The sequence below is a fragment of the Podarcis cretensis genome (genome assembly GCF_951804945.1).
Source record: "Podarcis cretensis genome assembly, chromosome: 5".
NCBI classification, from domain to species: domain Eukaryota; kingdom Metazoa; phylum Chordata; class Lepidosauria; order Squamata; family Lacertidae; genus Podarcis; species Podarcis cretensis.
The window spans coordinates 47,829,977-47,974,155 of record NC_137174.1 but is presented as its reverse complement, the minus strand read 5'-3'; the positions used below and the strand labels follow the sequence as shown (position 1 = coordinate 47,974,155).

General features: G+C 41.8%; 1 protein-coding gene across 2 annotated transcripts; it reads left to right on the top strand.

Moving 5' to 3' along the window:
- The first annotated feature begins 51,308 nt into the window (after nt 1–51,308).
- Nucleotides 51,309–143,808, top strand: PLPP4 (phospholipid phosphatase 4). Of its 2 annotated transcripts, XM_079976777.1 has the most exons (8): nt 51,309–52,045; nt 82,878–82,986; nt 91,056–91,146; nt 96,770–96,833; nt 99,904–100,028; nt 134,138–134,308; nt 140,082–140,270; nt 140,633–143,808. In XM_079976777.1, the coding sequence occupies exons 1-8, from the start codon at nt 51,990–51,992 to the stop codon at nt 140,680–140,682; spliced, it is 855 nt and encodes a 284-aa protein (XP_079832903.1). In that variant the 5' UTR covers nt 51,309–51,989; the 3' UTR covers nt 140,683–143,808. The 2 variants fall into 2 exon arrangements, with proteins under 2 accessions (XP_079832903.1, XP_079832904.1); XM_079976778.1 differs by having other exon boundaries at nt 140,082–143,808.
- Nucleotides 143,809–144,179: the final 371 nt, after the last annotated feature.

Sequence of the window (144,179 nt, the reverse complement as noted above, 5' to 3'; positions counted from 1 at the left end):
TTTTCAACATGTAGGAATGCTTTAATGGGATATGCAGAGTATTAAATAATAAAAAAGGATAATAAGGAAAAAGAGCTATGGCGTGCTTTCTGATTCTATACAGCAAGACTACTTATTATATTAACTGGACTTATGCCTTAAGCAGAGGTGCTGTGGAGGGTGAGGAACAGTCCCTAGGAAGACATCTTATTATTGGGGGGCAGTACTCTTTTGAGAAGTGCTATTCTTAAATCCACCCTCCAATTCCTCAAAAGTTTCCTCCTGCTTTGAAAGTGGGGTCCATTTTTCTACCTTGTTCTCTTTGCACTTTAGAACTCCTTCATAATTTTGGTGGGTGAAGGGTTTTGAGCTTACCTTGTCACTGCAAGGTGGCCAACCGTGGTGTGTGCTTTTTCCTTTCCAGTTAACATTTATCCAGCACTCCCTGTAGCTTCCCTGTCTGCTCAAGCTTCCAGATCTGAAAAAGCCCCATGGGAGGAGCTACCTCATGATGCTCTTTAATTGAAGCATGGGCATCTATGAAGGCTGTACAGTGCAGGCCGCTGGTGAGACGACTGGAAAGGGAGAACACTCACAAACACAAATACTGCATCCCACCCATGAGAATGTCACCATATCTTCTCTCTCCCCTTCATAATTTTCAAAAACAATTTCTTTTCTCATTGATTTAAGGAGAATGGCTTAAAAAAGAGATGTGGAAGAAATTTTTGAGAAGAGCATGCCTGGTAGTTGTGGGTACTTTGCTCAGTAGTGAAGTTAACAATAACAATAATGAGATTAATAGTAATAATACTGGTGCTGGCAATCATCATCATCATAATCATCATCATGAATTCTGCTCTATCGCCCAAAAAAGCTCAGGGCAAGGTTCAGGGCATTGTTTTATGTAAGCAATGAAAATAGTGATCTTTTGGAGAGCTCTAGAAAATTGCATCAGTGAACCTTTTTAATCTCAAGATGGAATATCGTTTTTCATTGAGTTGTAAAAACACAGCATCAGGAAGGTGTGATCCCAAGAGTATGGAAGAGCTACAGGTTTTGTTAAAAAATGTAAAGCAGTTGTAATATCCTTAAACAGTTAAGACTCAAATATAGTTTGTCTGATGATTATCTTTATAAATATTTATGAAACTGACATTTGGTTGCGTGGTCCCTAGTGAATAAAGGAAGGCTTCTGTTGCCTTTTCTTCCCGTTAGAATTTCTGCTATACACAAACAATTGTTATGAACTGCTCTCCAGGGCTCTATACCTCTATACAACAGTGAATGGTGGTGTGGTCATGCTGAGCTGACCATACTGAGAGCAGGAGGGGCCAGGTGGTGGCAAGGCTGGCGTGGTGCAAACAAGCTGGCGGAGCTGTCCTGGCACATTTGTGCTCCTGCAGGTGCATTTCTACTGCACTGAGCTCTCTGCCTTGTCCATTCCTCTCTCCATCCCAGCATGCAGCTGTGACTCAGTCAGAGAGAGATCAGGTGAACGTGCAGCTCCATCACCCCATCTGCAACTGACTCCATTAGAACCCAAGGGTGGTGAAGCTAAAACTAGCACAGCACCCTGCCGAGGGGAGGAAGGGGGCTGGGCTTTGTTGGTGCCAGCAGCAGCAGTGCTCGAGCGGCTGCCATTTTAAGCAGCCCCTCTTCAGAGCCCTTTTGCATGCTGCTCTATGTCCCGTTGCCACCCCCAGCCCCTGCCGCTTGCAAGACACAGGTAAGTTGCCACTGGGGCTTGTGGTACTCTTGCATCAGTTTCCCCTCCAAAAAAAATATAGTCTGGCCCCCCACAAGGTCTGCGGGACAGGAATTAAGGGCCCCCCACAAGGTCTGCTCTAGGAATTAAGGGCCAGATTCAAATATGTTGTCCTGCTAGCAGAAGCTAGTGCAAGGACTCCTGCTAGTGCAGTGGGGCTTGCCCCTCCTCTCTCCCCTACCCTGTATGATGTTGAATTCCACCCTATATATTTTCCCTATTTAGAGTACAACACCTTTGCTAAAGCATCTATGTAAGTAGCAAATGCTCAATGTCTTTTTTTACCTCAATAGTAGAAACTTTAGGTGCGGATAATCCTGTTTGAACCGTCCCTGCATTTATAATGGAAAACCTGTCCTTTTAATTAACAGTTGCTAACAACCTGAACACATTACTGCACAAGATCATAAAGGGTACTCATTCAGATAATGATGTTATGCTGTTTACAAATCACAAATCACCTCTTTGATTTATTGCACCGTTATAATGGAACTGTTTGGGAAATGATGCACTGATGGAAGGATTTGTTTCACTGGAGAGTTGTTGAGTGGTTGCGTAATAAACAAAAAAACCTTAAACAAATAAGAAACTAAATGCATACAGATGTATTGGACAATGTGCCCCCCCCAAGTACACAGATACTCACTTGAGAGCATTTTCTGGAGCCAGTAATGAAGATCCTTAAACCCATTTATGGCAATTTAAGGGGAGAAAACAGGGATTAAGAAGTCTTGAACAACTTACTTATGCATTAGGCTGTTAAAAAGAATAGCTGCAATTACCATAGCTATTCATTTTAGCATTTACTAATTCACAAATTTTCTGGGGAATATGTCAATAGTAAGTCTTAATGAAACGTATAGTGATTGTTGGAAAATCACATAAGGCATTTGTAAAAGGCAGGAAAATGGGTCAAGGTCAGTTGCCAAAGGTATGAAGACCATTATAAAGAAAGAATATGAAAACTAATCAGCTCTGAATTTTATTTCTTGTAATTCAGTTTGGTTCAATAAAATATATTACCTGTAACAATTCTGAGTCTCGGCAATAAATGTACAAGATTCTAAACTGGCAAAATCAACTTTAAGTGAGCTAAATCACAAGTTTTAATTATCTTCTTGCACTTTAGAATCTGTGTGTCTTTCCAGTTAGAAATGGGAAAATGTTCTTTTCATTTTAGAATATAGGGCCTTGGTTTTTATTACAAGATTCAGGTTTCATTCTAAGCCTGAATTTAAAGAGAGGCCACCACTCACTCATTCGTTTTATTTTTTAAATAGGGCATATATGTTTTACACGGGGTTGAAAGTACTTCTTGTAGAGGTCACCTGAAATTTCAGGGCTTTCCATAGCCAACTGACACAGGCCCAATTTGCATATCCCAACCATGGCTTAGAATGAACAAGTGTGCAGTTTCTTAGAGTGAAGATTGGAGCTATTGCATTCCTCACACAGTCCTGCTGCTGTCATGATATCCAGGGAAAAGCAATGGTTTAGCAATTCATTCAGACCTGAGATGGTTTGTTTGTTTCACTCTGTGAGTGTCTGCTAGCTCAGGCCAAGGCTCCATCTGGTCCAGCATTCTGTTCTCACAGTGCAGCCTGCAAACAGGACCTGAGTGGTACAACCACTCTCCCCACTTTTGATTCCCAGCACCTTGTTTGCGACAAGCGCCTCATCCGTGTGTTGCTGCAACAAGTGACACTACTGCTTCCTGCAAAAAGTACAACCTGTAAATAACACATGTTGCATTTCAAGATATCCTGCCAATATTTGGCTGGAAAAAACCTACATCTCTGAAGCTGCTATTGTAGCCTCCCCAAAAGGATCTATTATTCTGAGTTACCAGACAGCAATATGATAATCTTCTGACACTTTGGGGACTGGGAGTTTGCAAATTGTCTTGTTGACTTGAAAATGCACTGATATATCATTTCACTACTCGCAGCAAGACAGCTAAGTGTGTTGCATGAGGGGAAGTTGGGGGTTATGGTGTTGTTCTGCTTATTATTATAATATGCCTCTTCCCCCCTCCCCCAGTGAAGTCTCTGTAGCTACAGGTTTCATATCTCTAGCTCAAACAATGTTTTGTAATAGTAATAGTAATAAATAAATAAACATAATTCCCAGTCTTGTCCTCTATGGATGGTGTCACAGGCTCAAGTATTACAGTGTACAGCTGCTGTCAGACACTTTTCCTATGAGAAATGAAGAAAAAGAATGAAAAGCAATTTATTTCCCCAATTCCATTTAGGATTTGAATGATTAAAAAACCCTAGGAAATACACTGCAATGAAGTATTCCCCCCTCCCCTTTTTGTCTCACCGGACCTCATCATGCTACGAAATCAATTCTCCAGAACAAATATTAAATGTCAACATTGTTTCCATACTGCAAGGGTGGAAAGTAATAAAGGGATAATAGATGATGCATATAGGTGTTTTCCTTTCAAAAGAATGGATTTCTAGCATTCTTTCAATACTAAGATATTTCCTGTATACTTCAATTCTTGTGAAAAAGTGAGCCCTTACATTAATGTGGAAATAGTTATTTGTGTAGAACATATTTGTACTGTCAGTTTCCTTGGAGACTATTATAATGGTTCCCCAAAAAATTCAAAACCTGATTCAGTAGCAGTTTGGTCTGCATTAAGGAATGAAACTTTTTGGAATCCTGGAAATAGATTTTTGTGCCAAATGGCCTTTGAGAATTAAAATGTGGTTGGTGTGGTAAATGAATATAAAAGAATCAGAGCAAACATAGTAGCAGACAAGACTCTGTTCTCTCAGGCCCTGTCTTAAATGACTTTTAAACACATTTGCATTTTTCAGATGCAAAACTAAATCAATGAGCACTCTGTGACGAAATCTGATAAGATCTTAATTGCACTGGCCAGCTAATTGCTTTATGGCCCCAATTAGCCCCAGTATAATGTGGTCCGGCACGCTTCCCAGCCACGCTGCTCTCAGACCTTCTCCTCTCCGGTTTCGCCTTGCAGAGTAAAAACACAGCGGATCAAAACTGTTGTGAGCCTGCTTCAGATCCAAACACACCAAGCATTGTGTGTCCAAATTCAACAGTTCTTTATTGCAGCAAATATTTACAGCTCAACATTTCTCAGCTCCTCCTGGACTGCTAGCATTCATGGCGTCCTGCTCTCTCAGAGACACAGAGAGAACAACAAGTAGAGCTCCTCCCTCCTTTCAAACGTCAGAGAATGGGAGGCACAACTCAGAACACAATTAACCCAGTAAGTTCTGAATCCCAACACCCCCTCTTGCCTCCATTCCTGAGGTGATTTGTGGATGTACCTTTGCAGACCTCTGTGAGATCAATCCCTTCCCCAATGCCTTGCGCCCTCTCCTGGCGTTCCTGTCAGGCATCTGTGGAACATCCTCACAACTCTCAGATTCGCACTGTGCGAAACTTACCCACGCACCTGTGGCCTGATACCTCTCAGGTGGAATTCCCTTCGTTGTGCGACTGGACCGCCTGGGCACAAACTCAGGCACTTCCTCTGACTCACTGTGGTCAGCAGGTGTGTCCTCTGCATCCTGGGATTCCCCCTCTGACTTATAACGCGTCTTCGAACCCTTGGAATTACCCTCACAGGAGAACTAGGCTCACTCTTGGGCTCTCTTTTTACAACTTGGGGAGATGCCCCATCCTGCTCCTGACTTTGGTCAGTGAGCTGATCGTCATCAGCAGACTCAGCCCCTGGCTCTCCTTCCTCCTCATCAGAACCTTCCTCCTCTGAATCAGAAAGACATTCTGAAAGAATATCGCGTCTGGCAGGGGTCTTTGACCTTTCCTCCTGCTTACAGAACTCAGCGTGTTTACTGATCAGCAACTTACTCTGATCACCTGACGGGTACGCAAACCTCCATGCACGAGCCGTTGGCTCATACCCACAGAAGATCATTTTCTGGAACTCGGGTTCACCTGGCCCTCGCAAAGCTTCAGGCACCGGCAGCAAGGCCGTTGATCCGAACGCACGGAGGAAGTGAACCTGCGGTTTCCTCCCGTGAAGCATGAAAAACGGTGTGTCTCCTACCACTGAATTGTAGGACCGATTCCAGGTGAAGCTCACATATTTAACTGCCTCCATCCAAAACTTTGGAGATAACCCAGAATCTGACAGCATCACCTGTGCAGCCTTAACCAGAGCCTCACTTCTGAGCTCTGCCACCCCCCTCTGTTGAGGAGAAGTCACTGTGTGACTTATCCCTTTCTTGTGAAAGAACTTCTGCAAAGCAGACCCAGTAAACTGTGAACCTCTGTCACTAGTAATTTCCCTGACCTTCGTGGAGAACATTAGTTCCACCTCCTCAATCCAACGTCTAATCAGCTGTGCTGCATCTTCCTTGGATTTGAGACCATGTGTCCAGGTGGTCTGCGAAAAATCATCCTGCAGTGTCAGCAGAAACCTGGCCCCTCCCAAACTTGGTTCCTTCATGGGACCCAACAGATCTATGTGCACAAGATCAAAAGGTTTTGTGGTTACCCTCTCCACCCTGGGGTAACTGCACCCTCTTACCTTTGCCTGTCTGCAAGCCTGACAATCTAGGACTCTTGCACATTCTTCAATTCTACAGCCTTTGGAAACCTCAGGTAGCACCTGTAGTTCTTCAAGACAAGCATGCGCTGTCTTCTTATGCCACACACAAGAACATGAAACATGAGTGGGAACTGTAGCACGCAGGGCTTGTGCTTTCTCAACCTTCCCCTCACCCTCCAGAGACGTTTTAAGAATGAAGAGATCATTCTGCCCCTTTGCAACTCTGACCAGTTGCTTCCCTCCTTTGGAGATTGTACAAACATCGTGTTCAAAGCAAACCTTAAACCCCTTTTTCAACAAATAAGGCACAGATAAAATACAGTGTTGCACTCCCGGCACAATGCACACTTCCATCTGCTCCTGCAAAACAGAAAACAATACATTTGCAATGTTAGTCACATTTTTCTTTTCCCCACTTGCAAACTGAACAGTTTTCCCAGCCGGAATTGCCTTGCAATTCCACATCTCGACTGCAGGGGTCTCTGGGATCAGGTTGCAGTTAGCTGCTGAGTCGATTAAAAAGCGAAAATCAGTGTGTCTCTCAGAGCTGTCCTCAAACAAAGCCATACTGGCAACAAACGTATCGCTGCCCCCTCTCTCTGGGCTTCTGCAGCAGTTCTGTCTGGTTGTCTTGGCAACCAACTCCCCCTTGCTCAGGACCTTGGCAGCTTCCGTAGAAGTAGCCTCCTCCGTTGCCTTGGAGACCGGCCTGGCCTCTGCGTTCCCACGCGACTCTTTAGGCCTTATCTTCACTTTGTCCAGGTGGCCGACCTTGAAACGTCTAGCTCGCCTCAGCCTTCCAGACTTTGGCTGACGACGACAATCCCCAGTGGAAAAATACTGCCCAGGGCTCCTTTCAGCTGGCCTGGCCCCCCTTCTTCCGGAAGAGCACTCTGTGCCAGCCCTGCCCTCGCTGAAACTGCGTTTCACTTCAGCACTCACAGTGGAAAACTTTTGAAACTTGCCTTTGGAATTCTCAGCCCCCCCCGACTTGCACCTCAGGGACTGGGGCTACAGCCATCTCCAGGCTCTGCATGACTTGTCCAGGGCTCCGGTCTCCTGCTGAAGTTTCACACAAACTTCTCAGCACCTCCCAGGCAGCCCTTGCTGACTTTACGCCCTCCAAACTGGGCAAAAGTGATGCATGTACGCATGCTTTCAGCATAGCAAGCTCTCTTTGCATTCTCTGCTGGCTATCTTCAGGCAACGCAGCCTCAAAGCCTGCAATGTCTGTCAGGGGAAGTGGCTCTTTCTGGCTTACATCCCAAAGCCCAGTAACCAGAAACCAACCCCTTACTCTTCTGGACCAGGTTGCCCAACTTCTTAAAGTGAGCTTTTCAAGCGGAACGTCCTCCAGGACCTGGCTGTCTGCCATTTTCTCCTCTTTCCCGGGGCCCCAGCTGCTGTACTCACGTTTCACCAGTCAGCTCTCCGGCACCCGATTCTTCACAGCTGCTTTCCCAGCTCTCTGCCTCAGCAACTCTTGCCTCTCTGCAGCAGGCAAAACACAGAACGCAGACCTCCGCTTCGTCTAGCGTCCTCCCAGCTCTTCAAAGCTGACTTCAAAGCTCACCGGCAGACTCACAGCAACAGTTTTATTAGCGGTAATTAGGTCCTCCATAACCTGTGACGAAATCTGATAAGATCTTAATTGCACTGGCCAGCTAATTGCTTTATGGCCCCAATTAGCCCCAGTATAATGTGGTCCGGCACGCTTCCCAGCCACGCTGCTCTCAGACCTTCTCCTCTCCGGTTTCGCCTTGCAGAGTAAAAACACAGCGGATCAAAACTGTTGTGAGCCTGCTTCAGATCCAAACACACCAAGCATTGTGTGTCCAAATTCAACAGTTCTTTATTGCAGCAAATATTTACAGCTCAGCATTTCTCAGCTCCTCCTGGACTGCTAGCATTCATGGCGTCCTGCTCTCTCAGAGACACAGAGAGAACAACAAGTAGAGCTCCTCCCTCCTTTCAAATGTCAGAGAATGGGAGGCACAACTCAGAACACAATTAACCCAGTAAGTTCTGAAGGAGGAAATTGGAAGCATCAGATTCTTGTTTTGCACTAACCACAGTTTGTCATGCAATTTGAACTGTGTTTTGTTGAAACTATGGCTTATTGAAACAAGTCAAGATCAAACCATAACTTCCAAAATTGATAAGTTTATTGAGCTGTAATTCCTGATTCTGATGTAATAAGAAACTGCAGTTTACAAGGAAGTGAATGCTTCCAACTTCCTTCTTTGGTATCTGTTGGAGGAAGAGGAGGCGGGGGGAGTAAAAAATGGCTTGTTTCTGGAATGCTAAATTAATGTTTAGAATAACACCTGGCCTGGACCTATATGAATGCTAAGTGTTCTTATTATATTCCAGTGGTCCACATTGCTATGCAGACACACTCAAGTTTTGCACTGGATATTGGTTTGTTGCAAGTAGCCCATTAAACCTATAGACCTATCAATTTGCACTGAAGCAGTCTGTTCTCATGCAAAATGGGCCTGCTCAAGGCCTTCTTTCATTCCATTGCACTGTGTCAGGGAATGGTCTGAATCAGAGGAGTGGGGAATGCATTCTCAGGCAGATCCGCTCCTTTCTGAAGAGAAGGAGGAGGGGGAAGATTCACCCCCTTGTTTCCAGTGGTTTCAGGAGCAGAGAGAGACACAGACACTGAGCAGCTTCGACAGGAGTTGCCTAGTTACAAGATAGTGGAAAGAGAAACAGAAGGGAGGGAACAGCCAGCAGAGACTCATTAGAGTGTGGGGGACCCTCCCTCTCCAAGAACTAGGAGGTCTGTCCGTATTAGAGAACAAAGAACAGAGAGGAGGAGGAACTTCCTGTTGGTGCCCAGGATGTTGCTGGGGACGGAACGGGGAGGACTGAGAGTAGCCAACTGCTCTCCTTATGAAGAGATGTGGATTTTTGCTTGTAACCAGATGACTGAATAAAAAGAACCATAAAATATAAGCTGCTCATTAATTCTTGTTTGTAAAGTTACCAAAGAGAGGAGAGGACTTTTCATGCAAGACACACTGTCATCAAATCTATGGGGAAGGTGGCTTACTGTTTCACTATATGTTGCCTCTTGTGGATTCCCAACATTTTCATAACAATTGAGTTCAATAATTCAAATAAGCTCAAGTCATTACAACATTGTTGTAAGAACAGTGAATTTTGTATGCTGAGTGCTTTAGCTACAGACCTTTGGGTGGCAGTGGCATGGCATGGCATGGGGGGGTTCCTCTGGCCCTGGGTGCATTTTTTTGAGGGGGTGTGACCAGGCACCTCCACAACAGGCTCCCTCATAATACCCTGGTGCAAAGGAATGCAAAGGAGCTGCAGAGACAGCTTCCTCATGCGACAGCCCAACGCTGCAGTTCCACTCCTGGTTCAAGCCTGCCCAGGGGGCAGAAAGAGGCTGTGGCGTGTGAGGAAGCTGCCAGATGGTGGTGTTGGCTTATGCTATGCCACCGAGTCTGGGGCTTGAAAATAATGGAAAGTTCTAGAAAATATGAAAACACTTCACACACTTCCCATTCTGAAAACTGAGACAGAATATCTAAAATATGGGGAGAGGGAAAGATAAAGAATAGTATTGTCTATATAGGCCTCTTTCTAGCCAGAAGGGTTTTCAAGGCTATACACAATCCAGTCCCAACTCGCTTTCTAGCAGCTCTAATAGACTTGACATTATTCTTTGTAACGGCACGGATGCTGATTAATACAGCTGAGATTCAAAGCGGTCTCTCGCACTGCTTGCTTCAGGAGTTTGATTCTAATTCATTAATTTTCAAATAAAATTATTGGTACAGGTTTTTGTTTTGCCTCAAATAGGATAGCAAGAACGGTGCCTCTGGGGAGTGGAGGACAGCTTGTGATTGGCGTTGTGCGATTTCCCCCTCAGATGCAGCAATAACCAAATTGGGTTTATTATGAGCAACAGCTTTATTAAAGACAACTTTTCAAAAGCATCTGTGCTGAATGGAATGCTAGGTACAAAAGTATTTCTCTGCAGTATGGCTCCCTATTGATGTAATGTAGAGCTGGGAAACCTCAGGACCAGGAGCCAAAGCTGCCCTGAGCCATTCAGTCTGACCCTCAGGATTCTCCCTTTGCCACTGCTGCTTTGCACCTTCCTTGAATATTTTGGCCTGACCAGAACGAGTCCTTGAACTCTGATAATGCCTTTTGCTTGCTGGGATGGAGAATAGAGACATATGTGTGAGTATCTGTAGAAACTAGCCTACTATACGAAGGTAAAAATTGCATCTGTTCCTCTGCCCACTGTTCCCACTGTCTTGCTCTGGCATGTGGGCTTCAATAGGGAACTGGGCTGAGAAAGGGTTCCCCATCAACAGTTAAGGCATTGGCCAATTCCTGCTTATGCCCTACCCCTTTGGTGGGTTGAGACTTTATGCTCAGGGGTCCCGAGTAGTTAATTCTCTCACCTTGATGAAGTTCTTCTTCTCCTCAAAGGGAGAAGGCCCATTCCTACTGATGGAAAGGGATAGCCCTGACTGTGCTTTTTGTCCTTGCAGCTCTCCCTTGACTAAAGTGAATGGTGCAGAAATGAATACACTGGTACCTCAGGTTACATATGCTTCAGGTTAGATACGCTTCAGGTTACAGACTCCGCTAACCCAGAAATATTACCTCGGGTTAAGAACTTTGCTTCAGGATGAGAACAGAAATTGTGCTCCAGCGGTTCGGCAGCAGGAGGAGGCCCCATTAGCTAAAGTGGTGCTTCAGGTTAAGAACAGTTTCAGGTTAAGAATGGACCTCCGGAACGAATTAAGTACTTAACCCGAGGTACTACTGCACCTTATATCAGGGGTGGCCAACTTCCAAGAGACTGCGATCTACTTACCATGTTCCTTCAGTTGTTCTGACAGTTACTGACACCTCTCTCTCTCTCTCTCTCCCTCCCTCCCTCTCTCTCTCTTTCTCACACACACACACACGTGGCTACTTGCTCGACATGCAGCCTCCCATTTATTCTAATTTTTGTACCTCTTGGCACCCCAAAGTATTAAGATGGGAATAATTCAATCATGCTCAATTTTCTCACACAGCTTGGACTTCATAGGGTGTCTGAAAAGGCACCAAATCCAATTTGTTTCTGACAAGATGCAGCTAATATTTATCTTAGTTAGCGCTAATGAATGAGAAGAATTGTTACAGGTGACATCTATTGGTGAATACACAAAGGCAACAGGTTACATGGTACAGTGCATTATCTACTTTCACACGCAATAGACAAATGCCTATTTCTTTTCTCTGCTGGTTCACCTCCTGTATCGGTGAAATAGTTCCTTTGAGTTACCTTCTTGGCACCAAAGTTTGGAAAGGGCATCAGTTTTTTCCTTTGTTTAATATGATTTGAAACCAGTCTCATAGTGCTTTTTTTGCTATATGTTTCATTCCTTTCCTTTATTGAAAGTAAAAAATGCATTTCCATTTATGTTGTTCCTAACTGGATGATAGAAATAGCAAAAGCATAAATTAGACATTATACAAGCTGATCCTGTTATGGAGGAGCTCACAGCAATAACACCCAAGGAAGGTCTTGCTTCCCCCATAGCCACAGCCTTGGATTCCAACAGAAATCAGGCAAGACTCTGTCTCCCAGCTGCCCAATCTTCATCCTGCCAGTTTCTAGCTTCTAGATCACATAACTCAACTTTCCACTCTGCCTTTGTCCAACTACCAGTGAGTTGAGGGAGGGCCCCCCAGACATTTGGCATCTGGCACAGAACTTTCTTTGTTACCTTAAAGGCCCATACTAAGAGGGCCATTACCTCTTCAGGAAGCTAGCCTGGCTATTCCAGGAATTTGAACCTTACTTAGATGTTAACACTTGCTGGATCCAGGAATTAGAAGGGTCTCAGCACACAGCTTATGCCCACCAACCCATAAAACTAAAAAATACTTTTCATTTCTCTTAACAATATAGAAAAGTGGTGCCATAGCTTCTAATTCCCTGCTAAGGAGGGCAGCATTGGGTGGTCCATTGCTGGTGCCAGACCAGGAAAGCTCCATTCAATTCTTCCATACAACACAGCTGTGCCATGCAGGGAGAAGGATTGTGGGAAAGGCTGATGTGGCAGTTGTCTCGGTGAGGATTGCAATGAAGTTAAACCTTTGTATAGGATTGCTTGAATCTGCCTGAGCTATCATGTCTCAAGCACAGCAGGATAATACATAGACAGTGAACCCCATGTGATTTGTGCTACCTTGCTAGATATCTTCACCATTACTCCACTCCTTCTGACAATGCATTTCAGGCAGATGACAAGAGATGCACTGTGTTTAAGTACAGCTGTTTTGCTTTGCTCTAAACTTTTGAGCATGTGCCAGGATCATGAGAATCTGATCAGTCCTCAAATTGCAGTGTTAAAAGCTGTTGTTGTCTGATTTTCTTCTCTCTCTCTCTATTTTTAAATCCCGCAGAGATAGAAAAACAATTAAAAGTGAGGCTAATGAAGGGCACTTCTTGCATTTCACTGTGGCCCCCTGAAACAGGAATTAAATTACACTGAATTTTCACTAGAGAATTGTATCCGACAGATCGTTGAGAACAAGAGAAGATTAATACTCTTATCCTCAAAGCAGTAACTGCCTGGACGGTTTGATAATAAAGACATGCAAGCACATTGTTATAAAGCGAATGAAAGCAGAGAAAATAATTGGCTCTAAAAGAACAGCAAAACCAAACAAAGCTATCTGTATTTCACCTATTGTGTAATCCTGTTGTTTATTTTGGAGTAAGGAATGGAGAAGCAGTTTTGGAACAGACATGCTGAGTCCAGACTAGCACTCTTTGGATGCAATCCTAAATGCATTTACTAGGAAGGAAGCTCCATTGACCACAGTGGGATTTACTTCTGAGTAAACATACAGAGGATTGTGCTGCACAGCAACCATTACTCATAGTGGCTTCTAGTGTGCTGTTAGCTTAACCAATTGTATAAATGTCTAATCAGAAGTAAATTCAACTGAGTTCAATGGGATTTACTTCTGGGTAAGTTTGCATAGGATTGTAGCCTAATCCATATTGTTTTTTAAAAAACATTTTAGATGGTTCTAGCTGTCCTTTCCAAACTCTTGTGTCATTCTTGCAGATAAAATTCAGCACAAACTCCTGTACATGTCTGTGGACATCATTTTAAATAAAGTTCAAGAGGTGTATTAATCTGAGGTTTAAACATTGTGCTATATGGTGTTCTATAATTCCTCTTCGCAGCTGTCCAGGGAGAGCTGCAGGTTTGAGAGGAAGAAGGGCGGTGGGTAAATCTTTTCACCCTTTGGTCATTATTTCAGTCCAGAAATGCTCCCCTGGTTGCTTTTTCACCAGCAGTGGAAAAAAATATAGTTCCCTACGGGGACATTCTAGACTAAAAAAACAAACAAACAGCTGGGGGAGGAAACTCTCAAGCTCAAAAGGACTTGGGAGGTGATGGAATGATTATTTAGCCCCTCTCAACATTTTTCTTCTCAGTCTCCTAGCCTGTCCAGGCTGCTTTTGATTTTTCGAAAACTGCTACCAATAAAATATGTTGCCCATATGTGCATGAAGCATATACAAAAACGGGATAAGAGACAAGAGTTCCTGAAGATGAGAGCATTTAGGGAAGTCAAGCTCTCACTTCCCCCAAGACTGGCAGGGACTGCCCTCATCCTGTCACTGAATTCAGATGAGTCAGAGAGCAGATCACAAGCTCTCACCCACTGGAGTTGGGAGACAAAAGGGAAGCAAATGACCTGTCAATTTAAAATTTCATTAATGAGGATTTATAATCTGCTTAATAATGAATGCCTTGGTTTTACATAAAACCTCTTTTTAGCCTGGAGCCTAAAAAGTCCCCCCCCCCAAACATGCACTGTCAGACCCCATGCACCTGTACCCTGAGCCCAGCTCTGCCATAGGGTCATTTAAACTACAAGGCAGAAACGGTTGTGTATCCAAATGCACATTCTATTACAGACACACCATCTGGGACCCTAGCCATCATCTGACCCTACTAGGGTTTTTGAAGGGTCAGCTTAGCATTGGACTTTCTTGAATCAGCTCTGGGTGTCCCTGGGAGCTCTCCAAGGTCCTGCAGTAACTGAATCTGAAAGCAGCAATTTCAGCCCACTTCTCCGCTCTCCAAAATCTTCTCTTTTCCACCGCATCCCACTGCCTGCTTCTGGTTGCTCTTAGCTCCAAGTCAATTGGCCCAGACATTGTTTAGCACTTTTCAGATGGTCAGCCTATCAAACACAGCAGTGACATCAGCAGTGGATATGTTAGCTGGTTTTCCTCAGGATAAAAAAAGGTAAAGGTACCCCTGCCCGTACGGGCCAGTCTTGACAGACTCTGGGGTTGTGCGCCCATCTCACTTAAGAGGCCAGGGGCCAGCGCTGTCCGGAGACACTTCCGGGTCACGTGGCCAGCGTGACATCGCTGCTCTGGCGAGCCAGAGCCGCACACGGAAACGCCGTTTACCTTCCCGCTGGTAAGCGGTCCCTATTTATCTACTTGCACCCGGGGTTGTTTTCGAACTGCTAGGTTGGCAGGCGCTGGGACCGAGCAGCGGGAGCGCACCCCGCCGCGGGGATTCGAACCGCCGACCTTTCGATCGGCAAGCCCTAGGCGCTGAGGCTTTAACCCACAGCGCCACCTGCGTCCTCAGGATAAAGCATAGCAAATCCAGCCAATTCTGTGTAACAACTGCAGACTTACTGCATTTAACAGAATTCTGAAAGTTCCCATACCTTGGCTTGGTGTAAGACTGTATCCTTTTCCCTTCCCTTTCTCTAGAAACCAACTTCTGCAGCTGGAGTAATGCTTCAGTAGCATCCACAGCACCCCCATAATTTAAAACAATAAGAACAAAGGCAGTAGATCACATATTTTAGCATGTGTGGGAAGGCTCCCCAGTTCATTATGATAGATTGGTCTCTGAAGATCAAAGATCCAACATTTTCTGGAGACTTCATACTGTGGCGAGTCTGCCCATCTTATAAAACTATTAATAATTTAATCTGTTCAGTTTCGGCTAATGTGCTTCTGAGTGATGTGCCAGCTGGGAAAAATGATACATTTATGAACTTTCTTAAACAATGCCATTGATCACATCTGGTGTCAGCTTCTTGAGAGGAGCTAATTCTTCAGCAATTTTGTCCCTGATTAGGTCTGCTCTCAGAAAATCTACTTACTGAATCTGGCACTGGGGGGAAACATTACATTACAAGACAGAAAGCTGGATTTCAGATTTGTTATTGGTTGAAGATGGTCAAAAATCATAAATTTTTGAGTGGCATTAATTTGAAATCATCCAAAACTGGCACTGAAAAATTGACATAGATATCACAGATCTGGAATTCCTTGATATTCCTTGAGTTACTTTAACATATAACATAAAACAACTGTGTATCAGCATTTTTTATCTTTGTAGGAGCTGAAATATGAAGTACAGCACAATGTGGGCTAATTTATAGGACAGTGTGTGGAGTAAGAGAATATCAAATGAGGTGGGTTTTCCTCTCAGAATATTAATATTGAAAAATGGTTCTCTGAAGTTGCCTCATCTGTTAGGAAGCCCAGAACTTAAATCAGAAACCTGAGGTTGGCACCTAAGCCTGGCAAGCTATTAAGGCCCAATAAGATTTTCAGATGGAGAACAGAAGTGGACTATGTAATATTGGCTCTTACCACTGGAAGGTAATAGGAAGCCGCTGTTGTCCAGGCCTAGTATGCATTCTGTGAGCCAAACCTTCTATCCTTGACCAATCAACAGAGCATTTTAGGGCCCAGCCACTGACCTCAGAGGCTTGGAGAACACACCGTTCATATCAGATTTGGGTATAGCCAGCACACGAATATAGGAAGGTTATTACTTGAATCATGTTTATATTGTGGATTCTTTTAGAGGAAAAGTGAACAGGATGTGCAGTAAACAATAGCCTAGTACAGATGCAATGTTTCCATATTGCCAACCATGGGTTGGTGACTAGAAGGGCTCACACACTCCTTCCTCACTCCCTCTTCATCTCTCATTATAGGCACTGTCCTTCTCTTTCAGAGTAGGAAAGAGCTATAGTTATTGTTATACCTGTTCTGATATTTTTGCTAACCATAGTTAGCACAGTCTGCCAACCTGCTTCTGACCATGATAGCAAACTGTGGTTTGGCATTCACTTTGGTTCACAATAGTATAATAAAATAAGATTGGCACAGATGTAAATATACCCACAGATATTTTCAAAACTGAAAGGGAGGAGTAGATACCTTTATGTGATGATGGGGGAAAAGGAAGAGCACACTGGTGCTTCTGCTTGTCAAACCAGCATTTTGTGGTGGGGCAGTGTTATGTAAGCTTTGGAACAATGTGAAGAATCAGTACTACAATCAGTACTATTGTAAAGGTTGTTGTAAATTCCAGCAACTGTTCATTTTTTCATTAAATACAGCATGAATATTCAACTGTTGGAATATTAACAGACTCTAAGATATCTATGTATATATTTTCCATGGATTATACCTCCCTCTTTAGTTCATTTTTAATGTTTGTGCTGCATTTTACTGCGCTTCAGAAAAGAAACATAAATATAAAAATCCATAGCAAAGGTGGCAAACCTTTTTCATTTCAAGCGCCATTCCCTCCCTCCCTCCCTCCCTCCCTCCCTCCCTCTCTTCTACCATATCTATATGGGCTGCATTAAATTAGTCTTGTTGTTGTTTAGTCATTTAGTCGTGTCCGACTCTTCGTGACCCCATGGACAAGAGCACGCCAGGCACTTCTGACTTCCACTGCCTCCCGCAGTTTGGTCAAACTCCTGCTGGTAGCTTCGAGAACACTATCCAACCATCTCGTCCTCTGTCGTCCCCTTCTCCTTGTGCCCTCCATCTTTCCCAACATCAGGGTCTTTTCTAGGGAGTCTTCTCTTCTCATGAGGTGGCCAAAGTATTGGAGCCTCAGCTTCACGATCTGTCCTTCCAGTGAGCACTCAGGGCTGATTTCCTTAAGAATGGAGAGGTTTGATCTTCTTGCAGTCCATAGGACTCTCGAGTGTCTCCTCCAGCACCAAATTAGTCTTAGGGACACATATAACCCATGTGGCCACAGGATGCTCATCCCAGATGCGAAGGGCCTCTCCCCCCAGCTTGCTATTCCTTCAAAACCTCAGTTGATAAAGATTGATATCTATGGCTCTTTTCAATCTCTTTGCCTAACTTTGGTACGTTAGATTTATTTCAGAGGTTAAATGCATTATCATCCTTGTTAGGGGCCTCTGGCTGGGCTTTTGTGAATTAAAATGGATTAGAATGGATGGGGAATACGAGGACATATTTCAAGTTCACCAACTCCTTGTTGATGTAAAAAAGCACGACTGTATTATTTAGAGAGCAACCTAGCTCATGGAAATGTGACCTTCTCTTTATAAATATTAATCCACAAATGCATCCTTCTTGTCAGAGAGGGGTTGTGATCAAATCAAACCCTGAAGCTAAAACCGTAGAACAAGATTGTGGTAAAAGATGTCTCCAAGATGTCAAGAAACATCCAGGGCACTATTAAAGAAAAGGTGAATTTGAAAACGTTGAGACTATGCTAAGAGGGGAAATAATTCATGAAAGAAGTAGAGAGGGAAGCTGAAGTTCAAGTTGCACTAGTTTTAAAAGTCCTGGGGGTGATAGAGTCCCCATTAAAACCCTTGGCAAGGATACAAGCTGCTTGCTGTGTTGGGTTGGACTATATGGAGAAAAATCACACCAAACCAGGCTAATGAGTAAACGTTGAATGTTTCTTGAGAAAAGCAGAGGCCAACTTCCCACAAGCAGAGCAGATTCCGAGGGGGATAGACCAGGAATGACCCTTGAATTAATGATAACAGTAGTAGTAGAAATGAAAAGTCAGGGACAACTAATCAAGGGCTCGGTAAAGCCTCAGATCACATCTCTCATCTTAGAAGGCACCTCTGAGTTTTACCATTACTAGAACAGCATAGGAATGGAGCTTATTTGGAGCAAGCATGCGAACGAAGATGGTCTGAAAATGCTTTGGGGACTCTAAAACGAAGAAATCAATTGACAGGCCAGAGTGAAGCGAAGTTGCTGTAGAACCAACTTAATTCTCACTATTGGAGAAACTCCTTCCTGAGACCGAGAGAGAATCAATTCCACAGCCACGCTGTGGTAGATTGGTCCTATTTCAAAGTAATCCAAGTAATAATTGTGCCCTAGAGGCAACCTTGTAAAGATCCAGTGCGCCTTCTCCATATACAAACACTCCATTTTCCTTGCCCAGCCACATAGTGAAAGGATTTCTGATTTCCCATACCAATAGCAAATAGGAACAGCATCTGTGTCTGTGCATAATACTTGGTGGCATTATTGGACTCCAATGTTTCGCCATCTCAGTTGTCAATTACTTATAGCAGTTATCTCAGGAGTTGGTCAAGACCTCATAGGACAGGAATGGAGAACCTGTGGCCCATCTGATGTTGCTGGACTCCAGCTTCCTTCCACTCCAGTCAACATAGTCAATGATCAGTTGATTATGGGAGTTGAGTCCACCAACATCTGGAGGGCCACAGGTTCTCATCCTTGAGTTAGGGCTTCTAAGTGCTCCTCAGGTGTTATTTGGGAGGGTTGCTGCACTTTTGTTGGGGTTTATTGGAGATGTGTTTTTTGATGTTGAGCTTCAGACCATATTTTGCGCTCTCCTCTTTCACCTTCATTAAAAGGTTCTTTAATTCCTCACCACTTTCTGCCATCAAGGTTGTGTCATCTTCATATCTGAGATTGTTGATATTTCTTCCGGCAATGTTAATTCCGGCTTGGGGCTCATCCAGCCCAGCCTTTTGCATGATCAATTCTGCATATAAGTTTACTTCCAGGTAAATGTGTATAGGATTGCACCTCCCACTGAACTCAGTGATACCTATTTCTAAGTAGACTTGCAATAAAAAGCCCTTTCACTGGCATGCCTAGGATTGTAGAGGAAGAACTTCTATCACCAGTATTTTTCCTACTGTTTGTCTTTCAGCATTAATAGAGATACATTTCTGGAGAAAGTCATTTTAACCCTTCCCCCACTGCCTTGACTGAAAAACTAGTGCTAGTTTTGCAATTCATTGAACTGATCCAAAATAAATGAATGCAATTAATTCCACCTCCATCAAGGAATTGCACTAATTATACTAATTAGTGTAATTCATTCTACTTTCACAGACATAAAAGAAGAAAGTCCCTGAAATGTTGGTCATATTGTTACCTTAAGAGCAAGAAAGATGATTTTGGAGAAAAGAATACGACTAAACAAACAAAGGCTGGAAGGAAATGCTTTAACTGCACTAGCAAAAATCTGAAACAAATACACTACTGGATCTTTCAAACTATTTCTCCTGGCTGGAAACACAAAGAGCAGGTTTTGCCCACTCCCAGGACTTGAAAACTTCACAACGAAAATAAGGAGGAGTAAATGATAAACTGAAAAAGCAATACTATCTATTATTCAGAAATAAGTAGTACATTCCTTGCCAGCTTTGTTCCTGACACCAGAGTGGAATAATGCTTCACACACACCCTGGGTTCCTGGGGGGTCTGTCCTAATAAAATGCTACATTTATTTTGTGCAGAATGTGTAACTATGGGATTTCACAGGAGGTTGCTTTAAAGGAGTATAGCAGGGTTGTTGTTTTTTAATGCCAGTGGTGTGTTTTTCAAATAAAATAATAACCATGCTGAATCAATATTTCATGCAACTTTTTAAAATACCCATAATGAGATCCGCATATGAAATCCTGAAATTCATTTCAAACCTGTTCACATTTACCAAAATCCTTTCCAACATTCATTTCCTCCTGCACATATGTGAATGAGATATGCCAACAGGGACAACAACAGAAACAAAGAAACAAAAATATTGTGGGCATAGGGCTCTCTGTTTATTTATTAATCTGAGTACAAATCCTGCCTTTCTCGTTATGCTCAAGGTGGCTGTCCTAAGCAAAGAAGCAGCAAATAAAAATTACAGAAACACAGAACTGCATTTCAATAGGAGAGTGAAACGCATAGCAAGCTGCCATATACTGGGTCTGACCATTGATCCATCTAGCTCAGCATTGTCTACTCTGACTGGCAGTGGCTCCCCAAGGTTTCAGCCAGGGGTCTCCCGTAGCCTTTCCAGGGATTGGACCTGGGATCTTCTGCATGCAAAGCAGAAACTGTGCTATAGAGCTACTTGCCCATCCCTCATGCTTAACTATCTCCCATTGAAATAATGGGTACCACCAAGATGCTTACTTCTGGCTGTATTGTGCGTGGATAGATAGATAGATAGATTACATATCTGGTTCAGTATACACTGAGCAATTATCGATGGTCAGATCTAATGGGGAGGAAATGGGAGCCACCTTGAGAATTCTTTTGGATTTTTTTTACAGCTTGTATTTTCTCCTTTACATCCCAAATAATCAAAATTTATTAATTTCTAGGTTTTAGGAGGGTCCCCTCAAATCCCTAACAATATATACCAATGCATTTGAGGTTTTGGTTTTTGTAATTGCAATACAGAAAATAGCATTGGGCATTCTGGCCAGATATCCAGAAACTGAATTTCTTCCTTTTAGAGTATTGAAATGTATTTGTATGAACAGCATCTCAGAAGAATTCACAGCAGAGCTGCCATAATGTGCCCTGCAATAATGGCCTGGAAGAGCTCAAATGGCCAGAATTTTCAATCTGCTGTTTCCTGTTTGGCCTTTTAGGACTTCTATTGATGCAGCGAATGACAGTTGTGACAGGATGGCATCTTTGATTGCATAGCCATTTGTCTTCTAGGTCTTAGAGTGATTTCACAAAGGATCTGAAGTGGCTGTCAAATGCTCCTGCCAATCTGATGTGGCTTGGATGGCTGACCTGGAGATTAAAGAAAATATCTAGGATACTTCTTTCTCTCTTGACTATAATTCACTTATCTTGACAACCCAGCCAGCTTTCCATTTTTCTGCCTTCCAGCCTTGTTATGACCTCCTTACTCTCTCTTTTGCCTTGTCTAGCCTTCCTTTTAAACTCTCCTTTTTTCATGGTTTCCTGTCTCTCTGAAGGGCATGTATATTTCAAATAATGTGTCCATCTTCAACTAAATGCACACAACAGTCTCCATTTGTGTCTGTTCTGAGGTGGCCGCTTTCTCTTGCTAACTATGGGCAATTTCTCTCCTGTGGACCATCAAACATGTTCTATAAAGCCTGTGGATTTTTTTCAAGGAAACTTGTGTGAAATACTGATGCAGAGTTTCAAATGTCAACAAATAGGCTAAAGCTGTATGTGAATTCCTGCAACATTTGGAGTTGGGGGTTGCATGTGGAATTTAAAGATGGATTGCCAGCTATTGGTACTAAGTGCAAATGTTGTTGGTTAAATTCTCTGATTATACATTTCAGAGAAAAAAGCTTCTCTCCTTCACAATTTGTTAGTGTGGGATGTAACTTCTCAGTCCTTTTTTTAAAAAAAACCTAATTCAGTTATGTGTGCATACACAACAGTAGTTTATGGTGTACTTGCAACTGAGGAGTATCTTCCTAGCTTCGCTTTGGGGTTCTGCAGGCACAATTTTGAGACCCAGCAATGGTGCCTCTTAAGGCTTAACAGTAGTGGCTGGTGGGTCAGCAAAGGTGGGGCTGCACAGATTCCCAACATTGTACACAACTGCCACTTACTGAGAGGGGGAGGGGGAGGCAGCCTGGAGCTCACCACAGTGTGGCCAGTCTGGTGCCTCAGACATTGTGCCTGCACTGTGCTGACCTCCCTGTTACCTCCCTGTTACCTTGCCCCTTGCCCTCTCAGTAACCAGCAGTGGCGCCCAACACTGGGAATCCAGGTTAGTAACACATCCCTTCCTGTGCTGCCCCACTGGAAGTGCCCTCCACAAGCAAGATGCCTTCTGATGGATCTCCTTGAGCATCTGTGGTCCCTGAGTCTGGGCCATTTAATTTCCCCACAATTCTAGAGTGATGCAATGTTAGGAGCATTGCGAGAAATTAAATTTTTTTTTTTTGCCTGGCTTTTCAGGTTCCGACTAAACCTGTAGCTGTGGTACCTGGGCAGTTCATCAAAGGGCAGCACAGTCAAGGAAATGCAAATGCTGTCTAACAGTTATGGGGATTGATTTCTGGCTTGATCTTGGGCATGTGAGCCTTGGGGTGAAGCTTTGAACATACAATCAGTGCATTTGCCCAATTGGGGTGCACATGAATAGCTCCAGGCTTCCCAGACAGTATCCATTTATTTTAAGGTATTCCTTATTCAGCAGGGGATGCATGGACCTAATCCAGCAATTTTCTTTTTGCTAGATTGGAACAGTTCCCTTCAAAGTCATTCTGCTGAAATCAATAGGTCTTTGCCCAAGCAAATGTGTTTAGGATTAGGGTGTAAATTGGTAGCTGCTTAAATATTTTTATAGTAACATGGATGCTTACAACTTGCAAATATGTGGCTTGAACTTTACAAGCCATGCAGTGCAAATTTAAGCTCAGTCATTCACCAGAAGAAAGGAAGATAGGAGAAGCTCTTGAAAATGCTGTTACATACCTGCTTCGATTGTACTATATAGGGTACTATATAGTGGTTGTGGTGGTTATTTGAAACATGTTACTGGGTTGTGTGTTTGACAAGACAATATACTTATGGTTTGCTGCTAATGACCTCCTCTGCTGAGCCATCAGCTCATAGCAACAGGTGCAAAGGTCCTCCTGGTGAAATGAGATGAATCTGAGAGCCCTAATGTGCAAACTAGAAAAAGCTCTGGATAATGTAGAGCTCAACACTCCTCTGCAACAGCTGCTGCATCATACTGGCAAGAGAGGAACAAGAGGAAGGCACATTTCCATGTGCCAATTAAGATGTCCCTTGCGGTTATGTACTGTTACATGGGTCATGTAATCCTGAGATTATGATTCTGGGTTACATTCAAAATGCTTGCACTAAAAGCCCCATACAGTCTGGGACCAAGATACTATAAGAGCTGCCTCCTTCTAAGCCCTAAGATTGGCATCAGAGGTTGCACTTTGTGCCCTATCACCATTAGATGTAAAGCGGCTGGGCCACAAGAGAATAGTAGTGTCTAGGACCGCAGCTGAACATAGTTAAAGCAATATTATACTACTTCAAGCAGTCATGGCTTTCCCCAAAGAATTTGTTAAGTGTCTTGAGAATTGTTTGGATACCCCCTCACTGAGCTGCCCCCCCCAACTTCATTGTGTAGAAGGAATGATTGTTCAGCCATTCTGGGAACTGCAGCTCTGTCCCTTCAATGGACTTACGGCATATGCTCAATTGCTCTTATGCAAACCTGGCATTTTTGGACCCACAGTAAACAGTGAAAACAGTAGCTCTCCTTGGCCATAGTGAACCCAATGCAACAGTTGCCTAGCAACTATTAAGGCATCTTGTAACAGCAGCAAGTGTCCCTTAAGAGCCATAGCCATACCATTGACTCCACTATAACATGCTGTGCAATTTAGAAGAAAACATGGTATAGAATCACTTGTCTCAACTTTGAAATGGACCTCTCAAGGAAAGCATGGAGTATCGCGAGGGAGGAATTTGATTTTTCTCATCATCCTCTCCTTCAGTGTTTTAGCTGGACTAAATGAAGCAAGGTGGCAGTTCCCAGCTCTCTCCACCAGTGCAAAATACGGTGCTCCAAAAATGGTTGCTGATTGCGGATGCTTAAGTGGAATAGAATGCCAATCCTCCCATTTTAAATAAGCTGATTGGTTTCATTGAAGTTGCTTTCTGGATGCATTGGGGGAAGGTGCAAGAAGCAGTCACTAATCAAGATTTCGTTTCTAGTGTGAGAAACGAAGTTCAAGCATATTTTGCAGGCAGTTGCAACTTCTAATCTGGATGCTATTTCCCCATGTGTGAGGACTTAGGGCTAAGGGAAAGACATTCTCCATTTGCCCAGAGACACTCTTTATGCGTACGTTGCTGGAGTTTAGCAGATTCCAGGGCTCCTTAAATTCTGATTTCACTTACGTGAAAGACAGTATTTTCCAATATCCCCGGAGTTACAGAGAGGTTTCCTCCCTAAAGTATGACTTTTATTTTGAATCCCAGCTGTGATCTCTAACTGTGGAAATAAGGCTTCTGCAGGATAACACTGATTTACTGTCACATTTCAATAAATGTTATCCTACATCAGTGTGCTTTTATTTGTTTTAATTTGCAGCGACTGTTGGGTCTTCATTTGCTGCTTGTCTTAAAGAATCCTTGCAGTCATTTTGTTATCAAACAAACTTCACAGACTTTCCAAGTTACTTTACTAGTATCTGCACCTTTCACATTTCGCTGTATCTTCCTCTTTCCAGCAATCTGTCTTGTGCCATGAGAGATAATATGGTCTCATGCTTGCCATCCATTATGGATAACTTTGAGCTCTTGAATATGTATTTTCTGCTTGTTTTTTATTGAGTAGAAGGGTTTTTTTAAAGGAAATTTAGGTTTTTGTGTGTGTGTGTGTATATATATACACATACACACACATATATATGTATCTGACATAATTGTGCAGTGCAATCTGGTTCCCATAGTTATTTTTAATACATCACTTGGAATTCCATAGCAGAGATACAACTTTTCATTTAATGCTACTGGCTTTTTTTTGGAGAGGTGAGCATTACAAGGTAGGATTGCATGAGCCAGGAATTCAGTCTTGGAGGCTGCACTGTAAGAAAGGGTAACTATCTGCCTTGTATCCTTTTATGCTCCCTATAGGACTAGCCCTCCCAAACAGGCAGGTATCAACTTGATTCTATCCCTATTTACTCACAGATACATCTCTTGGGTTTCAATGGGAGTTACTCTGAAGTATCCTTAGGCTCCCACCCTAGGGTAAATATTGACAACTAGGGCCTTGTAACATCTGCACACTTCCTGTGAAAACACTTGTATGCAAGCCCAAAACAAGAAAAAAGTAGTGAACGATAGGGGAGTAGCAATTGCCAAGAAACACAACACAGAAACATTCCAACAAGTACAACCTACTGGTGTGGATGAGAAACCCTGGAACACCTATGAAAATCCAACACTTAACAATGTAGGTAGCAGATAGACAGATGATCCGTAGCCACTGAAATTCATTGATCCTCCATGAATTTGTCTAATCTCCCTGCAACTGCATAGATCATTTCCCTAGCATGCTATACCAGATAGTAGGGATTGTTTCGCAAATGCTCCCACGGTTAAGGATGAAAAGAAATCCTCTGACCCGCAGTGCTGTGACCATTTTAAAAACCATTTCTCTCTCTTTCTCTTTGCTCTCTACTCCTTTTTTTATAAGTCCAATTCCAGCTTCAGTAGCACAGAGCCCAATACCATATGCCGTCTTTAAGATTTGAACTCCAGTAGTTTAAAGCCTCTTTCCATTTTGTTCTTTAATTGCTAACATCAGTCATGGTGCTCTGGAATACTGACAGCTAGGTGATGTTAGGGCAGCCGGTACTATCCTGTACTATCATGAAATGATGGTTGTGACCAAGCTTCTATTCAGTTGGTGGGGTCCTCTTTTCATGAAGGGAATGCTGCAAATTCACATGACCTACGCAGGCACACGGTTCCCTTCAAATGACTGCAGTTTTATGCACCTTGGCATTCTTTTGATGCTTCCTTGTACAGTGGTACCTCGGGTTACATACGTTTCAGGTTACATACGCTTCAGGTTACATACTCCGCTAACCCAGAAATAGTGCTTCAGGTTAAGAACTTTGCTTCAGGATGAGAACAGAAATCGTGCTCCGGCGGTGCGGCAGCAGCAAGAGGCCCCATTAGCTAAAGTGGTGCTTCAGGTTAAGAACAGTTTCAGGTTAAGTATGGACCTCCGGAACGAATTAAGTACTTAACCCGAGGTACCACTGTATTGCCATTGGGCATTTCAGTGTAGCATTTTTCACTGGTGATTTTATCTCTCAGTTCTGAGCCTCATTTGTTGAATTATGGCATAGGTGACTGAGCTAGAACTCATGACTCACCTACCTGAAAGCACAAGTATGCACTATATGGCTCTCAGAGTCAGACGAGAATGAATCAACCAAGTTCACAACTACTGTACCCATGAACTGAGGAGCTATACTGAGTTCCGTACTGAACCTAAGGCTAGTGATCAGCAGCTTGCAGGACCTGAGCTTAACTCTTCACAGATACTTTTCTCTAAACCTAATTCACCTGAAGATCCAAATACCTCCTACTCTACCCTGTCTGTTCAACAGTGCAGGGAATGTGCTAGACCGCAGAAAGAAGGAGGAATGCTCCCTTTCAGGCGGATGATATTTCTCGATCCCCTTAAGCACTTGCCTTTCCCCCCATAATTGAGGGACCAGATGAGTGCAACATCAATTTCTAGCAAAAGTGAGAAGCTCTCAACAGACGCTACAAAACAGAAAAGGAAATATAGGGGAAGGAGGAAATCTGCTGCCTAACTACCATTAAGGGTTAAAAGTCCTTTTCAAGGACAATTCAATTTTTTTCAAGTTTATCCCAAAATAGTGTTGTATTTTGCTATCTCCTACGCCGACGATTTCCTCAATCAGCAACTTGCCTTCCATTTAAGGCTATTGCATATGACAAAATGTGCCCTGGGAAACCCTGGGATGAGCTGCTGTGAGTTCAATTTTATGATGCTTGACAGAACCGTAAAAGTGCCATAAAGCTGATAAACAAGAATGCTGGTGGTCCCCCCCCCCTGTTTTGCAAGAAAGCTTCATTGCTGCTGCACAATAAAAATGCTTATTGTGCTCTGAACATATAATACAAAACAAATGACAAAGAAACAAATGAACAAAAAAGCACAACCAGGTTCCACTGAAGGAACTTATCTCGACAGCAAGAACATAATGGTGTTACTAAAGCATTATAACTGTGTGCCTTTTTTTTGCGCTGATCAGCCAAAACCCTTCTCATCGTAACTTCCTGCAGACCATGATAAGCCTGTCCATATGCACCAAAAGATAATGGCTCATATTCACGAGCCATATGGGCAACAGGTCAGTGGGGATAGCAGTAAAGTCCAAATGCAACCACGTTGCACTGGTGTACCCAAATACCTCCAATTGTGGAATGAGGGATGATAGTATTTTAAAAAAAGATTCAGTGCTATCTTGAGCTACAGAATGATTCAATACATGCAGATCTGTCTACACTGTCATTCCTCATGAGTAAACAGGACAATGGCAGGCATAATAGTGATAAAAATGGCCTCAAGGGAGCACTGGTGGCAAAAATGATAGATTTTTCCTGGGACTCTTCTCAGCCTCCAAGTCTACCAGGTGCTGTTGGAAATATGTAAGCTTACCATCTAGAGAAAACCCTACAACTCATATAATGGTTTCATTTCATTCTCAGAATGAGCCTAACTGAACCTGATTAGCTACTACAACAGTTACATTTGAGGGATCCCCATTTTTTCATAGAATCATAGAGTTGGAAGGGACCAAGAGGGTCATCTGGTCCAACCCCCTGAAATAAAGGAATCTCAACACACGGTCCCCCATCCAATCTGAAACCATGTCAGATTCTGTCTAGCTTTGCAAATGTGCTAAATTGCTCTTCTACCAGGGAAGGTGAAATTATCCTACAGCTTTTCAGAGGTGGAGCCCATTAGCAATGGCAGTAGCACAATTTCTTTCTCCAACGCTCCCCATTTGTTGTGTTTTTAGAAATATATACTGATCTGGTCACCATTTTGTAGCCTCCACAATTTTGCTGACCCAGCATCACTCAGAGACATTGTGGAGGTTGGAGGAATGGTGATTAAAAAACACACACATGACAAAGGTGGACAATAGTCAGAGAAAATTCTGTGATGTGATCTTCTTGGTGGGGCAGGAGATGAGAAATAGAAAAACCTCAGCAAAGAAGTATTCTGAGAGACTTTAGCCTAGCTCTAATTTGCTACTTATTTAGATTCATGGATAAAAATCCACATATCTCCTTTAGCCACAGCTTCAGGTGGGAAGCTATAGGTAGTGAAGAAGGTAGCATCTCATTTATTATCGTGGACTGACTGCCTCTGTTGGACAATCTGCACTAGCTTTTACTGTAGCTCTTTTTTAAAAAAAAATATGTGGCAGAATGAGAAAAGAGAGGAATAGAATTGTGAGCTTGAATTTCATTGAACTGCAGGCTTGGCTTTATCCATTCCAAGCAGACATGTTTTCCTAGCAAGAACTGATTAGCTTCCATGTTTTTCTTACAGCAGAATAATCCTGAGGCCCAAGATTAATGGGTCGCTTTCCTTTTCTTAAATTGTTTCCAGATGTACGGTTCCAATTGGCAAAGAGATAGCTATGCAGATTGACTGTGTTGAACGTTTCTGCTGAGCTGAGTTCTTAACAAGACCTGAAAGCATGAAGAATGTCCTGTCTGCCGCTATTAGAGCTTTGTGAAGTTCCTACATTTGGAAAGTATGTTGTCCAATTTGGTGCTCTGAGGCGGGAGAGGAACTGTCTCCATGTTGTTGTGTGGTTGTGCATGCAACTTTCACAGTAACATCTCTGAGGTTCTTCTGCCCTTCTCAAAGGAGGAAATTACAAGCACCCTAAAAATAATGGACTGAAAAATGGAATAAAGCATCCAGGAAATTGGAGAAGAGATTTTGGCACTGCCATTCCTACTCTTGACTTGGACGAATTTGCCACAACCCTGCTCCCCTATGAAGAAGCATTGAATGGCTTGTCTTTCCTGAATTTTCTTTGGGTCCTGATGAACCGAATTCTGATCAAACCTTCTTCAAAGTCAATCTTTTTTCTTGACAGCACTGCAAAGTTTACAACCCTGCTGGAGACTTAATCATGAATCTTAATCAAGATCTGCTATTTATGTGCCATGACAGTGCCACAAAGAAACAATAGGTTGTCTCTTGGGGGATTCATTATTATCTCCATCATTCATGTAAACAAGTTCAACTTTTTTTTAATATTAACCACATTTATAATGGCATGAATGGTGTATCACAGGAAACATATTGGGAGATTTAATGACATAAAGCTTGTGATGGGCTTGAAAAACTGCTGATGAAAAAATGCTACGAAGGTGTTCATTATTCTCTTGCAAGAGCTGATTTGGATGTGCTGTGTTTGTGTAACTTGCAGAAAGGTGAATGATTCATTCTTTGAAAGTCCTGCCTATATGGGATGTCTGAGCTGTTGTTTATAGCAGCCTCACACTTTACAATGCAAATGTGTGTGAGAGAAGTACAGTCTTGCAGCAATATTTTATACAGCTAACATACATATTGAGTTCATTTCCATTAGAGGGAGCACCCCTTCATGAGTGCTCCCAGTGGCGGAAGAGGCAGAAGAGACTTTCACCAATTCCTCATTTCCCTGCAGCCCTTTGTACGCTGAAAACCTTACCATACAGGATTGGGGGGGGGGGCTCTGGATTATTGTGGGGAGCTGCAAAGGGGACACAGGCTGCACAAGGGAGAAGGGGACAGGAAGCTTTCTTTCCATGAATTTCCTTACTTGGGGTCACTAATTTTGGGCGGAACATTTGCAAATGAAAGAAACTGCTGTGGCACCACATATGCATAGCATATGCCTCAGCGTATCCTGTTGCTTGCAAAATAATAATAATAATAATAATAATAATAATAATAATAATAATAATAATAAATTTCTTATTTATACCCCGCCCATCTGACTGGGTTTCCCCAGCCACTCTGGGCGGCTTCCAACAAAATATTAAAAACACGATAAAAAATAAACATTATAAACTTCCCTAAACAGGGCTGCCTTCAGATGTCTTCTAAAAGTCAGATAGTGTTTATTTCGTTGACATCAAGTTGTGCTCGGAAATGTACTGGAAGCTTCTTTAAAGCCTGTTTTAGAAAGGGGGGGGAGAGTCTGGTGGGCCCCAGGGAAGACCTTTGTAGGCACATGTGTGCCTGTGGGTGCCACAGTGGTGACCCCTGCCTCAAATTTACTTAGGATCCAAACCTTATGTGCCATTCGAAAACAATTAGAACAATACCACTCAAAAGCACAAAGAACATTGCTAGGAAACCGTGAGTGAGGAATATTTCTAGAGTGGTGTGCTTATAGCTTCCGAAACTGCCGGATGTGCATTTTGTAGTTCTTGCCAGTGTATGGAAGGCAAGAAAATCCTCTTTAAGTTTTGACAGGAAATGCTGTGATGTGTTATCGTACAAAGCAAAGCAAGCTTTTCTTATCCCTAGCAATTCCTCAATATAATAGTAATAATAATGACATCAAAACAAGTTAGTATTGTGGATTCAGTGCATTGCTGAAAAGTGAAGGTATGTAGCTCACTTCAGATGCAGGCAGCCTTCCAAGATAAAAAGTGTAAGCTATTAGCACATTTTAAAGGGAGTAATTAACTCTTCTCTTCTGCCCCTCCAGGTCAAGAGGTATACTGTGAAGAGTCCATTAGAAACACATAGTGGTGTGAGTGTGGTTTCTCTTTTCCTCCAAAGAGGCCATAAAACATTAGAGTCTACACCAAGGTTTCTCATAGCTGAAACCCATGAAGGTTATGAGGCTAGTCAATTTTGACTAGAAATGTTTGAACCACAGAAAATTATCAGCCTCCTTATTACTGATTTATTCAGTGATAGTCAATGTTAGTCATACCAACATGGAAATCAATCATCAAGTTGAGGTAAATGGGTCTACTCTGAGTTCATATATTTTAATAGGTCTACTCTGATTATGACTAAGTAGACAATTGTCCATTGTGTTCATTGACAGGCAACTCTTGACCATCTTTGCTGATATTCACAAACTTCTTCTTCTTCTTCTTCTTCTTCTTCTTCTTCTTCTTCTTCTTCTTCTTCTTCTTCTTTATAGCTCACCTTTAACTCAAGATGGCATACATGGGTCTACCCTCATCATTGAGAATCCAGCCTCCCATCCCCTTCTGTATAGCAGAATTTTACTTTTAAAAAAGAGCTTCATGCATGCATTGTAGCCCCTATTATTATTATTGATTGCCCGCCCTTCACCCTATGGTCCCACAACTTAAAATGCAACATTAAAAGCAGTTTAAAAATCTACAGTTATGCACAATGCAGTCACAAAAATCTTATGGATCCTAATCATATACATCTCAGATGTCAAAGTCCAGGTTAAAGAGGAGCATTTGCTGAAAAATGATCTTGCCAGATGTACCTCTGCTGGGAAGAGAAGGATAATTATTATTATTAACCATATAACCATATGAAATAATGGAGCAAATTAAAATACTGTACAGAAACAGCCCATTCAAACAGACAAAAAGATTAACCTGCTCTCACTTAATCAGCTCTCACTTTATGTTTCCCCAAGCTTTTAGGAACAGCTGATGTTATGATTCTATGATTGCTACAGTATGCCGGGTGATGTTTTCTGTTCCTGTTCTCTCTCTCTCTCTCTCTCTCTCTCTCTCTCTCTCTCTCTCTCTCTCCTCCTGCCCTTTCACACTCAAGCAACAGAGACAGACATGCCTCAACTTATCTCTCTGCCTCAGATATGTGTCTGAGGCTGCCTTTGCTATATATTTCTACCCAAGAACATTTACCTGCATATTCTTATTGTTGCATGAAGGTAGTGCATGATTGTGACATCGGATTTAAGTAAGTAAATCATTTTTAAACTTACTTCAGATTGTGGTCTGTTTCATTGCATGGGGGTTGAAAGTGGGTCAGCTGCCTCAAATAGCTGAACCATATTTAAAAGCTTTTATGACCTGTTCCTATGCTTCATTAATCATCTAGCCTGAGTATAGTGGCTGCTGTGACCTGTTCCTGAGCTCATATCTCTTTTCTGTCTGAAGATCGATCTCTTCCTTACTCTCAAGTAAAAGCCAATGTGCTTGTGATCTGGGCAAGATCCAGGATAATAACACCCATAACTTAAAAAAATTCAAGAGATTCAACCTGGGCAACATTAATAAACAGGAAAAATAAGCACAGAGAAATGACAAAAATTATGTCAGAATACTAAATATTTCTTACCACACTCCTTTCATGGTGGGAAAAGCTCCATGCAAAGGTTTTACTGGCATCATCTCCTTCATCCTATTAAGGTCTGGGAAGACAGATATAAAACTGCATTTTGGAATAAACAGAAAAACCAGGCAGATGGAAGAACAGTGAAGCTTTATGACTTATCTGGGGATCCTCTAGGGTGCCAATCAAGTCCATTTCAAAAAGAATACTTTATAGCCACTGAAAATCTGAAGTATAGTATTGTTCCACCCTAAGGTGAGGTTAACTTTGATGATCACATAAAGTTTTCCTACCCCCTCTCAACCATAAACGGAAGCTTGGTTAGAAATTCTCTTTAGATTAAATTAGGACCTAACACATTTCTTTAGTGGGTGAGGGGCATATATACTCAAATCTTGGGAAATCCTGGCCTATTTTTGGACTTTATTATAATCAAACATCTATTGTTCTCTTTTCTTCAGGAAGACTATGCTCTGACAGCTATGGAGCTATTCATCTCAAAAATACCTTCTAATCATCCTTAATTTATCTGATAGTTCTGGGTACCCTTAATATTTATTATGTGGGGCAGAGAATTAATTAGAAATTAGAACATAGGAATTCCCCCCATTGTGATTTTAATTTAATTGATACCATCTGCATTAAATGATATCCTTGCTGAGCTCCTCCATCACACTGATTCCCTTCATATATTCATGAAATACTTAGGCTTTGATCCAAAATAACTCTCTGTAGTACAGTATTATTCTGTGTTGATATTAATTATGGCACAAGGTGCTTTCTCTATGAAATCATGTTTGGGTAGTTGTAAAAATCGGCCTAGAGATTTTAATAATAATAATAATAATAATAATAATAATAATAATAATACCTTAAGATCTTGTTCATGTATTAGATTTATTGACTTCTTTTCTTGATGTTGCAGGAAGTCACTTCTGCATGTGGAAAACTTACATAGATAGATGCTTGAAGCCTAGCAACCCCTGAGGGATAGCTCAGTTGGTAGAGCATGAGACTCTTAACCTCAGGTTTGTAGGTTCAAGCCCCATGTTGGGTGAAAGATTCCTGCATTGCAGGGAATTGGACTAAATGATCATTGTGCACCTTCCAATTCTATGATTCTATTGGGCAGGGAGTGTTAATTTTGGAATACACCCCAGCTATTATTCTTCCAGTGTTCCCACAATGCTTTTTTTATACCCTAATGCTCTGCTTAGGGAAGGGCTATTGCTTGGGGGCAGAGCTCATGCTTTGCATGCAGAAGATACCAGGTTCAATCTTCAGCATCTCCAGGCATGGCTTGAAAAGACTTCTGTCTGAAATCCTGGAGAATTGTTGCCAATTGACTTCGTTATGTCACCAAATCTGATAAGCTATTTTGCATCAGAATTTTGCATTATTGTACAATTTTGCTTACATAAATGCAAGGACGGGTCTCTGTTGGAAAAAGCCAAGTGAAGGGCAATCAGATTTACTGAACACTTACGGAATAGGCTAAAAAGATTAACAACCTGATCCTAAAAGTGGGACTTATATCAAGCCAGATTTTAGACCCCATATTGTGCCTTTCCACTCCTGCCACAAGGACAGAATTAACTCCAGTGCAGATAGTTAGAATAGTAGATTCAGGAGAGTCTGGGTAAAATGTAATCTACGTTGACCTCATTATCTTATGACTGCAAATTTGGTGTGGCAGAAAGCTGTCATGGAGACAAATTTTGCTGTGTTGCAAAATTGCATTGTGTGATAGCTCATATCAGCAGGTGCATCTCCAGAACTCCCCATGCCCCAAAGGCCTGCTTTTAATAGCCGGTGATGCAAAGAAACCAAGCAGATATACGTAGTTTCTCTTTTCACAGTGATGCAAGAAACTTATCTGTGACGTTCACCTTGCAAAGGCTCAGAGAAACCTTTTTAGGCAGTAGTGGAGGGACCAGAGCAAGCTCCGATATATTCACCCTATCTGCATGGTTCTGTACACGTCTTTAGCTATATGGGTCATCCACATCATTTAACCAGCACTGCTGGAAAGAGGCATGGGCAAAGTATTCTATTTGATCTCTGACGCAGGTGTCCCTTTGCTTCCGTTGAGGATGGGGCAGCTGATTATTGTTGAAATTACGTAACATGAGATCAGTTTGGAGCATTGGTGTGGTATAGACTGGAAGCTCATAGGTCAGGCTTTTATAAAAAGAAAAGTAGATGTATTTTCCTCTTAGTATGCAAGTATATATTTTTTTGTATATTTAAGGAGTCCCCAGAGTATGTGAAAACCACCACCTTTGGTGACTCTGTTTTTCTCCCATACTGATTGCACTCAATCACGTCAGCTTGCTATTAAGAGGAATGATGAACTTGAAACCCAGGACTGATTTATTATACCTTGGAAGCCAGGACTCAAGCAGTTTTCTTGCTTAATAAAGAACCTTCAGTGTACCATAGATTGCAGGAAATTAACAATACATTTATGCTTGCATGAACACTCTCACACACAGCTGTGAATCATGTTGCCTTTTTATCTTCTTCACAGTTGCAATTTTGTGGGAAATTGCTCAGGAAACAGCACAAAAGAAGAAAAATATTAAAGGAGATCATTTAACTAGTACACTAAAGGAGCCCTGTGGTCCTTTTCTCAGGGAACATATGAAGAAGTAATTATCCAACCTTACGAGTCATTGCCCTAAAGGTCCTTCTAGAAATCATTTTTTTGTTCTTTATTGATGATGATTTGTGCTCATGATGCTGTCAGGGTGGTTATATGCAATTCCAGTTTCTTTTCTTTTTTGTACCTGCTAAGGTTTAAGAATGGATCTACTGCTGTGTTTCCAGTTGGGACATGTCTCATAGCTTCCTGCAAAAAATCCTGTAACTTTTCCTACTACAAATGTTCTGTTGCTGTTGTTGTTGTTTTGTATCACTTTTATTGCATTATAGCATAAGAGTGCCGTTTTAGGCAGCAATGATGCAGCGACCCTGTGGAAGCATAACAGAACAATTAATTGATGTGTAGATGTTCAGAATAAATCCATCACTAGCATGATAGATCATTATTGCACCAGTATCACATTGCAGAATACATTCACAATAAATCACCAGTCTGGAGAGGCCCTCAAATGTTTCAGTATGGTGGGCCCTATATTTCAGGGAAAGCAGTGATGGAACTTTGTTTTTAAAATTCTCAAGAAACACAAAGGTAATAATGACATTCTTTCACTGAAGAGACACATTATTAACAGAGAGCTGACCTAGTTTTATATCACTGGGAACATCTGGCAAGTGCAAGAAAACTACTTTAGATGGGATGTTTCTCAAGTGATGATTTGGTGTGAAAGAAAAAGGGATGGCATAATTCTTCTCCCCTTTTTCTGAGACAGGGAAGTACTGAGGAGCCGCTTCTGTCCTATTTGGGTAACATTCAATAACAGATCTCTTTCATACCATTCCAGGCCTTTCTGTTGCATTTATGCACACTTTTTACAAAAAGGACAGATGTTTAATTCACACAGTGTAAAATTCACACTTTGCAGTGCACTCACCAGCAAAATACAGTACATATTCTATATGCATCTTTTACAGAAAATATGTGTAAAATATATGGTATTAAATAAGTCCTGGTTTTCTGTGTTTCAAGAGATTAACACAATTACAATTTGTAACATAACACCCATGCTAACACCCATAACACCCATGCAACAACTGGCTCTTCTAAACATCTTTGAAGAAGATAATAAAGGTTTATGCTGTAAGGAGTTGATTATCTGTATACTAAATGTGGCCAGAGCCACTTATAGCCTGATTTTTTGGAGGGACCTAACCAGAACACACACTTCTTGCTGGTACACGAAGACATGGGAATCAGGCCTGCTAGAAAAATTGACAAATAAACGGAGAAACTCTAGAGGTCAAAAAAGTAAAGGCAAATTTCTTTCTATCTGCTATGACTTTATTGTTTACATTAATTATGCAGAACACCACCAATCTCCTGCTCCCCACCCCTGGCCTATAAATGTCTGTGGATAATACAAGAAAGCAGGAATACGTGCAGAGCTTCATAAAATAAGGTTTGCTGGAAATGCAGCTCATTCCTCTGGAAAATAAGGAATATCCATGTCAATGGTGTTTTTATTTTTATAACTTATTATAATCTCTCTTATTTCAACAGTCTGGAATGTATGGCCCCTGCGTCAACATTTCATACTTGTTTTCTGCAATGATTTTGTTCTGTGCTTAATTTTGCATTTTAATAATATATTTTTTTAAAAACAACAGCAGCAGCAGTCTCACATCTTCTCTTCTTTCTTAGTAATGATTAGAAACAGAATGTGGCATGTATTTTCCCCACAAGCAGTAGCCGGAGATGTGGAGCAGGAGTGGGGGGAAATTTGCAGCATGTGATACATCATCTCATGTTCTGCAAGCTGGTGTCATCCAGATGTTTTGGACCAGAACCTCCATCAGCCTCAGGCAGTGCAGCTGGGACTGATGTGAGCTGCCAGGCAAAACACCTGGAAGACACGAGGTTGGAGAAGGCTGCCTTATGGCATTGAAATAATGCACCCCAAGTCCAATGTAATCCAAAACATCTGGAGGGCACTAAAGGCTCACCCACAATTTCTCTTGTCCGGGATTTCTTCCATTTGGTCCATGACTTCTAGGCACATGTCCAAGCTGTTTTTCTTTTGTTCCACCACTTTCCCCAGGAAAAACCCGTTTCCCACTGAATTGGAACAAACATCAGCCTGCAGGAAGCTTGATTGCCATTTGCTCTGATTCAGCAATAAACAGCAGGTTTTTCCAGTGAAACCAGTGGGACAAGAGAAAAACCTATTGGACCCATGCCCACAAGTCATGGACCAAACAGAAATGTGGATGAACCCATAGCTGGGTAAAGCTGCTGTACACTTTTCTCTGTCTGGTATGTTATAAGACTTTGAATGATCATTTATCTCATGGAAGAAATGAACAAAAGCTTGCATAAGAATTCCACTCATTTTGGGCAAGCAAACAATGATAATTTTCCCTCTTCGAAATGATTTGCTATAACCATTAGTAAGATTTAAAAAGGAAAACGATACTTTATGACTCTGTTCAAACCTCGAACACATAAGCTGCTACATAACCATCACAGGCAGTTTTATTACTCCTGATTGCCAGAATTAGCTGATGTTGTAAGAACACCGCAAAGCAGTAAATTCACAAAGGTGTCTTGTTTTGCTAGTGCATGGAATTCTTTAGAATAACAATGACAACATTAAAATCTGGTAGAAGTCTGCACAATCGGGTGTACATTAGTCACCTAATTACAGTTGTGTTGTGGAGGACACACAATGCATTTTAAGATGCACTGGGTGCACTTTTATTTTAGCTATTCATTTTACAGGATGTGAAGGGTAGGTAAAATTAATATTACGTTGCTCATTTACATGGTGACATATATTGCTGCACTTCTAATGAAGGCACAGATTGGCACAAATGTGTTTCTGGTAATACATGGATCTGTTCTGTTCATTTCCCCTCTTGCTAAAGTATCTGAACGCTTTCCAGATCTGCGATAATGTAATGCTTTTGCACAGGCCCATCTGATTAATTCATCCTTTCTGCTGAATGGCAGAAATCAATACATTTTCAAACTGGCAATGCTGATTCCACTAGAGAGAATTTCAGAATTTTCTGTCCACAACTAATTGTGTGAAGCATTTTTGAAGTTTTCTGCTTCCTTTGCTCCTTGAACAATGCCATCTGCAATGATCTGGTATGGGGCAGGACAAAGAAACATCGTATCTTTATCTGCTTAAGATAATGATCAGCATCAGGGTCCACATCAATGGGAATGTGCATGTTTTGCATGCATAATGTAATGGGCTCAATCTCTGGCATCAAGCTGGCAGGAAAAAGACCTCCTTCTGAAACCTGGAGGAGTGGTGTCAGACAATGCATCCGTGTCCTTGTGTGAGTTATTTCCAACTTGGGGGTGGCTGCGGGGTCTCGACACGCAATGCTGGACTTGGTACTAGGCAGCTCTCTGACATAATGGAATGATGTCATCTGGAAGCAATGCCTCACCTGTTATGGGAAACCAAGTGAGGGAAAAAAAAGTATCTGCTTGATCACTTGACTGTAATAACCATATTCCTAGGGGCTACAACTTGAAATTTTAAAAATAGCCATCCTCCAAATTAAATACTAAAACAAAGCTTTCCTCAGCATCACCTGTAAAATTGGCCATAAACAGATGTCCAATTATTCTGTAAGTTTGCAAATCATATTCCGCTTGTAGGAGCGCATTTTTGGGGTGTGGTAGAATAGCACACTGGCAGGTACTATTCCCCCCCCCCCCAGTTCTGTACCTGAAGTTCTTCTTAACTGTCTATTCACTGCAGGTGGAATGACAGAATACTGTGATTCATTCTGGGAAGTTCCTGGCTCAGTGCTTCTGAAGTCCCTTGGTGTGGATGCTTTGAGCCCAAGCACCTAATTCTGTATCCATGTTGACTGTTCTACATCCCACATTGCACCTGACAGTTATATATCTAACTGGGGGGTGCGGGTGAGAATGAGAACTGGACCTGTGCTACTAAACTTTTATAATATTTCTAGTTCCCTCCACACACATAGTCAAAAGAAAAGAAAAGTTGGTGTAGCTGGATGGAGTTACAGATAATCTTAAGGAGCAGGTGTTCTGCTTCCATTCAGGTAAAAGAAAGATTTTATGTCAATCCTGGAGTGTAGAGGAAAGCTCCAGGCATTGCCAGAGGAGAGACATAAAATGTCAATTCAAACTCCATCACAGCATTATGATAAATAGGAACCCTCTGGGTAAGGTTGTCTGGCACCAGAGCAGCACTCAAATCTTGGCTTTCCTGATGGAACAATGATTTAGTTAAAATGGCCTATTAGGTTATTCAAGTCCCCTTCTCTTTTCCCCCATGAAGCTGTCAAGTAGAGATGGGGAAAAAACAAAAAAGAAGACGACTTGAGTCTTCTCCATCCCCTCCTACTGCCGTGAATTTAGGAGAGGATGAGCAAAAGCAATCCATTTCTAGAGTCTTATATGGGTTTCCCCGCCAGAATGTAGACATTTTGAAGTGTGACAAAAATTCTCTCTGGAATTTCTCTTTTTGTAATATATTTTCTCTTCTCCATTCCACCAATGATCCCCCTCCTTTTAGTCCTATTGTGAAATACTTGTCAGTGGCATCCAGCAAAATCATCCTGCTTAACAATATTAATTAGACTATCAGCCATATTGATTGCTACATTAGGGTTATAAACCAGGATTTAAAGCAAATTGCTGAACGCATACACCATGGACAATATTACTGCCCCTTGTATATACCCCTTGCCACCCAGTATGTATGTATATCTTGTGTTACTACACATTGCAGTGTGATTTTAGGACACAAGGGGGCTCCCATCACATATATTCAAAGCCTCATAAATTTCCCGTCCGTTAGCTGACATAATTTCTTTAAATGAACAGTGCTAAAGCAACACTGATACTTTAATGAACAGAATAGCTGTCCAATTAGCCACAGACACCAGACAATTGCAGTTGGTTATACAAGAACCCAGCAGAAGTGTGAACCGTGGTTTTTGTTTTTTTTTTGGAAGGTTAAGATTTGCTGCATGAAGTAATTAAGATGTGGATGATTACATCAAAGTGACTGAAGTCTGCAAGTCCTTTGAGTCTTTCTTTCCTATTGAAAGACCCTGCCCTGTGGAATGACTTTCATGTGGCACTGATACTCTCTTCTGCCTCACTTGCCACAGAAGAACTTCTCTTGCTAAGAGACAAGGTCACATTTCTGCCTCTGAATCAGTGTGCCTGAATCAGTTTTCCCTGTTCTGCCAAGAACTCAACATACACAGAGCCTATGCCTTGAGTGCATTACAGGACTCATTCAGACGTCTTGTGTATGAAGCTTTCCTCTTGATTTGCTTGCACAAAAGCTTACACAGAAGTTAGACAATGTCCAAGTTCTTTCTGATGTGAATGTTCTTTCTGATTTGTTAGTTATGCAACAGTAATGAGCATGCTTGATCCTGATTTGCTTGTGGGGTGTTCACACATCTTCCTTTTAATTATTTGTTCATACAACACTTTCCCCTGTCACTTTTCTAATTGCACTTTTTATTTTTTATTTTTTGCATGTGCTTTTTTAAAAAGTGAACTTCTTGCGCTACGGAGACAGAGCACTATAATCGTGCAAACTTCAATTGTGCAAACCTAAATTTCCAGTATGTTATTGAATCCCTCCCACAAAATAGTGACAGTCTGGAGGAGAAGGAGGCACCCACGGTTGTGACAGCAAAGGTTAGTGGCCATGCTGATATGTGGGTGAAATTGCTCTCATCAGTCCAGATATCTGCTTGTGACAACTAGAATCTGGTATTTAGGTGTTGTGAACTGGTAGGGCAACAGGGAGGAGGAAGAGGGTCTTGGCGAGGCGTGTAGCCCGGACTGGGACACATTGAGATGAGCAGGAGATGGGGAAGTAAGTACTCAGAGGGTGATGGAGGATGGCAAGGGGATGGAGGTCAAGGCACAGGAACCAGAGCAGCAGGATCCATCACTAGAGCCAGAGGGAGCCCTATCTTCATGAACCTCGCAGACTCTGAGGTGCAGGAAGCAGCAGGAGGCAGAGGCAAGCAAGGGCCCACAGCCCAGCTCCCTAGGTGGGGCTCACTAGCTCTGGGAGGAGGAGTGTGATTCCTCAGCTGGAGTAGGCTTGGAGCAGATGAGGGTCACATGACTCATCAAACCCAGGTGCTGCAAACAGCAGACAAAGTATAAAAGGGCAGCAGAGCTGAAGTGCTGGGTCTGCTCACCTGCCCCTGTTGAGGGACCTTGCCTTGGATACACCTGGACCTCTAAGGGACTGTGCTTTGGGTTTGACTCTGTCTGTATCCTGACTGCTGGACTTCAGACTTGGCCTACTTGGAATGGCCCTGGACTGTTGACATACTGACTTGCTGCCAGGTAGGCCAGGGGATCAGGACATTAGCTGAACTGACTTTTCCAAAACATATTTTTGCTATCTGGATCAGGAGATGAACTTCTTCAGGTCTGTTTATATATATATATATATATAAATCCAAACAAAGAGCCCACACTGTGCATCTATTTGAATAATTGAGTTGAATAAACTAGATCTTTCCATTCTGTGGACTCATAAAAAGCCCTCCCATATTTCAACAGAATTATGCATAATGATGGCTGTATTGAAGGTGATCATAGTTTTTAAGACACTGAGATTTTTATTTTATTTTAAAAATCTAAAACCAGCAACATTGGAGCGTCGAGCAGAGTGAGGATGAAGTGGGCGACATACCGGTCTATTTCATATCTCCTAGGACAGTATGTGCCAAAAATGGCTCATCAGTTGGAGCAGAGGTGCTATCCTAGGTTCACAGCAGGTGTGTCAATATTACCTTACCAAGAGGGAGAGGGGATGATGGGGAGTATAGTGTGGTGCAAATGCAATGGCAGAGCCATTTCAGTACTCCTGCTGGTGCATTTGCACCGTGCCGATCTCTCCACCACCTCATCCATCAGCCTCTCCCTTCCAGTCAGCCACTTCTGGCAACATGGACAGAAATGAGCCTTTCAAACAGTTAGAATATAGGCAGTACTATAGAGCTCCCAGAGCTTCCAGGGAAGAGGAATGGTCTGTTACTCTGGGAACTGTAGCTCTGGGAGGGGAAGAGAGGTATTCTAACAATTCTCAGCACTCTTATCAAACTGAACTTCCCAGGATTCTTTCGGGGAAGCCATTGATATTTTAAGTACTGCTTTAAACAGAGCTGCTGCTGTGCTCTCTGATGCCTGACACTGTTTCATGGCATGCCAGTTATGCTCAGTGCTGTTTTTGTGGGGGGGGACAGGGGTACACATACCCCTAAACATTTTGTGAATCTACGTTTGGCCTCTTTGAGGGACAGTATTTCAATATGAGTAGGAAAATGAGAGTGCCCTTGAACATTTTTTTAAAGAAAAAAAGCACTGGTTATGCCCCTGCATTTTATTGCCCTTGTTTATAACAGCCAGGGCTTTTCTGAAGCAATCATTTGTGCATATGTGCAGATTTTAAGATGAAGTCCAGAATTGTATCATGCTAAGCTAAACTGAAGTCTGCAACTGTGTGGCACTGGCAAAATGTAATCATATGAGATTTGGCAGGAATAAAAGCACCTGCTTGCTGGTAAATTAACTTGCTCAGCATAGTCTGAGAGAGTAAAGCTGAGTTGCCTGTAAATTGGTAGAAGGAAAATGTAACTATTCAAGAGGTCCAGAGCTGCAGATGGGATTGATCCTCTGAGAACTCTGTTCATGAAAAAGAACGTTATTGAAAATGCCCAGCTGTGGTTGCATAAACACAGAATCATAGAACTGTAGAGTTAGAACTGTAGAGTTAGAAGTGGCTCAAAGTAGTCTACATGCTTCTTCCCCTTCCCATTTTATCATCACAACAACACTGTGAAGCAGGTTAGTTTGAAAGCCAGTGGGTGGTCAAAGGTTGCCAGTGAGCTCCATGGCTGAGTGGGGATTTGACCTGAGTGCTGGTCAAAAACTCTTAATTACTGCCCCACACTGGGACCATAAATATACAGTGGTACCTTGGGTTCATTTCTTAATTGGTTCTGGAGGTCCGTTCTTAACCTGAAACTGTTCTTAACCTGAAGCACCACTTTAGCTAATGGGGCCTCCTGCTGCCGCCGCACCACCAGAGCACAATTTCTGTTCTCATCCTGAAGCAAAGTTCTTAACCTGAGGTAATATTTCGGGGTTAGTGGAGTCTGTAACCTGAAGCGTATGTAACCTGAAGCATATGTAACCCGAGGTACCACTGTATAGCCATTGGCTCTGGAGGGAGTTTTGTCAGGCTATCTTCTTAGAGGAGAAAGACAGACTGCTTTCCTCTTGTGTTTTCCCTCACACCACAGCTGATGCAGCCAGGTAGAACAGTGTGGGGAGGGCAGAAGTCCCTAAGCCACAGAAAGAATACACTTGCTATTGAAGAAACGAAGCTGTGTGGCAGTATATACGGTATTCAAAATGCCATTCCCCTTCTCTGGTCCCAAGGGACAAACTTTTTTTTTTATGACTCTAGTTTCTATGGTGGCAATTTCAGAAGTTATGCTAGGAAGACTTGTGTCATCCTGTCTCAAAGGAATAAAGTGATGCAGTAGCCAAGTTCTTCTGTTGCCTTATATTTCCCTTCTGTGTATCATCAAAAGTCTGACCAAAGCCTTGCAAAGTGAATAAGCAGCTTTCTCCTGTAAACTCCAGTGTCTGCTGAGCGCTCTCTTCTCTTTCTCTCAGATATCATGGCAAACACATTGTTTTATGAACTGGAGTCTTGGGCCAGTCCTGCATTTCAATTCCAGCTAGGGGCCTTGTGAATGTCCATAGCTTCACCATTCCTCTACAAATCTCCAGAAAACTCAGCCTTATTCTGAGCCTACAATAGCTTCCTATATTTCTCTCATTCCCTCTATCTGTGGCTCAATTCAGACATCACGCCAAACCATGTGCTAACCAGAGCTGAGAACACACACCATGGTTTGGGCTTCCAGATGTACAGCAGACAAACCATGGCTTTGAGTAGAGATGGGGAACCTGCAGCCCTTCAGATGTTGGTGGAGACTGAAGCATGGCCCCAAAGGAGCAAGAGCAGTATTCAATCTATCTGGATGCCAGAGCAGTTGCAAAGGTAGGAGGACGCCACTGTGAGCCACCATCTTGTATTGCATTTGTCTCTGCCCTTGGCCTTAGAACCTGATTTCAGAACAAGACACAATCATGGAGATGTAGAGTAACAAATGTGCATTGAGTGATATCGTGGAGCTTCCATTGAGGGGCATAGGACATGCCTGAGATCAGAGCAGAACAATATTGATAGAGTACAGTATATATCTTAATTATTTTCCTCTATCCTTGGATCAATTTTGCTCTCTTGAATACTCCAAAGGAAATTTAACCAGCTGCTAGCACAGCAAACCCCACCTAGTATTAGAAAATCAATCTTCAATCTTTATGCTACATAAATAACCAGGAGCAATAAATGTTTAGTGATCAGGCATCAGCAAGCCAATGATGATAGCAGGGGAAAAACTTTGCTTCATTTTTATGAATTTATTATGATGACTATTACAGCAGGTAATGGGACATATAAGCAATCTCAGGAGGAAAAAATCTTGTTTTCACTGCGCAGGATAGCAAGTACCTAATGAATTTAAATTAAGAAGGCAGCTTCTAGCCAAATTAAATGATGTGTTCAATATGGAAAATGAAAAGGAATATTTTTCTGCTGCCTGAACCCCATATACTTAGGGCTAGATCCACAGTTTAGCACTATAATAGATCAAGGGAGAGAAAGTGTTCTTTGGTTTGTTACTACGGAAATAATTGCCTCTTAATTTTGATTTCTTCCTGTCTGCCATTCTAAAAAAATATAACAGATGAAAAGTTTTACAACATGAACAATCTCTGAGCTGATAAGAATATTCAGTGTTTTTAGCTTTTTAGACTTTTAAAAAAAGTTTTCATAATTTAGATTTCAGTTTTTTAAATGTTCAAAGTGCTTTAGATTTAATCCTCAACACAACTTCTATGAAGTCCCATTGGACTCAGTGGGACTTAGCATGATGCTATTGTTTCTGCTTAACATTTACTTAATGTCATTTGTGAGCTAGATTCCAAGTAAAACGTAGAAAATGACGATGCCCAGAGAGAGATTTAAGTCTACACCCCCAACATTTGTATGACAGTTCAATTCATGGGGATGACAGACTGACTTTTTTGAAAAATGCCACCTCTATACTATTTTTGCACATATGTGAGCTGCATCATTTCTGTGCAATGGGTCACAAATATAGACTGGCTTTTTTTAAAACAACAAAAAACCACTGGAAATGAGCTTGAAAAATTTAATAAAGCAGTATCCATGTGTGTAAATTACTTCTAAGCAGGAATATTGCAAGTGAGACTATCCACTGAAAAAGCCTGATGATATAAAGGCCACTAATATGGATTCAGTGGCATAAGCATCCCAGATAATGAATCAAAGATAAAGCAAATAAATATCTCTATCCAGACTCACATCTGGTGCTTTACAAGTGCAGAGAAGAGGCCATTTCATAACCCAGAGGAAGGGAACCTGAGGATCTCCAGATGTTGTTGGACTACAACTCCCATCACCCCTAACCATATGCCATGTTAGATGGGGCTGATGGAAGCCGGATTCCAACAATCAGGAGGGCCACAGATCCCTGTTGTAGCCTGCCAGGGTTTTGAATGTTTATTCAGAAGTTCGTGGTGGCTGGGCTAGCCCTGTCATTAAACAGAGTGAGGCAGCTGCTTGGTGGAGAGAAGTGGCGAGATGTTGGGAGAACAGATCAGTCCTGGCCCCTACAGGCTGCCCTACACATCCTTATCTAGGCAGGAATAAATCTGTTGATTTTGATTTTTCTCAAATTCACAATTTTAAGTTCAGTGCTCAATGTGTATCAAAGTGTTATATATGACTTCTCAAAACCACATTCTCCTACAATACACATTTTTGTAATCTATTTTCACTAATACAGTGGTACCTTGGGTTAAGTACTTAATTTGTTCCAGAGGTCCGTTCTTAACCTGAAACTGTTCTTAACCTGAAGCACCACTTTAGCTAATGGGGCCTCCTGCTGCCACCGCGCCACCGGAGCATGATTTCTGTTCTCATCCTGAAGCAAAGTTCTTAACCTGAAGCACTATTTCTGGGTTAGCAGAGTGTGTAACCTGAAGCGTATGTAACCTGAAGCGTAGGTAACCCGAGGTACCACTGTATACAAGTAATTTTTTTGCAAGTATTTTCCCCCAATATACTGAGTTTTGTAAATTATTTTATGCACACTTTCCCCAGCCATATGCATTTTTGGATACATTGCCTGGCTGAATTACTGCATCACAAAATTTAGAGAAATGATAATTTCAGAGGGTAGCTGATAGTTTGCATTGTTTTTTTTGGGGGGGGATGTGTGACTCGCATAGTTTCTCATTAAAATGCCAGCTGAACCAAATGTCTCTCCTCACCCCATCGAGGGTGCTGTCTTGTCATCCATGTTGAAAGAAGATCCAATCTCTGGTGTAACCACTTTCTGTACTGTACTGGAAGCACCACTTTGATTCCAGCAGCAAAATGTATTGGACTGGCGCTGGATAGTACTGTATTCAATTTATGGTGGGTCCTTTGTGAAATTCACCAGCCCTGACCACTGACTCCTCCCAGTTTAGCTTAACCTTGCCACTTCTAGCCTTCTGAAAACAATAGCTAAGGGAGATGACATCTGAGGTTAATGGGTCAGAGCCTTTCTTCTCGCTCATAATTTGGATACTGGTTTAGATGGGTGTTGGCTCTGAGAGTGCATATAGTGCAGAATGCAGTGAGCTTGTATAGTCTGGTGGCAGGTACTGGCTATGGAGAGAAATTTAATAGTGACATACCCAGGTAAGAAGACTGTTCACCATTCTGAATTCTCTCTGTATCATCAAACGGAATACCTGGCTGTAGAGATTTAACAGATAACTCTTGGAGAATCTCTGATCTGATACTTAAATGCTTCATGAGAATGACAGCAGGCATATTATGCCTGACATTTCCATTTACATCTACTACCTGGGGGGAAGAGAGAAATCAGCCATTTGGCTTTTGTTATGAAGGAAAAAAAATACATATATTACTATTGAATCTTGGGGATTATTTTAGCCTGTAGGGGATCAGATAAAAAAACACTTCTAACATTTGTTGCTTGCCTAAGCAACTGCTAAGAAGATTCAGCAGTGGCATTCCTTTGCTGGCAACTATATAGACACCTTTTTAGTAATTAAGACAAAGATCACACAACACAAACAGAAGCCAAAAATATTGCAGAAGAAAAAAGGCATGGAAGAAGAAGAGAGTTTGGATTTGATATCCCGCCTTTCACTCCCTTTAAGGAGTCTCAAAGCGGCTAACAATCTCCTTTCCCTTCCTCCCCCACAACAAACACTCTGTGAGGTAAGTGGGGCTGAGAGACTTCAAAGAAGTGTGATTGGCCCAAGGTCACCCAGCAGCTGCATGTGGAGGAGCGGAGACGCGAACCTGGTTCCCCAGATTACGAGACTGCTCTTATCCGCTACACCACACTGGCTCTCCTAGATACTCCTAGATACAGAATTATTTATTGCTTTATATGTGTTCAGTTAATGCTGGAATATGTGGCATGCCTAGTTATCCCTGCATCTACAAGTGTTACATTCTAGGTTTGGAATACTTGTATTACTTATCTCAAGCGGAAGATCTAAAACTTCCACCTGAAGATGTCTTGAAAATGACTAGAGTCTCAGCAGACCTATTCATATATATATACATATTTTCCCTTCAGCAATGGCATTTTCATCAAAAGCAGTGCTGTGTTATGAATATCACAGGCCCTAGGCTAGGCTGCTTAGAAAGTCCCCTTTAGCCGGAACATTTCGAGGGGGAAATTAGTAGACTGCAGTGATGCCGTATTATGAGAAATCACAGGACCTGTTTCACCAATCTGGCCCTGTAAAAATGGGCTTGATCTCACTTGTTAGACAAAATAAATCAAGTGTGCCACCAACTAGACATTCTCAGTTGCTCCATAACCTTTCCACAGCTCACCTGATTGGAGATCACAGCCCAGAGCCTGTGCACCTCTAGTCCACAGGCACCCAGTGAATAAATCTAGAAAGATCCATTGCACTGCTGTGCAGGACCACAGTTATTTTGTTGACTACTGTTTTCATGAAATCTTAATCAGTAAAGAAAAAAATAGAAGCTATGATAAAGGAATCAAACTAAAAACTGAGATTATACGCCTTACTGAATATATTGTAGCTATTTCAGTTGATTTCAGGTAGACTCTTTTATGCTTCAGCAGCAAACCTTTAACGAGACAACAGCTGGCTTTAAACACCGGAGGATGTTACATGCATACATGGTATATCAACTATGCCCAAAGAAATCAGACCCTCCTTAATCCCCCCCCTTTTTAGTATACTGTGATTATAACTTTTCATCCACATCTGAGTATAATTACATGCCCAATTGGAAGTGTGTTTGTCTAGCAGGCCTGAGATTAGGATCTCTAAAGGAACACCTTTTGCTTGTTCAAACCCAGAAACCTCCGCCCGCCCTAAATAAATTCACACATCACTCAAATTTCGGTTTGGGTTTTTGGCAGAATTTAGGCCACAACTTTATTGTTTACAGAAAGTGACTGGTTGCATAGGCTCTGGTTCGACTAGCTCCCTGCCATGCAGGTAGAACTGACCCAGGGCACCAGGATAGGTCAGCCAAGGGTGAACACCTGGATAAGCAGAAAGCCGGGAACGGGCTAACTCCGCCACCCAAATGTCCCCCTGGACTCACGCATGGGCACAACCCCCTCTCAGGGGTTGACCAAACCATCGAGACCCTGGATTCCTTTAATGGAATACCCTTCACATAGGGATGGCGAGAGCGTTCTTCCATCCCTATCACCTGAACCAGAGCCTATCCGCAACCTTACAAATTGTGACGATTTGCTACGCGGCAGGTGAAACCCAAATGGCAACAGCCAATCAGCCAAGTGGGGAAAATTCTTGCCGTGCCCCTGTCCCAACAACAGACAACACACGATGGCATAGCAAGGTCAAACGCAGAGCCCTAAAAGTAGGGAGAAGTGGGCAGGTGTTCCGAATGCACATGCTGAAAGAGGAAGCTCTGGTTCACGTGCATGGGCATAAATAAGTCCCTCAAACCATTTGGACTGTGTTCCATTGGCCAGATTGCACCCAGCTTTGAGGGACCTACCAATCGGGTGTTGTGGTTGACCAATTGTACCCACCCACAAGACAGGGTGTCAGTTTTCCAGGTCTCACCACAATACGTGCCCTCTTTAAGGGAGGACCCAATTTTCCCTCCCCTAGAAATCTGCCCATTGACCAGGGGTGATGCATCCAATTTTGTTGCGTGAAGCAAAATAGGAAGGTGCCACCTGCCATCACTGCCCCACCGCTGAAGCCTCCCTAGATTGTGTGGCTGCAGCCCCCCCTTACCTAGATTGTGTGGCTGCAGCCGCAAAGCGGCAACAGTTAGCTCCAGCACATCTCACGGAGCCTACAAGATCTCATGATATTTTGGTGAGCTCCTGCAAGATTTCACTGGTAGCCACTATCACCGCTGCTTTTCCGCAAGTGGGGTGGTCTACAGGCCATAATCTCTTTGGGTTCTGCTGGCCAAGGCGGCTGCTTCAGCCTGCCTCATGGTCAGCCTGGCCCTGCCATTGAATGAAATGCTGCCCCGTTCTCAGAAGTTAAACAGGTGGCCGTTTTGTTTGTGGCACCCTGGCTTTGGGACACTCTCCACACAAGAAGGCTCACCTACCACCTGTAACTGCTCTGCTCTTTTACCTGCTAGGGCAGCAGTGGGCAATGTGTGACCCTCCAGGTATGGTTGGACTCCAACTACCATGAGCTCCAGGCAGCATGGCCAGTGGCTGGGGATGATGGGAGACCCAGTCCAACAACATATGGTGAGCCACAGGCTCCTTATGCCTTTGCCGGGTGGATATTCCCTAGTCGAAGAGAGTCTTAGCAATGTTCATTGGCATTTTATGGTTTTATGGTTGATTTATCATTTTATATGTTTAATGTGAGCTACCTTGGACAATTAATCAGAAAGACAGGATGTAAATGTGTTCGTTATATAAAATATATAAAACCTCTGCTGGTTTCAGTGTGGGATATTGGGTGTTGTAAATGTGTATGAGGGGGAGAGAAGGAGTGCCATCCTTGAAGTTTTTCTTGGGAATTTAGCAGGATTATTCTCTCTTCCAAGGTGCCTTTATTTTGCGACTTTTAATATTCCAGTATTATTATCTACACATGTTCTATCTTCATGCAGTACATTAGAATCAAGATGTTGGGTGATGGGGTGAAGAAGGATTTTAGATATTTTAAGGAGAAAAGCAATTCAAGCACAATCATGTCCGGGCATTTGTGGTCAAGACACTGCTTCTCGCAGTCAGCAGCCAAACTAAATGTAGCATTAGTTACATGAATTAATGTGCATGTTTTCCCCAATGTAAATAGCTAATATGGGGGTGGAGAGGGGCACTAAGCAGGAGTTTTACTGTGGCAGGCAGGACAGGTTAACCTAAGGTTACCAGACGTCCCCATTTCCCAGGGACAGTTCCCAGATTTACAAATCAGTCCCCTGACAAAATACTATCACTCCCATTGAAGTTGAAAAGTGTCCCCGGATTCATTGAAGAAAAAAAAAATCTGGTAACCTTAGGTTAACCCTTTCCTCCCAACTCTCTGATCCCAATGAAAATTGTGCTCACACTCCAGCCCAAGAGCTGCTATTTGCCCTGGAACCAAATATTCTGTTGGCTATCTTTTAGAAAACCAGTGAAGAACTTGAGGGCTATAGTTGAAAACTGCATGCAAAAGCTCACACAAAATGCTATTTTCTTGGTGTGAGGGTCCTGATTCTCATATTCCCAATTCAGTCCTTGTCGAAATCTGTTGACCAGGGGATGAAAACCCCTGTGACTATGGTGAGACTATGGTGACCTCGGTTCAAATCTCAATTCACCCATGAGGCTTGCAGAGCACATCGGGACAGCCATTCTTTCACATGCTAGCCTACCTCACAGGGTTGTTGTGAGAACAAAAATGGGAGGAGAGAGTGGAAGCATGATTATGAAGCTAATAAAGAAATGCTGATTGGGGATTTTTTTTTTGGGGGGGGTACTACTTCTGAAAGATTTTTGCCTTCTTTAGAACTCTTCCTGGCGGGGCTTCTGTGTCAGGGGAACAGAAAGTAAACCATTCATCCAAGAAAGCTTTCCTGATGCCTGCCTGCCGAAAGCTTTACCTGCTCCATCTCTGCCTGTGATGCTGCGCTACGCAGGCTTGACAGGAGCGTTAGCCCTTATTCCACCACCTTGCAACCCCGTAAACATAACGGGTGATTTTTCACGCCGTACTACACACTGAATGAGCGTTGGCATTTCGCTCCTGGGTAACGCGTCTCTCCAGGCGAAAATGGGCAACTCCGGATGCTGATCAAGAGAGCCAAGGAGATCCTGCCAGAGGGAATCTCCCGAGCTGGTGGGCGGGAGGCGGAGAGGCAGGAGAGCGTCGGACCACTAGAGGCACGCAACAGATAGTTTTCCTCGACGGGGAGGGGCATGGAAACCCCCCAGGATCCCTTCAGCCCAGACTGCTCTCGGAAGCGAAAGGCGTCTCTCCTGCCGGGCGTGCTTGGAGCGAGACTGCGAGAGGAAAGGGAGTCCCGGCCAGAAGGCGAAGAGCGGCAGCGCCGGGTGGGCAGCGCGGGAGAGTCAGCAGCAGCTCCAAGAGGCCAGCGCGCCGACGCCGCAGTCGCGGCTGCCGTCTAGGGCGCAGGCTGCACTCCCGGGCGCTTGGCTGGCGCTTGGCATGGACTCGGAGCGCCGCGCTGGACTCGGCTGGCTGCGGAGGGCTCCGGAGAGACGCCGCGCTTGGGCTGAGGTTCTCACCTCCCTGTTGCCTCTTTCCATGGGATTAAAAGCAAGGTGGTGAAGCAGCCGCCGGCCGAGTGGATCGGACCTCTCACCTTCCTCCACACCACCATCAGCCCCCCAAAAGCCCGTCTTCTCTTTGGACCGAGCCATGTGGGACCTCGCTCTGGAGGTGGGGATACGGGTCTTGCTCTTCGGCGTCTTCATGTAAGTAGCCCGGGAAGTTTCCTCTAGATGGCGGCTCGCCTCGCCAGTGCGCACCAACCGAGTATTATTATTATTATTATTTATTATTATTTTTAAAAGCTCCGTTGCCAGAGCCGGGGAGAGTTGGAGGGGAGGGGATGGACTAGGTGGCCTTTGGGTGCCGCCAACCCGGGAGATCTGTGGCTGCGGGAGGGAGAGGCTCCAGCTGCGCGCCCTACCTGTCAAGGTGGTCGGGGAGGACCTGCGGTACTGAAAGCTTCCCAAAATGAACTTGCCTCTCCTTAAAGCCTTACTCTAACCAAAGGGTACCCTCTCTTTTAACTTAAAAGTCTTTCTCTTTACATCCCCCGCCCAATATGCGAAGTCTGCTAGTGATCACATGGTAGGAAAATAAATGCACTCTGCACGCGCTCAGACACCTTTCTCAGAGGTGTCTCTGCGTGCTCCAGAGTTAAGTCCTGTCACTCGAAACAGGCAGCCCTGGCACAAACGAATCCTGCCGCAAAGAACGTGTTTTTCACTCCGAAAGCTGCCTGAGGGGTGGGGTGTCAAAATGCTCCCAACAGTAAAACATTGACACAGCCGGCCATTGGTTGGTGCAGTTTGTTCCACAGGGGGAAAAGAAATAAAATGTTTTTCTTCTTCTCATGAAAATTAATAATTCTGAAGAATTTGTAAAACAGCACCATCTAGATAATGGAACATGATTGCAACGTGTGGCTGCAAAGTGTCCCTCTGTATAAGTTCTGTTCATTATCTGCTGGGAATGGTTTAGAAGGGGAGGAGAGGATCAAGACCAGGAGAAATCCTTTTTTGGTTCCTCAATATTTGTGCCTTTCTCTGCTTGACTTACAGTGCAATCCGGTGCCTGTCTCCCCAAAAGTAAGCCCCATGACTAGCACTGTATTTGTTCTATGGCTTGTTTAAATTTTGTCCCGTTAAAAATAAATAATTCATTGTTAGTGGCTCACTTTAGTATCCTATCCATGCTTTCAATTCTCCCTCAACCTGCTTCAACTTTTCTGTTCCTTCTCTTCTCCTCATTATAACTTTCGGTTGCGATCCTATGCCCACTTACAAGGGAGTAAGCCCTACTGAACCCAGTAGCACTAATTTCCGAGTTGACATAGGAAGCTAACTTATACTGAGTCAGACCATTGGTCCATCTAGTTCAGTACTGCCTTCACTGACTGGCAGTAGCTCTCCAGGGCTTTTACCAGCCCTCCCTGGAGATGCCCACGATTAGACATAGGACCTTCTGCACGCTCTAACCCTAAGCTGCAGCCCTTTCCCAACATGCTGTAAGGTGGCAGCCCTATGGCTGCTTACTCCAGAATATGTCCCGTTGGCATCAGTGAGACTTACTTTTTGAGTAGTCATGCACAGGCTTGTAGTGTCAAAAAAATAATAATGTACAGAAAGTGATACATAGCACCAAGGTTGCTAGCAGAGTTGTTTGTTTCAATTCCTCACTCCACCAAGGTTAGAAAAAACATGCTTCCTTTGGCCAGTTGAACAACATCAAGGAATCTTGACCTGAGAGCACAGGTGCTGCAGTGAGGCTTGGTTTATATGCTCTGTTCTCTCCTCCTTGCCTGTGCCAGGAATCTGCTGAATAGGTTCCTCCTGCCTTTTGCTGGAAGCTGACAAGAGGGAGAAAGATGACTGTGATTTGGGACAGAAGAAAACAGTTTTTTGTCCTGCTGCCTCCACAGCCTCCCTGCACCACTGCTGCTTCTTAATTGGCTGAGATGCTTATGTTAGTGTTGCATGTTTGATAATTGTAAAGGATCTTGGACACTTGTGCTGAATAATTTCCACCAAGTGTTTGGCTTTTGTAGTGCATGCTGCAGCTTGGAAGTAGTAGAAAACAGTTGCTGATTCTCATCTTCTTTTTTAAAAAAAGAAAGTGAATCAGCTGTATTTGGTGCCTTGTTTTGTCTTTTTCCTTCCTTGCAGGGTGGAGGAGGACATGTTATGTAACATAACTTAAAAATGGTGCAGGGTCTATTTTGCTCAAAGGGACTCTGGAGCTAAAAAAGGAATCTTGTGTGCATTTATGAATGATTTGTCACATTTCTTGTTTTTAAACAAAAACTCACCCTTCTGTACCCCACCTTTCTTAGAAGAGGCAAACCACCTTTCTCTGGGGAAAAAAAAAATTATGTAGCAGATATCCCCCCCCCCCCCATAGGGAACACACTTGGCTTTCACTTTACAGCCTTGAAATGCCACACAGCAGTTGGTAACCCTTATGATCATATTTGGGATGTTCCTTTCTATTGAAACCTGCAGCATGGACTAAGGATTTGAAGAGCACAAAGTAAAAGAACAATGCAGATCTGTTTAAATAACTTCTCACAAGTGTTTCGTTCGACAAGGCTACCTTAAGGAGCTTCCAAAGTAACATTAAGGGCTTGCTCCAATGACTGGATGTGAGATTCTTCCGTATTCCCTCCTTTGCCTGTTAATACCAGCCTTCACCCTCCAGATACACTGATCAGAAAAGCTTACGGTACAATTTTGTTTGGATCAACTTTTTATTAAGTTAGTGCATGCTGAAAGTGTTCACTTTTATGCTGCTAAGCCTGGAAGGATTTGCAGTGCACATTTTGTGATTTCTGTTCTCTATGTCAGTAGAATATTTGTTTGACTATAGAGAAAGCAAAGGGAGTGGTGTTGGCCCATATTAAAAATCCACATTAGGGTTTTTTATTAGGCCAATCAATACATTACAAAATAGTGTGCATGCTTTCAGTTAAATATTCAGAATAGTCCTGCCTGGTTGCTGAGCGCAGGAGCCAAAACTGATGAGAGGGAAGAGAAAGACTCCCTTTCTATGGGATCTCCCCTTCTTCTTTTTTTAAAAAAGACCTCCCTCTGGTACCACTAAAAATGACAGATAGGGTGTTAAAAAGGTTGCAGTTTGAAATGCCCCGTAAGAAAACCCAATGCAGGGAAATCTTCACAGAATTGTACTGTAGGCTATGAGAGGAAAAGAAAACATTAATGTTCCAGCTTGGATTGGCTACCACATCAGATGGTTGTGTGCAGAGACATGTAAATAGTGTAGTAAGACACCAAGTGTGGGGTTTAACTAGGGTCACTTTCATTTGCTACATTGTAGGATCTGAATGGGTGGAAAACATATGTGGGGATAAACTTCAATCCTTCTAACAGGGAAACAAAGTAGATATAACTGGATGAAACTCTCCTGCCAAGGAAAGAAGTAGTGAAATATATTCCCTATCCCCCAGGCCACACCTTTCAAGTGAGGAGGAAGGTCTCCTCACTTGGTGCCTTGTAGCTCTGAGTGGGTGATACAGGTTAGCCCCCCCCCCCAAAATGATACATATGGCCTCCTGGGTCTTACAGCCCTGAGTGGAAGCCTCAGGAATCACCGTTCACCTGCAAAAGTGTCTCAGGGTGCCTGTTCCTGCACATACCTGCACAAATACAACCAACCTATTTAACTTGGGCCCCTCACTAATAGTCAGTCTTCAGAGTAGAAAAAAAACACAAGCCATTCTTCCAGCTCAATCAAAACACGGGACAAAAAGATTCCCATTCAACTCTTTGACACCAGCCAACAAATTCTATACTGCATATAGGGAGTGATAGATTGTTGTTGGTCAGAAGCTGTGAGGAACACCTCTAGGTGGGGCATGCTTAAAGCTGTTGCTTTCTCTTCCCACAAGCTGGCACGTTGCCCATCAGTGCTTGCTGAAAGCATCAGATGTATCCACCAAGTCCTTTTCAGATGAGATAAGCATGGTTGCATGCATGCATAGATATCCTTTTCTAAAGATTGGGATGCAATATAAGGGAGGACAGATCGAACAGCTACAGTCTTCAACCCAGCTGAAGAAAAAGGGGAAATCCCCTTCCCCCCATTCTAAAATCCCAAGTGTTTTGGTTTGTGGATTGGGCTGGCAGTTGAGAACCCCTGACTGTGTTGACTGGGGCTGATGGGAGATGGAGTTCAACAGCAGGCAAAGGTTTGTTGGCTACCCACAGAGAATATGCTCCTGTTAACATTGAAGGTGAGACTAGAGTTACTTCAGAAGAATGGAAGGTGGCAAAATTCTTACTCGGGGAGCAAGACTATTGCTGCATTAAAGTGAACAACTTGGGGGTGGGGCTATACTTTCTGAGATGTTTCATGCATTTCCAGTTCTGTTGGTCTTGAGTTTAGATAGAAGGCTTGTAGTTATTCTCAGTTCTTTAAAAAAAATGAGCTGGTTAACATGCTGTGTAAGACAAAAGTTTACCCTGTACTGGCAAATGTAGAGATTACCATCTTTTGTTCAGCTTGATTGCTTTTTAATTAACATTGATGATCATGCCATCTGATGTTTCCAGAACTGGCTGAAAATGTTGGTACAACTTTCAGTGGCTAGAAGTTACTACTTTGTTGTACATCGATGGCTGATAGCTTTTCAACTAGGAGATTACCTGTCATGGTTGGCTGTGGGCTGGAGGGTTGTGGTCTATTCAGTGAAAAATTTGCAGTTGCCTAAAAGAAGGAGCCTTGAATGGGGGGTCCTCCAGGTCGAATCTGTTTGTTTCTTAGAGAGCTGAGGTTTGTCCGTAGGGAAGTTGCCTGATCTTGAGAACATTGGTCTATTGTTTACACCAGGCATTGGGAACATCAGGCCCAGGGCAGAATGTGGTGCTCCAAGCTTCTCTGTCTGTAGGACAGGCCATTCACTCCACCAGCCTTACCCCATGCTCTACTTCCCTGCTCTTGCTTGGCTGAACTATCATAGTCCTTGTATTGTGATGATGCCTCTTGCTTACTGAATGGAGATGTGCGTGTGAACACATTTGTAGAAAAATCTGACTTTTGCATGGCTGGAATATAGCCTCCTATACATATCTGTTGCTCTACTCACTTTTGCTGCTGGCCCCACCCTCAGGAGGCTCTCTTTGAGGTGATACAGCCCCTGAGCCGAAAACATTTCTCCATCCCTGGACTGCACGGAATGGCAGGAACTCTCCACCACTTTACATTGAAGTCTTCTCCTACCTGGAGATACCAGAATTTGAATCTGCTACCTTTTACATCCAAAGCATATAAGATTACCAAGGAGCTTCCTCCTTTTAACTGATTTCCCACCTGTTCCATTATGTTATGTTCATAAACCTTCTACCCCGACTGTGGAACTCTCCCCTCTGAAATTCAGCAGGTGCCTATACTTGTTTCATTCAGACACAGCTTAAAACTTGGCTCTTTACTCTGGCTTTTGTAAGTTATTAATACCCAGCTGGAACTGCAGTTTTCTTTTTCCATTTCTGTGATTAATTGTTCAGTGTATTGTATTCTGCTCATAATTGTTATGGTCTTGTATTTTTTATTTAAATAGATTTTGTTGTTTACTTGCCCAGATATCTCCAGATGGAGAGTGGACTATAAATATTTTAAATGAATACATTTGTCAATTGACAGCACAAAAATGCCACCACTCTCTTGACAAGGAAACATTCCCATTGAATAGATGAAAATAATGATGAGGGAATTTAAGTGCCTGGTGTATCTGTTGCTGGAGCTTGGTAGCACAGAAAAATGCAATGCCACTCCCTTCTACCACATATTGGCAAAAGTCATTGGGATTTGTATTGTTGCTGATAGATTGTTAGCTGAATGAGGTTTCAAAAGTACATTGGCCCTCTTCTATGCATATATATAGAGAGAGAGAGAGAGAGAGAGAGAGAGAAAGAGAGATGAATAATGCTTGATAAATGTGACATCTTCATGTTAAAGCAGTTAGTCTGTTGCTCCATAAATGTTGTCCCACATAAATTGGTAAGGCTGATAAAATACACAACAGCACCAGAATTCATACTTGGATGCCCTCATTATGGAAACGACACATCACTAGGCATGGATTCAGGCAACATGATTTTAATGATAATTACAATAGATGTTGTGGAAGCTTGGTTGTTAGCTGATTTGTGATAAAAGAGTCAAATAAAGATGGAATTGTATTTGTCAGGAGTACTTTCAGTGGGACTCCTGCTGGCAAGTGATAAGATTTCCATGTGTGCTAACCACCATGGGAACTACTCACAGATTTATGCTAGTATGATGCATTTTGCTACAATCCTCTGTTATGTTTTATGTGTTTGTGTTTAGTAGAAGGGGCTGGGGTGAGCTAGTGTAGCAGAATGGCTATGAAACTGAACTGCGACCAGAAATTAAGTCCTGGTGGAACAGACATCTCACCTCTGCCAGAAATTAATTACCAGGGCACAAGAAAGTGCTGGTAATTCCCTTCTCCCTAGAAGCAAGAGGGTGATCATACTGATTACAGGAACACATTTTAGATCACTGAAATAGTGCATTCATGTCATGACAAAGCATAGTTTGTTGCAGGAATAGACTATTGCAGGAGTGCAGAAGCTGGGGCCCACCCAACGCTGTTGGAACTCCAGTTCAGTTCTATGAAATCCTCATCACTGTAGTGGTAACTTTAAAGACAACCCCATTTCTCTTAGTTTTCCTTATCTTCCCCCATAGGTCTGATGTGCTACCTGAAAAAGTGAACCATGAACCACAGTTCTAATATTTTTTTTCAAGGCTGCAGGAACTGAAACTGCACTTTTCTCAGGAGAAGGGGGAGAGTTGGTGAAAGCTCTTTTTGTTCTTTGTGACGATGTTGCAGAGTTGCTGGTTCATCTGGGGCAAATGCTGTCAGGTTTGCATTCTTTATTCATGGGAATAAACTCCACTCTTCCTTGAATACTAAAGTTGGATGAAAGTGGAGAAAGAAAAATAGAATTTTTATCAAGCCAGGTTATCAAATTCATTGCTGGATCAAAAGATTGATTTTAATGAGAAGGGATTTGCAAATTATTCCTGGTTTTCTAAGGTATCTATTACTCCAAATACATTTCCAGAGTCTGGCACTTTAAACCACATAAGAGAGACATCCTGTGTTCATTAGTTTTAACTTTAATGAATGAAAAAGTAGAGGTAGAAAAGTTAACTCGTCCCACCAGATCATCTTTAACAGGAATTCAGTTGATTGTCAGATAACAGTAAAAGAGCTATCTGTTTTGCATATATAGTATCCTGGCCATGTTCTTTAACTGTGATAGCAAACACCAGTGCTGTAATGGGCTATTTTCTTTGTGTTGTGCATAAAATTCTCCCAATAGTCTGCCTTTCCTTGCAGTACAGCCAAGAATGGTGCTGTCCAGTAGGACAGTGCTGATGCCCTGTTTCAGGACAATGGACAGTACCTATATTTATAGTACAGTGGTACCTCGGGTTACATACGCTTCAGGTTACATACGCTTCAGGTTACAGACTCCGCTAACCCAGAAATAGTGCTTCAGGTTAAGAACTTTGCTTCAGGATAAGAACAGAAATTGGGTTCCGGTGGCGCGGCAGCAGCAGGAGGCCCCATTAGCTAAAGTGGTGCTTCAGGTTAAGAACAGTTTCAGGTTAAGAACGGACCTCCGGAATGAATTAAGTTCTTAACCCAAGGTACCACTGTACTTCCACTTCTCCAGAGCACCAACAGTGGTGCAGTGCAAGGGTGGTGTGCACAGCACATAACAACCATGAATGCCTGTGCACACTCATGGGACTAGCTTTCTTTTTCTCACCATGCCTCTCTTTTGTGAGCATCCAGGCACTCAAGATTCAGACTGGTTTTTGCGTGTGAATGACCCTGGCTGGACTTGAGTAGCAATCTCCAGCTATTTCAAAGTGATGAAAACTCTTGGGCCTAAGTTATCGCAGAGCACTGGGGTGTGACACATATTTGAGTTAGAGTGGGAGTATGGCATTCATAAAAGTAATAAAACTGCAAGCAGATGTTTGAGATGGCATCAGCTGTACTTGATGAATGAGTAATTAATAACCTAATTAAAATTTGAGGAAGTGAATACTCCTTTCCATTTAGAAATATCAAATGGTGAAGGTTACCTCATCCTCCAGGGTGTTCTGCTACTGAAGTTAGATAGCTTAAGTAGCCTAATAATGGTTCAAATCAGGGGTGAGATAAGTGTATGCTTTTGAAGGCAAAATGAAGTGAAGGCTTTTGAAGGCAGAATGTTTGATCTAGCAGGCCTATTCAGACATGATTCAGAGTCATAGTTAGACATTTCTGTGCCCAGTAAATAGTTGAATATCTATCTGCATCCCCGCTTTACTCTTTTGAGTAATGATTTTTTTTTTTCCACAGGCAGACACAAGAGATAAAGTAGATTGCTTTGCAATCCTGGTTCCCTTTCCTGCCTTTTCTTGGAGAGAAAAAGCCTGCCAGATCCTCCTGTTCTCTGTCCATCTCTGTCTACAGCAGGGTTGGGGCAACCTTTTTGGTATCAAGGTGTGCATTCCATTCTGGAGAACCTTTTGGACTGCATGCCTGAGGTAGGCAGGGCCAGAAGCAAAAGCAGGTGGAGAAACAAGTGTACATTTTGTACAGTAGGTTAATTTCTACACACACTTGCACACACCTTTCTATTCTTTCTGACCTTCTGTAGCCACCTGTTTGCAAGTAGCATGAAGGATACTGTAGGATGAAATATAGGGTTGAATATCCAGACTTTGGACAGGGGGCTGGGATGAATCACACCACCAAAATGACAACTTAGATATGGTGCTATGATGTTAAAATGAATGACAATGAGGATGCGAGATGGATAATAGAAGTCAAGGGGAGATTGCATGATCTAGAACCTGCTTAAACAAAGGTTCAATTTTAACATGGAACCTCAAGGCAGATGTGGGCAGAGGAACACAGACCACTAATTCTACACAGTTTAGTACTGCTGAAAGTGTACAAAGCAGATCGCTACTTGTGGAGACCATAATGCCTGAATAAGGCTTGCAGTGATGCTAAATCAAAATGTTCCTTTTGAAAAGTGTCACTATTTTTTGCTGTTAGACTAGACACAGCACAAAGTCAGAGTGAAGTTTATGGCTTCTTCATAGTTCTGTAGTATTTAAAGGACCACCTTACTTTTTATATCCCTGCACTACATTTATGGTCCATCACTGAGGCATGATTGACTGCTCTTGTAATGTCATGTTATCACTAACTAGAAATGTGCATGCAGAGTTGTGGCTACTGAGATTATAGAACTCTGTGTCCATTGGGATCAGGCTGGCACTATCTGCAATGTGTTTTAGGCATTAGCTAAGTGTTAATAAAAATGGCTAAATAATAAAATGTTATTGTTCCAGCAAGTCTTTGAAGGTGTCTCATATTGTATTTCTGTGAACTCATTGATATATACTGTATTTTATGATGTTCTCTGCATTGATTTGTGTGCTTGGTTTCTACATTTTGTATCTTGTATACCTGATACCATATAAATATATTTATTTGGATTACAAATTGGAACAAAGTGTCTGCTCATTAAAGACTTGAAGTAGATTTGGGTGTATTTTTTTTTTAAAAAAGTAACATGGCTGCTTATAAGATGCATGGACTTTAAAAATACAGCAGTGACAAGGTGGGGTATGGTTGTCATTAGGTAGGAATAATTTTATTTGCTTAGCTAAAAGCCATAACAAAACAGAATGCAAAAAATAAACAACAGAAATTTTTTTATAGTTGAGTCACAAATTTAGCTCTTGATTTCCTGGCTGCCAGCCTAAATAAAGGAACTTGCAAAGTATCATAGTTTTCATTATCAAACTGCAAAAAAAGCCTACATACCATGCATGCCTTTGCATGGTCGCAATTAGCTTTTTGGTGAGATGCCATTCATAAAACGAATGCTATTTTGTGACTTTTCAGATTTGGCTACTGCAGCCATGACTGGGATCTAGTGTTGATTAAGGTGACATTGCCTAACATTAAAAATTGTTTCACGTGTTGATTAAGAACAACATCTTTTCAGGGCCATTTTATCATAGCTTGAGATCTTCACTGATTGTGAGGTAATTCACAGTAGAAATGTCATTCAGGGTAATTGGATTGTGCTTTAGAAGCAATATCTTGTTAACAGCATCCCTTGGAGACATGTGTTTATCTGTGGGGTGATATGGATGTAATCTGTATAGACATGTACATTATTATTATTGAATAGTTATTATATTAAATCTGTGTAATCCTACATCAGTTAAGACTTAATCAGCTATTGGTAACCCAGACCTGTCCTTTGTGGGTGGCATAACAAATACATTAACTCATGACTATAGATAGAATCCTACATTTCAGTCCCCATGAGAAACAAGGATAGGAACATGTTTTCTTCTCTCCCACCTTTGCTGTATGATGATGCAAAAGTCCATCAAATTGGTCCTGTCTCTCACCTTATTTATATTTAATCTCAATGCGGGTGTTTTCTGCGGGGTGTGTGTGTGACGGTGGCTCTCATTTACTATTGCAAGTCTCCTCAACATGGAGCGTGTCATTTTTATGTACTTCAAGGTACCAGCACACAACTGGTGATTTATAATAAGTAGTATTAGTACTAGGTAAGCAGAAAGGATTAAAGCTTTTATACTGGCATGAAATTGTGGTGGTGAGTAGAAAATAGACCATCCAACAGCGCAAGCAATTGATCTTCAGAAGATTATTTATTTAATGCAGACAGAGTAATTTTGTCTCATGCTCTCGCTGATATGACTTGATGGACAGTGAATTGGGGTTCCTCTGCAGAAAGATTTTTGGTGCCTCAGATACAACTTTTTCTTGAAACAGTCTCCTTGAGAAACCAGAACAATTTTATATGATTTCCAGATGTCTGTACACCTGTCTTTTGACCAGTGTGGACTGTCAGAGAGATGGCAAGGAAGGGAAGGGGCAACGGCAGTTTGGTGACAGCCCTCCCAAATGAAATACCCACTTAAGAAGAGCAGGAAGGACAAACATATCTTAAGGGTTGTTTTTATCCCAGAAGTCAGAAGTTGATTCTCTCTGTCTGCCCTCCCTGTATTTACACGCTTGGAAATTCTGAGATTACAATGGAAAGGTGGCCTATGTTTAAAACTACAGACATTGTCAACATTTGGTGGGCATCCTGCTAATGACAAATTAATGTTCCTGACTGTTCTCTTATCTGTTCTGAACTCTGCTATCTGCAGAGTAACTAAACTGCTGAACCATGTGTTACATTTGTCCTGTGGTTTTCATTGTGGGGAATGAATCATAGAATTGTAGAATTGGAAGGGATCCTCAAGGCTTATCTAGTCCAACCTCTGCAGTGCAGGAATCTCAGCTAAATCATGACTAACCAATGACCATCCAACCTCTACTGTCATGTTATGGTTGAGTCACTCGGTGGCCCTGGACTTAGAGTGGAGCTGAGTGCTCTCTACAGCTCTTCTGTTCCTGTTTTCAGAGGTGATGAAATTCTTGCCCAGCTTCCTGTCAAGAGCAGCTTAAGGACATGTGTGGCTGCCTCATGTGGTAAACCACTGAAATGCATTAAGAAACCTTCTTAACTGCCCCCCCCCACTTCCCACTACGCTGGCTGATCATTGTTTTTTCCTTGCAGGAAAAGGTATAAAAGGCTTCCCCTCTTCATCTGTGTCTTGCTTGAGCAGCAAACTCTTCCTAAGCCCCGGCATATCTCTGCCTAAGCCCTGGCATATTGGGAAGCCAATTTCTGATCTTTCCTGGAATCATAGCTGTCAACTGTCCCTTATTTGGCGGGAAACTCCCTTATCCCAGCGTTGTTTCCCGCTGCTGTCCCGGTTTGATGATGTCCCGTAAATTTCTCGGGTTTCAAAGGAAGCAGCTCCTCTCCCTCCCTGCCTGCCGGCAAGGGAGGAGGGAAGCTCCAACTGTGTTGCTTGGCTGCGTTGCTCACCCAATAAGGAGTCTAAGAATGATTGAGGGGTGGAGCTTGCATGCCTTGTGCTGATCAAATAGGCCGCGTTACCTGGAAACTTGCCTTTGCTCAGCGCTTCCCAGCAGAGAGGTGACAGTGGTTTTCCTTGCTGCATCCCCTTTACCGGGTTGCTGCGCTGTGGGAACCACCGCTTGAGGCTTTGTTTGGCTGCTGGTTGACTAAAATCACTTATTTTGGCTGCTGATCCCTTATTTTTGAGGCTGCTGGTCCCTTATTTTCAAATCTGTAAGTTGACAGCTATGCCTTGAATCCTGACTTGTTGTCCCGCCTTGCCTGCATGTTCTCCATTGGATCCTAATTATACTTTGGTTCTGCTTCCTGGTTTGATCTTTGATTGCTCTTTGATCCAGAGTCCTGGCTCCCAACTCCGGACTTGCTCCAGACTACTTCTCATGGCCCAGCCCTTCCTCGCTGGTCTGGCTGCATCTCCTGGTGGGCTTCCTGCCTTCCACCTCACCAGCTGTATTGGGTACCAGTCACTGCTGCTTCGGCACTTTCCACTTCATTGTCAATAAGTCACCATCAATTTCATCTTCCTTGTTGTCATTTTTCAGTAAGGGCTCTTGTTGAGACAAGACTGTGAAATGGATTCTGCAAATAAATTGGGTATTATCATTTTATGTCTCCATCTTTTCTATTCCCTGTGAATGTCTGGATGTTCAGTTATAATGTGAGTGTGCTACATCGTTGCACCCAGTCAAAAAAGTGGCCAGTTTCCTTTTGAACCTGTTGATTGAATTTTGGTTACAATCGATTTCCATTGCAATTTTGTATTGTGGGGAGGCTGTAGTGCCATCAAGTGCATGTTTTTCACTTGCAATGAGAAATGTAATTCATTCTGTTGCAAAACAACATCATCGACCTTTTCTACTGTGGTAGATAAATAAGGAGGACTTGGCTCTGAGACTGCTCCTTGGCACTGCTGCTGTCAGTTACTTTTTATTTTTGCAATCTCCATCTTGCGATTTCTAATAACTGAACAAAACTCTGAACTGTGAACTTGGACAAGACATGGTCTGCCAATTTCAGACCTGTAAAGAGATGGCTCCCTGCTGCCTTTCACAGCTGCAAAGGAAGAAAATGTTACCCTTACGTATTCAGAAGCATGCTTTGAAGTGCATAAGCTGGAGGATCTGGATTTTAGTCAATAACAGTCACATGTTTGGTAATTTTGTTGGATGTTGTTCTCCTCTTGTCCTATCAAGAACGACATATCTGTGACACGAGGCACAACTCAGTGAACCACAAGTGCTTAAATTTAAGATGATGCAGTGGAGGAGCAAAGGAAATGTGCAGATACAAGACAAACACAGAGAAAGGGGGGAAAGGGGTGGTGAAACAAAAGCATCTGTACGAACCATCGAGCCATATTTATATGCCTTCCTGAAATCAGTGCTTTGACGACAAGATGTATGTAGCTGTATGAAGCCATCTTTGCAGTAGAAACTAATTTCCTATTGAGAGTGACTGCTTTGAAGCTGCTATTGTCTTCAGATTTGACTACCAAGAGTGAAGCTTATATTTTCCCTACATTAGGGCATTTCAATGAATTACCTTTGCCTTTCTGTAATTTAAACCACTAATATGAATGATGATTTTCATTTAGCTCTAAAGGCTATAAAACCACCTGCTTTGAATTAATCCACAAGGAGAACAATGTGTTTTGAAAACTCTCTAGATCTTCAGCATTTTAATTCTAGGCATGGTTAAAAAAACAGAGCAGCTTGGGAGACTGTGATGAAGCTTTCAGTCCAGTCCTATGCATATTTAAGCAGAAGTTCTTTTGATTTACTCCACCAATGTATGATCTCTTCTCCAAAATAAGTCCCCCCAAGTTTAATGGTGCCTACTGCCATGTAGTTGTGTTGCAGGATTCTACTGAAAAATATGGAAAATTCCAGATATCCAGATACCCTTCTAGTAAATCTTTCTCTCCCCATTCCCACTGCCTCAGATCAGCACTGTGGGAGAGGATGTGTTTCTTGGAGAGTGTAATTTAATTGGCAGAAGGGTTCAGCAGCCCTAGATTTGTTGTCAGGCTGAGCTCTGGAATATGTACAGCAAAAGTTAAGAACAGTGCCTATGCATGCGCAGAGTGTTTTCCTTCATCATCAAAACCGGCAGCCTGTCCCTGACACTTGGGATGAGAAAAGGAATCCAAGGCAGATTGAATTTTGTTAGCAAACCCACTAAAGAAAAATGCAAGGACTGGCCCAAGCAACAATAGAGGTGCCCCAAAATGATTGTCTGTCCTTCACTCACTCACTCACCCACCCATTGGGAGCCAGCGTGGTGTAGTGGTTAAGAGCAGTGGTGAACCGGGTTCGATTCCCTGCTCCTCCACATGCAGCTGCTGGGTGACCTTGAGCTAGTCACACTTCTCTGAAGTCTCTCAGCCTCACTCACCTCACAGAGTGTTTGTTGTGGGGGAGGAAGGGAAAGGAGAATGTTAGCCGTTTTGAGACTCCTTAGGGTAGTGATAAAGCGGGATATCAAATCCAAACTCTTCTTCTTCTTCTTCTTGGGTTTGATCAAGGGAATTAAAGGAGCTCCAACCCATCTACTATCTCTGCCTCATTCACAGTTCATAGGCAGCCCTTCTGCTGTGCTCCTATATCCTAAACCAGGCTGTTCATAACTCCCACTAGACATGTGTTCAGCAACTGTTGAGAAGGGGCCTCATCCCATTGTGCACCTGTAGGGGAGGTTCAAAAAGTATCTACATGGTGCTTAGAGAATAACTTGCACCTAAATATTAGTAAGACAAAGGAGGTGGTGTTGGACTTCTAGAGGAAGAGAGGGGAACCTGCCCCATTGTATATCAGGGGGGGGGGCAGTGTAGAGGGAGTCTCCTCCTTTAAATTCCTGGTATTGGAAAATCAACATTACTCAGGTGGTAAGAAAGGCCCAAAAGAGACTCCATTTCCTCAGGGTTTTGCGAAAGAATAATGTTAAACAACAACTGATGAACTCCTTTTATCGGTCCACAATAGAAAGTGTCCTTTCATATTGTATCACAATGTGGTATGCTAGCCTGACAGCCACAGACAGAAAGTCTCTACAGAGGAGAGGGTGGTGAATACAGCACATAATATCATGGGCTGTCCCTTGAGACCGCTAGATGACATCGCAAGGGATCGTTGCCTCAGGAGAGCGAGAAAAATTATCAGGGATGACTCACACCCCGGCCATCACCTCTTTAATCTTCTACCCTCAGGCAGGAGATATAGAAATATAATCAGCCATACCAACAAGCTAAAAAATAGCTTCTATCTGTGGGCTGTTAGGCTGTTGAACGGAAAATATCATCGCGAAATTGACTTGCGAGGTGGTGTGTTGTTCGCTAAGAGATTGAATGGTGGTGGTGGGGGAGGGAGGCTTGTTTAATTTCATTGTACACAGGTTGTACAATAACAATCAAGGTATTATTATTATTATTATTATTATTATTATTATTATTAGCTCCTCCTTGGAAGAGAAGATCCTTTGCAAATCAGGATCTCCCCTTGCATGGGGCAGTACTCTGCAATGTGAGCCCCACTGTTCTTTCAGTAAATGAGTTCAGTTAAGCCCTTTCTAGTGAGGTGACAATCCAGTTCTCAACCACCAGCATCAGATGCTGGGCAAGCTGAGGGAGAACAATGTGGGCAGCAGGACACCTCAAGTGGAACGGCGCGTTTGCTACAGAAGAACTGACGGGTAATCCTGACCCTGCTATGGTTGTCAAGCTCCAGCTTGCAAGCTGGGGATGTGCTCTGCCTCGTCTTCCAGGCTGGCTGACCTACTTGGAGGGTAAAAGCACTCAGGCTGCTGAGTTACCATTTGGATCGCTGAAGTTGCTTACTTCCAAGAAGCCAAGCAGACTTGGTTACAACAGGGGAAAAGGAGTTATAATTTACTGTAATAATGCTTATTTGTGAATTATTTTGAAGTAAATGCATGGTTATCATACACTCCTGGTGTGTGAGTGGTCTGGTAGGCCACACATTGATTGGTAAGGGCTCAAGCAGTGGAAAAAGAACAACTTTGCAGGGTATGAACCTGGTCCTGGTGTGGTCCATGTGTTACACATCTCTAGCCTTCAAAGTTTGTGCTCCTGCATCCCTGACTATTGATCATGCTGTTGGGAGTTGGAGTCCAACAACCTCTGTCCAATTCCCCATCCCTGCACAACTCTGACCTGCTCTTAAGATTAGGACAATTGTTTCACCTGTGTCTCCAATTCTACCATTGAAAGCCATTATTTCTTGCCTTGCTTCTGTTTTCATAGCACTGCTAAGGGGAGAGGGCAATAAAAAGGAAAGCAAAGAGCTTGTTTGATCAGTTTTTCCCTTCACTGAACTGTATCTATCTTGGTTCAATGGTTCACTACTGTCACATCTAAAACAGTGATACTTAACAGTTCTATAGAGCTTTTCACATCCTTAAGAGCTCACCAAACATTATCTAATTCATAAGAAGAGAAGCTAGTTTATTAAGCTCTCGGAAATCTTTGGACACAAGTAAAATTTGTGGGGCAAGGTTTCACATTGTGTTGGCCAGATTTCCCTTTTAAGTCAGTGGCTGGCAGAAGGTAGATCTGAATATGCCGGTAGATCCCTGGGTGATCTGTATTAGATCATTAAGGATTTCTGACTCTGATTTGTTTAACGATAGCAGCAACAAAATGACGTCCCCCAGTCCACCCTAAACTGTACTGCTGAAATGAAGAAAGCTTGAGGTCACTAGGAGTGGATTTTTTTATGTGAGCTCTGTTCAGTTCTGGTACTTCTCAGAACAAATTAAATTCTGAAGCCTTGGTCAGGCATTTTGTCCATAAGAGCAGGCTGTAGGGATGAGTGCGCTCACTCTTTCCCCTTGTTACCTTCTCTGATTGGGGGTGGGTGGGGTGTGATCGCATGAAGTGGGGAGACTTCTGTGTTCATGGATGCTTCCCACACATTTCAAAACCCTGGAAAATCAGGGTTCTAAAAGGCACAGAGTCCCTATGGATACAGAAGATGCCCTATTACAGGAAGCCCTCCCACTATTTGAATGTCAGGGGCCCAGAATGAATAATGTACTGAACAGGGTCAATGGCGGCTGCTACTTGTGACATCGCAATGGTTTGTTATTGAATAATTGGTCTTCATATGTTTTACTGAGCAGAGGTGGATATTCAGCTATTGCACGATTTATCCTTTCAATAAATGAAATTCAGTTCATCCCCATGGTTGGAATGAAGGGCTAAAACTTATTTAAGCTCCATGATCTGGTTTTAGATACTTACGGGATTGTGATGGTTTATTCCTATCTCCTGTGGCTCCAAGACTGTTTTTCATCCTCCATTATTAAAGCTGTAATGTGCATGTTTGCAATCCTAAACACAGTAGACAGTAAGCCACATTGAACACCGCAGGGCTTATTTCAAAATAAACATTTATAGGATGGTACATTGCTTTGCTTGACATCTTAAAGTCTCCATCCCCCACCATCACATGAATGTGTTTTATTAGACTATGAAGTGGGATTTATAAATTTGTCTTTCTTCTGGGGTTATTTTCTCAGTATTGGCACACACACACACACACAATACTTTAAAGACAGAAAAGGTAATTTTTCTCTCTTCAGTGTTTTGTTTAAAGTATTTTGCAGTATTATGACACTTTTTCCTGAAGGGTTTTTAAGTAAATAAATGCATTTCATTCATAGGTACAGAATCAACACACAATTAGTTTTAAATCACTGTTCTAACTCAGCTTGATCCAGAGTAGATCTTAGACAAACTCAGCAAGAGCAACAGTCATTTAAAAAATGTGCTGATTCTGTACCTATAAATGTTTTATTTTAATATTTAAAAAATCTGTCATGGAAAGCTGTGAGGACACACTGAACAGTTAGCTAAACAAGAAGTTTATCTCTCTTAAATGAGAACAGAATTTCAACAGGAAACTCCTGACCTCAGCTGCAAACACTTAGTGACACAGTATAGTACTATATGACACTAATTACAATTACAAGGACACTAACTGTAATGTTTCCTGGGACTCACCTACACAGCTGCAAGTAAAACATTTTAAATGTATTTTAAAGTGCAATATACACATGGGACACCAGATGGCGACAGTGAGCTATGCAAAATTCCATGTATTTTTCGAAACCTTTTTATTTTATTTTTATTTTTTTTAAAAAAAACATTTTCACAGCGTTTTTTATATGTGTGTAGATTCCACCCAGGGTCTTGCTAGAGAACTCTCTACAATACATCTTCAGAGAGTGGCAATACTTGTGATCTGATACTGGTTTTAACCCATATCTCTCTGTAAGCTGCTGTAAGAATAGGCTGGGAAAGTTGACTCCTCCTGGAAGGAGCTTACTGTGCTGTCTTAAAAAGCCTCATCAAGTCTGTATGTGCAGAATTCATGATATTGCAAGGAATGGAGATGTTATTGGGGTTCAGTTTGTGAGTCTGAAAAAGGCAGAAGGGCTATATCTTCAGACTAGGAGCCAGAGGAGGGGCCGAAAAAACCTCTAGTCTGGGGCAAATGTGTAATTCCTTTCATCTGTATCTTCCTTAGAATATCTAGGTTTGGGGGCAGCAGTGCCAGCTCATGGGAGGTGAGCTGTCTTGGGTGTTGTGGCTGCCTCCTCCTCCTCCTGCTAATGCTGTGGAAGGAGGCCGAGTGCGAGAGAGGATGAGCTGCTGGCCTTAGAAGCCACACCATGCTTGGCTCCCTGCTCAGCCTCATTCCAATGATGTGTGTGTGACGTCACACTTGTGCGTCTCACGTGCAACATGACCTGTGACCCTGGGGCCCCCTCAATCTACGGCATAAGTTGGCACCTTTGTTTAGGGGTCTTGATGCTCAGTGAGATTTAGGCCATTAAATATAGGCAGAGTGAATATGAGCAAGAGATCTTGCACTGCAGAACAGCTGTAGCCTAGGGGAAGGTAAGCCTGCCCTGGTTTGGGAGCCATCTGCTGAGTGAGAAAGCAGGAAAAAAGCAGCTATAACCTCCCATTGTGCTTAGAAGAGAACTTGATTTACAGAACACCTGGTGGCTTACTGAAAAGGACTATTGGGTTCCACAGACACGCTTAAAGCCTTTGTTTCCTCCCTATCTGCTTATCGTAGTACATTGTAACTCAGTGGCAAGGATCCATTTCCTTGGAATATCTACATTCACACTCAACTTTCCAACTCCCTCAACAAACTTTGGTTGCTTGTAAATGTATAATTGATGTTCCTTTATCAGCAGAGTATCAGGATTGTATATTTCATGGCAGATACCCTAGCGAGACTAATGGGGATATCAAGATCAGCATAAAATTACAATAAATTGTGAATTGCAAAATCAGCAGATTATTGGATATAAAATGTGTGTGCACAAACTTTTAAAATTTGTTCATTCTCGAGGGCTTTCCACAGAAAGCTTCTGACTGTGGTAAGAATTAGAACTCATAGTTTTTGAACTGCTGCTGATTTTCCTTGACGTTAAAAGCAACAAGAAAGAATATATAGCAAATCTTTATCTTATCTGTATCATTGGACTAGGACAAAGACAAATCCTTCTCCACTGAAATTCCCTTTTAAAAGTAATTTATTATTTCTACTGATTTCCTTAAAGTATCTCCAGGGCGCAACCATTAATTTTTCATGTTTGAAACGATACAGAGTCAGGTTCCACAAAGAAGCAACGTTGTTAAACATTCTGAGGTCACTCCTACTTATTCATCTGGGATACCCAGGAGAGGATGTGCACGACAAATTAGTGTTTCATTGGGAAGCTGATTTTAATAAATAAATGCAAGCGAGACAGACTTTCTGATCACTAGTCCAAGTTTGTCAGAAAATACAGATGTGTTCTAATAACTTTTTGTTTGCCAATTAGTAAAGGTAAAGGTAAAGGTACCCCTGCCCCTACGGGCCAGTCTTGACAGACTCTGGGGTTGGTGCGCCCATCTCACTTAAGAGGCCAGGGGCCAGCGCTGTCCGGAGACACTTCCAGGTCACGTGGCCAGCGTGACATCGCTGCTCTGGCCAGAGCCAGAGCCAGAGCCGCACACGGAAACGCCGTTTACCTTCCCGCTGGTAAGCGGTCCCTATTTATCTACTTGCACCCGGAGGTGCTTTCGAACTGCCAATTAGTAGCCCAGTGCAATTTAGTTTCTATAATATTTCCCCAGTATTTGACTCAATAGGGCACAGTGGGTGTTGATCCTTTACCTACTTACACCAGTGATTTCTGAAAAATTAGCTCTTCCCTTCCTCCCAAAGGAGAGGAGATAAACAAATAGTGCATAGCTTGGTAACTGCTCCAGGCCTGTGGAGTCAGTTGGCCAGATTGACAGTATAAAAAAGCAATTTCCATTTGACAGAGGAGGAACACATTATTGAATGGAGGGGAGATGTTGTAAGGAGCTCATCCTACTCTTGAGTAGGACCCTGGCAGAGACACATGCCTGACTGGCATGTTATCTCCCTCCTGGTTGATCGTTTGGGAGCTTCAAAATCTTTCTTCAGCCCGAACATCATAGCAACCGATGCCAACAGACCTCGGCACACTTAGGGATCCGCAGAGTCTTTGCAGCTCCTCAGCAACTCAGCATTTTGGCCAATCTACTTTATTTACATATAAACACACACGGAGCACTGCAACATGGCTCCCTCTCTCTCTCTAGAATCAGACAGCAAAGAGAAAGAACAAAGGACAATAGTCCCACTTCACAGAATACAGTAACACAAACATCCTGTCTCCATCACTTCCCACTCTGTGGAGTCAAAACATACACCGTCATGTGATAGACAACAATCCCATGACTGCAAGCATGGCGCAGGAATTCTAACAGATGTGACTGGCCAATGGGTGTGTTATGCATTTGATCCATGTCCATCAAAATTGGAGGTGAATTGTAGCCATTTATCTGCTCACCCAGGTAGGATAAGGGAGCCACAACTTTGGACCCTTTTATTCTCTTTGAGTTTTCTAAAATTTTATATATGTGTTTAAATAGACAAATATATATTTTGTTTCAATTACTGTATCCTTTGTTTTAACTTTTGCAAATGAGACACTATTTCTGGGAAGGGGAAGCTACTTTGAGAGTTAGAAAAGAAGTGGATTCACTGTTCCAGTGCTGTTCCAGTGAATTAGAAGTGATAGCCTTAATTACAGTTGAGTTTGCTCCACACTAGTTTTCGACAACTATGATAAAACCGAACTAAAACAAATGGAAATTAAAAGAAAATAAATGGAGGAGAAATTGCTCTGGCTTGAAAAGAGGAAAGGAACAATTCAAGATCCTACCTGACAGGAGGACCTGACTAATTAAATACAGTGGTACCTTGGTTCTCAAATTTAATCCATTCCGGAAGTCTGTTCCAAAACCAAAGCGTTCCAAAACCAAGGTGCGCTTTCCCATAGAAAGTAATGCAAAATGGATTCATCCGTTCCAGACTTTTAAAAACAACCCTTGAAACAGCAATTTAATATGAATTTTACTATCTAACAAGACCATTGATCCATAAAATGAAAGCAATAATCAGTGTACTGTACTATAAAATAGATGATTAAAAAAAAAATTCCTTATCTGCACTGATGATAGTCATTGTTTGGATGGGGGGGGGGCTTTTATTCATTTCTGCAGTCACTCACTGATGCACTCACTCACTCACTCACTCACTCACTCACTCACTCAGTAAATCAATCAATCAATCAATCAATCAATCAATAGCTGAACTGGGTTCCACAAAAACAAATTAAGTGAAAAAGCCTCAAAAACAAAAATGCAAAACAAATAGCAAAAACAAAAGCACCAAACTTAATCCATTCCAGAAGTCCATTCAACTTCCGAATTTTTGAAAACCAAGGCGCAGCTTCTGATTGGTGCAGGCACCCTGGAAACAATAGCTGACAACCACATCAGATGTTTGGCTTCTGAAAAACATTTGAAAACTGGAACACTTACCTCCAGGTTTTTGGCATTTGGGAATCAAGGCGTTTGAGGGCCAAGGTACCACTGTAGCCAATTCATATCTAATATGAACAGGAAACAACTAATTGAAGGGCTACAGGCTTCAAAGGTGCTCCTTTTCTAAGGTAAGAAGTTCAAGTGAAAAAAATGAGGCATACTTTAAAATAAACTTATAGTATAAAATTGTGCAAGTCAATGCATGTTAAGTTCCAGAGATTTACTCCCAGAGAACTGTGTATTACCAGGGATGTAGGTAGCGCTGTAGTCTAAACCACTGAGCCTCTTGGGCTTGCATATCAGAAGGTTGGCGGTTTGAATCCCATGACGGGGTGAGCTCCCATTGCTCAGTCCCAGCTCCTGCCAACCTAGCAGTTCAAAAGCAAGCCGAAAAAAGTGCAAGTAGATAAATAGGTGGGAAGGTAAACAGCATTTCCGTGCGCTGCTCTGCTTTCGGTGTTCCGTTGCCACATGACCCAGAAAAACTCACCTGTAAAGTGAGATGAGTGCCGCAACCCCAGAGTTGTTCGCGACTGGACTTAACTGTCAGGGGTCCTTTACCTTTACATTTTTAACTGTGTTTATTGCCATAGAACTTTTACTTGGACTCAGGTTCCCAATATTTCACCACTGGGCATGCCCCCCAGTCTTGGCACCCACTAAGGCCTTTGTTTGTTGGGGTGGATGCCCATTTTTTGGAAGCAGGTATTGCCTGCTTTTTTGAGGTGCTCTTGATCATTTCTTAGATTTCTGAATGTGCCCCTGTTCCCAGAAGATTTGGGGACTCCTGAACTTGAGGGTGGGTGTTTTCAGCTTCTTCTGAGAAAGATATCTTTGGTTACAGCTGCTGCACTCACTGTCTTTGCATAGCGATGTACTATTTTAGCTTTGGGCTATACCTGGAATGCGCTTTTATGTTTTGAATCTCATTTGACTTGCCATTTAGTTTTGATTGGGCTTCCTGGATTCTTGACCCATGTTTTACTACCTTTGTCATCTAGACTGCCTCCTACTGCAAACTATATTATCTATTCCCAATAGTTGTCATTACTGCTGTCTTAATATTTGGTGTGGTTTTGGTTTTTTTAAAAAGCAATCCCTAATTACAGTGTGGCTAAGAATAAAAATGAGATACTAGATCTGTTCATTTCTGAAACGAATTTTAAATTCTTTGCATGGTGTGTTTGCTGAATATTAAGAACCCTCTGTCCCTTAGGACAATCAAAGGCAATAGAGGCTCATGTTTGCTTTATAGACTGTTAATCAAAACTGAGAGTAAACACTGCATATTACTTTGTTCAGAAACCTATCATGCAGCATTTCCCCTTTACGACACAGAAGCCAAAATTTGATTTGCAATAGTGTTAACAGCTTGGTCAAACTATAAATCTTATGGTTTGCAATAAGCCTTTGTAGTGCATGAACACAACAAGTATACTTGATGAACATTTGTTGAAGTGTGGGGGAAATCAGGATAATTATTGATGCTTTCAATTATTTAGATAATTGCATTCTAGACTTCAGTGGTTTTTCAGAAGAACAAATACTGCTGTATGGGTAGGAAACCTGTGGCTCTCCAGTGTGGAACCTACACACATATAAAAAATGCTGTGGAAATCTTAAAAAAAAGTTTTGAAAAATACATTGAATTTGGCATAGCTGACTGTGGCCAACTAGTGTCACATTTGTATATTGCACTTTACAACACATTTAAAATGTTTTATTTGCAGCTTATATCTGGGTCCCAGGTCTTGTTTGTCCTATCAGTACCAGCAAAAATAGCCAAAGGGTCAGGACAGGGAAGGTGTCAGTCACCAATTTTCCACCCCTGAAATAGAATGTGTTGCTGGAATTTCGTTTTTTTTCTTCTCTCAGGTCTGGCAAGCATCTTTCTCTCCCCATGCTAAATCTATTCTCTTCACACCCTTCCGATATATATCAGGAGTGAGGAATCTCTGGCCCTCCAGATGTTGGACTTCAACTCGCAACAGCCCCAGCCAGCGTGGCCAATGGTCAGAACCGATAGGAGCTGTAGCCACAGATTCCTCACCCCAGGAAAATATGAAGGCGGCAGGGTAGGCATGGACAAAGCAGTCTCTTCCTAAGCTATGCCACTTTTACACGTGCACACTCATAGGTTTGTTCCCTCCAGTTTTCACATGCCTGGAGGAGAGTGAAACCTAATGGATGACTGTATTCCGACCCATGCATTAGGCCAGGAGATGTGGGTCAGGACAGCTTCTAGTGGATGTGTTCTAGTCGGTGTGATGTGTCTCCCATGCAGCTACCTTGGGAACTGTCCAAACAGATTCTGACCTTATGGCCATTTATATGAACTGCCTCCTCTGTGTGGGGGCTATACATACAGAAACCGTAATGTAGGCACTCACATAAGGATAGACCTGCTGGATCAGACCAGTGGCTCGTCTAGTCCAGCATCCTTTTTCCTCAGTGGCCCGCCAGATTCCAGTGGGATCCACAAGCAGCACCCTGAGCTCAGCATCTCCGCTGTTATGGTTTTCAATAAATTGAACCAGCAACCAGCATTCAGGCACAGAGGAAGACTGAAGCCATAAGGGTTAGTAGCCATCGCAGTGGTTCGTTCAGCATTCATCCTATGGGCTTCTGAAGCTGGTCCATACTCTCTGCTCCATTGAATCTGTCACAGTCTTTATATATTCAGTGAAGAAAGCAGAATGTTGCCCTGTAGAAGTGGGGGACATTGTCAATGCCAGCTTAATATTTTGGTAATAGCATTCTGTTTATTTTATTGCACCCTTCAGGCTAATGAATTGCAACTGTCCTGAAGACAGCCTCCCTGCTCTGGGGAGTCTTTGCGCTCAAATAAAAGCAGTTTATTTGAGCAGCACAACTGGTCAGCAACATTTTGTTCTGTTTAATAGAATTCCTCCAACTTCCATGTGGTAAACAGGATGACAGTGATAAACACCGGCATTTGTACTTATCTTGCCTCACCAATGCCCCTGACTATCAGCTTCTGGCCTCCTTTTCGGTTGGCTTTTCATCAGAGCGGCAGTAAGGAATTTCATATCAGTCATTTATTTGCAGAGGAACTAGAAAGAGGTTCAAAAACCTTTTTTTTAAGTGGTATTTTAAATATGCATGAAGGTGACATAAAGTTTCTTTTGTGATGCAAAGGTTCCTTAATGTTTATGGTGGTTATTTTCAAGGCATGAAAGGTGAGGTTTAAGTAGTGGAATAAAAGGAGGGAATTGTTGGTAATGTATTTATTCAATTTATTGAAAAGCATTTAAATGAACTGCTTAATACTTGTAAAAATCTCTAAGTAGCGTACCCCAGATTAGGATGCAGGTGGCGCTGTGGTCTAAACCACTGAGCTTCTTGGCCTTGCTGATCAGAAGGTCGGCAGTTCGAATCCCCGCAATGGAGTGAGCTCCAGTTGCTCTGTCCCAGCTCCTGCCAACCGAGCAGTTCGAAAGCGCACCAGTGCAAGTAGCTAAATAGGTACCGCTGCAGCGGGAAGGTAAACAGCATTTTCATGCGCTCTGGCTTCCGTCATGGTGTTCCGTGCACCAGAAGCAGTTTAGTCATGCTGGCCACATGACCCTGTCTGTGGACAAATGCCAGCTCCCTCATCCTGAAGCGAGATGAGCACCACACCCCATAGTCCCCTTTGACTGGACTTAACCATCCAGGGGACTTTTACCTTTACCTTTACCTTTACCTTTACCCCAGATTATATTAGGAAGTACCGTATTTTTCGCCCTATAGGACGCACCGTCCCATAAGGCGCACCTAGTTTTTTTGGGGGGGAAATAAAGGGAAAAAAAATATTTTCCCCCCAGGCACGGGGCTGGGGCGGGGGAGGCCCGAGCTTCCCCCGACCCCAGTCCCCAAACAGGCAGCTCTCTGCAAGCCATGGGAGCCCAGGGCTGGCTCCCGCCGCTTGCGGAGAGGTCCGCGAAGCCTGGACGCGCTGAGCTCAGCGCGCGCAGGCTTCGGCATGCAAGCAACTTTCCGCAAGCAGCGGGAGCGCTCCCGCCACTTGAGGAGAGGTCCGCGAAGCCTGGAGAGTGAGAGGGGTCTGTGCGCACCGACCCCTCTCGCTCTCCAGGCTTCAGCGAAAGCCTGCATTCGCCCCATAGGACGCACCCAGATTTCCCCTTCATTTTTTGAGGGGAAAAAGTGTGTCCTATAGGGCGAAAAATACGGTAATCTACAATACATGTATCATTATTATTTAGTAAAGAAGGCTTGCTCCACATCTTTCATGAGTGGAACCTCTATTCCTCCTTTTCCTTATGTCAGGAATGGGGAAGCTGTGGTTTTCCTGGGGTATGTGGACTACAACTTGGCAATTGGCACATGCTGAGAAGCACCCTTTGGTATGGATGGAGGAGCCACGGGCCTCCAGATACACTTGGACTCCAGTTCCCATCATTCTTGGCATTTGGCCATGCTGGCCAGGGCTGATAAGTCCAAGTGCCATCTGGAAGCCCATCATAGCTCCTTCATTCATACCAAAGGGTGTCTCTCAAAATGGAGCTCTTCTCTCTACGATGGAGTCCCTTGACTCTACTTCTACTTCCAAATTTGATATCTAGGCTCAATATCTGCTAAAATCTTCTTTTCCATCCTTTAGAGTCTTTCCTGTTAAGATCGTCTTCCTCAGTTAGACTTGCTGTGCATCCTCTCAGAGATGGCCTCACTTTGCAGGTGGCTGTGGGAGGAAGGAAGATTTGAGAAACTTGTCCTCTAGAACGTTCTCAAGTTAAATTTGTGGTGATATCCTTTCGAGAGGCTTGCTATATTCTGGAGGTAAACTCTCTGGGAGGTTTATGTAAGAACGTGCAGCCTCAGGCAGATGGAGACTGAGGCTGGGTGCATTGTGTGAAGTAGCTAACATGAATATGATGAAATAAATGCTAAAGCTACCTTCTGATTGTTAAATAATTGAAACATCAATTATACTGAAGAAATCAGATATCTGTCCTCACTGGTATATCTAACAAACTTATCCAAGACTGTCCCCTAACTATGGTCTGAGTCTAAAACCTTTCACGCTGGGTCCTCCAGCAAAGCATAAAATAAAAAGCACAGAAACTCAAACCATTTTTTATAAAATGTGGCAATCTTGACTTCCCATGGTATTTCTGAAAACTCTGGGAAAGTCTTATTAAAAAGCACTAAAAGTCAGCAAATATTGTTCCATTGGATTATTGGTACCTGTATCATAGCTTTAGATTTGAAATGTTTGCTCATAGCCTTCAGCAAATACACATTTCTATGCCAAACTGTACAGAAAAGGGCAAAAAGAAAGAACACCAGGGTAAGTATTTTGTTTCTGATGACTGATATATAGCTGGAAGCCTACATATGGTATTCTGGATTGGAGATTCTGGATGAAATACAAAGACCTTCCTATTTTCACTGAAAAAAGAAAAAAGGCCAGACTTTCCTTTGTGAAAGTCTGGTGAAATATTTTCCGGTATGTCTTTGGGAGTGATCTTTGTTTGAACTTTCCTGAAGGAACTCTGGTGTGTGTGTGTGTGTGTGTGTGTGTGTGTGTGTGTTAATGAGGAGAGGCAAGAGACCCTTCAAACTTATGAAAACTACTTTTTTTTTTACTAGAATTCCAAGATCCACCAACTGGAGCCTGGTGCAAAAGAAATAAAACCTGCCCAACAACAAATATTCACCTATACAGTGGTACTTCGGGTTAAGTACTTAATTCGTTCTGGAGGTCTGTACATAACCTGAAACTGTTCTTAACCTGAAGCACCACTTTAGCTAATGGGGCCTCCAGCTGCCACCGCATTGCCGGAGCATGATTTCTGTCCTCATCCTGAAGCAAAGTTCTTAACCCGAGGTACTATTTCTGGGTTAGTGGAGTCTGTACCTTGAAGCGTATGTAACCTGAAGCGTATGTAACCCGAGGTACCACTGTACAATCAGCAACTTAGCACATACTCAAAGATATGTTCCTCTTCACTGATCCTGCAGATTCAATAACAACTGACTTTGCCAAACCCATTATTTGGGTTTCACAATTTGATGGCTGCTTTGGAAATGTCTTCTGGAAACTGCTGTCTGCACTCCTGACTCTCTCTTGCTTAGGGCTTGTTCACATTTCCACCAGTTTTGGCTTTGCCCTGCTGCTTGTCCCAGGAAAAACCCGCCCTTTAGCACTAAATCAGAACAAAAGGCAATTTTGTGGAAAATGTGATTGCTATTGGTTCCGATTCAGTGTTAAATGATGGGTTTTTCTGGGGAAAAGTGACTGGGCAAACGGAGATGTGATTAAGCCAAAGTTCCAGCCACATCTACAAGGTTGCTACATCATTAATTAATACTGTGATACTGTAGCTATTGCCATAGACTTTCGATCCCCGTGAAGTGTTTGGCAGAGGGTGTTTGTTGTACAAGGGTTTCACTATAGGACTTCCAGAGCTCCTCCCCCTTTCCAGTGACAAGAAAAAGTAGAGTAAATGGCGCGCATGCACACACACATTATAGTTTAAAATACAAAGAAATACATCAGTAAAAACAAAGAATCAATCAACAGCATCAATAAAACAGAGGAGTGCAATGTATGTTATGAGCCAAGCTTGCACCTTCTGAACAGCCCTTTGCTGGGGGAGGGGGGGCAGGGATTGCAGGATAGGTGATATTACTGAGAAGGCCCACTAATATAATTCATACACTACAGCAGAGGTTCCCAAAATGAGGTCCATTGACCACCAGGGACCCACAAGCTTCATTCAGGCCCCCAGTGATGACTTCGGTATCTAGCACAGTGCACTAGAAATGCTAAAAAAGAGGCAAAAAAGTGGTCTGCCGAGACCTCCAATAATTGGTCTGTAGAGTTTAGGAGTCACTGTACTACTGAGTTCATATATGCACAAGTGTTGACAAACAGCATGAAATACAGCTGGTCTTTTAATGGGAGGGGGAGCGGTGCTGTTTCGTTTTTTTGGATTTGCAGCCAAGTCTTCAGCAGGACTTTCTTTTTCTGTTGTGACTCTAGTTGATTATTGTTCGCTTTCATCAGGTTAATTTGCCTGTTCCCTCCCTCCCCCGCATATGGCTGAAAGACATAATTTGAACATTTTACATAGACGGAAGAGGAAATGTAGAAGGCAGCAATCTGACAGTATTTAAATGCAGGGGATTTTGTTGTTGTGACTACATTTACTTTTTCTTTATAAAACAAAAGGTAACGCAGGCCTGAAGAAACTGGTGAGCTGGCATGCCAAATGCAGCATGCATTCGAGCATGTCAGATGCATGACAACGCCTCACCCTTTGCTTTTGCATTCCCAGAAAGGTAGCAAACCCAGTATTTTGAATGAGTCTTTGGGTCACGTTGGCTTGCTGGGCCACAGGCTGTGCAGGCCAGCCTGCTCAAAAACGCTTCTGAACACATCTTTTAATAGGTTTTTCACCCATCCAATGCAAGACTGGGAGGTGGGAAGGAACGAAGAGATCACAGGTGGGGAATCTCAGCCCCAGAGGGTGAACGTAGCTTTCCAGGGATTTATAGAATTCAGTCCAGGCTATACCACTCCAGGCTACAGTCCCCTTTGGCCCTGGAGCCTCCTCTAGTTATTTAACCTGACTAGACTGTGTCCCTGATCTGTGATAATAGCTCTTGATTGCTTGGATAGAGAATGAAGAATTGTGTCTGTTGGGCCACACCCACTGTTGCTGCGCCCGCCATTGGTTTGCAGATCTGAGATTCATGAGTGTGAAGGGCTGTGGCTGCGTGGCAGAGAATCCATTGCCAGCATCTCTAGATTGGCCAGAGCCTTGCCTAAAACCCTGCAGAGCCATTGCCAGTAAATGTAGACAATGACTGGGCTAAATGGACCAGTGGTCTGACTCAACCTAAGCCAGGCTCCTGTGTTTCTATGTGTGGCAGCTTTGATAGATGTGTGCCTCTTGGGGGTCAGTTTACATATTATGGTTGCCCTGTGGAAGCTTTTCAGGTAGTTCCAAGTACAGTAGTACCTTGGTTCCCGAACGCCTTGGGAGTCGAACGTTCCGGCTCCCGAACGACCAAAAAACAGAAGTGAGTGTTCGGTTTTCGAATGTTCTTTTGTAAGCCGAACGTCTGATGGGGTTTTTGTGGCTTCCGATTGGCTGTAGGAGCTTCCTGCAGCCAACTGGAAGCCGCATTTTGGTTTCCAAATGTTTTGGAAGTCGAATGGACTTCCAAAATGGATTCCGTTCAACTTCTGAGGCACAACTGTACTCTCTAAGGCCAAACAAAGGGGAAACAAGTGGAGGAAAAGGTCCAAAATATTATATTGCTGCCCCACAAATTTTGGAAGCAAGAGATTTCTTCAATGGGACAATCCTCCTTAACAGTTTGGTAAAGGAGGAAGCTAGAGTACTATATTTTTGCAGGTTGCTGATGAGGAAGTTTGTTATTTTCCAGAGTGTGTTGGGCAACAATAAAATACTTCAGGCATTTTGTCTCTGACTCATTGCTCCAAATACTGTCACTGCTTTGTAAGTTTACCACATAACTTAGGTTTTTTTCTTCATGCTGCTGAAACCGTTTCATTTTGGACAACAGTGGTGTGAGGAAAACTCCAGCTTGTATGGTATAAGGAACTGGAGATATAAAGCAGTGAGTGGAGTACCATTCATGTAACATGGCTTCCCCTTCTTCTACTTTTCCGGCGAACTGTAAAAATCTGCTCTGGAGAATCCCATAGCCCATTTTGAGGGTGTACAATGAGAGGTTACTGGGGGTAGGAGGGGACGTTCCATTGCACAAGTGCAACAGCTTCATTGGATACAACTCATAATATGTATTCTATTGTCTTAGTCTGGTTTTATTTTGCTATGTCTTTGTTTGCATATTGTAATATCGAATTCACCCTGGACTCTAGAGATGGGTAAGGGTAAGAAGGAAGATAAACAAACATTTTCTGCCTTGTATTTGCTTGCGCTTGATTAAACAATGTCTCTCTTTCATTATGGCAAGCGGGAATCTCCCGTGATGTACTTTTTGAGGTCTCTTGCTCCAGGTACATGGTGAAACAATGTGTTCTTTTATTGTTTTGTTTAGTTTTACAGAATTTTTGGATCCATTCCAGAGAGTTATTCAGCCAGAAGAGATCTGGCTCTATAAAAACCCTTTGGTTGAATCTGACAACATACCTACACGCCTCATGTTTGTAAGTACTAGAGATTTAATGATTGTTTGATGGCTGTGTGAGGCTTGTTTGATGACTGTGTGTTAGCTAAAGCGAAACTGGAAATGAGTGCATTTTTAACAGAACAGTTATGTTCATAGGCTGCAGTGAGAACATAAATGGAACATGATATTATTTGCATGTTGGGGTGAAGTACAGTATGACATTTCTTTAAGCCACCCTGTCACAAATTCTGATTGATTGATGTTCTCATTTTATAAATTGTTGACTGCCAGTCAAATTAGGTTTGTTCAGTTTATATATCACTCCCTCTCCAGAAGTTCCAAAACTGATTTACAGCCAAAGTGTGTGTGTGTGTGTGTGTGTGTTTTACAAGAGCATTATTTAAAATAGATTTAACCATACAATCATTGGTGCTGTTCAGATGCCCAGGAAATAGAAAAATGCCTGCTTGCAACCGAAATGGTTGGTGCCAGTTTGCTTTCCCTGTGTCAGGTAAACATGGATCCCAAAGCATTTTAAGTATTGATGTAATAGTGGTTGTAAATCAAAGCAGACTTCTGGAACTCAAATGGTTGCTGCTAAACACCCATCTCTTGTTCAATATCCACCACATCTCCTCCCCAACTTGTCAGTTTCATCATTGCCATCTACGCTTCCTTGGAAGAGTGAGAGGAAAAAAGCATCCTTGCAGCAGTTAGCCTGATGGTCTGTCTAGCCTACTGTTCTGATCTTTTCCCAGTGCAGATGGCAGTAGAGTAATTCTAACACGGATTGGGCCAGAATGCTAGAGGGTTCCCTGCTTTTCTTCATGGACTCTGTGCCATCATGCTATCTGGCTTTCCAGGCAATATTACCAAGTCAGTTTGGTGTCTTAAGGCTGGAGGACCTTGCTGTGTACTGCAAATCTGTTTGCTGAGGGAGATGACAGCCCATATTGTATGCACCACATGCATTTGCCATGTGAGATGTGGGACTGCCATAAGTTCAGCGCCAGCCAGTAGGCCTGAAGTATATAATTGTTTTCAGCACCAGTGGATGTATTGAGCAGGCAGGCTAGCTTTTATTTTTTTTTTTGGTTCGACATTGCTCAGAGAAGTTCTGCAACATGGATTCAGTCCTCTGGATTCCTACTGAAAAGGAACAGAAGTATTCTGTGCTCCTTAACCTTTCATGAGGTGCATGCATAGCTGAGGTTGCTGCAAAGGATATACATGCAGGGCCAGCCCTACCATTAGGCAGAGTGAGGTGATTACCTCAGGTAGAATATATGCCAGGGACAGCCCTATAGCCATTCATCCTGAATCACCACTCATTCTGTTCTGTTAGAGATCAGAGCTGAGTGCACCATGTAGCACTCTCCTCACCCAAAAAACACCATAGCCTGTATGGACAAGATCCTGTCACCAGCACTGAAGTAATATTGAACTGCCAATCATGTTGTCTTCTGTACACAGAATGGCTGGCACTATCTTGTCCTTTACCTCAGATGGCCAAATGTTTGAGGTCAGCTCTGCATGCATATGTTTTTTTCATGGCACTTCTCTCTTTAACAAGCACAAGTTGTCAACTGGGAAAAGATTAGGCCTGTATTTGGGCCAAGCCCTCCTAATACATAGTATGCCCCTCACTTCTGGCATGGGCCATAAGTATTTTGTACTTGGGTGTCATAGATAGGTATGAATCTACTCTCTGATTGGAGAGGGAGGTAAAATCTTGCAAATTCTGTATACTGACGTGTTGTTCTGCACTTCAGGAGCAAAACATGGCTTCCTTTCATTTCATAGCAGTAAGGCTGCCCAGTTGTCCACTGACTTTTTTGTTTAAAAGGAAAAGGGGGGGGGGATGTTTCAGTTCAGCAGTGACCTATTAAAAATATTATCCAGGAAAAATATTATCCAGGTGGCCCTAAATGAAAATCAATATTTTTCAGCACACACATTAAATCTTATCTGATAGTGGGTTTTCCTGAAGTAATGAGAGGGCATGAAGTGCTTTTCTGGAAGGTTTGTACAGCTCTGTATCTTTCAGCTGCCAGGATAGATAATGAATGTGCTTGAATTTAAGAAGGTCTTGCCCATGAAAGCAACCATTATCCAGGAAAATGTCACTGGCAGGACAGAAAACATTACCTGGAATTATATAGAGGAGATCTCATCTAGGCTTATCTTATGGATTTTATTCTGAGGAGAGATAATAACTTGTAAAAGACAAACAATTAGCATTGGCTTTTGAAGTGGGGTGGGGAGTACAGAAGAATGTTTTAGAGTTGCACACCATAGCATTGTATTTATAATTACATTTTATGGGTGTGCATATACACAAAGTACTCTTATTCATTATGCTATTATGAGTTGGTTGCTGTCAGGGCTAGAACTGACCTTGGAGTTAGAAGAAGAAGAGAAGAAGAGTTTGGATTTGATATCCCGCTTTATCACTACCCGAAGGAGTCTCAAAGCGGCTAACATTCTCCTTTCCCTTCCTCCCCCACAACACACACTCTGTGAGGTGAGTGGGGCTGAGAGACTTCAGAGAAGTGTGACTAGCCCAAGGTCACCCAGCAGCTGCATCTGGAGGAGCAGGGAACCGAACCCGGTTCACCAGATTACGAGTCCACCGCTCTTAACCACTACACCACATTAGGCGACCTTAGGTGGCTAATTTCTAAAGATGGGGCTTTGCTATAGCAGTTAATGGAGGGGACAAGCATGCAGGGATCTCTGTTGCTGGAAAATAGCATAGTTAAGACAAAGGACAGCAAATCTGATACTATGTAAGGAAAGGAAAGGAAGATATGTAGGGGAAAGATTTAAGGTAGCTTACCATTGATTGCTTTAACTGATCTGATTTTTAATATTTCTATGCCCCTCAGATGAGTCCCAAAGTGGCTTAGAAACAATAAATAATAATAACAAAATGGAACATCACAAATACAGCATAAAACATATAGAGTAACAGATCATCAGTGAAACAATTGCAATTTATAAAATTCTGTTAACAAAGTAACAACTAAAAAAAATAAGCTGAATGTCACAATCACAATTAAAGCAAAAGTCATGCCATACGATTAACGAGTCAACGAGTCAACACAGCATTTACAATCTATAGAACAGTATTAACAACATCAACAAAATAGCAACCAAAAGATAAACTAAGCACTGTTGAGTTCATACACCCACTGGAGGGGGAGGATTTTTGAGTGGGAAAACTTCAGGGGGAAGTATTGAACCTGCTGCTCTCAACAACTTGGCAGTGTTGCTCTACAAATACATTTCATTTTAAAAAAGGGGGGGGGGAGAAAACAGGGAGCTCTAATCATGTCCCGCATAAAGGGAAGCCCGTCAAAATTATCAGGACTGTTATGTGCTCCAGACAAATTGGCAGCCCATCCCCACATGGCTTCTTCTTTTCTTTAATGAAGGAAAAGCACCTGGACAGCCAACCACAGATCTACTGCAATAATGTGTAGTTCAGCCCTCAGGCAGTTTAAAGAACAACAGAGGGAAATGTTCTGTGAATTCCCACATACATTAATAGGAACTCAGGAAAGGGCATTGTGCATGATTGCCGGTGGCTAGGAGACCTGTTTTAACCTGCTTGGAATATCTTTTGAGCAGCTTTCTTTATTGCAAGGGCAGCTCCACACTTCACGTTCCTGAGGTCATCTTCACAAATCATGGTTGCTGCCGGAAATGCTGGTGTTACTAGTCTCATATGCATGCACATTCTAGGTATGTGCAGCAATCACACGATTAGCCTTGTATCTGTAGTGTTCTATTATTATTATTTACTGGATTTATATACCGCCCTATACCTGGAGCGGTTCTACAGCCCAATCTGTTTCAAATCTGCTCTGTGTCATTCCAATTTGATTTGTTATTTGGGTCCCAGTCAGATTGGTTAAATCCAAAGCTCTATTTTGGCCCTGTTGGCTATAATGTGGAATCTTAAAAAGGCTATAACTTTTCCCTCTTTACACATAAGTGGTTGACATTTGCTTGCAAAGGAACCCTTCCTGAGTGGATTGTGCCAGACAAATTTCAAACAAATTTATCAAGGCATTTATGTGTTGGTGTTTTGTATTTTAAAAAAGACTTAGCCTCTTCTATTTTCTGCCAGAATTGGATGCTCTCTGAAGGAATGAAGCCTGCCAAATTTCAGAAAAATATGTGGCAGCGATTTCCCTGCAAGGGCAGACTTTTACCATTTGAGGATGAGAAAATAGCAGACACATCCCCTCTCTTTTGGGCAATCATTTTGAAAACTGGGGACATGAGGGAACATTCATACATGGTGCCTGGGTACCAAAGCCACAAAAGTCTGGAGAAATAGGTCCACTGGCTATTGTGCTCAGTGATTTCACCTTTGCAGTAAAAAATCCCTGAAAAGTTAGGGGTTTTTTTTCCTCATCATTCTTCCTGGAAGCACCCTCCATGAAGAAAAAACAAAGTGCTATGATTTTGTTTGTAAGAAAAAGAAGGAAAAAAAAGAATGATTGGGGGGGAAAGCAGGTCACCCCCATAGTTTAACCCAACCACTTTTGTTCTGCTTTCGCAGCCAAAATTATAAGGAGGAGGATCTGTGTGTTTCCTTCAGCATCCCTCCCCTAAATAACTTTGATTGGAGTTCACTGGGAGAATAATTCACTGTGATTAAAAGGTAGACCTGCTTGTCAAAACAAACGACCCAACTTTTTCTTTCTTGACTGCTTGACATTTCCCTAGTCAGCTTCATTTCATTTCTCAGGAAAGCAAAGTAAGGCAGTGGGTAGGGAGCTGAGAGTTTGACTTTATGTACAAAAAAGAAGGGAAAGGCAGCAGAGTCTCTCAGAAGTTCGGGAACTCCCTGATCCACCTCGGCACGCCTTGTTAACATGGATCACCTCACGTTATTCATACAAACACACAGAGCTGATGCCACACTGCTAGTATATGCAGCTCAAAATCCAATCTCAATTATATACACAAACACAGGTTGCTTAAAGATTTATAGCATTAAAAAAATATGATTTATAGCCATTGTGGAAAAGCTAACTCACCAAATGCATTTATCCAAGGGATAATCAAAGACAGGCTCATTTGTCTGAATGTGGTACAACACAATTCTTTATACAAATAAGAGACCGAAGAGGCAGAAGTTTCTTCCCCCTTAACAGCCTGCAAACATTTGGAATAATAATAATATTTTTTAAAAAAGATGCACGCACATGTATCTATGAGGTTCTCATGTGTCATGTTGAATATGGTAACTGGATGGTAAACACAGGTGCAACCTTGTGATGTGTGGAGCCTACATAATTGCAGCAAATGAGAAGGCTTCCAGAACTTATGTATAAGGAAAGTCTTATACATGCTTATCTGGGAGTAAGTCCTATTAAATGCAATGAGACTTCCTTCAGAGTAAACATACATAGAATTTCACTGTAAGTCTTGTTCCAACTAATTGGGCCTTTTGAATTTAGACTTACATTTTATATCGTAATCCCATCTCAAGACAAAAATAATCCTTTCTGTGAGAGTGGCAGGAAGAAGTTGAAATGATGAATGGTAGCAGTGTCCCAGCACTAATGAAGCTTGTGAGGTTTGTGATAAGAGTGATGGAAGCTGTGGGCAGTGGTATATTTCACAGCAGACAAGGCCACGTGAATTTCCACTTACCAGACCTCTGGACAGGAACACTGTCAATTCTTGGAGAACTGAGCCCAAGTAGAAACCCCCCCCACACATCATGCCATTGCACAGAAACATTGTGGCTAAAAAGCAAAAATCTCTAATCCCTTTGTTAACAAGGAACAGAACATAAGACAATCCTGCTGGATCAGGCCAGTGGCCCATCTAGTCCAACATCCTGTTCTCACAGTAGCCAACCAGATACTTGTGGGAAATGAACAAGCAGGATTTGAATGCCAGAGCACTCTGCCCTTCTGTGGTTTCTGGCAACTAGTCTATATGCTTCTTGAAACTCTCAAAGAACGCTTAATAGGTCAGTGAGAAAGGACTTGCGCTTACAGAAACCATGCTGGCCCTGCTTCAGCAATACTTGTTCTTCTTGAACATGCCTTGATAATTTTATCTTTTATAATGCTTTCTATCAGATTTTCCCAGAAGAGAAGTTAAGTTAAAGGTAAAGGGTAAAGGGACCCCTGACCATTAGGTCCAGTTGTGGCCGACTCTGGGGTTGCGACGCTCATCTTGCTTTATTGGCCGAGGGAGCCGGCGTACAACTTCCGGGTCATGTGGCCAGCATGACTAAGCCGCTTCTGGAGAACCACAGCAGCACACGGAAATGGCTTTTACCTTCCCGCTGGAGTGGTACCTATTTATCTACTTGCACTTTGAGGTGCTTTCGAACTGTTAGGTTGGCAGGAGCAGGGACCGAGCAATGGGAGCTCACCCCGTTGTGGGGATTTGAACCACTAGCCTTCTGATTGGCAAGTGGTTTAACCCACAGCGCCACCCACGTCCCAGAAGTTAAGTTAGCTGCTCTTAAGTTTCCCATATCTCCTCTGGATCCCCTTTTTATTAATTGGTGTTACATTGGCCAGTTCTCAGCTATACAGACTGATCTTGAGGACAGGTTACATATTTTCATTAGAAAATCAGCAATTTCAAATTTGAGTTTTTAAAGAATGGATGCCATCTGGATCTGGTGTTTGGTGATTTTTAATTTTGTCTATTAGGCCGAGAACATCATCTCTTGTCACCACCATTTCCCTCAGTTGCTCAGACTCCCTTCCTGCAAAAGTTAGTTCAGACACTGGGATCTGCGCTATATCTTCCATTGTGAAGGCACATGCAAAGGATTCATTCAGCTTCTCCACAATCTCCTTATTCTCCTTTAGCATAACTTTGACTTCCTTTCCATTAGAGGATCCAGCCCCTCCCTAGTCAGCCTTCTGCTATTAATGTATTTAAAGAATTGTTTTATTGTTGGTTTTTTAGCATTCCTTATAGTCTGCTTACTCCCCTCCCCCAAAGTAATAACTACCTGACTCTGCCAGTTAATTACACTGGCATCCTAGTGGTAACAGGGACAACAACATGGTTGCTTTTAAAAACAACAACAACACTAGGTTGCATTTTTGTATATCACTAACATGAAAACCTATTCAAAGCAATATGAACTGCCTTGACATCCTTGTGCAAACTTTGCTTTGTCTATGGCAGCAAGGGATTCCTTGCTTCTTAGGAGAATGCAAAAACCATACAGGCTAGTTTACTGTTTAACTTTGCAACAATATTTTTATAGTATACTATCTATCGGAATAGATCCTGATGCTGCAAACATTTAGATGCATTACATACCAGGCAGTAAACCCACACATCAGGGATGCATGGAAGCTCATGCTCAAGCCTAAGGAGGCTGCTGATTTCATTTCTGTCTGCAGTTCCTTATCCACACCAAATACCACTCTGCCTCATGCTTTCCAGCTTGTGTTGGGAGGAAACCAACCATGATCCTTGCCTTAGAGTTTATCCAAACCCAACAGACAACAAAATGTAGCCAATGTTCGTTCTTGGCTTACTGAATCTGGTTTGTTGGAGGGAAACAAATCATGTTTCCTGGGTTGGACATACTACTTAACCAGGGATCATGGCTTATTTCTCCCTGGTGTGATTGGGAAGTAGTGCAAGTACCCAGTTTGGTGTGCTCATGGGAAACCATTAACTATGGTTTACCATGACGTACAAACTGGACTGTCATGTACACAGAGAGATTCCACACATTTGGGGCTTACAAACAGTGTAGCTATTTCTGGGAAACACTCCTGATCTGCAATTTAGTAATCTGTCCTCTTTTAGCTCTTAGTTTCCATTTTAAAAGCTGACACATTTTAAGTAGGGCTCCAAGCGATTTATATATCAGTTAAGATTGAGAACTAAGCCTCTGATTTTTTAATATTTTTTTTAAAGCATGTGTGCTATTTGGCTACAGATAGTGATCATGCAGCTTTGCTCTAATCTAGGGAACTCGCCAGAGATAATTCAGCCAGATCATCTAAATGAAGCTAACTGGAAATTATTAATTCCATGGGACTGATGGAGAGAAGATGCAGTAACAAATGATGCCTTTTTATATCTCTCTCATAGGCCATTTCATTCCTGACACCTCTGGCTGTCATTTTTGTGGTGAAAATCATTCGACGGACAGACAAGACTGAAATTAAGGAAGCTTTTTTAGGTAAACTGAAAATCATATTCTTGCTTTTTTATTTGTTTTTTATCGGAAAGCTATTGCTCTCAGAAAATGTGGGAGGAACATTTTTATTTCTTTCAGGAAGCATGTGTCAGATGTTCTTATACCCTTAAAAGAAAAAGTAAAACAAAAACAACCAACATTTCCTGGGCTTTGTTAGGCAAGAGCTTTTATTCCTCCTGAAACCTGTGTTCATTCCGGCACCTTAAAGTCAGCAGAAATTACTGATAGAGCAGTAAAGAACAGGCAAAGGTGAGAGGAGTGGGCGAAAGCTATGTGGCAGTGGAAGGTTGTGTTAAATAGTGTTTCTTTCTGTCCTTGGGGAGATGAGCAGCGGTGTGCGTGTTTGAATTTCTGCTGCAGCTATTTGGAAGAAGCCTACATTTCTTCTTGTGGTAATTGATCTAAAGAGAAAGAGTGAGAGATTTCTAAACTTTCTAAGCGAGCCTCACACCAAAGCCTTATCATTCAGTCTGCCAGGCAGTTTTAGGCTAAGCCCGGCAACCTTTCCCAGGCCCAGCATCATATATAATAACCAGGCACAGAAAAATTCAAGCCATGGCTTGAAACCTGAAGCTGCAGTGAAGACAAAATAACTTGTACTACACTCTCAAGTCTTTGTTTGCAGCCAACACTCTGTGCTTTTTGAACTGGCTGCCTATGTGACTTTTAGAAGACGTCTGAAGGCACCCTGTTTAGGAAAGTTTTAAATGTCTGATGTTTTACCATGCTTTTAATATTCTGTTGAGAGCCACCCAGAGTCGCATACAAATAATAATAATAATAATAATAATAATAATAATAATAATAATAATTTATTTCAGCAACCTCTGAAAGGCTTAAGGATCCCCACACCTGGTGTGTGCACAAAAAATCCAGGAGTTCACTTAGAGTCCAAATCTTCCTATGTATCCCGAGTTTGAATTAATCTTGGGAATAAAATGGATCTTCCTTTGCAGGTGTCATTTAATTTCAAGGAAGAAAGGATTATACTCTTTCTTTGAAGCCGAATCAGCTATCATGCTAGTGGCATCACCTGTCAAAGTAGCCTGTGGACAATTGGGGACTGGAAAGATCTAGTCACTTCCCACTACACTCCATCAAACCAGTTCTATCCCTCTCTTCTACCCCTTTCCACTCTTTTTTTGCCCAGACCACCAGAGTTACATGTCCCTTCCTATTACATTAGCCTTTTCAGTGGCTTTGCTTTTTAGCAAATCTTTATGGCCTCTCCAAATGCTACACAAGGAAAAAGACACATTTGCTTTGAGCAGTCGCTGAGGACGTACTCTCATGCCACAATTTCAAAGTACCTACTTGAGTCATTTGAAGTGTGAACATAAACAAGAACTGTGGGTGGAAGAGTTCCAATTCCACCACAAAACTATTGGCATCCCCTGCTCATTTACCGTTCATAGTTATTTTCTTCATACCAGCTGCAAAGCTGTTTCATGGAACTTGTTCCTTGGAATGGCACATATTTAATGTCAACTTTGACCCTTCCAGCACTGTAGCCTTCATTACTTGGGTTGTCTACCTCTATTGCAAAAAAGGATACTTTCAATCACGAAAGTGTGAAGTGCCTTGCCACATTCTACACAAGAAAGCTGTTTCTTAGGAGCTGTCCAGCACTTTTCTGCTGGCGCATAAAGCGTGAAATAATGCTATTCATACGGCAACACCTTAATTTAATTCTGGCTCCTCAAACCAGAAGCATCTCAAGGTGATACCACAGACTTGTGCTGCGACATTCTTGCATTTCCAATGAATCCTTTGAGAGGCAAGTAACCCTTAAGAAATGATTGTTCATAAGTTTTCAGGACAATTGAATGACTTCAGATAATTGCTGGATGACCCTGTGCTAACCTAACAGTGTTGCACAGTGCTATGACTCTGCAGAAAGGAACACTGAGTAACAAAGCCCTATAAGTTTGTTAGCAGAGGCCATGCTGTTCTTTAAATAGTATTGCATAAACAGGCCCTTTTATACTAGGCGAAATAACTTGTTGAGCAAGAACTCCACTGGAATACCATGACAAGTGAGAAGCCACACATATTTTGCTCAAAGATGGGGAATACTAAGCTATTTGTGAGCTTTTCTCTCATACTAGCACTGGTTCTCTCATTCATGCCACTAGATATGCAAGATTCCAGGTGTAGTTAGTTCAAAATATACCTAAGTCTCACTGTGTGGCCTTTTAAAATCATCACCTTGAATTAGAGAGCCATCATGAGATTTTAAAACAGGCACCCCCAAACTCGGCCCTCCAGATGTTTTGGGACTACAACTCCCATCACCCCTAGCTAATAGGACCAGTGGTCAGGGATGATGGGAATCAAAACATCTGCCTGTTTTAAAACAAAACACCAGACCTCATGGAGCAAGTCTCACCTCAGTGATCTATCTCAAAATATTGCAGGATGCTTTTTAATCAAAGCCACAAGGCAGTTGCGGAGAAGCTTTCTTTCACTTTTAAGGATCTGTAGGTCTCAGCAAATGAGGCCTTACAAATAGCGGGGGAGAGAAGGCAAGCAAAATGCAAGGGAGATCGTGAAACATACAGGAAACTGAATGCAGATTTCCAAAGAATAGCAAGGAGAGACAAGAAGACCTTCTTAAACAAGCAATGCAAAGAAATAGAGGAAAGCAATAGAATGGGAAGAACCAGAGATCTGTTCAAGAAAATTGGAGATATGAAAGGAACATTTCGTACAAAGATTTCCATAATAAAGGACAAAAGTGGAAAGGACCTAACAGAAGCAGAAGACATCAAGAAGAGGTGGCAAGAATACACAGAGGAATTATACCAGAAAGAAACGGATGTCTCATATACCCCAGGTAGTGTGGTTGCTGACCTTGAGCCAGACATCCTGGAGAGTGAAGTCAAATGGGCCTTAGAAAGCACTGCAAATAACAAGGCCAGTGGAAGTGATGGTATTCCAGCTGAACTATTTAAAATTTTAAAAGATGATGCTGTTAAGGTGCTACACTCAATATGCCAGCAAGTTTGGAAAACTCAGCAGTGGCCAGAAGATTGGAGAAGATCAGTCTACATCCCAATCCCAAAGAAGGGCAGTGCCAAAGAATGCTCCAACTATCGCACAATTGCACTAATTTCTCACGCTAGCAAGGTTATGCTTAAAATTCTACAAGGAAGGCTCAAGCAGTATGTGGACCGAGAACTCCCAGAAGTGCAAGCTGGATTTAGAAGAGGCAGAGGAACCAGAGACCAAATTGCAAATATGCGCTGGATTATGGAGAAAGCTAGAGAGTTCCAGAAAGACATTTACTTCTGCTTCATTGACTATGCAAAAGCCTTTGACTGTGTCGACCATGGCAAACTATGGCAAGTTCTTAAAGAAATGGGAGTGCCTGATCACCTCATCTGTCTCCTGAGAAATCTCTATGTGGGACAAGAAGCTACAGTTAGAACTGGATATGGAACAACTGACTGGTTCAAAATTGGGAAAGGAGTACGACAAGGCTGCATTTTGTCTCCCTGCTTATTTAACTTATATGCAGAATTCATCATGCGAAAGGCTGGGCTGGATGAATCCCTAGCCGGAATTAAGATTGCCGGAAGAAATATCAACAACCTCAGATATGCAGATGACACAACCTTGATGGCAGAAAGTGAGGAGGAATTAAAGAACCTTTTATTGAGGGTGAAAGAGGAGAGTGCAAAATATGGTCTGAAGCTCAACATCAAAAAAACGAAGATCATGGCTACTGGTCCCATCACCTCCTGGCAAATAGAAGGGGAAGAAATGGAGGCAGTGAGAGATTTTACTTTCTTGGGCTCCATGATCACTGCAGATGGTGACAGCAGCCACGAAATTAAAAGACGCCTGCTTCTTGGGAGAAGGGCAATGACAGGCCTAGACAGCATCTTGAGAAGTAGAGACATCACCTTGCCAACAAAGGTCCGTATAGTTAAAGCTATGGTTTTCCCAGTAGTGATGTATGGAAGTGAGAGCTGGACCATAAAGAAGGCTGATCGCCGAAGAATTGATGCTTTTGAATTATGGTGCTGGAGGAGACTCTTGAGAGTCCCATGGACTGCAAGAAGATCAAACCTCTCCATTCTTAAGGAAATCAGCCCTGAGTGCTCACTGGAAGGACAGATTGTGAAGCTGAGGCTCCAGTACTTTGGCCACCTCATGAGAAGAGAAGACTCCCTGGAGAAGACCCTGATGTTGGGAAAGATGGAGGGCACAAGGAGAAGGGGGCGACAGAGGACGAGATGGTTGGATAGTGTTTTCGAGGTTACCAGCATGAGTCTGACCAAGCTGCGGGGGGCAGTGGAGGACAGGAGTGCCTGGCGTTCTCTGGTCCATGGGGTCACGAAGAGTCGGACACGACTAAACGACTAAACAACAACAACAAGGTCTCAGCACTTGGCAGTTTTCTGTATAACTTTTCTGGATGCTAATGAACTGACCAACATCCCCTGCCTGTGCTTTTGGTTGGACAGAAGATTCTTAGATGCTCTTTTGCTATCGGTTGTTGCTTCTTTGATTGTTGGCTTCCTGGGACCCATATGCTTTCTCCTGTCCACTTTCCTCTTATCTCCTTGACTCAGTACAGGGCTGACCTTCCCAGTGTAACTTTGGAATCACAACCCAGCTTCCTAATTGGTTAGTAGTGTTACTTTATTTAGATATTTATAAACCATGTTTTTATAGGAAAGCTAGCAAGGTGATATGCAACCTGAAAACATGGCACAAGAACAGTAACATGTTGATAAAAGCTTGTTGGAGAAACAATGAGACTTTTAAAGACCTGCTAAGCAGTACAGTGTTTAAAAGATGAGAAAGCATGGATGACTCCTGCCATACCTCTGTTGGTAAGGCATTTGACAGTTACACTAAAGGCTCAGTCCCTGTTAAAGGCTGACCAAACCTCAGGAGTGGGGGGGACTACCCAACGTACCCCAGAAGAAGATCTCTTATTGAGGTAGAGCTTAAGAAATCAGGAGCCTTATGGGCTCCATCAGTGCTATATCTGTAATTGGAGCCCACCACAAAACCATCTATCTCACCAATAAAGAGGCAACTTTAAGACACAAACCCACGATGCAAGAAAACCAAGGAGAATTGGGTATTTGAGTTGTATCTACTGTAAGCCATACTCAGAGGAGATCTACTAAAATTACTAACTTGCCCATTGATTTTAGCGTGAGTTCTCTGAGAATAGCCTGTATAAAATATTTTAGATTGTAAACCACCCTGTGATTTTTGAAGGAAGGGTGACACACACACACACACGTTTTGAATATTTACAAGCTATGAGTTAACCTTACTGAAGACTCTTATTTCAATCTATTTCTGAGTTCTCAACATATTGAACACTTAAAATGTATGGTTGGAATTCAACATCATGCTAAGGAGATTGTTCCCTCGGTGTAAGCATTTCTGCTTGCCAGGAGGGATGATCTCCTCTCTCTATTCTGAGGGTTCTTCTGACCTTCTTGAACAGATTTGGGGAGGGAATGTGGACAGGAGAGGGGTGGAATATCCTGTTGCACTAGTGCAACAACTGACTTGAATCTGGCTCTATATGCTGTGGTTCTGGGTTATTATGTTCTTGTTTCATTTTGTTTTTTAGCTGTTTCCTTGGCTCTTGCTTTGAATGGAGTCTGCACAAACACTATTAAATTAATTGTGGGGAGGTAAGTCCTGGAATATTCCAACTGTTGACTTGAGTTTTGCTAACTGTCAAGTAACCATGAACGCTTTTGAATGGAAATGGTAATCAGGAAGTTTACATAAATAAAAGTTAGTACAAAGGTAGTGTAATGATTGCAGCACCTGTCCTTGTAGAATAGGAAACTGCTATATAAAGGATGGAGATACTAATGGCTTGTTCTAATAGTTCTGCTATTCTTTAGAAAAATCTAGTATGTGTGGGCTCAGTAACACATCTGAAGGTATTAATCTTCTGTACCTGAAATCGTTCATTGTGCATAAGCAGGAATAATGCAGTCCCCTTATGAAACAGTATTCATATCCAGTATTCCTTCTTCCAGTAACTACCTCCCATGAACCTTTTTTTCATATGGCCAGTGTGGAATCACAACAATTGTTTTAAATGCCCAATAGAATGAACAATATAAATGGAGTTATAGTTACAGGTAGGTAGCCGTGTTGGTCTGCTGTAGTTGAAACAAAATAAAAAATTCCTTCCAGTAGCACCTTGGAGACCAACTAAGTATGTTATTGGTATGAGCTTTCATGTGCATGCACACTTCTTCGGAGGTGCAGGTACTCAGATAGAAGCTATAAAAAACAATCTGGCAGCCAGAGTTCCACCCCCACCCTCGCATTTTATAGTCCTTGAAAATAAAATCTCATGAAAATAAGTTTCAGCAACAAGCTCATAGCCACACTGAAAGATTATGGAAAGTTACTGTGGAATGGACTGGACATAGATTTCTTCCTAGAAGAGCATTAGGCTTTTTTTTTTTTTTTTTTTTTTTGCAAAATAACTAGTAGCAAGAACATAAAAGGTCAAAGAGGAAGTGTCACTTAAATGATGGTTAAGAGGAATGTAATTTGAATAGTTAACAACTGCCTCACAGAGAATGTGCAGAGGGAATTGTGGCACATTGCTTGGTCAATATACAAAATTTTAAGCAGGGAAATATGCATTAATCAATTGAATTTTGTATATTCTCTTGTCATTATGCATAATCCCCAACAGGCCTTTTGGGATTATTGATATGTATAATATCAGATAGAGGGCCTGATGTCAAGCTCTGTGCTTCTCACAGTTATTTTTCATTCAACACTTGCTGCATCAATATATCGTAACTCAGCTTTGGGGAACCTTGGCTGTCTAGATCCACCTTCTCCAACCTGATGTGCCTCTAAACTTTTTTGGACCACAACTCCATCAGCATAGCCAGTGGTCAGGGATGGTGGGAGCTGTAGTCCAAAATATCTGGAGGACACCACTTGTAGAAAGCAGCTCTAGATAATGCTGGACTACAACTCCCAATAGGCCTCACCACTGACCAGGGCCATAGGTTCCTCATCTTTGTTTTAATGGAATCTTACTCTCTTCCTTCTCTCTGGTGTTTGAAAAGGGGGCATCACTTGGAAACCGTAGGCTTGGTTTGTTTTCCTTACATTAGCTTCTCAGGGTTACTCAGTTTGAATGGATCAGGGATGTGGTGGCCAGCGGGCTGGGAAGACCCATGACATTCATCCATGGTTTTGCATCAGTTTGTCAACATCATGAGCAATAGGAGGGTGTGGTGTTTTCTTCACCACTTCTCTGCCCATGAATTTTGATAATGTGCACTCCAGTGATTCATTAGGAGTTGGGAAGATAAAAGCTTAGCTTGCTGAAGATCTTTAATATTTATGAACAATTGTCCCCTGCCTTAATGTTTCTTCATTCTTGTGTCTGTGAGATACTTACTGTTTCTATAAATTGTTGTTTACATATTCAGCTTTCTCTGGTGTCTCTTATAAAATAGTGAATTTTGGGGGGAGGGGAAGGATCCATAATAATTTTTAGGTTCACACCAGTCTGTCTCTCTCTCTTTTAGATTTGTTTCATCAGCTGAAATCTCTGTCAGCCTTAAAAGAAAGTCTTATAATAATCTGGAATTTAGTTGTGCTTTCTGCATGACATATGGGCCCATACTACAATTTTCTCCATTTCACCCTCACACACAGTTCTAGGCTTTTCAGAGATGAAGAAACTGAGGGCCCCAGAGATTGTGTTGGACTACAGCTTTCTCATTCCTGACTGCTGGTCATGCTGGATGAGGGTAATGAAAGCTGAAGTCTGGCAGTGTCTGTGTTGGTTTGGTAAAAGGGAAAATAGATATGATAGAATAAAAGGTGAATTCCTGGATGCCTAGATCCAGGTTTGGGGCAAGTACTCTCTGGTGAGAACCCCAGCAGAGATTTAAAATAACAAAACATGAAACAAAATAAAGTGTGAAAATATAAGACCTTTAAAATATCACATTCTAAATTGCTTCCAAAGTTATTCACTTCCCTTAGCATAGAAAGAGACCACACATTTGGTAAGTTAGAAATGGTTTACTTACAAACTCTTCAAAGGTCAGATTCAGGTGCTACTGCATACAGCAGCAAGAAAAGACAGTCAGCTTTACTTAGGTTCCAAAAGTCGTAAATGCTTCTAAATCATTTGTATAAAAACACAAAGATGGTTTGCTTAAGCCATACTGTCTAAGCTTGGATGATCTACAGGTAGTTTAGACTTCCTTACTGGTAGGAAAGAGAGAGAACAAAGTGTTTAGTAACTCTTCCTCCCAAAGTGAGAAGTTGTGACCTAGCAAAGCCTGGCGGGACTGCTTACTCTATGGTCTTAACGCCTTCATGCATTAATCAGAGTTAAGCTTGTTGGCTATATGAGGCTAGATAAATCCTACATTCTGGAGGACTACAGGTTCCCTTTCCCTGATATATATAGTAAATGTACTATCCAGTTAATTTTCTAAAGAAACTGCTCTGCACTCTGAGGCTCATCTATTTCTTTACCAACACTATGTAGTAGGCTGTTAGAATTCCTAACAACTTTCATGGCCAGAGTACTCTAGATTAAATCACCAAGTAAATTGATTTCCTGCAGCACCCTTGCTCAACAGAAAAGAGGAGGAAATGTACTCCCTCAGTGTAAACAGTCAGTTTAATGTAATCATCACTTTGAGGTTTTACTAATGGCTGCTCTTTCATTTCAAATGTCCATGGTGTTCCTTGCAGACCTCGTCCCGATTTCTTTTACCGCTGCTTTCCAGATGGAGACATGAAGTCTAACATGGACTGCACAGGTGATCCAGATGTGGTCTCCGAAGGCAGGAAAAGCTTTCCAAGTATCCATTCTTCCTGTAAGTTCATCCCAAAGTAGCTCCACGTTTTTGCTCACCTCTTTCTTTCTTTTTTGCCTTTATTTCTCCTGAGGGTTCAAGAGTGATTTGAGATGGAAGGAATGTCCAGGGCTGCAAGTTAAAAAGAAATGTTTTGGGTCTAAAGGACCAGCAAATGTTCTTCAGTACTGGATATTGGGATTGTGAGTGGTGGCAGCAAAATCAGGACAGTTTGAGCATACTGGCGGAAGCACCAGTTTGGCTCTGCCAATCTGAACTGTCACAACCTTGCTACTGTGCTTCCCCACTATCCTAGTATACAGCAGCAAAGCCTCTCCTTGGGAGGCCAGGTTCAGAACTCTGCCCTTCTCTACCAGGTGCTCCTGAGAATGGCCTGCCAGCTACTTCACCCATCCCTGTTTTTTGGAAGGCCATGAGTTTTTCGAACCTTGATAGGCCATCATACATGGCTAGTGAGCTGCATTCAGTACGTTGCACCGCAAGTTGTTCAGGCTTGGTTTACAAGATAAGTAACTGTATAAATTTAAATGAGGAAATAAATGATGTGTTGGAGGAAGTGCAGCCTTTGTGACTGTCATCTCTCTTGGCAGTCTTTTGTTCAGCACCTGTCATTTCTGTTGGGATACTGTTGTTGTGTTGTTGTTTTTTAAAGGAAGAAAGAAACTTACATAAAAAACTACTGCAGGTAGATGCACCAGTAACACACACCCAGCAAATTATGTACAGAAGAATGCAAAAGAACACTGTCATTGTGTACGCAGAGCTGTCAAGCATTCATGGAGAGTGGCAGCTACTCAAGTGCATTGCATTTGAATGAATAAGTAATCTGCTTTGCGAAAATTGCTGAAAGATTAGCAGTGTTGTTAGAGAAGTGGCTGTAAAATTATATGCATGCTTTTGATGGAGTTTGATCTGAGACGCCCCTTTCCAAAATATATAGGATCTCTTGAAGAAGCAGTTGTCAGTAACTGACCATGCATGTGTAAAGTTGACTTTGGACAAACCAGTATCTCCCTAATGGTTTCCACTAGGGCATGTCTGGGCCCTCCAGAGATGGATTAATGCTGAAGCAGGAAAAGAGGGGGTGAACCTGTGAATTTGTGAAACACATGCCAGGCGGGAGATGGAAGTGAGAGGGTTGGTCTTATTTGTAGCCAGTTAATTCAACAGAATGGCATTCTGCTAATATATGTTGTGTTGTCATAGGGAACCTCAGGCCTGGGTGCTGAAGGTGGCCTGCTAAATCTATCAATCCTTCATGATTCTTCCCAGGCCTTCCCCCTCCTCAGGCCACATTTCCCACTTGCCTGCTAAACACTCTTCTCAAATGCTTTTTCCCTGACTGGAAGGTGCTCTTTCACCCTTAATAATGCCTCTTGCTTGCCTGGATGGAGGATTGAGAGAGATGTGCATGTGCAGAACCTTCTGGCTTTTGCATAGTTGAAACATAGCCTACTATAGAAAAAAATAGTGTACTTTGTCCCTGTCCACTATTGGAATGTGGCACCCTTAAATTAAGGTTACCAGATTTTTTTCAATGAATCCGGGGACACTTTTCAACTTCAATGGATTTGGTACGGGGACTGATTTGTAAATCCTGGGACTGTCCCTGGGAAACGGGGACATCTGGTAACCTTACCTTAAATCTGTCAGTGAGGGAATGTGGCCCTCAGATTGAAAATGATTCCCCACTCTTGTTGTCAACGCCATTCAAGGTTAGTTCAACAAATTTTCACCAGCATCTGTTGCATTTGGAAATATTGCAAAAACAACAACAACACAACCCTTCTTTTGCTGGTTTTCATTTTTTTTAGAGTAGGGTTTTTTTAAAATGTAGCTGGCTCTCTCCGAAAAGAATGGCAGTTGCCATGATTAATGCATGGTGAGTCTCTTGAAAGGAGAATTAAAAGCAGTCTCTTATGATTAAATATAACCCCCCCCCCAGCCCAGGTTTGTCTGAACATGGGAAGGAAATTGTAGATGAAGCTAACATGTCACACGCTATGAGTAAAGAAGACCAGTTGAAAGCAGATTATCTTCTTAGTTCATAATATCAAATTCTTGCTATGTGAGGTTCCCTTTTCTTGACGGTGTTCAGCAAGGATTGGATTGGCATGTTTGACACATTACATAACATTTCCCACCTTGGTCCTAGAGCCAGATCATGCATTACCTTCTCCGGTTCTTTCGAATATTTAACAGCTGAAGTGAGAAAGCTGCATAACGCCAGAAGAAGGAATCCAATGAGCACCTCAACAAAAGGGTCATGTAGTGAGATTAGAAATCCATTACCGTGGAAGCCCAAGAAAATGCCTTCTAGGCTTTTTTCCTTCCAAATAAATGGATTGTGATTCAGGGGAGGAGGAAGAGCCAGGGGACAGATTTTCACTTCAAAGTTGGCCTTGAGTTCTGCTCTGTGATCACATGCTAAGAAGAAAGTGCTGCATTTGGGTTCAGCATTATAGTGCCTGCAAAACTTGCTCACTCTACCTGACGTGGAAGTCCTGGCCTCCACTCACATGAACTCCATTGCAATCTATCTCACTGCCTGTCTTTATGACATGCTTTTGGATAGTAACAGAATGTTGGCGAATATTTTGTGATTTTCCTCTCCCCGTTATGCCTTGGAGAGGTTCCTACTGAAAGCAAAACAAGACAAATCTCACATCTTAAAGAGGGAGGGAAAATTGCTGAATAGTTTGCTTTCACATAAATCTGCAGTCCATTCTCTTGTGTACATCTAGTCCTAGATCTGCCAGACTTAAAAAAACCAAAACCCTCTGCTGTCTTTCCACTTTATTAATGAGCAAGTGTGATAGCTGAACATCCAATAAGCAACAACATATTCTTACCACCAATGATGGTAGGGTCAAAACATGCTTTAAATCATACAATTTGCTCTTGGCATCAAATGAGGGTGATTTCTTTGCAGGCTGATTATGTCAGTGCTAAAATGGGGACTGTTTGATATGTCAGCCTGTCCTGGTATTATTCTTATTCCAGGATGTATTGCTGAGTGTTTCTCTTTATATACCTCCTTTTTCGCTGGGAGAAGCTGGATGTTGCTCGGATGTATGTCAGCCTGTCCTTGTATTACAGTGGTGCCTCGCAAGACGAAATTAATTCATTCCGTGAGTTTTTTCGTCTTGCGATTTTTTTGTCTTGCGAAGCATGGACTTTGGAAAAGCTTCAAAAATCACCAAAGTCTTCAAAAACCTCAAAAAAGGCTACCACACCGCGTGCTATGAGTTGCTCCTTAAAGTGAATGCACGGTTTTAAGAAAAAGGAAACAAACTTGCAAGACAAAGGAAACAAACTTGCAAGACGTTTTCGTCTTGCGAAGCAAGCCCATAGGGAAATCCGTCTTGCGAAGCAATTCAAAAAATGAAAAACTCTTTCGTTTTGCGAGTTTTTCGTCTTACGAGGCATTTGTCTTGCGAGGTACCACTGTATTCTTATTCCAGGAAGTATTGCTGAGTGTTTCTCTTTATATAATAGTAATGATAAAAAATTATTATTTATACCCCGCCCATCCTTTTTTTGCTGGGAGAAGCCTGGATGTTCCTCAGATGTACAGGAAGACAATTAGTGGAGTAGCCCCTGAAATAAACTGATGAACAGAAGTTGACAAAAGTGTGTGGTTCATGAAGAAAGGCCTTATTTTGTGCTCTGTCAGTCTTTTTATAGATGCTGGTGTCTGTTCAGCTGGCTGCAAAACAAAATTAAATGAGAGAGCAGAGGAATACAAAAAGAGGCTCTCAGTCTTCCAAAACATACTGCTTGTTTACAGAGATGTTGATTGCCTATCAGTTTCTTAAGAGCAAAGGACTGAACATAGTGATTAAGAACATGAGCCTTGCATGCCCCTATTCAAATGTCAGAACAGCCATGGAGTTATTGGGTGACAAGCCACTTATTTCTCAGTCTCTTCTCCCCTATCTTCAAAATGGTGTTAATATTAATAATACTGATTTCCCTTACAGAGCCATAAAGATCGTTCTCAGCATGCATGTACAGTGGTACCTCGGGTTACATACGCTTCAGGTTACAGACTCCGCTAACCCAGAAACAGTGCTTCAGGTTAAGAACTTTGCTTCAGGATAAGAACAGAAATCGGGCTCCGGCAGCACAGCGGCAGCAGGAGGCCCCATTAGCTAAAGTAGTGCTTCAGGTTAAGAACAGTTTCAGGTTAAGAATGGACCTCTGGGACCAATTAAGTACTTAACCTGAGGTACTACTGTAATGTGCTTGAGTACTCACAAAGTCCTACACAAATGCCAAGTACCATTAGTAAATCAATTCCATGTCAGCCATAAAAATGAAGCACAAGGAAAGATCCACACAAGCCCATGGCTTTATCTGTTGGGTTTTGTCACAGGCAGGAGCTTTTGGTCTGGCTCACTTCTAGAAATTGACAGATAGGTGGCGAAGAAAGGAATTTGAGAGTTGGCTCACTGAAAAAATCCAAACCAAAGTTATTCCCAAAGCAGCCAGGAATAGTGCAAAAGAAGAAAGCCATAAAAACTTGCAAAAGGATTTAGCAAAGCTAAACAAATCCTTTTTGAGCATCATTCTCCATCAGGGCCAATCATAATTAAATGACACAAACATTATCAGATAAATCTCGAAGGTACCTATGACTTCATTATCTTGTAAAAACAAAATATATTAGTTAGATTTTTATCCTGCACTTTCTCCAAGGAGCTCAGAAAATGCTATATTTTGTTCTCTCCCCTTCGGTTTCAATGATGGCCCAATGCCTATGGAATTCCCTTCCTAGATCATGTTGTATGTCCTCTATTTTGAAGGTTTTTAAATGGGATTTGAATACTTTTTTTTAATCCCAAATTCCTTTTGATAGATACTTTTCTGGTACTGGTCTTTTTATCTGCTATTCTTGCACCTGGGTCTGCACTTGCATTCTCCCCCCATTTGAAAGAGAGGGAGGACATTTTTAAAGCAGGAAGAATAAGAAGGAAACAACTGGAAAGGAATGAGCTCTGATGGGTAGATGGATGCAGTTGCTTCAGGAAGCACTAGGGGAGGACATACAGCCCCGAGGCTAAGGGCTACTCACCTGTGTTCTCTAGAGACCAGTATATGTGTTTTAATTGAGTAAGATAGAAAAGTTGGCAACCATTCCACATACTTTAACAGAATAATCAAATGGTACTTCTTGATTGGACTTGTGGCAGGTTCAAGTAATCAATGTCCTAATATCCATGCCAAGTCAAGAATATACTTTCATAAGGGAGGTATGTGGCTTGAGTCCTGTAGGGTAATTCATCAGCAAATTAATAACGTGTCACTCTTCGAATATTTGTTGGAGAATTTCCGCTGGACAAGCGTCTCTTGTTAAGTGTAATTTTGGCTTTAAACAATGTCACAGAGTGAGAGTGCATGGGAAATAAACTCTTCCGAGGCCATCATTTGCATGCAGTGAAGCAAATCCAGGCTGACCAGATGTCCAGCGATAAAAGGTTGGAATTTAAATCTGGGAGGTGCTTTTAAAAAATAGCTCCACTCTTTGTTACTGTAAATAGCCCTCTGTTTTTGAGCAATTGAGGAATGATTTCTCAGTGCATCATTTCTGAATGCCTTCTGCCCCTTGCAGTGAATACTTGATTTCAGGCAGCAGCTGCTACTTGTGAGGGTTGGGAAGTTACATTCATTCTTGAACGGAGGAGATGAATGGCTTGAGTGTGACCTAAATCAACACTTGGATTATTTTAGCCTGGAAGTCTGAACATAGCTGCTTATGTACAAGGCTCAGTGTTATTAATACAACTGGAAAGTATTCTGAAAAGCATGTCTTCTAGGACAATTATTAATGTTAAACTTTTAAATTGTGGTTTGTTAGGAAAGGTCTAGCTAAAAACCTTTGTAATTATGTGTACAGTGTTATAAAAAAAATGAACCATTTCTCAAATACTTTTTTTGTGAACATGCAGTATGCATGGGATATATGGGGGATTCCCAGATTGCTTGCACACATACACACACAGCTGTTGAATTTAAAAGGAAGTAATTAAAGCCTTGCTAAATCAGAGCAAAGGTCCACCTGGTCTTGTATCACAAGGAGGGCACAAAAGCAGCAACCCACCCCAATAAGATTAGGAGGAATGTGTATTGCCATTAGAAGTTGGAAAACAATCTGCTGGGCATTATATGCATAGCCTCATGCTGAATTAGCATACCAATTTTCTAACAGTATGAGAACCTGACAAGTCTCCTTTTCAAAGTTATTATCCGAGTTTTTAATTAACTTCCATCTGTTTAAAAATGGTTATAGTAATTGGAGCTTTTCTGGTGCCTCCTGTCTAGCTTTTCATTGCAATGAATCAATTTTGTTTTAAAAATATGGGGGTGTTTCCCTCCTGGGTTCAACATTCTGCATGCAATGTATATACTTTACCATGGTTTCTTCCATTTAGCTGGGATTCTACAATCCAGGCAGGGTGGAGTGCAGTATTTTAACCTAGGCATTAAGCTACCGTATTTCCTGTCCATCATACATGTCCTGAAAAAAGGAATCTGCCTTTCTACCAGACAATTCCTGAATTCCCTGTTTTTTAACACCCAGTTACAATTTCAGCCCTAATGTTGGCACTCTGTTGAACTTCTCTTGGCTTTTGGAGACTTTGAATTACTTTGTAAATGAAAAATAACATTGTGAGAAATTTTTACATACCCTAATATTGATGAATAAAGGGACTACTGTGTATGCTGCACTCCTGCCAATAATTGCGTGGCCTCTGATGAGATCATTTAATTCAGGCATCCCCAAACTCGGCCCTCCAGATGTTTTGGGACTGCAATTCTGATCATCCCTGACCACTGGTCCTGTTAGCTAGGGATGATGGGAGTTGTAGTCCCAAAACATCTGGAGGGCTGAGTTTGGGGGTGCCTGATTTAATTTATCCCCCTTACCCCTGTAAGTTGTTTAATTTTCTTAGATATATTTCAATTAGTAAAGATTCACTTATGTGATATGTTGACTTTTGGGTAGAGTGTGCAATTGCTTTTGAAGCCAAAAGCCTTCATTGACTTAAAAACAACAACACTCACTTGAGATCTGAATATTTAGGACATTATTTGGGGTATTATCTCTGCTCATTGTTTATTTCTTCCACTATAAGTTTTAGCCCTTTACACTAAATCTTTCTGTTTATTTTCATCTAACCATTATGTGTGTTCTACTGACTGAATAATAGTTGTGGCAATTACTGTTGACTACAGCAGATCAGAGTCTTTCATTATGAGAAACCGTAAGATAAAGCATGTAATCAGTGTATTTGGCTGTAACTTCTATTACAGTAATTATCGTGTCCTTTGCTTGTGGAAGTGGCTGCACCATGACTTCCGTTTTTTTAAGGTATAATTTATTTATTTATTATTTTTAAAAAAGAATTATGTCCCTATAAAGGAAAAGCTGTTTCCCTTTTCCAGGTTCACTAATACACATAATAGTATGAAACTGAAAGTTAATGCACTAATAAGGGGTGCTGTTTCTGTTGATGCTCGCTGGTCAAAAAGCATGCTCTTTTATATTACTTTATATTTTTATTGCCAAGAATGATAAAACAGCAAGCATTAACCGAAACCACTAGAAAACCTTTGCTAGTGTTTTTAAAAGCCAATATAAAGTTTATTGATCACCCCACCCCACCTACTCCTGCGAGAAGACTGGAGCCACATGGAATTTCCTCACCTGGGATTCTGCTAAGATGAGAAGATGCAAAGATTCCTCCTGTGCCAATGGAGGCAACTGAGTATCAGAAAACATTTGCGTGGACAGGCAGAGTCCCCCCCAACCCCAGGTGACTCCCGAGTGGAATAATGACTCAAGACAACGTGCTATGGGATTAAAATTGGCCACAAGTTTATTAGGTTTCAGATGTAGGGAGACCTTGGCTCAGGCATTGGACATCTATCCTTCCCAGTCCCCAGCTGGGGATCTGGGGGCCATCAGGGTTATCCGAATGTGTGGGGATTGGGCTGGCTCTGGAGAACATATGCTCAAACAGAGAGCCTGCCTCCCGTTTTGCCGCCGTCTCAGGGGAGAGCAATGACAACCTCTCAGCCTATGGGCAATACCTCCCCTCAAGACCCCTTTAATGGGGAACCCTGGGATCACCGCCACAAGGGGGGCGTGGATCACCGCTTCACACACCGCCCCCCCCCATTTAGGGAAGATAGACTAAAGGATTCCGCCCAAGGCCTGAAACCGCCAAAGTTGTGATGTTTTGCTACGGGGAAGGCAAGACCTGCCAATGCAGAAAAATTAATTTCCGGCCCTTCAACAGCAACCATGACATAGCAGCGCCCGCATACCTGTGGAGAAGAGGTTAACCTGCACAAGAAGGTTTAACTGAGGGAGGGCAGGGTAGGAGAAGCTCTGGAGCCAACTGACGCTTCTCAGGTGAGATTCACCTTCTGTTGTGTGGGCAGGGAGGCCCCCCCCACCTGGCCAATCCCTTGGCAATGCCTCCCCAGGTGGGATTGGGCGTTTGGCTGAGGTAGGCGGAGAACTCCAGGTATCCAGCCTGGGGAGGGTGAAGCCAGCCCATACTATTGGGAGCCACATTGGGATCTGGGGGACTGCACACGACCATGCGAAAGGTGCCCCCCATTTGATGTGGGGAGCGGTCATCGGAATACCTGGAGTTTAGGTACCGCATGGTCCAGGGGCTACACATCCTGCAGGGATGGAGCACAAAGGGTATGCAACTCCTGACTGTGGTCCATTGCACAGGACAAGGATTTGGCTTCCCATCCTTATGTGGGGATGGGGAAGGTATGACCATGAGCAGTAGCTGTGTGTATCATATCTAACAAGCCTGTGTCCACCCCAGCAGTTTAATCAGTGAGCTAATTGGAAGATACCTAATATGTAAGCAAGGAATTCTGAGGGGGTTTTGAAAGCTGCAGGCTGTCAGCTAGCATGACCCCTCACTCATAAGACCCTGAATAACAATTGCATTCCTTAATAGACGATGGGGCATTGACTGGAGATGAGTAGAAATCCAGTGAAGGAATCTCAGGGTAGCTGCCATAGCTAGGGAAGGTATAGAAAGTGGTATAATATTGCTTTAAAAAAATAAAATAAATTGAGTGCAAGGACATAGGATCACACTGACACTACGCTACATTACAGATCTAAAATATAGAAGAAGCATGTTGGATATTTCCATGATCAGTGGACTGCAGAAGAGCACTTCAGCGTGTAACTGATTGGACACAGATATATTGGTTGAGGCTGATGTCCAGCTCCCCCTTGCATAGAAATTATAGCCTTTTCTTATGGACGCTCAAATGTAGGAATGTGTTATGCCTGTGCCAACTTATAGCCTATGAAATGGCTGCAAGTTGCATCACATTAGTAAACAAGGGCAATTGTGCCAAGTTCTTTAGCTGGATAAGCTGTTTGTGAAATAGTCTCTCTCTCTCTCTCTCTCTCTCTCTCTCTGTTTAATATTATCTGCTTCACAAAATGCAGATTGATCTCATTGTGTTCTGCCCAAGACTATAGCCTTCTGATGTTTTTGCTATTCTTCCGGTAACTTTTTTTTATTGCTTTAAATTGGGACTGGGCGACGTAATAAAGGATAAAGCTATCAGTGGCTACCAGCCACAATAGCTACATTCTACCTCCACAGTCCCAGGGGATAATGCTTCTGAATACCAGTTGCTGGAAACTGCAGAAGGAGAGAGTGCTCTTGTGCTTGGGTCCTGTTTGCAGGTTTCTCACAAGCATCTGGATGGCCAATATGAGATGTTGGACTATATGGGCCATTGGCCTGATCCAGTAGGCTTTTCTTACACCCTTATCTTCTTAAATTCAACAATAGTTTCATTTTAAGCTATGGTAACCTCAGGGCTGTTCCTCTTGCAACATCTTTGTGCAGATACCAACCATTCCCAATATGTTTACAGTATTCAAAAGCACTCACTGTGTAAGAAATAGGAAGCAGTTGGTCCTTGAAAATAACTCCACATTTTTTAGGAGCAACTGCCAATATCTGGTTGGGTGAACACACCTCTAAGAAAAAAATTGCTTGCAGGATTTTACACATCATAAAATCACTTTAAAGAAGATTTTATGTTTAGGTGGGAACTTCCTAATTTGGTCAATTTTGTGGTGCAAAAAAAAAAAAAAAATAGCTTTAGCATTATCCAGGCAACACTCCAAAAAGCAGACATGACTTAATATACATTTCTTTACCCACCTGGTTGCATTCATTATTTTGTTTTATCTCTTGTTTAATTAGGCAGCCAGTTAGTGGTGTGAAATGGATGGTTCTAATTTGAAGGTGCCATTGAGGCATAAGCTAAATTATATAGGGCAAATCTTACATAAGAAATAAAAGGTGAAAACCACACACTCTTTAATCTTGCATGGTAAATTGATAGCTTGATTTTGATTGACACACTAGATATGAATTGAACTGAGTTGAAATTGAATTAGTGCTGCACTTGGCCATTGGGTTGTACTGGTTGTACTAGCAACTAGGACATTGGAGATACAGGTTCAAATGCCAACCTGGCCATAAATCCTGTTATAGGTCACCTTGGACCAGTTGCTTTCTGTCAGCCTAACATACCTCGCAAAGCTGTCAGGGTATAATGGAGGGAGGATAAAATGCGATGATTCATACATGTTTCCACATAATATCTGAATATTTGAACTTATCTCCTGCATTAGCGGTTGTGTGAGATAATAGGAAAGTTCTATCTGTGGTTTAACTGTGATGAGACATCTGCACATTCAAGTATGTGAAGTGATGATATGCATATTTGAAGCATTCCTAAGTTTAGAAGCACATCCTCTATGGTGTGTACAATATATATATATATATATATGTGTGTGTGTGTGTGTGTGTGTGTGTGTGTGTGTGTGTGTATGCATTTCTGCTGCTGAAGTTGAAGGGTTGCATTCAATTTACACTAAGTAGACCCATCAAAATCAATGAATTTAAGTGATTCATGGCTACCTTGCTAATTGAATTCATTTCTGAATATATGGATTTACTCCTGTACCACAGATGACTAAAGAGTGCATTGATTCTAGTGGATGTACTCTGAGTATGATTTAGTAAGATGCATTCCAAAGGAAATAAGATTAATGTAGAAAAATATGCAATCTGGCAGATTATTTTCATCAAAAATCTCTTCACATAAACTAACTGGGACATGAATGAATTATGGAAGACAATAGTCTTGTTTTTCCTGAAGCTATTCATTAGCTTAAAGAAACTCAAACTGTGTGTGGTGTAGTGGAGACATAATTTAGTTTCAATAGCCTACTTTTGTACAGTAAGAGAATTTATATCATGCATGATTTCTGCACATGCCATTATAGTTGGGTATGAGAATCTGAGCTATTAATTATCTTCAGTTAGTAATTTCATGGAGTATAACCATATTTCCTTCAGCACTGATTGAACAGTTTAAGTAATAGATGAGCTACAAGCTCCAGGTCTTTGGCCATAATTGCAACCACTTTCCTATTTTCAAGATAAATCTGTTAATTAACAACTGTGTAGGAATGTCTCTCTGAAATATTTCACCCTCTGAAGAAGCCATAGCAATAAAGGGAAGGGTTCAGTTGAGGAGAATGAAAACCCCCTGTAGACCTCCTAATTTTAGTTTGGGGACGTTTAGTGTGATTTGTTATCCTCATTCTCTTATATTTGTTTAGAATAGTTTGGACCCTGGAAGGTTTTCTTTCTCTTAAATGTCTCCCAACATAACAACATTTGAGTTAAGGACATCTGCCCCCATCCGGTGCTTCCTTGTTAGTGTGGAAACTTAAATATATACATGCAATGCTCCCTTCTGTAAGGGCAATTCCATAAACTTCACGAGTGGGGTGAGCCCTATTCAAGGCACCCAGAAGCATGATGGATGTGCACATTTGCCCCATCCCTGCTGTTGTGGATTGCACTGGCTTCTTCCTTACACTTTGGGGGGAATATCTGCAGTATGGATGAAGGAGGAATATATTTTTTTAAGGGATTCACACCTGAAATTCGGCAATTCTGACCCATTTCAGTTCTGCTTGCATTGGTCTGCCCCATTTTGAACACCCTCTTATGTCTGAGACACTCACGTATTGTTGTTTTCCTTTTAAAGCCTGGCAAATTATGCAATGTTATATGCAGCGTTATATGCATACTGACAAAAGTAAATAGCAGTAGAAACAAAGACAACAGACAAAACCAATCTTAAGAAGAAAACCACTAGACAGGTCAACCACAAAAGAATTCTCTATCTAGCTGGTCAAATTCTGCTGTGTAATTGTAAATCTGCAAAGGACTAAGGACAATCAATAGCTTTTCAGAGAGAAGCTTGGGACAGGGAAGAGCTTGCGGCCAAATTATACAAGATGTTCTTTTTCTTTCAGGTGGGGTTTTTCTTTTTGTTGTTATACAAAATTCAGAGTTACAGAGGCTGCAGCCCTAAACTGAGAGGGAAAAAGCTATCCAAATATGGGTACCCAGATTATTATTATGTTCTCTGTGGCAAAAAGTAGCCAGGAGTGGAAAGGGTTAAGAAGCCACTCTCCTTCACGAGTTTTTCACTGTAAAGTGTAGTTCCTATGACTTCATTTTTTATTTTTTATTTGTAAAAGGAAAAATAAAGTAAGGGAACAAAATGCACATGTCTAAGCATCCTGTTTAGCTTAGTCTGCATTTGTAGTCCTAAAATTCTGAGCACCCAGAGCACTGGAACATACAACAGAAATCTATTTTTTCCTGTTGTTACACAGTCCTCTGCAAATTTGGAACTAGCAGCTTTGGGGCTTGGGCTATGAGTAGGGCTGCTTTTACATTCCAGTTCTGTGTTGTTAAATCCCAAATGTTTAAAATCCCCTGAGCCAATAAAATGAAATCCTTGATAGAGGCCTAGAAATAATGAGAACTGCTATCATATTTTCATACTTATCCCCAAAGACTCAAGAGCTGTAAATTTACTATTTCAAATCGACCATTGGGATTCTTTTGGTGCTTAATAAAATCCAATTGCCAACACAAAACACCTTGGGGAGAAGTGTGCCATGAAGAATCATTTGAGTTGCATGCAGCCTACTCATGCTGTATATTATAACCAAACAGTTTACTTGCTTACTTTGATGAAAATGACATTGATTTTTCAGTGCACACACCACACAACTATGAGCTGAGCATTTTCGTCACAGTCTAGAGAACTGCACTCTGAGTGTAGTTTTAAACCTTTCCACCCTCCTCACTTAGAACAGCAAGCCACTTTTGAAACACAGAAGTGCTTCAGATAACATTTCCACTGGTGTTCAAACTGGGCAGGGAAGGCCGGTCGGACATGAAATGAACAGGTAGTCTCAGATTATAGGTTCCTCCTGTTTATTGAGCATCCATCTTGGATTAGGTTGCACAAAGGCGGTTAGATTATACAACATTCATTTTGATTTGTTTGCAGGAAATTTATATGACAATGAGCATTCAGACAATCTCTCTCCCAGTTTCCTTGTAGTCTTTTCGTATGCCTTCCTTTTCATCACACATTCGTTCTGCACTTTTCAATGCACTTCCACATCACTTTCTTAACATCAAAAGTTCAATTTTCTAATGTACTTGTTGTGATAGGGTGACAGAGCACTTTAATCCATTTCAGCGGTGAAAACGTAAATTTAGTTTGTAGTGCAATCTTATGTGTGTTGACCCAAAAGTTATGCCCACTTTGTTTGATGGAATTTACTCCTGTTCACTGAAGTCCTCTATGTGGTTAGACTTAATTACCATTTGGGTTCCATGGGACTTAATCCCAATTAAGTGAGTATAGGGTTGCAGCCTAAGTGTGTACAAAAATCTGTTTAAGATTGCAACCTCAAGTATTTTCCTTCTAGAATTGATACAACCAGGGCTTTTTTTTTCAGCCAGAAATCACCAGAACTCAATTCTGGCACCTCTCAGGTGGGCACCATTGCCATTCTAAGAAAAATAGCACTGGATATGGGATCCTCCTTAATGAGGGTCCTGGTTGTGCGTGGACACCTAAGCCACCCCACTGGGAGAGTTGTTGCCAGGCATGGCCCAAGCCCTAACCGTTGGGCTCCGGGATTGCGCCAGGCTGTTTGGGCCAATTGGGGCAGTTGGCGTGATTCCTGGGGCCTATAAAAGCAGCAGCTTGGCGTAACTGGGGGAACTTGCATCGCGCTGCCGAACACCCACCCTCCCTCCCTAAGGGTATTCCGGTAAAGGAATCTGGGGGTCCTGGATCTTGTCTGAAGTCCACTTGAGGGGCTAGGGCCATGCCAGGACCACAGGAACCCCGGGGTGAGCTTCGTTGGTCTTCATTGATGTTGCTCCCTTGTTTGGTGTTTACCCTTTCAGACTTCCATACAGAGAGGCAGGAGTCAGTTATAGTCTGTAGCCAATGCCTAAGCCAACACCGTTCACTTTGCTGTAATCAATAAAGTTGTGGCCTAAATTTTGCCCAATAACTTAAACTAAAATTACATGTCAGTGTGAAGTTATTTTCAGGGGAAGGGCTTGGGGGCCTCGGGGTGCAAACATTATTAGTTAATTAGCTAAGTTCCTGCCCCAGTTTCAGCTACCTACCATTGGTCATGGTTGAAGCTTCAGAGGAGAAACAAAACTCCTGTTTAAAGTTTAATGTTTATTAGCTTTTTATTATTCAAGAAACTTTTAAATAAATAAAAAATGCGCAGCCTCAAATATTATATAGGAACCCGATGAAGTAAATCTTATGAGGAAAATTAATCACCGGTCTGGCTTCTGGGAAGAAAGGCAAAGAAACTGAAAGGAACCAAATGATTAAGCTAAAAATAGCAGACAAGAAAGCAGGATTGAGAAGAATCATAGCAGCTTGTGACTAAACGCCAAATTAAATATCGTTCTATGAGAGAAAGCAAAAAAGAAGTCCCATTGTTGGCTGAAGTAATACTATTATAAATGTGATGCTATGACCCAGTTCAGTTTGAACAATATTTGCTACATTTTCCCCAAAGGTAATTCCACACACCTTTCTCTCATACATACTTGGGAGATGAAAAAGCTTGCTATAGGTAATTGGAGACTGGGCAGATTCCAATAAAACACAAATCCCAAGAGACTGGTAAAAAATGTCCACTTGTGCTCTCCTTTGACTTTAATAAGCAGTACTTTACCTCTTACAGAGGTACAATACATCAAAAGGATAAATGTGCTTAGTAGAAAGGCAAACTTTCTGCATGGGTTTAGTTATTTTGAGTGTTCCTCACATAAAAATCCAAATCCAGCTATAACTCTGTAACAAATGCCTCAGCAAAAGTTGTTTTTGGTTTGTTTCTTGGTTGTTTGGTTTGCTTGCATTCCAGCCTGCCTGACTTCACATACCTACATACCCTAGAGGGCAGGCTCTGAGTCTGAGAGTGGTCCTGGGCAAAATGCCCCCTGGTGAGCCTCATAGGATAAGAAAAAACCTTCAAGGGGCAGCTGGGAGGTGCCACTTCAGTTGGCCATGTTCATGCCAAAAGTTGCATGCCAAAAGTTAGTGTCACTCCAGGGCATTGTGGGAAATTTAAATGGATACTCACAGACCTGGCTGCCAAATGTGGAAAGTTCTAGAGAAGTGTCAACACTGTTGGGGTGTTGGAGCTCAGTCTCCCATATTTTATAGGGAGATTATAGGACTGGCCTGCTTTGCAGGGATTCTGTGAGGAACACATACTATATCTAGCATTGGTATGTTACGTATCATTGTAAAATCCTATTGCCAATGTCTGCTATATTGTTTGTTATTACGTTTTGTCTCATATTCATAATATTCATATACCTTCTTTTGAAAGGTTCACTGCCTTCTTTCTCTGCTACTCTGTATATTAAAAAATGTGAGAACATACCGTTCTGTCCTGGTTTATTATCTCATTTGTTCACAAAGGTATTGTTCCTGTGCCAATAAATCCAGAATGTTGACCTTGAAATGTACATCCATCAACTGTTCATTTGGTTGCACAGTCAGATTGTAATTTCAGCTTCCATCTGATGCCATGCATTTTCCTTAAGGAGAGAGACATATATCCAGTTGCAGAAACAGTGTGAAGTTTGCAGTGTAAAACCCCTTCTAGAATTGTAGCAAGTTGTTGTGCCATTCCAATGATGAATGTTATCTGTTTGCATTTGGAAAATAGATGGTAATCATGGCAAGTATCAGGCTCTATAAACAAAAGCGCTGGATCATTTGTCTCTTGCTGTTGCTCGGGCAGCTTTGTAGATTGGTGTTTTGGCAATTCTGTAATTTTCTGCCATTTAGAAATTGTGATAATTTTCTTCTTTAGTGCAAAGTAATATAAGCTCATCGGATGCAGCTCATATTTCAGCAGACATTGCAATGTTATATGAGGTTGCAGGGGGTTGGGCTACATGACCCTTAAGGTCCCTTCCAACTCTACAATTCTATGACCTAGCATTGTCAAGGTATGGTATGTCAGCCCACTGCAGGAGACAAGCAAGAAATGCACTGGGTACCAGGGCTGTATTATAGGTGTAGCTCTGTTCCCCTGAGACATTCTGTTCCCAATTTCTAAGGGAATACTGATGGGTTGCTAAGGGTAGCCAACCACCCCTGAAAGTCTCAACTGTTCCTCACCATCATCAAACACATTTTTTTCCAGGGATTGAAAAGGGCAGATGGGGTGGGGATGGATATCAGTTATTACAGCACTTCCGAGTACTCAGAACACAGCTGCATTGGCAGCAGATCCAAAAGGTTACATGTTACGCATAGTGACACATTGCAAAGACTTCTAAGTCAAGCTTTCCAAAGTCAAGTATCAGTACTAGAAGATTAACACCCGACTACAGAAGTCAGCTTTAAAATGATAGCCATGTAATTGGGGCCTTCAGATGTTTGGCCATATATTTTTGTTCTCCTATTTCTGTTTGTTTGTTTGTTTGTTTGTTTGTTTTGTTTGTCGACTGGCTGGCTGGCTGTTTTGGTAGCATTTAATGGCTGGGGAATGCGCTGGTGTTGAGAAGCATTCATCGACTTACCCTACATAAAGTAGGAGAAGTTCATTATGATAACTATATTGTATTCACCAACTGACATGCAGAAACATGTTGCCAGGTATGCGTGGGTTCAAATGTGTGTCATGCTTATGGGCCACAGAACTAACATAGTGTACATTTTGGGTGCATGCAATTGACGTGCAACTGCAGATGTGTAGGTCGTTTTGAATCTGGAAGAGAACAGAATGAGGATGGAATGGGATCTGCAAATCAGGGGTTGCCTGTATTTTGTGAAATCTGGAGCCAATCCATGTTGTCTAGATGGCTGCTCTCCTTCCAGTCTCTGAAGTGAGACTGTAAGGGTGCACTTAAAGAAGTCAATTTTGCACAGCCATGGAGTGTCTTTCAAGGTCCTTACCTGTGCCACTGTTTTGCTGCCGTTTCTGGTTCTGGGCTTCAGGTGCAGATGAAGGGAAGATTGGGGCAGTTAGAGCTTTTGCCCTCATCAGACTCTTCCTGTTTTTGTCTGTTAAAATGTGGACAAAAATCTGTCTGTCCAGGAGCTTCCTCTGCAAATTTCTTGTGCATCTGTTTCTGCAAATAAATAAATAAAAACCTGGCACACTTCTGGTGCTTTATAAATAATAAATATTCACCCTGAATTATTTTCTTCCAGAATTCTCTCATAGAGAGAGAGGATGCATTCACATCTTACAGTGCCTGTGGGAGAGGAAAATGATCACTACTTTACTTTCTTTTTTGCTTAAGCTTCCCAATCTTTCCCCTGTTCTGTGGCCTCTGTGATCTAAAAAAGTAACATGTTAAAGGGAAGAGCCAGCTCAAATCTGAGTTAAGACTCTTCGGAGACATATCTGTCTCACAACGAAATCAACACATGAATATTTACCATCTGCTGCTTCAAGCTAAGACATTCTGTGACAACTGTATACAGAAAGAGCTAATTTGTCATACATATTGCTTTGCAGTATTAAAATCAGAATATGATTTTTGTTTCATTTTATACAAAAAATGCTGCATGCACATATTAGTTGTATTTGGGTTGTATCTAAGCCCTATTCAGAGTAGATCCACTGAAATTAATAAACCCAAGTTAGTCATGTTCATTAACTTTAGTAGGGCTACTCTGAGCAGGACTAGCACAGAATACCACCCATTGAGGTTTAATTCATCAGTCTAACAAGCTTGTGCTTTGCACATTCTAGATATGAAAAGTGCAAATCAATCAATGAAAATTCACTCCAAGTTTGCATGCAACAATCATACCGAACCAATTTCTAAGTGAAGAAGATGAGGCTTGCCATCACTTCTTGCACACCTTGGGGTTTATTGGGTATTTATTAAGTGTTCCTTAATTAGGCAATCAGTCATGATGTCCAAGCTTCCCTGAAAATCAGGGGGTTTTTTTGCCATGACTGATCTTCCCCTGTAATTGAACAACCACAGAGGAGTTTGGCTGTAACGCTTTATTACATGGATGAAGTTTTAGTCCCAACAACCCTGCCTAGATTAGAGTGTGCCCTAGGCTGTACCTCAGAATGCTCACCCATGTTCAGGGGTTTATTGAAAGATAGGTCCATGTCGAGAGGGTTCCAAGCAGATGGGAGTCCTTTCCAAACCATAATGCTAGACAATTGTTACACAAGGCATGAACCTGTTGCCCGCTTTCCACCACTGCAACCAAATAGGCTGGGAGGACTGATGAACACTTGAGCTTTAGGTTCAGCCTTTTGCAATTTTTACAGATCCATGTGCACTCTGAACATTGTTAACTACTGCTTCTGTCAGCCCCAGCCAGCAGTGCCAATGGTCAGGGATGTTGTTGGCTGTTGTCCAAAACATGTGGAGAACACCAGGTTGGGAAGGCTGCTTAAAGGTAAAGGTAAATGGACCCCTGACCATTAGGTCCAGTCGTGACCGACTCTGGGGTTGCAGCGCTCATCTCGCTTTATTGGCCGAGGGAGCCGGCTTACAGCTTCCGGGTCATGTGGCCAGCATGACTAAGCCGCTTCTGGCGAACCAGAGCAGTGCACGGAAATGCTGTTTACCTTCCTGCCGGCGTGGTACCTATTTATCTACTTGCACTTGATGTGCTTTCGAACTGCTAGGTTGGCAGGAGCAGGGACTGAGCAACAGGAGCTCACCCTGTCGCGGGGATTTGAACTGCTGACCTTCTGATCAGCAAGCCCTAGGCTCTGGGGTTTAGACCACAGCGCCACCCGCGTCCCAGAAGGCTGCTTAGGTATGTCTTAATGTGGACATCCAATGAATTTAACCCCTTGTGGGCATCCAGCAAAGCTGAATGTTGGAAGATTCAGGACCGATAAAAGCTTTTCACTCCGTGCATATGGAACTTCTACTGAAGGCAGTGGTGGCAACCAACCTACAGTATATGGCTTTAAAAGAGGAATAGACACATTCATGGAGGAAAGAGTCATAGCCATGATGGCTATGTTCTGCCTCCACAGTTAGAGGCAGCAATGTTTCTGAATACGAGCTGCTGGAAACCAGAAGACAGGGAATGCTGTTGTGCTCAAATTTTGCTTGCTGGTTTCCCACAGGCATCTGTTTGGCCACTGTGAGAACAGAATACTAGATTAGATGGACCATTGGCCTGATTCAGCAGGCTTTCTTATGTTCTTATTTTTTAAAAAAGTCTATTGAATCATTTTACATGATTTAAATATTTATAATTCATATTATATTCAAATATTTTATGGTTTCTGTTTCATCTTGCTGTCTTCCATGGGCTTCAGCAGCCTAGAGGAAAGCCAGTCTGTTATCATCTTTGCCAGGCACCACAGAAGAACAGTGTTTATGGAATGATCTGCCCCAGTTGCTTTGTTACCTCTATCTCTGCAGCATTTACTTATAGCTTCAAAAGGCCTAGAGAAAGTAAACCCTGTAATATTTCCAGTGTTTGTCAGGGTTGGCATTACTGCTGACATACTGCAGAGTCCTAAGTGGAGAGAGCAGTGAACTCCCCCGGTGAATTTCTGCCCCTTAAATTATTACAAAGCAGACGATAAATACTGTTTTGTATTACTTCACTGTGGGAACCTGCATGAAATGAATGTGCACTGCTTCACCTCTGCCTATGGTGGGTTGATGGAATGTTTCTCAGCATTGAAAAAATAGGGGAACTCTTTGAGGAGAAAAATTGTTTTGGCCCTCCCTCATGTGGAGATCATGCAATGAGCCGTACTTCTGTGGGGGTTTTTCTTTTTCTTTTTTTTTAAGAAGGAGCTATTGATGAGTTTGCAGACAAAAGGAAATGGAGACCATTGGCTTGCAGGTTATTTTCCCATCCATTCAACATGAACCCTCTTCAAATGACAATTACACATAGTGCAATAGACTTAAGTGTTCACTACAGTATGTAAAACACAAGTGTGTTTACTCAGAGGTAAGTCCCACTTGGTACAAGGATTACTGAATGGGCTTTCTTCATGACCTATCCTCAGATGATTTTTCATTTTCCTTAATCATTGTGGAAAGAAAGAAATTGCTGAGAAAATAAGATAATAGATAATTTTGATCAGACTGTACATAACCTATCTCAATTCAACCACATCAAATCCCCCAATATTTACCTTTGCCTCCCCCTTCCTTTTCACTCTACTGAGTGCTACATTTCATGCCTAAGCTGCCTTCTCCTTGTCCTTCATGAAACCAATCAAATAGTGGTTTGATTCTCACATAATTGCAAGCTATAGTTTTGCTATTTCCCACATCTGAGCTTATACGCTCCCTCTCTTTGCATATTCTAGTTCCTTCCCGTACTTCCTAGTTTGCAGAAACCATAGTTTCACTGGTTCAAATGTAATGGCAGAGCATAGATTTCCTCAACCAAGGAAGTGAGGGAGCAAATCAAGAGTGCATGATGTGGAGAGGAAGAGGAAAACATGCCTGTCTAATATTCTGGTGGTACCACCAGTCAAACCATACTTGCCATTACATATGAACTTAGCTAGCATCCTTAGGGGCCTTTTACCATTTTCACAAAAGCATTTTTTGTGCCATCAGGTTTAACCCACTCTGTAGGAGTTTCTCTGCCTGCAAATTTAATAGGCTTCTGCACAAATGAATTATATTCATTTTTAGATTTCCCCTAAGAATGAATGTGAAACACAGAGCTTTGATTTACTCAGAGTGAACTGGAACTCAAATCACAGATCAAAGTGAACCAAGGACAGACTGAGAAAACTATGGGACTGTTTTAACAACACAATTATGGATACAAGGTTAATCATGGGGTACATGCAGGGTCCTAGTAGAAAAATGCCGTACCACCTTTCCATCTTGAAAATGCAGATCAGTTGTGCTATTGAGAATCAGCTGTACTATTGAGCCAGGTACCTGGCAGCAGTATGTTGCATATGAGAGAGAGGCTGGCTTCTGTATGCCATGACTCATCCTCTGGATCCTTTTGCAACTGTGCCGGTGTGCCATAAGCCCCTATTACATTGTGGCCACAGGCTGATCACCTCACAATGTATAGAGTGTAGTAAAACAAAGTATAGTATTGGAAGAAGCAAAGCTAATTTGTGGCAGAGGAAACAGCATCCCCAAGTCCTTAGGACATAATGTTACCACTCCTATTTATTTTACTAATTACACCCTCACCTTATCAAACTGAGAACTAGTCTACAGACAATGCACAGCTATTTGACAATTTCAAAATCCATATGCATCTCAAGACTGGAGAGCTTTCAAACTGCTGATAATTACATTTCTTTTCTTTTCTGCTAACATTTTGTGCACTGTTTGTTGGATAAATAACCCAATTTTGGATGGTTGCACAGCTGGGAAAATCAATCTTAACAATAAATATTTCACTAGAAAGGCTAGGGCTGGCAAAAATTGTATTTAGTTTCATAGCCACACAACACAGCAGGGTTCCCTCGGTTAGTCATCTTGCACAAGAGTAGCAGCTCCACATGACAGGAAAGATTTGATGGTACTCAGGACTGTAAGTGTCAATATTTGCCCTCATCCCCTTCACCTTAAAGGAATAAGCTTAACAATTTAAGGCAGAGTTTGCTAGATATCCATCTTCTGGTTCAATCCTATCATGTTCTTTCTATTATTTACCAGTTTTCACACAGCCAAAAGATAATACTTAATAAAGGGAGGAGGAAAGAGCTATATTGATTGTAACAGCTAGATTAGACTCCATTTCATAGGTGGACAACATCACAAGTGCTTTCCCTCTAACATACCAGCATCAAATGGCAGTAAAATATTACAACTATTCAAAACACAATGTGGGGACACTGAAATGTCGCAAAGAGCCCTGAAATGTCATTCCCAGCAAACTAAATTTAGCCACTTTCCCCACAAATTCAACACTGAACTATTTGTTATACCATTCATACAAAAAACCCCAATGCTTAGTCTAGGAGGTGTGAATTAGTTCAGTTCTCTTAAATGAAAACCAAACAAATTAAAAAAAACACCACAACTCCATTCCTAAACAATTCTTAGTTATAGGAACAAATTCTACTTCACATCTGACATTAACAGCTCCACATAGTCTGTTTGATTCAGTCGTAATACATTTCAGTCTGATTTGTTTCACAGCCTTTTGCCCCTTACTCCCAATTACATTTGTTCACTCCTCAAAGGGGGAAAAAGCATTAAAGCCTGCCTCTTTCCCCCCCAAAATAAGGCCTGGAAACCCTGTGGATGTGATAATTTGTGCCTTCTTCATGTTGCCTTTGTGTGGTTAAAAGGAAAAAATAATATCTCATACTCTGGGAACCCTCCTGAGACTATCCGTTCTGCAAAAGCGAAGCATCAAGGAAGCTGCCTATTATCTCTGGTTTCTGTGAGCCTGGAGGAAAACTCATAATGATTCTAGCTATATCTATCATCTATCTCTATCTATCTATCATCTATTTATCAATCTATCCGTTCTATCTATCATCTATCTATCTATCATCTATCAATCATCTATATCTATCTATCTATCTATCTATCTATCTATCTATCTATCTATCTATCTATCTACCTATCTATCTATCATCTATCTATCTATCTATCTATCTATCATCTATCAATCATCTATCTATCTATCTATCTATCTATCATCTATCTATCTATCTATCTATCTATCTATCTATCATCTATCTATCTATCATCTATCATCTATCTCTATCTCTATCTCTATCTATCTATCTATCTATCTATCTATCTATCTATCATCTATCATCTATCTATCTATCTGTCATCTGTCTATCATCTTCAAGTGCCCATTTAGATTATTAAAATGACTTGTAAGCTATTTTATCATTTTCATCACTATTTTACAATACCCTTCCCTGAGACAGCTTTGTGGCAGGTACCCCAAATGTGACAGTCAGTCTCCGCACCCCTGCACAAGATTCCCATCTCCCCTTCTATATGAGATGGGATATCTTCTCACCACTGGTACCCAATTGGAAGTAGTACTAAGATTTAGCGTAACAAAACATTAAGCCTTTTACATAAGACCATAAAAGTTAGTCGCCAGCAAAAATATTACTTATCATGCTTTGAACTCAACTGTGTGCCGGCAACCAAACCCTCTTATGAATAGAAACCATTCATATTTATTTATTGCATATAAAAATGTAAGAAGGCCTAATTATCTGTCCTACCCTGTATTCATTGCATGCAGCACTGTTTCCATTCTGCTGCAGTTCATCTTCCACCAAACACTATATTACTTGCCTGCCTGTCATCTGTGATGAAATTGCATAGCTTACAGATCCTCCAAGTGTCCCTATTTTCCAGGGATGTCCCTGATTTAGAGAAGCCATCCTGGTTTCTGATTTGATTCAGGAATGACCCACTTTTCCTTAGAATGTCCATATTTTCATTGAATAAATGTTGGAGGGTATGGAGTTATCCGACCCCCAAGTCATCTGAAGGCAATCCTGTATTGGGAAGGGTTTTTTAATATTAAATGTTTTATTATGCTTTTATATGTGTTTGAAGCTACCCAGAGTGGCTGGGGCAACCCAGGACTCAGCTGTACAGCTTTAAATAAAATGTTTTAAATGTGTTGTAAAGTGCAATATACAAATGTGACATTTGGCTATGCCAAATTCAATGCATTCTTCAAAACGTTTCTTTAAAAAGCACAGCGGTTTTTTGTGTGTGTAGATTCCACCCCAGTAAGATGTTGTGGGGGTATAAATAGTAAAATTATCATTATGGATGGGACGTCCTTATTTTCATTGGAGAAATGTTGGAGGGTGTGAGCTTACATAATTTACGCAAGGAATTATGTAAATGACATGTTATAATGTCATTACATTATTCCACCCCATTCATTTTAATACCAGGGATTCACATTGCAAATGTGGCTGGGGAGCTCTGGTTTTATCTCTGACTACAAACCAGGATATCAAGCAACAATCAGAGCCCAGTTTGATATCCTGGTTTGTAGTCAGAGACTGAACCATTGTGAAGTGAAGGAACAAGACTGGGGGTTGGTCATCAGGTGAGCTGCGCACAGGTGAGCTGCATGCAAGCTGCTGGCTAGCCCTGTGGAGCCTCCTTTTATTGAGACAAATATGCAAACCAGGCAAATACATTTTGGGCTGTGACCTTTACACATCTTCGGTCCCGAGATCGTGGGGTGGTACAAAGTTATTTTGGCACCTGTTTCCACAGCATCATTTTCCCCTTGCACAGTGTATGACGAAGGAGACAAAAGGTCTCAGGGACAAAGGTTACAGACAGGACACCACAGACTGCTGAGACCGCAAAAGGTCAGACAGAGGGAACAATGTTCAGACAGCTGTGGCTTGTCTGGGGGGGGGATGTGCCCTGCACCCCAAGGTCACGCGTGCAGGCAGACTGTGGCTGCCTGCAGGTGGGGAGTGTGCTCCTTCCGGACCCCACTGTCCACTCCGCGATATCCCTACACACAGTTTCTCAGTTCTGATGTAATCGGAAACTGTGGCTCATTTATTTATTTTGCATGAGAGAGTAGAGGGGAGGAGGAAGCACGGAAAGCAGAACGAGAGTGTGGGTTTAATATACTATGCTTTGTTAAACCAGGAGTGCTTTAGCTGGCAAATGACTGATTTTAGCTAGGCAAATGGCTGATTGTAATCCAGATCTTCCCTGCCCAACTCCGTTAAAGGTAAAGGGACCCCTGACCATTAGGTCCAGTCATGACCGACTCTGGGGTTGCAGCGCTCATCTCGCTTTATTGGCCAAGGGAGCCGGCGTACAGCTTCGAGGTCATGTGGCCAGCATGACTAAGCCGCTTCTGGCGAACCAGAGCAGCACACGGAAATGCCGTTTACCTTCCCGCCGGAGCGGTACCTATTTATCTACTTGCACTTTGATGTGCTTTCGAACTGCTAGGTTGGCAGGAGCAAGGACCGAGCAACAGGAGCTCACCCCGTCGCGGGGATTCGAACCGCCAACCTTCTGATCAGCAAGTCCTAGGCTCTGTGGTTTAACCCACAGCACCAAATACAAAGGAATTAGTAACCAATACGATACCATTTGCTTCCTTCTCCATTTGCTTCCATTCACTTAAACTTTCCCTAAATTGCCAGTAGCCAAGAATGGGCATTGTACTCCTACAAAGGCATAATTATTGAGTACTGGAGTTTTGTTAACCCTCTTATCTTGCATGCATTGCTTCTGAAAACAAAGGACGAAATGGCATTTGCTTTTGAAGCTTTTGGCACATTTCATCCCTCAAAACAAATGCATTTTTAATCACAAATTCAAATCGATGGCAAGTTCAGTTGGGAGGCTGATTGAGAGAGGTGTTTTATCTTTAGACAAGGCATAACTGTAAAACTGTAAGGAGCTGCCGTCCTGATGGAAATTGCAGCTGCTGATTCTTTTTCTGTGTAGAAATTGACCTTCATTGATGCTAAATGAAAGAAGACATTATACCAAAGAAGTGTTATGCCACAGAAAAGATTCACCCACTTTTCTGACCCCTTTGGAAGTGTTCACGTGAAACAATCTCATGAGAATAAGCTTGCATGATGAAGTTTATGCTTCTGGTTACTTTTTTTTTATAATAATTTTTATTAATTTTCCAATTTTAAAACAAAACAACAACAGCAACATAAAAACGTCGACAAATACAAACAAACACACAAATATAAGTTCTTAACCTCATTTTCATAAACCTCCTTTCTCGGACTTCCCCATACCTCACCCTTTTTGCATCCTTATTTTACAGTTTTTCAGCAACCCTTTTAGCCAATTAAATTTAAGTTTATTAAATTTCTCAATTTCACCTTAAGTCATCAAACATTTTCAGCTGTAATTCTGCATCTTCCTTCCCCTTGACATTTTAACACTCATCAATATTGTAACAGTTCTTAAGATAAGCTTTGAACTTCTTCCTGTCTTCCTCCACCGTCTCTTTCTCTTGGTCACGGATTCTGCCAGTCATTTCTGCCAGTCCCATAAAGTCAATCACTTTCGTCTGCCATTCTTCCAGTGTGGGGAGTTCTTGTGTCTTCCAATACTTTGCTAGAAGGATCCTTGCTGCTGTAGTGGCGTACATAAAAAACGTCCTATCCTTCCTTGACACCAATTGGCCGACCATGCCCAAGAGAAATGCCTCTGGTTTCTTGTGAAAAGTACATTTAAGTACCTTCTTAATTTCATTATAAATCATTTCCCAAAAGGCTTTAATCTTTGGGCAGGTCCACCAAAGGTGAAAGAAGGTACCTTCAGTCTCATTACATTTCCAACATTTATTGTTGGGCAGATGATAAATCTTCGCAAGCTTAACTGGGGTCATGTACCACCTGTAAATCATTTTCATAATATTTTCTCTTAGGGCATTACATGCCGTGAATTTAATACCGGTGGTCCATAACTGTTCCCAGTCAGCAAACATAATGTCATGTCCAATGTCCTGTGCCCATTTAATCATAGCTGATTTAACTGTCTCATCTATTGTATTCCACTTCAGCAACAAATTGTACATTCTTGATACATTCTTAGTATTGGGTTCTAACAGTTCTGTTTCCAATTTCGATTTCTCCACCTGGAAGCCAATTTTCCTGTCTTGTTTAAAGGTTTCCATTATTTGGTAATAATGAAGCCAATCTCGCACCTTGGGCTTTAATTTCTCAAAACTCTGTAGTTTAAATTCACCGCTTTCTTGTTCTAAAATTTCAGAATATTTTGGCCATTTGGATTCCATGTTAAGTTTCTTCACCTCCTTAGCCTCCATGGGTGATAACCACCTAGGAGTTTTATTTTCCAACAAATCCTTGTACCGAATCCAAACATTATATAATGCTTTCCTAACAATATGGTTTTTAAAACCCTTGTGAACTTTAACCTTGTCGTACCATAAATATGCATGCCAACCAAACCTATTATCAAATCCTTCCAAATCCAGAATATCTGCATTCTCAAGAAGTAGCCAATCTTTCAACCAGCAGAAAGCTGCCGATTCATAGTACAGTCTCAAATCCGGCAGGGCAAACCCCCCTCTTTCTTTTACATCAGTAAGTATCTTAAATTTTATTCTGGGCTTTTTGCCCTGCCAGATAAATTTAGATATATCTTTCTGCCACTTCTTGAAACAATCCAGTTTATCCACAATTTGTAATGTCTGAAACAAAAATAACATTCTAGGCAATACATTCATTTTGATCACTGCAATTCGGCCTAACAAGGAAAGCTTCAAATTCGACCATATTTCTAGATCTTTCTTTACCTCTGTCCAGCATTTATCATAATTGTCTTTAAATAAGTTCACATTTTTAGATGTCATGTTAATCCCCAAATATTTTACTTTCTTTGCCACCATTAACCCAGTTTCATTTTGGAATCTCTCTCTTTCAACATTTGTTAAGTTTTTTTCCAGAACTTTAGTTTTTTGTTTGTTCAACTTGAATCCTGCCACCTGGCCAAAGAATTGAATTAACTCCAAAACTCTTTTTGTACTAGTGTCTGGCTCTTGTAAAGTCAATACTAGGTCATCTGCAAATGCCTTCAATTTATAATGTTTAGCTCCGACCTGAACTCCTTTTACCAGCTGGTCCCCCCTAATCATGTTCAACAAAATCTCCAGGACTGATATAAAAAGTAATGGGGATATCGGGCACCCCTGCCGTGTCCCTTTTTCTATGGAGAGTTCATCAGTAACCACATTATTTACAATTAACTTAGCCTTTTGTTCAGAATATATTGCACTTATACCATTTTCAAACCTTTGGCCTACCCCCATCCCATGGAGATTCTTCTTCATGAACTTCCAAGAGATATTATCAAAGGCTTTCTCCGCGTCCACAAAAATCAGGACTGCCTTCGTGTTAATATTTACAGTTAGCAGTTCCATAATATCAATTATGTTCCTTACATTATCTGATAAGTGTCTTCCTGGGAGAAAGCCTGCCTGGTCCTTATGAATCTCCTCCATTAACACCCTCTTCAGTCTTTTTGCTAAAATGTCAGCAAATATTTTGTAATCCACATTAAGTAGTGATATAGGGCGGTAGTTCTTAACCTGGTTTTTTTCAGTTTCGGTCTTTGGTATAAGTGTGATGAAGGCTTCTTTCCACGATTCAGGTGCCTTTTCCCCCTCTAATATTTCATTACAAACCTCCTTAAGCGGCTGTACTAACCATTCTTTCAATGCTTTATAATATCTGGAGGTTAGTCCATCTGGTCCTGGAGATTTCCCTAGTTGCATGTTTTGAATGGCACCCTCCACTTCTTGGTCTGTTATTTTCTCATTTAAAATCAACATACTTTGTTGCGAAATTTTTTGTAATCCATATTTCTTAAGAAAATCTTCCACGTCTCCTTCATTTTCCGGCCCTTGTGCATATAATCTCCTAAAATAACTCTGAAAGCAATTACTAATCTCATTTGGTTTAAAAATGTTCTTTCCATCCACCTCCAAGCTTGTGACTGTATTTAGTTTCTGTCTCTTCTTCAATTGCCATGCTAGAAGTTTCCCACATTTATCCGCTGATTCAAATGTCCTCTGTCTCATTTGCTTAATTTTCCATTCTATCTCCTGGTTCATCAATTCCATATATTGCATTTGGTAGAACTTAATTTCTCTCAGGATTTCATGAGACTTTGGTTTAGACATCAGTTTCTTTTCTCCTTCTTTTATTTTTTCCAGAATCTTATCCTTCCTTTCATTTTGTTTCTTTCTCTTTAAAGAGTTCTGTTGTATCAGAAAACCTCGCATCACGGCCTTACTTGCGTCCCAAATCACTCTTTTCCTCAGATTTATCTCAAAGTAGTCTGTCAAGGTTTTTTGGGCCTTTTTGTAAATCTCCACCTCTCTGAATAGGGTGTCATTCATTCTCCATCTGAAGGATCCAGCTGTTGTTAGTTTCATTTCCATCTTCACTGCGTTATGGTCGGAGCATGTCTTTGGGCAGATTTCCACCTTTTTTATCCTTGGGGCCATTCCACTAGTAATCCATATTTGATCTATTCTTGTCCATGTCATTTGTGCCTCTGAAAAAAATGTTCCCTCTCTCTCAAGAGGGTTTCTTGTTCTCCAGTTATCAATCAAATCTATATTTTCAGTCATTTCAAAGAAGGTCTTAGGTAGTCTCCCGTCCTTAGAGACCACCTGTCTTTGTGCTTTATCCATGTTTGTAGAGACCATGCCATTCATATCTCCTAGTAAAATCACCTTATGATCCAAATAGTCCGTTAATGTCTCATGCAATTTCTTATAAAATTCTGCCTTCTCTTCATTTGGTGCATAGATGCCAACTAGCAAAAGTTTTTCTCCTTGGATTTGTATCTCAATTGCCAAAGTTCTTCCATGTTCATCTTTAAAGATCAATTTTGGGGCTAATTTTTCCTTTGCATAGATCACCACTCCTCTTTTCTTAACTTTATCTGATGAGATAAATTCCTGTCCTAATCTTTTATTTATAAGTAGTCTTCTGTGTGTCCTTGTTATGTGGGTTTCTTGTAGACATATCAAATCCAATTGTTCTCTTTTCAAAATATGAAAGACCTCATGCCTTTTTCTGGGAAGGTTGAGCCCATTACAGTTCCAGGTTAAAAATTGCAGAGACATTATTAGTTAGTTGCCTCCAGCTGCTCCCTGCAGCTATTCTTCTTCCATAGGTGATTTCAGTCCAAATGTCAAGTTTCCAAGGTCTGTATCAGAGGTCGAGTCAAGCACTCCTTTCACAAGGTCCTCCTCGTTTCTGTCTAGGAATTGTTCTTTATCTTGCACTGTTCTTATTTTGACTTTTTTTCCTTTGAAGTTAAAAGACAAGCCTTGTGGAAATTCCCACCTGAAAGGTATGTTATTCTTCTTCAGCAGGTCAACCAGATTCTTGAAATAAGTTCTTACCTCCAGAATGTATTTTGGGATGTCCTTGTAAATTTGAACAGAAGCATTTCCAATCTGAAGGGTTCTCTGGTAATGTAAATTTAGAATTTTATCTCTTTCCTCTTTGGATCTCAGAGACAATCCCTTGGGGTCTTCCTGCCTTGCCTTCTGCCCAGTCTGAAGGCGGTTGTTATCTTAAAGTCGTCTTCCTCTGAATTTACATGCCAAAATTCTGATAATTCTTTTGTGAGAAAGTCCACTAGGTTGTCCCCTTCACTTTCAGGGACCAGCCTAAGTCTCAAGTTCCTCTCTTTCCTCTGCATCTCCCACAAAGACAAGGCCGCCTCATGTTGGTCCAACTTCTTGCAGACTGGTATTAAACTTTCCTGTGTATTTTCAGCAGTGGCTTTAGCCTCTTCTGCAATTTTTCAAATTGTAGCGTTTTCTTGAACCAGTCTATTTATGGTTTCTGTGTTAGATGTAATACTTTTTGTATTCAAGTCCAATTTTGTTGAAAGTTCTGTCAGTTGTTTGGTATTCTCCGTGCTCTGCTTGGTCAAATTTTCTAAAGATTCATTTATTTTGAGTAATGCTTGAGTCACTGATTCCATGAATGCGTTTATTCCTTTCTCCTGTCCAGCTAAGCCTGATATTGAGCCTCTTTTCTTTTGTGCAGCTTTAGCCTTAGATCTTGTTGTTATGTCTTCTGCGGAACCACTCATGTCCCAAGGTCGTTCCCACAGGAACAGCTCTTAAGTGGAAAAATCCAGTGACTTGTTTTTATTTGACAGTCTATGTTACAAACTGTAACCTTTCAGCCCTCTAGAGGGAGCAGTACATTATATCCAATAAGCAGAAGAAACAAAGAAACCAAAAGCCCTCTTGGAGAAAGAAGCTTTCAGTCTTCCAATTGCAACAGTATTTATTTCTGTAAAGTCCCAAAAATTGTATCTGTAAAGTCCCAAGAATTGTATCTATTTAAGCTCTCCGCTTTGCAGCAGGTTCTATCAGACAGTTCCTGTCAAAGCGCTTCACCCAGGCAGTCCGTTCCCAGAGTCAGAGACAGCAGAAATTAATCACTTAAATTTCCTCTCACGCAGGTTAAGCCAAGTTTCCTTTTCTTCCCCCCCTGCTCCTGCTTGCTGGAGGGGTAGTTAAAGTTCAATGCCAAAGTTAGGTAATTCAAAAGTTCAAGCTTCTGGTTACTTTTAGCACTGTGCATTTCCCACAGATCTTTTCAGAGGTGGGGCAAACCCCTAACAAGAGGGGTTTTCAGTAATTGCTCTAACTTAAATTGTGGTTTTGAAAACTGACAGCTTGTGCTCGAGGGACAATCTATTCACCAGTGCTCCCTCTAGGTTTTATCTTAGAATTCCTATATGCCTTCATGCAAATCAGCTGTTGATGTGGTCTGTGCATTTTGCTACTTCCACTAACTGCCTTCCTTGCACTACATTGGGCTGCTGGTGCATCTTTGCAAGACTTTTCTGAAATCATCATGAGAGAATTTGGTATCGGGGCTCCCCCGTTGTTGTTTTTATATCAAAGAGGTGATGTATTGGTGTGATTAAAGGCAAAAAGCAGCTCTTTAGTAATTGTGCACAAACACTTGCAGGCTTCAAATTAGAGTATGCTTTAAAAAACCCAACTATTATAATTTCAGCTAAAATTGCATCTTCATTTGTAGTACACTGAAGTAATTATATATATTTTTTTCATTTTGTATGGGAAGGTACATACAGTGGGACAAGTTGAGGCCTGTGGCAAGTTTATAGAAATCAAATGTGTAAATTATTATATTTGAACTTGAATTAAATGGGGATTTTTCTTTAAGTGCTTTGCGAGCAATAACAGTAGCTATTCCATTTAAATTATCTCACATGCTCTATGTGTAAACACAACTCCCACTTACTTGGATAGCCAGAGAGCACCCTGTAAGCAGTGACTTTGAATCAAGTAAGAAATTGCATTTATTTTTCATATTTTGGTTCCCACTTTTGGCAATGGAACCCCTTAATTAGAGATGGGAATCCTCACCGGTTATCCCAGGACTCTTGGAATTACCTTTTAGAGACACACCAGAGCCAACCTGAATAACCTGAGGACAAGGCATCACAAACCAGGCACAACGAAAGGATCTGCCCTTAAGACTGGTCTAGAAACTGCTGTTGGTGCAGAATGGAGTGGGTAGGTTGCTAAGTAAAGTTACTTGCCATGATCCTGAGACACCGCTTTTAAAAGAACTGTGCTGGCTGCCAGTTTGCTGTCCGCAGTCAGGTGTAAAGTGTTGGTACTGACCTATAAAGATTAAAGCAGTTTATCTGAGGAAATGCCTTCTCCAGTAGTGGATACTAGGGTGGAGTGGAGTGTAGATGCCCACCTGACTGGAAGAGGGAAAGTGGCAAGGAGATCTGCTGTACAAATGCACCGGTGGAGCCAATAAGGTGCTAGCTCACCCCACCAAGAGTTGCCATCCCAGCCCACCATCGACTACTGGCCCTCTTCCATACTGACCTGCTCTTTCACTAAGATCTTCTAATGAGGCCCTTGGAGGGTTGCCATGCGTCTGGAATTTCCCTGACAACCACAGAATACTGCAGTCGGAAACAGTATCTGGGCAGAAATCAGGGGAAATGTCCGGACGTATGGCAACCCATGTTGGCAGTCTTGTTTTTGCCGATTTTCCTTAAAAATCGCTCCAAAACAACCTGCTGAGGTCCATCCTGATGAGATCCAGCTCACAGCAAGCAGAGGCAAGGCCTTTTTGTTTTGGTGGAGTCCAGTGTACAGTGGTACCTCGGGTTAAGTACTTAATTCGTTCCGGAGGTCTGTTCTTAACCTGAAGCACCACTTTAGCTAATGGGGCCTCATGCTGCTGCTGTGCCGCCGCTGCCCAATTTCTGTTCTTATCCTGAAGCAAAGTTCTTAACCTGAGGTAATATTTATGGGTTAGCGTAGTCTGTAACCTGAAGTGTATGTAATCTGAAGCATATGTAACCCGAGGTACCACTGTATTGAACAACCTCCCCTCTGAAAGAAAGCAGGCACCAATGGTGCCTTGTTTTCAGAACCTGCTAAAAAAAATTATTTATTCTCCCAGGCCTTCACTGGTCATTACTACCAGCTTACAGAGATTTGCATTGGTTTATAACTGATGCTGTATTGCTCGTTTTATTCTATTTTTATGTTTGTGTGGTGTTGTTTTTTTTAAAAAGTAAGTGAACCACTTTGACATTTTTTAAAAAGAAAGATGGTAGGGACATCTTTAAAATAAATAAATAATGTCAGCATTGCACATTACCTAAAGCCAATTACGTGTGCATATTGATATATATCAGCCATTTATGAATATTTACATAATGTTTACCAGAGTAACATTATGTAAATATTCACAAATGATTGAAATGTGTCATGATGTATCATGGGGGGGTGGGGAGAGGTGAATTAAGCAATGCTGGTATTGATATGGAGGTGAATCTTTATTGCAATAAAAGAGGAAGAAACTAGAATATACCTAGGGGTTGTTGTACATAAAAAAGATGGAGAAAATGTAAGTCTCTAATAAGTCGTATGAGAGCAGATACAGAAAAATGCCTTTGAATACCAGTTGTTGGAAATCACAAGAGATCCTTAACGATGATGCACTGTGAGCTTAAGATCTCATCATTAGCTGTTGCTTCCCTGCAGCCAAAGGATTGGCTTTCTAGATGCACAACTCTCTAAGCAGCCTCTTTGTATCATTCTGCTAACTCTCATCTGCTACCTGGTTCTACATTTTCTTTTTCCTTTGGCAGTTGCATTTTCAGGCCTTGGCTTCACCACATTCTACTTGGCTGGGAAGTTGCATTGCTTTACTGAGAAAGGCCGTGGGAAAAGCTGGCGGCTCTGTGCAGCGATTCTACCTCTGTATTGCGCCATGATGATCGCTCTGTCACGCATGTGCGATTACAAGCATCATTGGCAAGGTGAGCCATGGGAATCTTCCCCTTATGTCAGTTGTCCATGCTCTTTGTCTGCTATAGTGATTCTTATCCATGTACAGTAAGGGGAAAGACAGATCACTGCTCTGATTCAGTATCCACACATAGCCTTTTTTTTTGAAGAAAATAATAATAATACAATAAATCTTTTAAATGAAATACAGGGCAGAGGTAATTAGTTAAGGCTTTTTGACCCAGTTCATTTTTGTAATCGTAGGCTTGTAAGTGACATCTGTTCCAATTTCAGAGTTGCTCTTCCATGAATAATCCAGCAGAGGCTCTGGCTTGTGGAACATTTTTGCCAATTTCCTCTTCCCCATCCCATTTCTCTTGTGACTCTGGGGGGGGGGGGGGTCTCCCAACCCTCTGGAACAGATTTTCCAAGGAAAGAAGGGAATGTAGATTGGAAGGGAAATTGGTATTGATGGCATCCCATAAGCAGCAATTTACTCACAAGATCTCTGGCTACAAATTGGAAGCTAGATCTCTGCCTACAGGTCAGCAATTAGTTTAGCCAGTGTAAAACAGAACGGAGTTGGCGAGGGTCCAAGCTGTCCCCCATTCCAACTTACAAATTTTCTGACCCCAGGGTATTCCTTTGGAAATATATTTTTTATTTACGTAATAAAGTAGAAAGAAATGATGGTCCACTCTAACTGTTAGTTTACTGAGCCTACATGTGCCCATTTTTGTGTTATGTTTTACTATAGATAGGTACTGTATAGAGGTACAGGCATGCATGTGTTTGATTTACATCATCAAGTGTTAATATCCAAGCATCAGATGCTTAACTGTATTTTCAGGATGCTTCCTCTCCTGCAGAAAGCAGAATCACTGTAGTTTAGATCTGTAGTTAACTATATAGATAAATACTGTATTTGTAACATCATACTATAAATGATATAACATTAACACAGTGAATCCAAAATATAGTGAATGTTTACATTCATATGAACATTAGCATCCCAGATGAATCTTCTGCCCAGAATCTTAGAAATAAACAGATGGCTGTTAATAGACTCCTAAAGGTGATTTGTCAGCATACACTGGTGTTTTTTCAAGAAGTGGGGGAATGTATAACTATTTTCAGACACACAAAAACCATTTGCTATAGTCAGCATTTGTGTCTGAATGTCTACGTTCTCTACATTTTGGGTGTTGCCTATTAATGCAATTTTTTGATAACCTATCTTAAACTTTGACTGTCTGGGAGTAGATTATCCTCTGTTTTTGACAAGGGATTGAATAATTTTATCATCTGGTGTTTTGATCCAGCTCTGAGTCATTGAAAATGAATCTTTTAATAGCTTTATGGTTGCATTTTAAGATAACATAGAAAAAGGAGAAGAAACCCAGTTTGTTTAAAGGTAGTCAGATAACAGTCCTGCAACTCCCTAATAAATGCACCAAAGGTTTAGAAAAAGACCCACTGAATACAGTGGGTCTTGCATCTGGATGAGCATGTAGAGGGTGTGTTGGAAGGCTCTTGGGGATAGTTCAGTGAAAACTATTTCAGAATTCTACTCACACAAGAAGTCTTCTCTTAACCTCATATCATGACCTGAGAGTGTGTTGTCAAATTCATAGATATTATGTTGTAGAATATGCTTTCCCCTGATCTGCTATGCAGGGCATGTGATGTGTTCAGAATGTGTATGTGTGTGTACCTGTGGGTATGCATATGTATATGTGTAAAAGGAAAACTATTCCGAATGCTGCTGTAGAGGTAAGTCTAGAAGTATGTGCTTAAGAAATCTGCTGTGCCAAAAGCCAGAATTATTCATGGAATGAAATGTGTGCTGTGAGGCAGATAATTACAGGAGCATTTTCTGTATGGTGGAAATACACTGTACCCAAGGGGATTACTGCTATGTCCATTACGGCTGTCTATGCTTGCCTTTGAAGTTTAAGGAGGTAGAACTGGGAAAACTCTGCTGGCTTTTTGATGGGAACCAAGGACTGTATTAACAACATGTTTTTCTGCAGGTGGCCTTAGCACTTACCTAAAAGGACCACGTCCAGAATGGGGAGACTTAAATGACTCAGTAAAATGCAGCTACAGGCTTTGTTGCTCAGTCATTGTCTCTTATGATGAGAGGAGACAGGCAATTGTGCTGAATTACTTGTGATAACAGCCTTTATTGCCCAGTGGGGAACAAACAGGGACGATCAGCATAACATATGGGACACAGGCACTGTATGTGAAAGGCAAATAGGACAGCCATACACCTAAAAAGTCATATATAAGTTTGACTAAATTAATATGACGAGCCCCTTTCCACTCTAATGGGAAAGCATAGCATACTGGTGGAACAATGGCAGATGAACTTGCTCCATTATGAATTCCAAGCAGGTCGGTAATTACTTTTAACAAGGTTTTCCACCCTCCTTTTCTTTTCTTTAAAAAAGACTCCAATTTATTTTCCCAACAAGGTACACAGAAATAATTATAATGGATAAAAGGCTACTGAGTGTCAAGCATTAAATCTGGGCTAACAGCCTATTCCTTGTGACATCCTTTGTGTATTTCCGTACTGGAGAGATAAAGAAATAAAGTTCAAAGTCACAGGCCCTTCCATTTGAGGTGGGGGACTGGGGAAATGGCTTTCTAGTTTGCCAGCTGCTAATGGAAGCACCACAAAGAGGAAAGAGAAGAGTGGGGTTGCACTCAGGTTCTGCTTTCAGGCTTTTGTTTTTAACGTCTTATATAAAACTTAATTGACAAAAATCTCCAAGTGGATTATATAAAAAATTCAAAATATTAATTAACTACTCATAAAATTATATGTTAAAAAAAAGCAAATTGACACAAAATTCATGTAAATATTTGCTCACGCCGGGGGAAGATTCTCACTCAAGAGGAATACCCACAGGTTTCCCTTGAAGTAACAGTGGAAACACACCTGTGCAAGATGAGGTATTTTCAAGCAAGATGGGGAAAGCACGCTCATCAGGGTGTTCAAATTAAACTCCTGGCTTTCCATGGGTATCTGGTTGGCCACTGTGAGGGAATTGCTGGATTAGATCCAGCAGTTCTTCTTATGTTCTTGGGTTTCTGATTATCCTACACATTAGTGTTAAGTTGATTGCATGAAATAGTTGCTCTCTATGTGTGTTCCCCAAAATGTCTCTTGTTTTATTAGTTGCACAGGTAAATGTGTGTGTGTGCAAGTGTAATTCTTCAAGTATCTTGGGGCTCACTGTTTCACATTCCTATATGGTTGTCGTTGACAACCTTAGATGCATACAGCTCTCTTGAATACAAGATGATCTCCAATATTTGCTTGTGTTAAATTTGTTTTATCTTCTTTGGGACACCATTTATTTTCATGGGAGGGAAGAAAGAAGATTCTCTTGATAGACGATGGGGGAGAAGTACCGCATGCTAATTATAATGAGTACAGAACGCAAATGGAGAAAAATAAATAGATCTTGGTTATTTAGTGACAGGGCACTATAAATTCTGTGTAGGAACTTTTAAAAGGCTGAGGGTAAAGACTATAAACATGAAGCCATGTATTTAAATAGATTTCTTTTGCATTTCCTTGTGGAAAGCAGTCATGCAATTAAGAAACAAGAACAAGCACTAATATCTTGGTTAAATGTCCTGGTTTTATTGTGTCAAAAATAATAAAAGTAGCAATAAGTAGCTGAAGCCCCTCATTTGAGTGCACACATAGGTGCAAAGGAGTTTAATAATGGTGGAACAAATGGGTGATAATGCCCAGAGAGAGGGTGTTAGTCATCAATATCAATTAACAAATATGTATTGTTCAGCATGGCATGTTGTTGTTTTGCACTAATTGCTTGATAGAACAAAGTATTAGTTTCCTCTAGTGGTTTCAAATAATGAACAAGTTTGAAGTTGGATGCCACCTTGTAAATCTATTCAAATTACAGTTGCTTGGAAATTGCTTGGGTTGGTCTTAAAAAGCACAAATTCCATTTACTTAACACCAATGTAATAGCAACAGCATAAACCAGTACAGTCACACCTTGGTTTTCAAACAGCTTAGTTCCCGAACGTTTTGGCTCCCAAACGCTCCAAACCCGAAAGTGACTGTTCCGGTTTGTAAACTATTTTTGGAAACCAAATGTCTGACAGGGCTTCTGCGGCTTCTGATTGGCTGCAGGAGCTTCCTACAGCCAATCAGAAACTGCGCTTTGGTTTCCAAATGTTTTGGAAGTAGAACGGACTTCCGGGACGGCTTCCATTTGGCTTCCAAGGTACGACTGTACTTATGTGATAACTGGTTTTGCTGCATGGAATGACTGTCATAGACCAGCTTTAATATGAAGTGTTTTCAAGTCATTATACTATCCACATGGCAATTGTAGTTGTTACTATTAAAGTGAATACCTGGAATTGTTAGCACCAGGACTAGTCATTAAAGATCATATGTTTAACTACGGTGGTGATTCTCACTTAACCTTTGCAAGCGATTTTCAGGGCGATAGCATTTCCAGATAATAGGCTTCCTACCAACATGATATAAACCCCAAATTAGTCTTCTGCTACTGCTAATAATCACATTGAAATTGTATATGAACCCTCTATGGGTTTCTCTTCAACCTGTCTGTTGCCATCTGCCATGATGTGAACTTCAGCAGTGAGGAGTCTGCTGCACTTGTGTAAGCTCCTTACATGTTTTAGAACAGGGAAAGCTATTGTAGTGGTCTCCAGATGCTATGAACTACAACCCCCATAAGCCACAGCAAGCCTGGCCATCACTCAGGGATATTGGGAGTTGAAGCCCACAACATTGGGTTGGCTACCCCAGCTTTAGAACCCTTATTTAAATACATGTATTTGCAAAATAAAGCAAATTAGGGCTCTAATGTATGCAGGAAGCATACATGAGTGTAACAGGCTCTTGTAACAGTGTAAGTTACACTGTTACACTGAATGTAACTGTGCAGAAGGTTGGCTTTTTATATGCAGAGGACAGCGCTGGAGGGCACTGGGGGCAGGGAAGCAGTTACCTCAGCTTCCTCCGCTTTGCAATATCAATCTTGTAGGGAAAGAAACATCTGAAGACAGATTCTCTGTGTACAGTTTCTTCTGCTGATTATCAAAAGTTGACCAACGAAACTAAAGTGTAAGAATTTCGCAGCTAAAGTATTCCAGGTCCCTTTTAATACAGAACATGTTGGTTAACCAAAATCAAGCACGTGTGACTCCTACCTTTCTTAATTTTGGTGTGTGTGTTGCTTGTTTCAGTTGACTTACTGAATATAACAAGATGATCAAAACAAAAACCCTAGGTAATAATTAACATGAAAGCCAGAAAAGTCTCATCCAAATTGGGGGGGGGGGAGGAAGCTGACACTTGTGTTTTACTAGAACCCCAAACTCCAACAGGAGCAAGGCATTAATCAAACAATTAATTTTAATGTGCGGACATGTTGCCTCTGAGCACAGCATAGGATTTTGTTTTGAGCACCGGAACCAGGTGAGCTTCTACATTTTTTAAAATCAGTCTCTGGTCATTCCAAGCTGATTTCATTTCAGCAGTCCAGTTTAAGAAGACAAGCTATTTTGTCGTGATGATTGTTCAGTGCCCACTGGTGTGGTGGGGCAGAGCCACCAAGCCACCCTCCCCACACTAACTGCGCTATCCCCCTATCTGAATGGGGTGGGAAGGCCATAGTGTGTTCATGCTGTATCTAATTTGGGGGCTCTCTCTCTTTCCTGTAGTTCTAATAGTAATACATGGCTTCTTAGCAAATATTGTCTTCCTTTCCCTCCCACATCTAGATGCCTTTGTCGGAGGGGTCATCGGCCTCATGTTTGCTTACATTTGCTACAGACAACACTACCCTCCGTTGGGTAACCTGTCTTGTCACAAGCCTTACGTCAGTCTGCTTGCTCAGACCGTGCTGAAGAAAGAAGAGGCGCCCACAGTGGATAATGCAACCAGCCTGCCTCTGGAAGGGATAACAGAAGGTCCGGTATGACTAATACACATGCAGGATGAACTTCTAGCCCTTTCATACATTCCGCCAATCCAAACTGGTCTCTCTGCATAACAAATGTCTCTTAAACAGCTGTGATTCTGCCATACCCCTCCCTTACTTTCCATATCCTTTTCTTTCCCCTCACACACCTCTGTCCTGTGTTTCCCACACCCTCTGTTCCATGCAAAAGCAATGATTGTTTAAGGGGACAAATACAGAACTAAGATCCGTGAGACGCCGCTCATGATTACTAATCTCTATTTACATGGCACTTCTAGCGTGCAGAGTGCTAGCTTATTCATACTTACCAACAGCCGTCTGAGGCAGGTCATTATTATTCCCATTTTATAGATGGGTGGCAGAGGCTGGAAGAGAATGTGTTGCTCAAGGCCACCCAGTGAACCTGTGGCTGAGCTAGAACACGGATCAGGACCAACTCTTACTCGGATGGACCATATCGACTGCAAAGGGATTAAATATCTTCTGCTAAGAAGTTAAAGGCATTCTGAACTGTGAATGACACCACACCTTCTTTTCCGAAGGCATTCAGCATGTATCAAAAAGGTTTATTTCTTTTATGTCTCATAACTCTGTATGCGGTTACAAGAGCATTCTGCGTGTCTCCCAGTTGTCTAACACGTAGCAGTGCAAGTATCTCTGTGCTGCCCATCAAGTCTGGCAGCGTTCTTCTGTGCTGACTATAATGAAATGATGGTTTTAAATATACAAAAGAGCAAGGGCTGGAGGAGGCCCAGATTGCAGGCATCAGTCATTCCTGAGCAAGATGTCCACAGCACAGTTATGCAAAGACCTTGGAACTCTCAGCTGGCAATAACGTATATTGATAGGATCACTTGGACACTCTTAATATTAACACATTAGCGGAACGGTTTTTTCCTTTCCCTTGAGAGCATAATTTACATTCAAACTGAATAACTCATTGCCAAACAGCAAGTTGTAGTCCTTTTTTTTAAAGAAATGAAACAAAAAAACCTAACACGGAAAATATCCTGAATTGTGAAGGTGAAAAAAACAACACATTTTTGTGAATATGTGAGCTAGAGTCACATTAGTCTAATGGGTTTTTCTTTCTTTGTTTATTTTCTGGGGGTTTTAATAGTTTGCCATTCATGGCAATCTGTTTTTGGGAAGATTGACTCTCCCTGCCCCCACCAACGCTATATTAACTTGTGTTATCTTCTGCATCTGCAATTCTGAATCTAGCACTTTCCCAAGTACCTTGTTTGCATAGCTGTCAACGTTTCCCTTTTTTAAAGGGAAATTCCCTTATTCCGAATAGGATTCCTCGCAAGAAAAGGGCAAAGTTGATAGCTATGCTTGTTTGGGAGGCTGCTGTTATATTACTACAAGTGCATGCATGGGAGGGTGTGTGTGTGGCAGCACTCAGTGGCATATATGTTAACAATCGTAAACCTCATTTCAGAAGTCTGTGGCAAAAAGCGAGGACTCCCAGCCTAGCATGCTGCTTTGGTGAATTCCATAGCGACCCTTCACTCGTGTGCAGCCTTTCGCTTATGCAAGGTTGTTGGCAGTGTTCGAAGTATGAACTAGCCCACTGTATTTTGATAAGTACCTCAGGTTGTACCTCAGATTCGTGAACCTGCTGTGATATTTGACAGGTGTGCACAAGACTGCATCTGCTGACAAAAAGGTTTATATCCTGTTCATTATTCCATCAGCCCCTCTTCAGATTTCAGATATCTCAGCAAAAACTCACAAAGTCATTGGCTACTGTTTGGTGTGGTGAATAACAAGTGGGCAGGATGACTCAAGGGAGATTTTTCTTTCTTCGGTCCCTCATTGCACACTGCGCACCCAGTGTTGGGAGCAATGCTCACAGCTTCAGGACATGAATACAACCATGTGGTCCAGGTTGCTGCCTTGTGCATCTTTTCCCCAGTCTAGTTAAGGATGCATTGGTGAAGGTCTCTGCCACCCTTATAGGAGCAGAGCAATTATGTAGCATATCCACATTCATTAATCTTTCCCTCCTTTATTTCTTCTTCTTCCATTAATTCTTTGTGCAAGTGTCATACTGTAGTGAAGTCATGTTCCTTTTGATGACAGAAAGAAAAACATGCCGTTGAATTCTTTATAAAAGCGTATTAGGGAAGAAGATGTTTTATGTAATAATCTGACAATGGGATTTTTTGGTTTGATCAGCTAGCTGGAATAACGGAGGCTGCTTTGATCAATGCTACCCATTATGGTGCTTTCAACTGGAAGGGATTGCTCTCATAGCTATATTTACACCTAATGTGTGCCTGATGGACTATGCTTTGGCCTAGTCTGTAATTTAACAAGTTCACATCCCCCTATAAAAACTGAGCATTTTCTTTGCCATTTTTTTCATTTTTTGCAGGGGGTCAGGGGTTACCTGAAGGAAGTGATTGTTGGTTGACAACTATGATTTTTTTGGGTCAGAGGTGAGAACAGATGAACCCCCCTTTTTAAAACAGATCCATTGCGCACAGTAAAATAAAAAAAAAAGACCCGAAATGAGGATTGTATATACTGAAAATATACAATAAATTAGAATCACATTTTTTTAAAAGCCCTATAGAATTTAATAGGAAGAGACATTTGTGTTCCTGTGTGTGTGTTTTATGTAAATATATTGGGATGTAAAATATACTGTGGAGATATGGATCTTACACCTCTGTGTGTATGAGAGAAAAGGAAATTATGAATGGGTGGAAAGTCAGAATAGTATCAGGATTCACTTTTCCTGAATATGCAATGACATAACTTATGCCTACCTTATAGGGTTTGGGAAGTTTTGCAGTATTTCCCCCAATGATCAGATACTTACATATACTCTGAATCACGTGTCTTTACTGTCTTACTAGTGAAATTTTCACAATGGTCCTAGATCTATATTTTTGAGTGAGAAAAAAATCTTACAGAATGAATTCTGTTATAGAGGTGCTCTAATTTTTTTATTCAGACATCTGTCTATGCATGAAACAAACTGTTCAAAACCTTAATATGTTATATGTGCCAACTATGGTTGGAGGAGGGACTGTGGGAATGTCCTGAAGAACACCCAAAGCCTTTGTCATGGGAACCGGCCTTTAAGCAGGAGGTGTTGCTGAACTTGCCCTGGGCTTAAAAAGCTTTCCTGGAGGTTTAGCTGCTCCTGTGCCTTCAGGTGTCCTGGTGAGACTAGTAGATCAGGCACAAGGTATCTCTCCAAAGGTCTGTTTTCCCTGCTTCATTTTCTTTGAGGCTGACCCTAATCTGCTATTGTACTACTCATACATGCCCTCCACCAATGTCACTATATTTGGGATAAAAACTGAAAGTTGCTGCACTGGCACATCTAGAGTTTCTAAACCAGGTGGAGCTTTGGAGGCTACCAAGTCAAGTTGACTGTATGGGACACTTCAGGCCCAGGAGGCAAATGCAGCAATCTAGGCCTCTCTGTCTGTGGCCCTTGAGACCCCCTCTAGGCCATACATCCCCAAAGCTGAACCAGGCATGTTCCTTGAGTGTTTTGACTTGGCTGAAATTCATGCTTGTTGCTTTTACCACTTTTGCCTCTGGCCCCACCCACCACTGATATGTGGCCCCCAGAAAGTTGCCCAGGTCAGTGAATGTGGCCCTCAAGCTCTGGCTTAATCCATATGTTTTTTTGAAAAAACTTCTCATGGTGGCCCAGTTTACAGGAACAAACTGAACATGGTGTCCATTTCAAAAGCAAGAAAGCAACCTCTTGTAGCGAGCCATTTGTGCACCACAATTCACTATGCAGAGCATTTGACTTCCACCGTACCATTCCAAGCTCTTTTCTGTGGCTTGCAGTGTCAATGGCAAAATTGGCCTGGTCACTATGTAGAGCAGCTTCACTCTGCTGATTTGAATGTAACCACTGTTC

Bases quoted from the DNA above. Each gene is read 5' to 3' on its own strand.
- PLPP4 (XM_079976777.1), top strand. From the start codon at position 51,990: ATGTGGGACCTCGCTCTGGAGGTGGGGATACGGGTCTTGCTCTTCGGC. The intron at 96,834-99,903 runs GTAAGTCCTGGA...TGTTCCTTGCAG, and splicing joins ATTAAATTAATTGTGGGGAG to ACCTCGTCCCGATTTCTTTT. The intron at 140,271-140,632 runs GTCCGGTATGAC...CCCATTTTATAG, and splicing joins TCTGGAAGGGATAACAGAAG to ATGGGTGGCAGAGGCTGGAA.